The 143,786-nt window shown below is 41.8% G+C and overlaps 6 protein-coding genes and 2 non-coding genes across 20 annotated transcripts; 3 read left to right on the top strand and 5 right to left on the bottom strand.

Moving 5' to 3' along the window:
• Positions 1-1,011: 1,011 nt before the first annotated feature.
• On the bottom strand, positions 1,012-24,079 carry pfkfb4a (6-phosphofructo-2-kinase/fructose-2,6-biphosphatase 4a). 8 transcript variants are annotated; one of them, XM_061784387.1, is made up of 15 exons: positions 23,522-24,076; positions 18,166-18,474; positions 14,135-14,251; positions 13,918-14,014; positions 13,778-13,844; positions 13,614-13,688; positions 13,455-13,511; positions 13,243-13,364; positions 10,775-10,982; positions 10,515-10,661; positions 9,438-9,542; positions 5,392-5,521; positions 4,333-4,395; positions 4,183-4,247; positions 1,012-1,870 (listed from the first exon to the last, which is right to left on the bottom strand). In XM_061784387.1, exons 2-15 carry the CDS (start codon positions 18,362-18,364, stop codon positions 1,811-1,813), a joined length of 1,512 nt encoding a protein of 503 aa, XP_061640371.1. In that variant the 5' UTR covers positions 18,365-18,474; positions 23,522-24,076; the 3' UTR covers positions 1,012-1,810. The 8 variants fall into 8 exon arrangements, with proteins under 8 accessions (XP_061640371.1, XP_061640377.1, XP_061640373.1 ...); XM_061784386.1 differs by lacking the exon at positions 1,012-1,870 and adding an exon at positions 2,686-3,356 and having other exon boundaries at positions 23,522-24,069; XM_061784388.1 differs by lacking the exon at positions 1,012-1,870 and adding an exon at positions 2,686-3,356 and having other exon boundaries at positions 23,689-23,703.
• A 7,067-nt stretch (positions 24,080-31,146) lies between these two features.
• mapkapk3 (MAPK activated protein kinase 3) lies at positions 31,147-58,217 on the bottom strand. 3 transcript variants are annotated; one of them, XM_061784451.1, is made up of 10 exons: positions 57,599-58,217; positions 45,646-45,785; positions 42,901-42,965; positions 41,891-42,028; positions 41,684-41,810; positions 41,384-41,459; positions 41,183-41,307; positions 36,523-36,608; positions 36,338-36,418; positions 31,147-33,033 (listed from the first exon to the last, which is right to left on the bottom strand). In XM_061784451.1, exons 1-10 carry the CDS (start codon positions 57,880-57,882, stop codon positions 32,878-32,880), a joined length of 1,278 nt encoding a protein of 425 aa, XP_061640435.1. In that variant the 5' UTR covers positions 57,883-58,217; the 3' UTR covers positions 31,147-32,877. The 3 variants fall into 3 exon arrangements, with proteins under 3 accessions (XP_061640435.1, XP_061640436.1, XP_061640437.1); XM_061784452.1 differs by having other exon boundaries at positions 41,891-41,970; positions 57,599-58,214; XM_061784453.1 differs by lacking the exon at positions 45,646-45,785 and having other exon boundaries at positions 41,891-41,970; positions 57,599-58,216.
• A 195-nt stretch (positions 58,218-58,412) lies between these two features.
• Positions 58,413-96,680, bottom strand: dnah1 (dynein, axonemal, heavy chain 1). 4 transcript variants are annotated; one of them, XM_061784448.1, is made up of 79 exons: positions 96,265-96,671; positions 93,801-93,994; positions 93,616-93,688; positions 92,993-93,167; positions 92,675-92,810; positions 92,450-92,582; positions 92,226-92,366; positions 91,878-92,133; positions 91,594-91,751; positions 91,292-91,503; positions 90,914-91,212; positions 90,025-90,175; positions 89,699-89,892; positions 89,391-89,616; positions 89,153-89,272; positions 88,982-89,064; positions 86,843-86,984; positions 86,452-86,607; positions 86,161-86,359; positions 85,804-86,057; positions 85,459-85,671; positions 85,207-85,371; positions 84,959-85,080; positions 84,644-84,749; positions 84,393-84,572; positions 84,177-84,317; positions 83,909-84,072; positions 83,717-83,830; positions 83,394-83,582; positions 82,658-82,763; positions 82,110-82,223; positions 81,867-82,016; positions 81,646-81,732; positions 81,376-81,562; positions 81,210-81,301; positions 80,976-81,130; positions 80,723-80,900; positions 79,597-79,791; positions 79,383-79,502; positions 78,476-78,634; positions 78,228-78,332; positions 77,999-78,139; positions 77,706-77,866; positions 77,480-77,637; positions 77,102-77,275; positions 76,392-76,421; positions 76,059-76,237; positions 74,438-74,668; positions 74,138-74,334; positions 73,718-73,853; positions 73,341-73,549; positions 73,046-73,217; positions 72,727-72,918; positions 72,470-72,580; positions 72,198-72,383; positions 71,923-72,114; positions 70,360-70,527; positions 70,058-70,249; positions 69,069-69,200; positions 68,490-68,615; positions 68,293-68,412; positions 67,966-68,115; positions 67,562-67,722; positions 66,875-67,100; positions 66,529-66,724; positions 66,217-66,368; positions 65,910-66,106; positions 65,668-65,812; positions 65,367-65,525; positions 65,138-65,266; positions 64,893-65,063; positions 64,623-64,802; positions 64,035-64,211; positions 63,560-63,730; positions 63,294-63,424; positions 62,356-62,500; positions 60,832-61,038; positions 59,828-60,062; positions 58,413-59,566 (listed from the first exon to the last, which is right to left on the bottom strand). In XM_061784448.1, the coding sequence occupies exons 2-79, from the start codon at positions 93,972-93,974 to the stop codon at positions 59,445-59,447; spliced, it is 12,585 nt and encodes a 4,194-aa protein (XP_061640432.1). In that variant the 5' UTR covers positions 93,975-93,994; positions 96,265-96,671; the 3' UTR covers positions 58,413-59,444. The 4 variants fall into 4 exon arrangements, with proteins under 4 accessions (XP_061640432.1, XP_061640430.1, XP_061640433.1 ...); XM_061784446.1 differs by having other exon boundaries at positions 84,177-84,572; positions 96,265-96,672; XM_061784449.1 differs by lacking the exon at positions 77,102-77,275.
• Positions 61,061-61,132, top strand: trnae-cuc (transfer RNA glutamic acid (anticodon CUC)). Its single transcript has one exon. It is a non-coding gene; the product is annotated as a tRNA-Glu (tRNA).
• Positions 96,681-112,403: 15,723 nt separating the features above from the next.
• Positions 112,404-121,070, top strand: si:dkey-202e22.2 (netrin-4). Its single transcript, XM_061785684.1, has 10 exons — positions 112,404-113,112; positions 114,726-115,177; positions 115,254-115,544; positions 116,231-116,357; positions 116,921-117,109; positions 117,212-117,428; positions 117,518-117,645; positions 119,667-119,735; positions 119,840-120,010; positions 120,081-121,070. Exons 1-10 carry the CDS (start codon positions 113,037-113,039, stop codon positions 120,263-120,265), a joined length of 1,905 nt encoding a protein of 634 aa, XP_061641668.1. The 5' UTR covers positions 112,404-113,036; the 3' UTR covers positions 120,266-121,070.
• On the bottom strand, positions 120,928-124,479 carry chchd4a (coiled-coil-helix-coiled-coil-helix domain containing 4a). Its single transcript, XM_061785685.1, has 3 exons — positions 124,152-124,479; positions 123,765-123,863; positions 120,928-122,691 (listed from the first exon to the last, which is right to left on the bottom strand). Exons 1-3 carry the CDS (start codon positions 124,171-124,173, stop codon positions 122,360-122,362), a joined length of 453 nt encoding a protein of 150 aa, XP_061641669.1. The 5' UTR covers positions 124,174-124,479; the 3' UTR covers positions 120,928-122,359.
• A 3,988-nt stretch (positions 124,480-128,467) lies between these two features.
• LOC133483743 (protein transport protein Sec61 subunit alpha-like 1) lies at positions 128,468-136,611 on the bottom strand. The gene is made up of 12 exons (XM_061785397.1): positions 136,453-136,611; positions 135,583-135,650; positions 134,840-134,905; positions 134,671-134,749; positions 134,020-134,151; positions 133,812-133,921; positions 132,818-132,971; positions 132,573-132,733; positions 130,740-130,937; positions 130,451-130,642; positions 130,288-130,364; positions 128,468-129,411 (listed from the first exon to the last, which is right to left on the bottom strand). The coding sequence occupies exons 1-12, from the start codon at positions 136,457-136,459 to the stop codon at positions 129,225-129,227; spliced, it is 1,431 nt and encodes a 476-aa protein (XP_061641381.1). The 5' UTR covers positions 136,460-136,611; the 3' UTR covers positions 128,468-129,224.
• Positions 136,612-137,895: 1,284 nt separating this feature from the next.
• On the top strand, positions 137,896-137,968 carry trnaf-gaa (transfer RNA phenylalanine (anticodon GAA)). The gene has a single exon. It is a non-coding gene; the product is annotated as a tRNA-Phe (tRNA).
• The last annotated feature ends 5,818 nt before the right edge of the window (positions 137,969-143,786 follow it).

The raw sequence follows: 143,786 nt of genomic DNA, 5'->3' as shown, positions 1-143,786 counted from the left end.
GTATTTGGTTGTTATTTGTCGGGATTTTCTTGGAGGAGGTGTCAATTCTTTTGGGTTGAGCTGTGGGTCCAGGCAACGACTGTTCTACTATAGTACCGATTTGTAACACTGGATGACACAATAACAATGGCTTCATTGTCTTGGGCCTTGCTCACACCACTGACTTCAATACTTTAGGTGCTGACGGGAGAAAGTTTTAAGATGATTGGGATTGGAATTTAGTGTGTATTTCAGGGGCATAATAATTGATTCAGCATCTTCTATGCAAAGCCACAACATTAGGAATTCGGTGTATCAATATAACTTTACAAACTAACTGTGTGGAGAGGTTGAATACTATTTGTGTACCCTTTTAGCTACATGAGGGCAATATATAAACAGCTCTCAGTGATGATGCAGCACAGCCCCATTAATTAATGATACTTCTTTGACAGGGCCAATCAAAGTTGGGCATTATCATCTTTACTCTGACACTACTTTTGATAAATACAGTATCTAATCTGAGGTGAAGCTGTACCTAATGTTCTCAAACAGTAGCCTACATGAGATTAATGATTTATGATGCGAAAACAGCCTTTTGGGGCGGCACGGTGGCCGACTGGTTAGAGCGTCAGCCTCACAGTTCTGAGGTGCGGGGTTCAATCCCCGCCCCCGCCTGTGTGGAGTTTGCATGTTTTCCCCGTGCCTGCGTGGGTTTTCTCCGGGCACTCCGGTTTCCTCCCACATCCCAAAAACATGCATTAATTGGAGACTCTAAATTGCCCGTAGGCATGACTGTGAGTGCGAATGGTTGTTAGTTTCTATGTGCCCTGCGATTGGCTGGCAACCAGTTCAGGGTGTACCCCGCCTCCTGCCCGATGACAGCTGGGATAGGGTCCAGCACGCCCGCGACCCTAGTGAGGAGAAGCGGAACGGAAGATGAATGGATGGATGGAAACAGCCTTTTGGTATCAACGTCCTATACTAACACCGGCGGTATAAAGATATATGTTATAATTCATGGGGAAGCGCTAGGATTAAAGTGGTTTTAATCAATGAATATGTTGCAGAAAGGATTTTTGTCAGCTTATCATCATATCATATTATAAACAGCATTTGTCATTGTGGAAAAATTACTTTTATTGTATTTCAACAGAGGTGCAGTCACAGGCTTAGATCGACTTTCTTTTTTCTTTAACTATTAACCCACAAGGACACGCATGCATTCTGCACAAATAAATTTCCAGCATGATGGAGAATTAGAACTCGCACTCTAATGGCAGTACATCTGCTTTAGGTGAAACATAAAAGACAAGTTAGTGGAAACAACTGAGGTGAAAGGCCGTTGTTCATAAGATTCCAGTCATTTCATTCATCCAGAAGTGAATGAGCACTTCACAAAGATGAAAGGTTTCATAGTATTGTCTTCCAGGTACAGTAGGTTTGGAACCTTCAAATTGCACATTAAACACGGAGGACACGTTCACAAAAACGATGATTGCACATTAAAGCGATTAAAATATGAAGCAAATGATTATTTGATGACACCCATAGCGATAATTACAAATATACAGTACTTTAAAAAATGTTGCACTAAAGTACAATTTGGACACAGATATCATACTGGAGCAAATGTGACCACAATGTGCAAAACTTCAAATCAGTTGCACTCCTTCATATCGTACCTAAGAGCTACATGTGTGTGTATGTATCAGAGGCACTTCACCCTGACAGTCACCTACGTCGACAGGAAGTGCACCCTAAGGAGGGAAAACGCAACAAAAGGGCACCACGAGGGAAACACGAGGCTCACGGGGGCCGCAGCAAAGTGTCAGAGGTGAGCAGGGACGGTCCGCAGGGCGTCCTCTGTCGTCCGATGGACGTTCACGTTCTGGAAAGAGCAACGCATCAGTGTCAGAGCTCTTATCTTACTAAAAAGGACGCATGCATGTCAGCTGAAGGTGAGATCTCTCCAGTTGAACTGCTGGTGTTTATATAAAAAAAAAAAAAAAAAAAAAAGATTTCATTCTTTTCATTGTTTTAGTGGCTTGAGTTTTGTAATAATGGATGTTGGCCAGGCGGCGCAGTGAACGACTGGTTAGAGTGTCTGCCTCACAGTTCTGAGGACTGGGGTTCAATCTCCGGCCCCACCTGTGTGGAGTTTCGTTCTCCCCGTGCCTGCGTGGGTTTTCTCCGGGCACTCCGGTTTCCTCCCACATCCCAAAAACATGCATGGTAGGTTAATTGAAGACTCTAAATTACCCATAGGTGTGAATGTGAGTGCGAATAATTGTTTGTTTGTATGTGCCCTGCGATTGGCTGTCCACCAGTTCAGGGTGTACCCCGCCTCCTGCCCGATGATAGCTGGGATAGGCTCCAGCACTCCCTCGGCGACCCTTGTGAGGAGAAGCGGCTCAGAAAATGGATGGATGGATGTTGGCCATTTGTGACATTTTGTGTATTTAACCTTAGAAAACGATTGATTGATTTCTGACAATATTTAAATCTGGGTGTTCAATTCAGGTTGAAGAGTTGCAGCACTTAATTTAGCATTTGCATATCAATGATAAGTGAATCTCTTTTGCACTGCACTGAAGTGGAACTACTCTACATGTCAGCTCTGTAGAAGTAGTTTATACACCTACTGTGTCATTAACAAATGTTGAATTAAGTACTGTTAAAGAAATGACTTGGACGAGAGTGGGCTTGGGAGCAATGCTGAGCGTAAATGAAGTTTATTTAGAAACAAACAGAAACCTCTTCATTGGGTTGAGTGATTTGAGAGAAAAAAAACTGTCAAATAAAAGTTAATATATCACTACTTCCATGATTTGTAGTTGACTGTATGGATGCTTTGAAACATCTTACACATTTTGATGAGAAACTAAAGTTGTGCAATATTGCAAAAATACAAGTAACGTGTAAAAGTATCAGAGTTGCAACAGTTCAGCCTCATGAGGAAAACAAAGAACAAAAACTTTATAGGACGAGGTATTAGTCTTGTTGCTTCACATTTGGGAACCTCATGTCCAAAACAATCTTTTCATTTATTCTCCAAAAAAGGGAGAATGTACATGACACAAGGTCTGTGTCATATTCTTACAAATAATCAAAAGGAACTGGATTCCAGTCAGCTATCACCATCATTACATCTACAACTAATGAACACACGAGTGCAGGAAGCGCAGACGATGCTGGAGAAGAATAGGATGAGAGGAAGGTGGAGAGCAAAGAGGTTGGCAGGTGCAGTGTGCATCAGAAGGGTTACAGCGAGGTGTGCAATGAGGGCTAAAGGGGACCAGGGGAGTGGCACTGCCTCATTGGTGAGCTGGCACTGTTAGCAGAGCCTCCTCTGACATCCTCGACACGTCTACGTTCTGTTCCATGGAGGAAAAAAGCACACACACACACACACAAACAGGGGGAGGGATCAAAACAACGTGGGCAAAAATCATGATGATATTTGCCTTTTAACTGTTAGATGTGTCATGTTAGCAAGGCATGACTCCATCTTTCAGTAGTCTTATTCAACAATTTTTTCATCAGCAGGGGCTTGTGGGGCTCCCTTTCTTAAATTATGTTCAAACTACATTAAGTCAGAATAGACACGCATGAGCTAAAAATAAATAAATACATTTTAATGTGTGAAATTGTGTTGGTGTACAATCTTATCAAATATGAGGGAAACCAATTGGACAACAATGTAGCATTTTTAGGATATTAAATTGGAAGATTTACAGATTTGGTGTCATTTTTAGGCAGAATAAAGACCATCTTGGAAAATCGTATTTATAGATCTCCGGAAACAATTTGAAATGGAAAATCCCATTTCTTGTGTTTAGACATTTATCTTTATCAAATTAATCAGGTCAGGTTGTAATTTGTTGTGCTTATCAACTAAAAGGAAGTCAGGTTTTAACCAGATACACAAGATATACTGGCTATGTTTGGAGAGCTCTTAAAGACTGACAATGTTGTAATTGTAGTTTGTGTTGTCACAAATGTGTGACGGGTGCAAGGGGGAATTCAGTTTTATATAACCACTGATTAATATGCCAAGCGTTGAAAAATAATGTTGCAGCATGATGTTCAGCGCCTGAAGCCACAGGAGCTATCCGGTTCTGTCCAGTCTTACTGCACTTAATGTGGGTCAGCTGGTCTGTGTGTGCCCCCGCGTGCGTGTATATGAGGGATTCTACGCACCTCTGGTTTCTCTCTGTGTGTGTTGACAGCATCTACGTTGAGGCCAATGGACTCAACCTTACAGCCTGGTGACAGGAGGTTAGTTAGCCTTGTCAGAAGAGTGCGAGTCACAGTTACACAGTGTGTACACTTGAGGCAGAAGTGTCCTACCGTAGGCCACAGGAGTGAGCTTCAACACGGTGTGAAGCGGGCACTTCAGGTAGGGCAGCTCCTCTGTGTGGTTGCAATTACACAGACAATAGTGGGTCATGATACTACCACAGCAAGAACGCCGTTTTTTTTTTCACCTTGACTTACAAGTTTTTTTTGACTTGCTTGGTTTCTTTTTTTGCTTGGTGTTGCAAGCAAAATTTTGACTTGGGAGTTGTGCTTCAAGACTTCGCCATTAGATGGGAGCCGTATAATTTACATCTTCTTTGTAGTGAACATTCAGGTACAGTTGTGTTTTGTGTCCACATTTCCCATTTTTGGTGCAGGTATTTTGTCCTATTTCTTTTTTCTGACCATGAATCCTAAGAAAGTGAGTGCTTAGAAGAAGCTTGAATTCATGGATAAACATCAGAGAGGTTTGCGTGTGGTCAACTTGGTGAAGAAGAAAAATCCTCTGTAAGCAATGTATATTTTAGGGTAATGTTGTAAGAGGAGTAGTGGGGTATCCAGGGGTGTCAAACATTTTAGTAATGGATTCCTTCAGAGGGTCATATGTATAATCAAATCATATTATTACATATATATTCTTATGTATAATTTTGACAGCAAATTTTATTTGAAGTCTGAAGTCATGGAAAATAGTGATAACTGAATCTAACTACTATTGTTCAATTTTTGTTAAAAAAGAATTTGGTGGGGGGGGGGGAACAAATGTAACTGTTAAAAAGTAAAGAAAAATAGCAATTTTGGTAAGGATTTTCTGTTTTTGTTGATTTTCTTGAAAAGAACAAATCCACAAAAAAATGATGTTGCCGGCCGGATCTGGCAGCGGGGCGTTGGAGTTTGACAAGTGTTTCAAACTACTATTAATAAAGACAATTATAAAAACATATTTTGGTGGGGCCTGTCAATTACTTGTGCATTTTTAGCTATTGATGGCGGGCCTTGGTCTCTCAGCCCTGCTTATAGAGGAGGTTCGCTGTAGTCTATCAGGTCAATTATCAGCAGGGACATGCTTTTTTTGAGGTGTCATTGAGTGGTTCCATCTCTTAGGCTCACCTGCTGTCTTGTCCAGAAAGTAGGCCAGGAGGCAGCGCATGACGGCCTGGTGACAGATGACCAGCACATTCTCCTGCCTCTCCAGCTCCATGATGACGGGCTCCAGGCGCTGCACCAGGTCCTCATAGGACTAAGTCAACAAGATACAATTAGACATACACAAAGACTGTATTGTAAATTGTAAAAAGCCATTGACAATATAGATGGAGCACATTATCATCATAATCTTCAATTTGAATTGACACTGTATTGACTTATTAATACGGTCGAGCATCAAGAACTGATTGGAACCGCGACAAGCATTCCGGTTCTCCCGGAATCGTTCAAATAAAAAAATTTCGGTTCCCAGTTTCGATGCATAGTCCCCCGACCTTGAAGAGGATAGTGGTGAAAACCAACAAAGAAGAATGTGCACGAAGACATGCTTGTGCCCAATGGCAGCGGCGAACAAAATTGTGTCTTGACTATGTTCAAATAAATGACCAGTCACCTCAGTGGCACACTTGGATTAAGATTATACTGTGCAAAGGAGGCTTTCGCGATGTGTAGAAGTCTGACGCGCTCCCTCCCGCTCCGAGCCTCAGCCTGCACCGTGCGGAACTTCAGTCAAGTCAGTTGGGTGAGTGAAACAATAAAATACGGCAATGCCAACATTGAGGCAGCTAACAAGTTAAACGGTGGGTTGCATTCTTGCACTGATGGTTTTTAGAGTTTCTTTTAGTCTTCAAACCAACGTAAAAGCTGATGACAGACACAAAAATAAAATATAAATGACCATACTGGAAAGAAAGTAGAAAGAGTCGCATTATAAACTTAATTTATAAACTTAAAGTGAACTCAGATTGCAATGACATGTTCGGTATCTATGACCTCTTTCGACTTGAGCAACATAAGATACAACTTTCGATAATCATTTCCAGATTTATATAGTTTTACAAAACGTAATTTCATCATAGGCCGCCATTGTTTTTTCGTCACAGTGCATTCTGGGTAGAGAATGCTGCTGCTGCTACCGTGGGCTGATCAAGGTACGCGGCCAGCGTCTCCTGTCTTTTGCGTCTTTTTGCTCGGCTTTCGCTTGCCACACGCGGCCGTTTAGGCTCATTGTGAGGAAAGATAGTCAGCACTGCATTGGATTTAAGCCGTCGTTTATGCCCAGACACACCGGTGAGCTCTCTCATGAGCTGGAGGCAAACAAAGGCTTAGAAGAATCGCGGATCTTTCGGCAGCTAAACTCTTCCGACCACATCCTCCCAACGTTTACTCAACTTTATCTTTTTGGGAAAGCTATGAATGCGTGCCTCCTTTTTTCCCCATTCTGTCCTGATTGGAAATTGCATCCAAAAGCGGTGCAATATGGCATTAACGCTTTTCACTGACGATAAAATTTGTTCGCAAGTGGCTAGCGTACATCCGCAGAGCAGCAACGTAACAAGTTTACAACGGCCATTCTACGTCATCCTTCCCAGAATTTTTTGCGCACGTTAAACATGGCGGCGACAGTATATCTAATTATGGTCTAAACAAAATTGTTTTTTAACTTATAGGAACAATTTTTTAAATATATACCACTGTATTTCAGTAGTAGAGGTTAGTAGTTGTAAAATTTAATGTATGTCACTTCAATCGGAGTTCACTTTAACATTGAGCTAAAAGTTCACCAAAGGTCAAACTAGCAACTTTACATCACAATGAATTGGGACAAAATTCACAAAAATGTTGTCTCACAATATCACAAACACGAACTTTATGTCTCATCGGTGGGTTGGTTAGTTCCCACATACTTTTCTTTTTATTTCATTGGTTTGATATTGATACTGGTTATAAAGAACCCTGAGTTAAATGTTCATTTTAGTGTATGCTAGAGGCTGCTAAGAAAATGGATGTTCATAATTTGGACACGCTTTATTTAAACCATGCAAACTTTTTTGACCCAGCCCCCTAAAAGATTCGGAATCAAGATTCGTTTGGAAACGGAATCAAAATGAGGAACCCGGACTGGAATCGATCAAATTCAAAGAATGCCCAACCCTATTTACAACCCCAATGTCAATAAAGATGGGACATGGTGTTAAACATAAATAAAAACAGAATACAATAATTTGCAAATCATGTTCAACCTATATTTAATTGAATACACTACAAAGACAAGATATTTAATGTTCAAACTGATAAAGTTGATTGTTTTTAGCAAATAATCATAGAATTTTATGGCTACAACACATTCCAAAAAAGCTGGGAAAGGTGGCAAAAAAGACTGAGAAAGTTGAGGAATGCTCATCAAACACCTGTTTGGAACATCCCACAGGTGAACAGACTAATTGGGAACAGGTGAGTGCCATGATTGGGTATAAAAGGAGCTTCCCTTAATTGCTCAGTCATTCACAAGCAAAGATGGGGCGAGGTTCACCTCTTTGTGAACAAGTGCGTGAGAAAATAGTGGAACAGTTTAAGGCCAATGTTCCTCAACGTACAATTGCAAGGAATTTGGGGAGTTCATCATCTATGGTCCATAATATCAAAAGGTTCAGAAAATCTGGAGAAATCACTGCATGTAAGCGGCAAGGCCGAAAACCAACATTGAATGCCTGTGACCTTCGATACCTCAGGCGGCACTGCATCAAAAACCGACATCAATGTGTAAAGGATATCATCACATGGGCTCAGGAACACTTGAGAAAACCAATGTGAGTAAATACAGTTCGGTGCTACATCCATAAGTGCCACTTCAAACTCTACTATGCAAAGCAAAAGCCATTTATCAACAACACCCAGAAACGCCGCCAGCTTCTCTGGGCCCGAGCTCATCTAAGATGGACTGATGCAAAGTGGAAAAGTGTTCTGTGGTCCGACGAGTCGACATTTCAAATTGTTCTTGGAAATTGTGGACATTGTGTCCTCTGGGCCAAAGAGGAAAAGAACCATCCGGACTGTTATGGACGCAAAGTTCAAATGCCAGCATCTGTGATGGCATGAGGCTGTGTTAGTGCCAACGGCATGGGTAACTTACACATCTGTGAAGGCACCATTAAAGCTGAAAGGTTTTGGAGAAACATATGCTGCCATCCAAGCAACATCTTTTTCATGGATGCGCCTGCTTATTTCAGCAAGACAATGGCAAACCACATTCTGCGTGTTACAACAGTGTGGCTTCGTAGTAAAAGAGTGCGGGTACTAGACTGCCTGCCTGCAGTCCAGACCTGTCTTCCATTGAAAATGTGTGGCGCATTATGAAACATAAAATATGACAACGGAGACACCGGACTGTTGAACAGCTGAAGCTGTACATCGAGCAAGAATGGGAAAGAATTCCACTTACAAAGCTTCAACAATTAGTGTCCTCAGTTCCCAAACATTGATTGAATGTTGTTAAAAGAAAAGGGGATGTAACAGGGCAGCACGGTGGTCGACTGGTTAGAGCGTCAGCCTCACAGTTCTGAGGACCGGGGTTCAATTCCCGGCCCCGCCTGTGTGGAGTTTGCATGTTCTCCCCGTGCCTGCGTGGGTTTTCTCCGGGCACTCCAGTTTCCTCCCACATCCCAAAAACATGCATGAATTGGAGACTCTAAAATTGCCCGTAGGTGTAAATGGTTATTTGTTTGTATGTGCCCTGCGATTGGCTGGCAACCAGTTCAGGGTGTACCCCGCCTCCTGCCCGTTGATAGCTGGGATGGGCTCCAGCTCGCTCGCGGCCCTAGTGAGGAGAAGCGGATCAGAAAATGGATGGATGGATGGGATGTAACAGTGGTAAACATGACCCTGTCCCAACATTTTTGGAATGTGTTGCAGCCATAAAATTATAAGTTAATGATTATTTGCTAAAAACAATCAAGTTTATCAGGTTGAACATTAAATATCTTGTCTTTGTAGTGTATTCAATTAAATATTGGTCGAACATGATTTGCAAATCATTGTATTCTCTTTTTATCTATGTTTAACGCAACGTCCCAACTTCATTGGAATTGGGGTTGTACATCCCATCATTCACTGAAGGTCCACATCCATTAATGTAGTGTTTGTCAACAATATTACATGAAATGACTGACCTCTCCTTTAGGGTAGCGGTAACGGTACTTGTCCTGATCCCGCAGTGCAAACTCTAGAGGGTAGTTGTCTTGAATCTCCTCATACATCATCTCCTCACACACACCCTAAAGTGGCACGACACACACGCAAAGTAATCAACACTGCACACCAAGAGCGCATATAAGAAAAAAAGATGGGAGAGCATTTAAATCATTCAATGTCAAGAAAGACAAAAGTCAGTCTTTAGAAGCCAAACATTAAGTGCCAAAAACGTTATTTGTCGTTTTTTGTTTTGTTATTTTACTGCTGGACACAGGGGGACCTCATGCAATTCCCCAGAAAGTATTGGGCTTGGGAGGAATTGTATTGAGGTGCTAAGGCCAGCAGATGGCAGCGACGCACCATTTTAGATTCAATAGCAACCCAGTTAAAGTTTCTCTGTTCCACCCATTCACACAAACAGGAAATGGCTGCCATGTTGCTGCGCTGTCCGGATTTGAAGCAATGATTTAACACTCAATCAGATGTATAGATTTCACAATGTATGTTTTGTGCTAGTAGTGGAAGTATGTATGTTACAAATGTGATAAAGTACAGCAGAGATCTAGGACGTCTACATGGACCACCATCGACATATATAGAGTGCCTGTAAACAATATGTGCCCATGACTGACGTGTATCCGTTGAGTTGTGTCATTCATATACCGGTGAATACAGTATTATTTGGAAATAAAAATGGCTTTTGAAAGCCAGGAAAAGTATCCACAAAAGTCACTGTACGCTTCATATTTTTTTGGGTAAAAAATAAATAAAGAATTAAAATAAATAAATAAAACCCTTTCTCCACTTTCTACCTATATTCAACTGCTGATTACTAAGGAACGGAAAATGTAGAATCAAAAATTTTTCTGCTGAAAGAAGACGACTAGTCTTGTCTTTCATTTGGTAGATTCGGTGAATATATAATCGTAGAACACAATATTCTGTGGGTCTTGAAAAAAATCAGTCAAATGCTCCAAAATGGCTGGCACTCTAGTTGTGTTTTTATGAAATGGATGGCATTGAATGAGTTAATTAAGCTGGAGCTCGGCACTCACGGCATCAATCTCGTTGAGGACCTTCCACTGTTCGTAAGGCACACCGAGAGCCTCTGCGGTCTGGATGGTTCTCTTCATTTGACTGGTCCATACCTTCAGGTCGCTGATGCCCTGAGCCTGGATGAACTGGCTCAGCTTTTTGGCAAACTGCAAACAAAAGAACAAGACAAAAAAGGTGGCACATAGGTAGAAGAGAGTTGATGGCTTTTTACTTCACCTATCCATGTATGTGGAGACTTTGGCGACCATGTCTGCTGTACCTCCTTTCCTCTCAGTGTGAGACCAGAGTCTCCTCCGATGCAGCCCTTGACATTGAGCTCACTCTCACCATGGCGGCACAGGTAGATGGAGCGAGGCGTGATGTGGATGTTCATGAGATAGTAGACAATCCGACTCTGGATGTGGTCCAATACCCGGTTGACCAGAAACCGCTGACCCACATCCATGATTTTGATGTAGGAGAGATCCCTAAATGGAGATCAATAAGAAACATCATTATGAGTGGCCCTATGATACTTTAGTTTGAATAATATATTATCAACAGCTACAACTGCCATGTTGATCTCTACTACACTCAGAACCCTACTTATTCGCCGACTGGGATGTTGACGCCTGTAGTAATACACAAACAAAAAACTACAGTTGAAACCACAAGTTTATGTATACTATATAAAAAGACAAAAACACCTTTTCTCAGTCTTACATAAAATCAGACTAAACATTTCCTGTTTTAGGTCAATTAGGATTACCAAAAATAATCCTATTTACTAAAAGACAGAATAAAAGATTTTTTTTGACAATTTTTCATTACTTTATTCAAAGTCAGAAGTTTAAATTTTACATGTTATACATTGTATGTTGTACCATTGCCTCCTAAATGTATGACTTGGGCCAAACATTTTGGATATCCTTCCACAAGCTTCTCACAATAGTTGGCAGGAATTTTGGCCCATTCCTCCTGACAGAACTGGTGCTATTGAGCAAAGTTTGGACGCCGCCTTGCTCGCACGTGCGTTTTTGGGTCTGGCCATAAATTTTCAGTTGGATTGATGTCAGGGCTTCAGGGTGGCCACTCAAAAACACTGACTTCGTTACCCTTAAGCCATTTTGTAACCAGTTTGGCAGTATGCCTCGGATCATCGTCGACTTGGAAGACCCATTTCCCTCAAGCTTTAACTTCCTGGCTGATGTCATGAAATGTCGCTTCAGTATTTACACATCATTTCTTTCTTCATGATGCCATTTGTGAAGTGCACCAGTCCCTCCTTTGGCAAACGTAGAGATCCGACTCACGAGGCTTCCCGGTGGCGGCCGCCACAAGCCAGGATGCTGGCGCCGCGAAGCAGAGATCCACGGCAACTGATCCCGGCCTTCGAATGTTGCATGTTTTGCTAGCTTGCCTGTGAATACTTTTGAGTTGCTCCGGGCAATCGGAAACCGGTAAACTTCGAGCTCTGCATCCATGGCCGTCTTTTAAGAACTCAAATATTGGAAATAACCCTATCAGAAGCTTCTTAAGAAATTACATCATCATCATCATCTGGGTTTTACCCAAATTGTTCAGAGGAACACTACTCTTACTGTATGTAAACTTCTGACTTTGAAGTAATTAAGTAATGAAAAATTTCCTGAAAAAAAATCCTCCTCTCATTATTCTGGTATTTAGCAAATAGAAATAATTTGGGTAATGCTAACTGACCTAACACAGGAAAGGTTTAGTCTCATGTTAGTGAGGAAAGAAATTGTGTGCATGTCTTTTTATATAGTTTATGTAATTTGTGACGTAAAAATGTTTTTGTTGAAAATTTCTTTGAAGTATACCAGTTACATTTAGGGGTTCACGGGCTAAAAACATACATAGTTTACTTAATATGACCATTATTGGACAAGCGGTCGCTTGTAACACTGACTCTATATATAAACATGGAAAGCTGTTTATTGTATGAAAACCTTGGGAATTTTTCACACAAATACTAGGGTTAGAGTAGGTTCACAAACCAATTTATGTCCAACTTGTTAATGCACTGCAAAGCATCGAGTAAAAAAAATTTACTTTGGGCAAATATAGATGTGTGTAACATTTGATACAAAAAAATTAAAATACAACATGGAAAATGAAGGACCTGAAAACTAACAGGTATAAGTGAATGAATTCAGTGGATATCAGAACTTAATAGGACAAGTGAATTTTTCAATATCAGTTTCCTTACTTGGTATGATACCCTTCACAGTTAAGACCATCAACTTGAAGCTTGACCTTTTACATGTTCCAACACTTGCCATTTTTAACTTCCAATTCAATCATTTGACCAACTATGTTTATCTAATTGTTTGTACATGATAAACAATATAAAGTCAACATTTTAGAACATAGGGAACATTAAGGTTGTTTATATTTTTATTTAGATTTAACTATTGCCATTTTTTACTGCTAAAACCCTAGATCAGGGGTGTCAAACTCATTTTTGTCACGGGCCACATCTCAGTTATGGCTCCACTCGGAGGGCCGTTCTGACTGCAAACCCATATGATTGCCTCATATTATTAGATATACACAAATTAATGGATAATTACTTTTGAAATCAGAAGCCAGTAAAAACTGTTTGTTCAACTACAGTATGAATCAATTTTATTTTAAAACGAGGGTTGGTAACGAAAAAGTATGGTAAGTACTGGGTGTGCACTGATTTTTAAACACTTGATCCACTAACATTCCACTCAGTCTCACCTGTCCAAGACCTCATCCAGGGTCTCATAAGAGTTTTCATAACACTTAATCCTCTTCATAAAGTCTTCCACTGCCTCTTCAGTGTTGCAGTTAGTGTAGTCAGGGCTGCCCAGCTTCACTTGCTAAACAGAAACACGAAAAAAACCAATGTAAACACTGACACTCACTCATTTGGTCCTGATGTAATCTGAATTACAAATCTCGATGCACACCACAATGTTCTCCTGGATGACATCTGGGTCTTCACATACAGATTCAACAAAGAACACCTGTAGAAGAAGACATGCAAGTATGCTCAAAACTTAGTACCCAGCGAAAGCATTCACAAACGCATGCCACAGACTTGTTATTAAGACAGCTTTATTCATTACCTTGAAGCCATTTTGCTCTGCAAACTCAATGATGGTTTCTCTCCTTTCTCTGGTGGTGTTTGTAGCATCAAAAACCTGTGCCCCACAAAAAGAGAAACAACAATGAAGGCACTGCACACTGTGAACTACGCAGCATCAAACATCTAACCCAACATGGGACCTACCGCAACTTGACCTCCTTCTTCTGTGAGGTACTGTCGCACATCGTTCAAAGCTGCCGAAGCGCATTGTCTGCAAAGATCACATGTAAGCCCGCTGATAAGCATCACATAATTGTTTAAGTCTGTTGATAAGAGACTCTTACCTTCTGATCTTTAACCCTTCCTCATTGTCTGGACGGAAGAACTCAAAGGACTTATAGATCTTCACACACTCTCTCCTATATTGTCCTACATTGAACTCTGGAGAAGACAGAAGGATTATAAATCACCTTTAGCAGTGGTCCCAGATATCCTTTAAGAAACCATTGCTTTCAGTCAGTAATATTTAGCAAACAATCAGAAAAAGGTAGAAAGGTATACCTCTGGTGGGAACCCCTATCCAGTTCAGATAGCGGGTCAGCTTCTTTGAGATGTAAGTCTTCCCCCTGGCAGGAAGGCCCACCGTCACTATCAGGGTCGGACAGTTGGTCATACATACTGAAAAGGAAGAGCAACAGCGGGGTTTATTATCTTGCTACACTACACTGTTCATAACGATTTTAAACTAAATTACTGTGCGTCATATCAATAGTGTGATCTCTGTGAAGAGTGCGTTGGCGTCAGGAGTTGTAAAAGTTGAATTGGAAGTTAAAAATGTCAGTTGCCTAACCAGGCCAGAGTTTGCACAGATGACTGGGTCAGAGGGCAGAGTGGCTCAATAACATCTCTGATTTGAACTTCATCAGTAATCATTTATTGCTTCACCTCCATCATAAGATGGATGAAAATGTAGAAATTGAGACCGGTTGCTACAGAGATGCCAAGCACTTGAGCAAGGCACAAAAAATGCTGTAATTTTTTATTTTTTTTTGGATTGTGTGCACCCCCAACCCTGATATCTCTGCCTGAATTAAGACTCAAACAAAACAAAAAAATGCAAGAACCAAGTGCAGACAGTTTACATATCCAGATCCCAGTGAATGTAGGGCACAATACAATATATAATCTGTTTTCTATACTATATTGTCAAGTATTACATAGCAACACACTACACTAGGTCCTAAGTTCACAGTTCTGACATGGAACAAGAATTGTTTTAAAATGTGGAAATGTTGGAGAATGTCTCTTTTTAAAGTTGACATATTATAAAGGGGTTCTCAGTTTATGGTGGTACCGACATACGAGGTTACGAATGTCGCGCGATGAACTAGTTTGCGTAGACAGCGCTAAAATATGTCGCCGCTGCGATAAAAGCACGTATATGCTCAGTTTCTGACGTACTTACTGGTTTTCATCTGATTGTGTTACCATCAAGAAGTGTTTTTCATACAAATATTTACAACAATTGTGATTTTACTACTGCGTTAGCAGAGGTTAGTGAGATCGACTATGGCACGTTCATACCCGTGTACAAATTCGGGTTAAGCACGCCGCACACTGGGCGACACAGCTGATTGAGAGAGAACTAGACAATTGTAAACAAATAGTTGCAACTGACACACACTCCCACCAACTTTGCATTCTTATCAGGAAACATTTTAAAGCATCACCTGTTATGTTATAGAACTACAAAATGTCATGATTGTCAAGGAAAAAGTAGTTTGCCCAGGCAACTGTAACTAGATTTCAACATCAACCAAGACTACAAATAGAAGAAAGTGCGACAAGAGCAAAAAGACAGTGGCAAAAGCCCAATACATATTTTCATTATGATGAAGGTACATTTTTCAATTTTATGAACATGTTTCAAGATGATGATCACCCATGCTTTGTACATTTCTCCAGGATGCATCCATAGACATTTGAGAGGCTGCTGGAAATTAAAGACCGATTCACTGACTGCATGAACATGAACCTATGCGCATCCAGTTAGGCGGCAGAGAGACAGACTCTCTGTAATGCTTCACTTTTTTGCCACAGGTACAGCACGTGAAATTGCTCTAAACTGGCCATTTGTGAATATCTTGCTCGTTCTCCTTAATTCTACACTTTACCCTTGATCATTTTGTGATTTCATTGATTATTCCTAACTTCCAAAGAGGCGTTTAATGGCTTACAGAGAGAGCGTAGCACAGCGTGAGTGCCGTTTTTTAATTTTTTTTTTTTTTTTTACCGCACTGCAGTCTGGAAGATGTTATTTTTGTTACAGAAACAGTTTTTTCTTTTTTTTTTTTGTGTCAAGCCGTTTGTCTAAGGCATCTAATCTCAACAGTAGGTTGGAAATAGCAAGCACACTAATTCCTCGCGAGTCATGAAAGCGACCCGCCTCGACTTGCCACTACTTATTGTCACTACCAAGCAATTTAATTTTGGATAAAACATTTTCAAGCTTTTTTTTAATATTTATTTCCAATAACTTTGTACTGTAGTGCGCGTTTTAGGCCACAGAAAATAGTACAAAACAATAATTTAGTAATATACTGTAATATGGGTGCATATGGCCAAAAAAAGGGCTTCAATATAACGGACAATCAGCTGTAACGGATGAGCCCCTATTAAATCGAGGTTCCACTATACATTTTAAGAAGCGGAAGCTCCCTCTACTGGCAAAAACTGAATGATGAAAACATAACTGAAAAAAGGGGCACAAAGGCAGGCCAAAAAGTGGGGGCATTATGCCCCTTGAGCCCCCCCCCCCTAGTGTTCTGGGGTGGGGCAAGGGAGCAAGTGCCCCCTAACACTGTGCCTGACCCACTGACCCCCCTGGTCCCACACAAACAAGGGGTCACAACATCTTCTTCTTCTTTTCCTTTCGGCTTGTCCCGTTAGGGGTCGCCACAGCGCGTCATCCTTTTCCATGAGAGCCTATCTCCTGCATCCTCCTCTCGAACACCAACTGCCATCATGTCTTCCCTCATGACATCCATCAACCTTCTCTTTGGTCTTCCTCTAGCTCTCTTGCCTGGCAGCTCCATCCTCATCATCCTTCTACCAATATACTCACTCTCTCTCCTCTGGACGTGTCCAAACCATTGAAGTCTGCTCTCTCTAACTTTGTCTCCAAAACATCGAACCTTGGCTGTCCCTCTGATGAGCTCATTTCTAATTTTATCCAACCTGGTCACTCCGAGAGCGAACCTCAACATCTTAAGGGGTCACAACATCAAAGGTGTCAAACTGTGGAAGCACATAAATGAAAATTGCCTCATTATATCAATACCTATACAGCGGAACCTTGGTTTTCGTATGCCCTAGTTTTCATGATTCAGTTTTCGACATTTTGTTCGCTGAAATTCTGTCCCAGTTTTTGTAGATACGCTTGTTTTTTTTTTATACAGTTGAAAATGGTCCTAACGCCAAAGGTAACCACCTGCCAGGGTCATGCCCAACGTTCTTACTCTAAAATGCCCGCCATTTCTCAATGTTATTTTAAGTGAAGACAATTTGAAATTTTGGTAAAGATTAACATGAAGTAGACGCACATGATTTGCCTACACGGGCCAAATGAAATGTGGCGGGGCGGATCTGGCCTTGAATTTGACCCCTGTGCACTACACACAGCACAACCTACACTTGTGTTACAACAACACAACAAAAATGAAAACCAACAGAGTAAAACTTTCATTATGGGGAAACACGCAAATGTCTAACATTGCGATTGAAATGTAATTCCCTCGTACAACAAGGCACTAGGCATGCTGAGGTTTGTGTCCACTTCTTCTGATGCTACAGTGCGTACGGTAAATATTAAAATTGTGATATTTCAGCGACGTGTGTACGCCGAAGCATTTGTGCGTGTGGTTAAAACTGTGTCCCTCTTACAAAACAACTGCCCCCCCCCCCCACCCCAGTGAAATTGCCTAGAACCGCCACTGATCCTACTCTGCTAGTGCACTGAATTATGAATGAAAAATTGTGCGCTGAATTGTCTAGTGAGGAAAAGGAGTAGGCCTATGCTAGTATATGGTCCTTATATATATATATATATATATATATATATATATATATAGATATCAAGGGTTGGAATAAATGCTCAAACGGCTTGCCATCCGCACACTGTGCGACTAAATTCAGTTCAGCGGCGTGCCAATGCGTCAATCGTAACTCCGTCGAAAAGCAAGAATCAACCCCATAATAGCTCATGGGTCGCTTGGCACAGCGACGAGCGAGGTGACTGCAGTCCGCATCACACGTCCACGCGCCGGGTACAATTGTGTTTATGAACAGCGGCGAGAGTGACGTTGCCAGCCGTCTCGGCTCCTTTCTGCTTGGCCGCTCCAAGAAATGTGGCGTGAGGCGGAGGCGGACCGCATTAGCAACACTCGCGCTAACGCTTGAAGCTAACGGGAGTCTAAGCGGGCTCGACTGGTTCGCCGCACGGCGTTGAGCAAACAAACTGACGCAAGCGAACGAGTAGCATTCTTAACGCGTGGAGGAGAGTTGAACAAGAGTCACGCCGTCGCCATACGCACCCTTCCTTTGAGAAATGTGCCTCTCGGGAAGGCCATTTTTACACGGCATCCATATCTTCTTCAGGGGGTTTTGGGTGAGTTCTCGAGAATTCGGCGGCGTTGTATCCTCCATTCCGTCTTGCGGCGACGTGGAGGCCGCCGCGGGAGACGCACGGGGTCTTTTCCCGTGATGCTGCTCCGAAGGTGACCGGGGTTTCATCGCGGCAGCTCGACGAGGATGCAGCTTGAGAGCCTCTGAGCCTCCGTCTCAGCCTCCCACTCTATCGCGCTATCTCCACGTCAGTGACGTCACTCGCCGTGCCGCGTCGCCTGGCAAGGAGAGCGACGATTGGTCGCGATGACCACCAATGGCCAGCGCGCGCGCAGCCACATTTGGACGGCAAGCCTTCTTAACATTTCATAGCTACACTGGATGTTTGTGCCGCAGGATGACGATCACTTTCATCATTTATTTGCTCCACTATTTGCCACTGGTTTGCTCTAAAAAAAAAATAAAATAAAAAAAACTTTACTTACTATTTTTACTGTTACTCTAAACTGGTGATACATTTACATCTGGCCTAAAAACTTGAAATTGTTCAAAGCATATTTGAATCATTATTTGACCATCTTGCTTTTATTTTGTGATTTGGAATGCGTGTGTTTTACATTAGGGTTTGTCTTCGTTTTCATCTTTTAATTTAATCTTGTTTTCCCCCCATGCCCATGAAAAAGGGCCCCAAAGCATGATGCTGTCAGCACCATACTTCACTGTGGTGGGGTCAGTGTTGGCGCCAGAATGGGCGCGCGCCCACACCCACACCCGCACCCTCACACACTTATAAAACCTCGAAAAACAGGTTCGCCACGGCGAACGGACGTATGCACGCACACAAACACACCCACCATGAAGCGTTATAAAACAAGGAGTCATTGGGTAAATGAAACGCGTCTTAGCTTTAGAAGAGTTGAGTCGGCGTACTGGGCATTGTTGCATATGGGACGGGCTGGGGACGGTGTCCTGCTGTCCTTCCACTCGCTTGGTCACGTCTTGTCCCTCAAATGCCAGCCGAACCAACATGGCCCTTTGATTTTATAGTCTGAACACGCGTTTGTCAGTGGAGAATGAATTGTCTCATAGGCTAATGCTGCGGAGGCCCGAAATGTTGGGCTAAGTTTGAAAGCAGTCAGCTCACTGACTAGTATTTGGACAGGAAGTGACAGTGCTACATGCAAATGATCAACAGCGCTTTTCTTGCATGTGTTGTGTTAGCAGCACCAAAAAAATACATTTTGGAATTAAGGCCACAAAGTTCAACCTTGGTTTCATAACACATTTGCCCACATTTTTTTCAAAGAGAGCTATCACTAGCTACTTAGTGGGTGGAAGCATCAATGATTGCTGTCTGTTTTTAAGGGTGGCAAATCTGTCTGTCACTGTTTTGACTCAGATGCTGAAGTGTTTTTTTTTTTGTTTTTTTATTGACCGTATATGACTAAATTCCCCTTCAAGATACATTGAAACAATTAATAACTTATCAGAATGGTGCCTCACAACACAATAACTGTTTGTTCTCAGATACTTTTGAAGTCACAGATATTATATTTTGGTGCATATGTGACTGAAATGTTTGGAGAAATATGTTACACAATTACTTTTAAATTAAATAATATAGTAATATTAAAGTAGTCTTGAAAATATCTGAGACAGGTTAATTTGGCTAGTATTTATCTCTTTGCTCTCCACGTTCTCATCATTACTCTCCAAAATAAAATTTCAAGTTAAACAAGTCTTATACGATGCACTTTGACTGAAATGTTTCATATTTCATATCCAAATTGAGTTTCATATGATTCTGGACTGCATCACAAATGGCTTTATAATGTGAAATCCTGTAGACTCACATTTCCAGTAGCTGTCACACCCTTGTTACTCTCTGTACGCAACCGTTCTAATTCCCACAGTTCAATATGGATAGAGGAGTGATTATGATGATGATGATGATGATGAGGATGATGATTATTGTTATCCACTGATGACAGCTATAAGTAAATGAGATGGTTTATATGTGCAAGTTTTAACTTGACTTCCTGTATTAAGCTTGTAGCCTTTCATTTTGATGGGTACGCACTGGAACTCAGCATTTTGGCACGAAAAGTAACTTCACACGACACTAGTGAATTTTGAAAATGAAATGGAACCAAATGGTATAAAACATTGAATCCTTTACCGACCCACCGTTGAGACACAAGGTTAGTGTTTGTGATACTGTGAGACAACGTTTATGTGCATTTTGTCCCAATTCATCGTGATGTAAAGTTGCTAGTTTGACCTTTGATGACATTTTAGTTCAATTTAAAGCTTTTTTTTTCTGTCATCGACTCTTACGTTGGTTTGAAGACTAAAATAAATGCTAAAAACCATCAGTGCAAAAGTGCAACCAACCGTTAAACTTGTTAGCTGCCTCAATGTTGGCATAGACGTATTTTATTGTTTCACTCACCCAATTGACAGAGAGTTGACTTCACTGACGCTCCGCGCGTTGCAGGCTGAGGCTCGGAGCGGGAGGGAGCACGTCAGACTTTTACACATCGTGGAAGCCTCCTTTGCACAATATAATCTTATTCCAAGTGTTGGACTGAGGCGACTGGTCATTAATTTAAGGTTAAAGTTAAGACACACTTTTTTGTTCACCGCGGCCGTTGGGCACAAGCACGTCTTCGCTTGCAACAATGTCTCTGTCACCCCTGTCTCATTCCAATCATTCCATGGTAAGAGACCAGGCCACTAACAAACCCTTTTGCCTTCACCAGGCAGTTACAGTATATGCAAAAGTGTCATTCACTAACCCAGCCTGGTAAAAACAACTATAACCCTATTGTGACCCCCCCCCCCCCCAATGGGACACACCCACCAGAGATGTAAAAAGAGAGACTCCACACTTAAAATTTAGGACCAAGGAAGCGTTTTGGATTAAAGGTGACACATCATCAAAGAACAAGAAGAGTCCAGTTGGCTCGATTCAACCTTTGCGGATTGCCTCTGTGAAGCGCTATGGATTTGCCTTGTGTATGAAGGGTGCTATACAAATCAATTTTCCTTGCCTTGCAATGTAACAAATAGATATCAGGGGAATTATCCTGAAATTTTTGTACAATATACAGTGGTGCGCCATGCATTTAGTACCTGGCATTCAGTAGGGATTTACCCAACTTAATCCACCTCCTAATACCAACACTATCACATTGCAATGATAAAAACCATCAATTTTATACATAAACACAATATAACCGCATGAAACTGTCCCATGTACATCATGTAGATCAGTTTAGAATTAAATATTAATCTAATAACATGATATACATCATAGTCACTTAAGATGCTGATTTTTTTTTTAAATCCATTAAGGTGTGAAGATCGCTACTGATATGTTTTGCTAGTCGAAGTTAGCTGTAACACTCTTGCTCAGACCAACCAGAGAATGGAAAAATGCTGATACTATTGTGAGCCAGCTTGCTGGCCCTGTGAGGCGAATTTGAGATCAGATTGGAAACAGTCCCATTGCTAATACAGTTTAAGTAACATCAGCCAACATTACTTATTCTGAAGGCCCTGAGCAGATTAGATTGACAAGGCAGCACACAGAGGCTGAAATCTGACTGGACGAAAACATTCAGAAACACTCCAACATCCGCATAAAGAACTGGAAGCAGAGTAGCCAAAAAAAATGAAGATAATAGACTGTTAGGAATGAATACAATTGGATGGATCAAATATTAGAACTTAGGTTGCAAATGTAAATCAGTGCTTCTGATAGGGTTTAGGCCAGCAGAGAGGCCCTTGCATCTACAGTATATGTAAGTTGGAACATGCCGAAGTCTATCACGAAACAATGCAAACGGTAACTGCCACACTTTGGCTTATGAGCCCAAACAACATACAGTACACAAGAAAACAGAAAAGAAAAGCTTCTATTCTACATTTTGTTTCGTATTACAGACCACAAATGTTTATAGCATCCCCACAACCAATCACAATCTGCTTAGTTCATGTTTTAATTCATATTTTATTATTCATTTATCAATAACAGTTGCACAGGACAGTCAACTTTTTCTTTTTTTCTTTTTTTTTACGTTAAACAGTAGTTGAGGACATCATTGGTAAACAGTATCCTTTAGATGGCAGCATTGCTCTTTTTCCTCATTCAATGAATGATGATGCCAGCTTGTATATCGTCTGCGAGTCAACGCAGAAATAACACGGGCCCAAATCCCATCACTATTTTGATGGAATATGATGCGTGTGTGCCTTTCGGTGTAGCACAGTGCAAGTCCATAAGCCGCCAAAACGAGTCACATTATTGTTTATTAGCTATCTATTACATTGAAACTGTATAGACTGAACTATTTTGCATGTTAACAGTGAAAAGAATGGATTTTATTTTTATTTTTTTAAATCTTTTTACACTGTTGTTGATAAGTCTCTTTCGATTCTAACAGGTCAGTTTGTCCACGTTTTAATTGCCTGGTTATATAGTATTCACAATAGAGGAACGACAGGGTACGTGACCTACATATGGTGTCATAGCATCGCCTTTCAATTAAATAGCTCCTTAATTCCTATAAACTGCCAGTGGATTCAAATGTGTGCCAGCATGCCAACTCTTGTCCCTTTTTAGCAGAGGATATATACACCGTGTGGGTGCGTCCACACATTTGGCATTTACACAGCCATACATAGAAACGTTGTTATCGATGTGATGCTTTTCTTGCATATCTCTGACAGCACAACACCCCCCAAAAAGACGAAAGCCATTTGGGGATCTCTGGTGATTTCGGTGAGCGTGCGTTCGGCGTAATATAAGAAGGTCCAAATAATTTGCACCACCTCTCGCATCCTTTCTAGGTTCGTAATTACAAACGAACAGATTTGAGGTACGCGAGAAGTCGCGCTCAGTTACTTTTTCCACGTGATTCTTTGAGTTGTGGCCTAACAGATTTCGTACGTACACGCGAGTCTGACTTTATTTTTGCCTGAGCGTAGGCGTAGTTCTAGGCTTAGACCTTATTTACGTTAGCCTGCCGCCGTATGTACGCAACGGCGTCGTAAACCGGGGTCCCCCGTCCCCCCCACCCCCACCCCTTTCCAGCAGCTAACAGCTTTTAGCCCGAGCTGGACAGACTACACGCGCCCCTCGACACACACTTACAACATGCACTGTATCCTATTCAAATGCAGGCAGTCAACGAGAAGAAGAAGCTCCGCATCACTATGGCGATCGTCAAAATAAGCAATCGAGTGACGATACCGTCACATTTGATCGACAACTCCGCGCACTGTTAAATGTATGTGTAGAAATATAAAGCGAAGGCGTACCACTTGACCAAAAGCCAGCGTTGGGAGACTTGTTGTCGTTATGTAGGGTAAAGGTCTCCGTGACAAGCACGTCCACTCTTGTTTACGTCTTCCGCGCGCGCCACTCTCCCGCGTTCAGACGCAGCATTACAAGCCACGAACACGACGGCAAGCGGAAGCCTTCTTACCCCCTCTGCCCTGGTTCTGTGCCGGCTTGGATCGGCCGGAGCAGCCTCTCATCATGGACCCTCTGTCTACGGATGGAGCCCCGAGTAAAGTGCACTGATGCTTATTACTGGGGACACGCGCGCGCACTCTCTCTCTCTCTCTCTCTCTCTCTCTCTCTCTCGCTCTCTCTCTCTCTCACATACACACAGACACACACACACAAATACAAACACACACACACCCACCCGACTGTGTGAAGCGAGAAGCCAAGCTTCCTGCAAAACTGGACGGAATTAGGTAGCAATACCTGCCCCAACCCCCCTTGCACCTTCCCACATTACACACACGCACGCACACACACACACGCACACACACACACACACACACACGCACACACAGGCTCCAAGGAAGTGTCCCCACTAGCACTGACAGTTCCCATGACAGTGAGAGTTAAATATAGCTATGTACACCGCCGGAAACAAGTGTAATGTGCACGCACGCACACACCCAGCAAAGACATTTAATACTGGTGCCTTTAATAATGCTCAGTTGTTAAGTAACACTTAGTCATTTAACACTCTTATAAATCCTTGTCAGTTCAGGTTAATTGAAGACTAAATTGTTGAGCGGTGTGAATGTGAGTGTGAATGGTTCGTTACTCTATCTTCCCTGCGATTGGCTGGTGACCAATTTGTGCACTCCATTTTGCCTTAATCGACAATCGATTCCGCGCAATCGAACGAGTTCAATTAATTAATCAATCGATTTATCGATAATTATGCCCATCCCTTGTCACATCACACATATGTCCAGCCACTTGTCGCTGGGCGGTATTCACGAAAGAGTCATTTGTGCTCCAAAACACCGTAAGAAAATACAATTAAAGACCCGCAAAAGCCTTAATCGTGTTTTGCTTCTAAATACATTCAATAGGTTTGACGATAAGTGTTGAAAATGTGCAAAAACCGAGAACAATACAGTCATACCAGCTCATACCAGTATCCCACCTCCACTTTGCTGTCGTTTGAGTCGAAGTGGAGCTCTGTGCCCCTTCGTCATCCAGCCACGGGCCCATCCATCTGGTCCTTCAACAGTCACTCTCATTTCATCAGTCCATAAAACCTTTGAAATCTGTCTTCAGATATTTCTTGGCCCAGTCTTGTTCAGTGCCGGTGTTTTTTCCACTTTTCTTACCTTGGTCATGGCTCTGAACATTGAATATCTGAATTGAAAGATAATGGGATCCTGGTAGCTTCACGCTTGGTTCTTCTCAAATCTTTCCATCCATTTTCCGAACCAAATATGCCTGGATCAGACAACAAGACAAATTTGGTCTTTCCCGATTGCACTATGTCAGACATGTATTCCGATACCAACGCATCTCATCTCTTATGATCACTGGGCTTTATCTTGTAAACTCAAACACCGTCGGAGAGGCGGAACCAGAGAATGTATAATATTGGAAACACTACGCAAAATTTAGAGTCTTCAATGAGCCTACCTTGCATGTTTTTGGAATGTGGCAGAAAGCACGGGGAAAACATGCACGAGAGTTAAACCCAGATCCTCAGAACTGTGAGGCAGACGTGCTAACCACAACAGCATTTCTAGGGTTTTCTCCCTCTTATGAGGTAACCATATGAGGAACAGCTCTCACTACGATGCAGTACAGTTCTACACCACTGCAAAGAACAACAACAACAACAATAATAACCATTTCATTGTTGAATGAATACCTTTTTGAAAGTGCCAGTCAAAAACTAAGAAGTATTCACTGGGCACGCATTTCAAGACAGTTCTTGGAAGAGTACTTGGTAAAGAATTTTGAGTGTGACATTTACCGTATAGAGGGCTATATAGTGTATGTGTATGTGTACATTTTCCAATCGGAGACTTGCAATGTCATGCCACTTATTATTATTATTATTTATTTTTATTTAGTGAACAGACAAAAACTTCTTCCACTAGGAGCATTAATTGATCATTAAGCAAGAATAATATTAAATCACTAGAATACCCTTTTTTTCTGTTCAGGTAACAAATAAGAATAATTGTAGTGGATTAATAATAACATGCAGGAAAAAAATCTTTTTTTTTTTAGGTAGAACAGTAAATTTAAAAAAATCATGGACAACAGCAACAATGTAAAAATATTATTTAAACACTGTCAATAAAAATAACAAATCATGCTTAACAACAGACAAATGTTTTCCCTGATAAAGCTCTCATGGTTGACTATTAGTGCCATCTTTAACATATGTTAAAGATGACACTAATACTCAACCAGTAAACTATGCATCTTTGCATGTCATGATACATATTGAGGATAGAGGAAAGCACAAATCAGAGCAGTGGAGACATGTACAGTGCTAAGCATATACCAGAGATGGCTCACACAGTTAGGGGGCCAAAGGCACATGACTTGACCTTAAACACATTCCTCTAGAAAGGCCAAAGTGTCCCACTGCCCGTTTTTCCCCTACGATTTACATCCTTCACTCCCATTCGCGTCATACACCCATGCCTCAGGCAGCGCGCCCCGTACGCACACGCGCACAAGCACTCAAACACATACACACATCACAACATACCAGTCAGACCAGTCTCACTGTGCCTTATCACAGTCAAACACAAAGCACTTCTTTAATGTTCTCCGGCCACTCTCGCTCTTACGACATGCACCGCCAGAAAGCTAGTTAAAGAAAGCTCTCACATTACTGCGTCATTGTCATATTACGGATGACTCATAATCATAAATCCATCAAGCTTATTTGACCCATCCCACACAGCACCAGATTCAGCAGTGACACCTCACTAGATCATTCATCTTTTTTTGTTTTGACCTTCCAAAGCAGCTGACTTTGTGACCTAACCGCACCTCTTGCGTTTGAATGCTAAGCAGTTTATTTGAGTTGGTCGGTGATTTCATCCACCCATCATCAATTTTCTAGAGCCTTGTGCTCATTAGGGTCTCAGGTGAGTTGGAGCCTAATCCATTTGACTCTGGGCAAAAGGTACATCAAGGTACAAGTGCACCCTGAACTGTTAGTAGTCAACTGCAGGACATACAGTATATGAGCAAACAAGCATTAGCGTCCATGTCACATCATATGTTTATCCGATCACTTATTGCTGGGCAGAATTGATGGAGTGCACTCATTTGTGCCCCAAAACTCAGCAAAAAAAAATAAAATACTCTCTCTGAACAAAATACTGTGATTGGCCGCCAATCAGTTCAGGGTGTACCCTGCCTCTCACCCAGAGTCAGCTGGTATAGGCTCCAATTCACCCGTGGCCCTAGTGAAGATAAGCGGTACAGAAAACAATGGGTGGATGTACTTGTATAATGGTGCGTTCACAGTGCACTCGAAGCGAACCTTCGCCTCGTGTTACTCACGTGAGTTTGATCGTGTGAGTTGTGTACGCACCGAATGTGAATTTGCTTCATTCGTGCCACGTGTGACCAGAGAAGACAAGGGGCTTCCCATGGTAGATACCAACACCATTTCGTTGAACATTGCTCTTTTTTCGTACAGTGCTGGTGTTGGTAGCAGGAGTTCCGGTTTTCCACAAACAGCAACAATCATGCAAATTTGTGGCTCAAATTGAAATTGTCTTACTTGAGAAAATGACGAAGAAGTGAATTTTCACGTGTTTGCCCGGTTTACGTTGCGTCAAACCCGTCTTTTGCGTTGCCTGGCACGAATTTGTGTGTAGTTGAGCATTTGCATTGATTTGATATGTACCTATTGTACGCTAATCACACCGCGCAAATAGTTCAACTCACTTCCAATGTGAACGCATCATAAAACCAGTCCAGTGCGTACCCTATGTCACACTAGGACACCATGCTGCCATTGGGGACTTCAGTGGAATATTACAAGTGATATGTGGGGAGGATGTACTCTTCCTGTTTCATGTAGCCTATGTTGTCATGACTGGTCGGGCTTGTTTTCGCAATATGTCACATAGTAATAGCGGGGAAAAACACAAGTGATGCACTCCAGTGACAAAATAAGTAATTCACAACCTGCTGTAAAATTCCACACGTAACGCAACGGGCCTGCACTTGTGTGTCTGTCTTACCCTGTTTGTGACAAAGACTCCAGAGCTGCAAACAACAGCTGAGAGGTCATGCTCTATTTGGGCCGCATCTAAACATGGCCGACATCCAGTATTTACACCAGTGAACCCAAGGTAGTTTTCATGATCAGCTTACACCCAACCCTTCCCCTAAATACTGCAGGGGACCATGTGATGAAAATGGAGGAAAGGTACTTAGAGGACAATGTAAACATGATTGTATTGAATTTTCGGCTGCATTCCGAATACATTTTTCACTGCACAATCTAGAGCTAAGAGTCTAAGAGAGCTGCGTCATAAATTGTGCGTTTACAAATAACAGCACATAATCATCACAGTTCAACTCCATGTCAATCATACTTTTGGGATATTAACCTGTCAATAGCGTCTTTAGGCGAGGTGGAAAGGAGTGTCAATTAGCAAGACAACTCCTATGGTTGATTTGGTGGTATTCATAGATCATTATTACAAATACCATCACCATTATGCTCCGTGTAGTGATCGGAATTAGTGGGAGCCCTGCGTGTGTTTCTCTTCAATGAGCCAGTCCCATTTTGGGGTAAGGGGAGACAATGACACCCATGTCCATGTAATTTGGCCTCCTGTTCTCTTAAGACAGTCTGGAGCAGTGTGGAGAATGTTCTGCTGTCCGCAACATAATCCAGCATGATCAGTTAGGTGGTGGGTCAATGATGTTCTAGACTTGGGGTGTCAAACTCCAATTCACAGTGGGCCAAAATTAAAAATTGGGACAAAGTCGCAGGCCAAACTCAATATTAATTGGAAATTGATTGCGATTGTGTATGTTTTCCCTTTTCTCCAGATATGTAATGTTAAACCTCATAGTAGGAAAAAAAATTAACTGAATCTGGAATTATAATAATTCTACACCTGACCTGTTTTAGGTTGTAATAGCACCATTCACCACAAGATAGCAGACATCACTTATAGCACTTCCACCGGGTCTTCTCCATCAGGAATATCATCAAGAATAGGAAGCAGTTTATAGGTTTAACATATTTAAAGGCAAGCAGCCTATGTACCTAGTTTGCTTAGAGACATTGTCAGCCATGATTGTTTTGTGGTGCTGATGACCCATAGAAGACGAACGGAGGCACTTTTACATCAGGGGAGGAGGCTTTGTCGTGTAAACACCAACAAGAACCCACTACCATCTTATATATTTGGTAAGATACCAGGTAACACTTACCTCAGCATTCAACAAAACTGACACAACTCACAGTCAGGGTTTTATGCAAACAAAGTGCAACATAAATGTAAGCCAACAGTTAAGACACACATTCAACGAATTATGGGTAACATAGACACACTTGAACGATAAAACGTAATGTCCTTATTACGGCAAAATTTCAGCATTGAATGGTGCAATGATGTTCATGCGAGAAGCATACTGAAGCTGCCGAGCTCTCAAATAAAAAGTACACAAACAACAGTAATTTTTTTTTTCACAAGATCCGTTGACAGTACGTTTAAAGTGCATAAGGAGTTCCTAAAATCCTCCAAAGTTCTGAAAAAATATGGGGGTTTTGAATGACATGCAGGACAAACAGAATAATATAAAACATTGTTGAATATTGTGAAAAAATGCACAAAATTAGTTCTTGGACTTACTGTTGGTTTGCTGTTCAGCTGTTTTGTGCCATCTTTTAATGGTAATTTTATGTACAAGTCTTTTGGAACGGGAAACAAAAACAAAAAAATCACAGTATCTGTTATATATTGATTGCTTGGTTGAAAGCCTTATTTGTTGAAGAGTGGATCTTTTATACATGCATTTGAGCATGAAATATATTAAGATACTGTAATGTACATTAGTTCAATAAAAATCAAAACAAAAACAAAAAAACGGACATATTCACATATTTTGACCATATCTAAGATGCCATTATTGTCATACATATATGGTTAGGAAGTCCACAGTTCTAACACTGACACCCCCCATCCCTGGTTTATCCTGTTAGAGTCAAGGAGCTGACCCTGGGCGAAAGGCGGACTACACCCTGGGCTGGTGACCAGACAAACATTCACAATTTCACACAATCAGTGAGAGGCAAGTCTGGCGAGTAAACCACAATACCAACACCAGACAATTAAAAAAAAAAAATCCTGGCAACTGCATACCAATCTTGTGGTGATTGGTATGCAGTTGTTATGATTGCCCATGAGCGTGTTACTTTTATGTACGTTTTATTCACACCCATACAGGACATAAACACCCTTCAAATTAGGCTATGTAATGGTTTCATGCGCAAGCTGCACCCTCTTGCTACCATCTTGATACAGTATGTGACCCTCTATTTACCTGAAGCCCGTATACTCATTAACACACACACACGCACTCAGACACAAAAACCTTTTCTCAACAAAGTGTCACAACTCACCCATGTCGCACGACCGAAACGCACCTTACTTTTGCAAAGTGCGCTGGCGTCACACTGACAGGAAACACACAAGCCTCCCAAAGCTCAAAAGATCAGCACACCTCGTTTGGCCATTTGATTATTTTTGTAAAAAAAAAATAATAATAATACTCTCAGGGTTCAGGAGAGGGGCACATGAGTCAGACTTTTCTCCAAACTCTGTGACAAAGGCATCTGAATGCAGACAATACTAAGACAACACAGCAAGAGTGCTCAAGTTCCAGTTTGTCCACAATTGGGTTGATAATATATAATACAGAAGAATTGCCAAGGTGAAACACAATCTGTTATGTGATGCTGTAGCTCCAAGAAAACTGTAGAAAATTAACTTCATTTCAGAATCAAACTGTTGCCTTTATAAAGGCTTCAATAACTAAAAGGCAGTGTTTTGATTTAACATGTTTTACATTTTTTTGAGTAGCATTTTATACTTTCTTAACTGCCATACAAGTATGAAGAAATGTTAACCACTGTACAACTAAAGTCAAATAAATCTAATCAAAGACTGGAGATGTTTGCAGAGCGATACCTGTTGTGTAGTGGTTCTGGAATTAAAAAATGTGTCTTCTTAAGCTTCGTGTTTTTTTTTGTCGGTATGCACTGCTTATGTATTTGTATAATTATCATGGCATCTGCCTGGTAATTAATTTAAATGACCAAATCACTTTGTGCTTAACACTGATATTTGTATTGCTCATAGGGCTGAGCACGGCAGCACAACTGACTAGTGGTTAGAATATCTGCCTCAACATTTTGAGCTTCAAGGTTTGAATCATGGCTCCTGCCTTCTTGGCCAAGTATTCCACCTTCCTCACACATTCCAAAAACATGCCTGTTAGGTTCACTTAAGACTCTAAATCAGTGGTTCTTTAACTTGTTGGAGGTAATGAATCCCTCAGGTTTCATACGCACATTTGCCGAATCCTTCTTAACTGGAAAAATAAAATGTGATTATTTTGTTTTAAATTCAAACCAGGTAGATTTTATTAGTGCACAAAATGAAACACGCATCAGTTACATACAAAATCAGTGTGCTCAAAGAACAAACCAACAAAACATGAATTTCACACAAAAAACAAAAACATAACTCAATGAAAATTCACTGCAAATGTGATATTTGCTCAGAGGCATTTCTAGCCCATTAACTCAAATCTCACCCCTAAAATTTGACAGATTTTTTTTTTTAACCGCATATCATGTTTAAACATGCTAGAAAAGTGTATAACCATACAGTACTTGGTTGAAACATATTTAATATAAAAAAAGAACATTTATAAATCCAGCGCCCTCCAACCGCCCATTTCCTACCAGCAGCCTACTAGGAAGTTGGATGCTTTAGCCGCTGGTTGGTCTATTCGTAGATATGAACAATAGTCGATATGACTCGGCCCGTGTCTGCGTGTCGTCAGGTGACGCTAAACCAGTGGGGGAAAAGTGTCGGCGGATTCCATGTTTGTGGATGGCACAAAAACCAAAATAACGGATGTCTGCACATTGTGCTGCACACAATGCCGTACAAGGGAACTACATAACCGTTCATAGGTAAGAATATTTTGGGGCTTTTAAAAAAAAAAATCTGTGATAATAGCACATGCGTTGACGTTGCCAAAAAAGTAAACTCCATGAAAATCGTTTAAAAAGTCACCAACATGGCCGCCACGTAGACAGCATGCTACAGCATGCTGGTGTTTCTAGACTTGAAATTCATATCTGTGGGTCTTATGCTGAGAACTCTGAAATCACCCCGCCATCCCTATCCTACTGGATGCGTCTTCTCACATAACAGTGACATCGTTCCCGAGGTTAAAAAAAAAAATAAAAATAAATAAAAAAATTTAACTCGAGGCGTGGCGGGGAGACAGCCCTGGACTTGAGCGTCGAAACGTCACAGCGTTCCATCGTCGCGTCCCCGCAGCACATACACAATGAATGGGTTTGTCAATGCCGCCTTGAGCCCTGCTATGAGCAGTGTGAAAAAGCCTTTACGCACGCACGCACGCACATACACACACTCGCGGACACGTCTTGACCTCAGCAACACCCCTGAGACTGACTCACCAAACTGTTGGAGTTCAATCGAGGCCCAACGTCAGCTTGGATAGGCTGCAGCTTACCCTGACAAGGATAAGCAGTGTAGAAAATGGATAGATAGGTACTGAGCACAGTAAGTTCCGTTTCTGCTTCAGCTTACACTTTTCCTCATCACTGGGACCATATTGCGTTTGGTATAGTATTGATGATCACAAAAAAAAGAAAAAGAAAAAGTATAACACAATTACAATTGTGGAGTTATTCCTTTTGATATCAAGGGGACTTTAGTTGAACTTTTCCAAAAAATGTTGGTAGAACCCTAAAATGTACAACTTTCTGGGACATTAAACTTTGGAGATTCCCCTGTATGTGTGCGATAGTCACTGTTTGGTGGATGATCGAAAATCAGACCTCAGATATGTGAAACATACAGCAGTCATAGTTGCACACTGTCACTCAAACAAAGGATCTAAAAATGTTCTAAAAACCTTTCCCAAACACATTGGGAGAATAAGGTACAGTCAGGCCTATTTATGTGCTGTTGTTTTGATAACTTTGTGTTGTCTCTTTGTCCAAATCTTTTCACGTATCAATTAAAAATAGTGCTAAGGAAGTCTTTGCCCTTCATTAAATTGTGCGAGTGAGCCTCCATCCTCACTGACTTTGGCAGACTGTAGAGCCACCCTTGGCCCCTGCAGCAGCTTTCTTGCGTCTCTTGTTGAGAAGGGGATTACTGGATGTGTCCAGGTCCTTGATTTTCACCTGGTCGTAGTCTACACGCATGGTCGCCAAAGCGCTGGTCATCTCCTCCTGTGACACATTAGACAAAGACTCTTCACTCGTTGGTGCATTGACAACAACCGAATGAGAAAAAGTGGATGGATGCTAACTAGTTACCAAATATGAAATGTCATGTGATACCTCAAGAGGCAAGAGTGGGGCTCAAAGAGACAGTTTTGCTGATTTAGCCAATGAATAGCACAGATGAAGTTTTAGAACAGCTAAAGCAGAGTGCACGCATACTGACAATGGGGCCAAATTTGAGCACCTTCCCTCCCGTACGATCATAGACGAATGGCGCCCTGAGCGACTGTCCCTATCGCCCATATCAAAAATTGCCCCTGGTTACGATGACAAGCATCTGGTTTGAGGGAGGACAATCATGATTGTCAGTGCTATTGTGTGCAGTGTGCTGTACTGGTCATCTCAAGCACACCACACACGATAAAAGCAGAAAGCATACACTTGGCGATTTCTTTCCTGATCATGTGTGGGGTCGCTCACATTTTAAAAGTTGGTTAAGATGTTAAAAATAGGTACAGTGTGTCTATAAGATCAGCGATGTTGATCATTAGTTGGCTGTGCCTTGGTTCTTGATTCTCTGACCTTGACATGGATGGATGATTAAAGATAAGATTATATAGATTTTTTTTCAACTTTAGACAGTATTTATATATTGACAAAAACTTACTAGTGATGACTGCTTGTGATTGACTGCCCATATTTCACTCAAACTAACTTTTTGGGTCAACTTTTACATCTGATTATATCTATATTGGAGATTATATACAGGCAACATACTATAGCTTGTTATGTAGTAACGGTTACTGACACAGTATAGGAAGTTAGGATATACTGTATGCAATATACTTCCCCTATCTCTGGTAGACTTCCAGTTAGTGTGCTGCTCATTGTTGCTTTCCTTTTTTCCCCCTCTCATCTCTGCTTTCTCGATAATTCTTCTTAGTCTTAAGATTTTTTCAATCTGGATATGTGTAGCAGTAATAAACAACTATTCATAAAAGCTGCTCCCTTTAACATCCGAGATTCAGTACAGGAGAGAAGTGGCAGACACATTAACAAAGAAGGATAATAGAGGTTATTAAAGACAATTAAGTCACAAGCCTTTAAAGTGAAACACGGAGCTAAAAGATGCTAACACAAAGTTAAGAATTCAATCATTTCATTTGTACACCTTCAAAATTGCACTGGTCTGTCATAACTCATGCATGAATGTAGGATGAAGAAAGAGTGTCGCCTCAACGTTTTTGAGAAGTAGTTGAGAAGCTAAATATTTACTTCCATAGCACCATTGCAGAACGATACTGTATTGTGTGTTTATCATTGGAGACAATTGTGTTTTATGCTCTTATTACATCAGAAATCAGCTGTTGAGAAGGATTGCTGCTATGTATTCATGACTTATTGACACACAATTGCACCCATTGAAAATATCAGATAGATGAATTTCTCAACATTATGTTGTTGGAGAAGTTAAGCTACAGTGTGTGTGCATTTCTTATACGCGTTTGTATTACTGAACCACTACTGTATTTAGTTAGGTTTTTTATTTAGTAACCAAAGACAGGATGGTGCTTGTTTGACTTTTGCATTATTTTACTATATAACCTATTGTGGGACCTCAGGGGATATTTTCTATTCATACTGTGGTGAACTGGCCTAAACACTATCAAGAGCACTAACCTACATGTACATTACATGTTTTTGTAAAGTATTGATGGTTTCTATTTTATAGTTGCGACATGATGGTTGTTATGTTAAGCGGTGGAATATATCGGGTAAGTGCCCACTGAAGGCCCAGGAACCAAATGCATAGCCCACCACTGGATTTTTTCGAAGGAGTATTAGGCCAGTGATTCTCAACCAGTGTGCCGTGAGCATTCTTCAGGTGTGCCATGGGAAATTATCAAATTTTACTGAATTACTCAAAAGATTTCTTATTTCCAAGAATTAATGTATCTTTATTCATCTATTTATGCCAGTGAGGCATAGTGACAGACAGAACAAATAAATGCTCTTCTACTAGACGGCAAGAAGTACATACAGTAATTAATGTATCCGCTTTTTGTGACATTTTTGTTTGTCGGTGTGCTGTGAGATTTGTCAATGTAAAATATGTGCCTTGGCTCCATAAAGGTTGGAAATCACTGTATTAGGCCTACAGTGAAAAAGAAGAACAAAATACTATGCTAATACTACTACTATAATACTACAAGAAGCAAGTCAACATTTGGAAAATAACACTTGATTAAAGTAACAATATTACAAATAATGCACATGCAGAATGTTGTACAGTATTGTATTATAAATTGTGGTTCATAAAGTTCCGCTCTAATTCTTGCATATCTTTCTAATACGGTACCTGTATCTTTAGAATTTCAATAAATCACTACTTTATTGTCATAATTGACTTTGATATGTTTTCACTTTCATTGTGGCCCTGTCGGCTCGGTGATCGACTGGTTAGCACATCTGTCTCACAGTTCTGAGGACTGGGGTTCAAATCCCCGCCTGTGTGGATTTTGCATGTTTTCTCCAGGTACTCCGGTTTCCTCCTACATCCCCAAAACATGCGCCGTTGAAGACTCTATATTGCTCGTAGGTGTGAGTGTGAATGGTTGTCTGTTTATGGACGGCTGTGGCTCAGTAGGTAGAGCGGGTTGTCCGGTGACCGAAGGGTAACTGGTTTGAATCCCGGCTACGACTGAGCCCTAATTTGCTCGTCGTGGGCATGGCAGCAGCTGCCCATTGGTGTGCGTGCGTGAATGTGACGCTTTCTAAAGCGCTTTGGGCACTGTGACGGTGTAGATAAAGCGCTGTATAAATGCAGATGATTTACCATTATGTGTGCCCTGCAATTGGCTGGCGACCAGTTCAGGGTGTACCCTGCCTCTCGCCCGAAGATAGCTGGGACAGGCTCCAGGACGCCCATGACCCTAGTGACCCGGTACATAAAATGGATGGATGGACTGTGGCCCTAATACTTCTTACATATTATTTAGTTATCCGTCCATCGCTGCTGAGATTTTTTTGTACTTAGAATACAGGTCTATAGGTTTATGTGGATCACGTTCAAATTGAGTGTGTTTTTAAACTGTATTTTTTATTAGTCATCAAAAATGATTTTGAGGACGCCTGGTGAATTACTGAGGTTCTCTTGTCCCATGCATTTCATGCATGGTAATGTTTACTCATGAAGTATTTTCAGAATTTGACTATTACTTCCTTAGATAGGAACTTTTGGAACTAGAATTTATTTTCCTTGTAATGCCCGACAATGACCAGAGGAGTTCAGTGTTGTTGTGCCTCAGACCTTCACTTCTTCCCACATCTCTCTGTCCTCAGTCAGCACTCGGGTGGTGTGGAGCGGAGTGGAAGGGACCACCATGGATTGCTGCAGAGCACAAACACATACAGGCAGATGTGTGAACACAACAAAACACGAAGTAGCACCAGCAGAATCAAATGTGTGTGTGTGTGTGTGTGTGAAAAACTCACGCTGATCCAAGGGTGTTTCATAAACTGACTGATGCTCATTCTCTCATTGGGGTCTGTCTTCAGCAGCTGGTGAATCAAACCTTTGCCTGGAAGAGTAAAAACAACTCAAAGCTAGCTTATGTGATCACAATACTGGCCTACATACACAACCGTTTCTTAAAACGGCATAATACGGAAAATTGTGTTTTCATTGTTTGAATATACAGTGGAACTTCTTTTTTTTTTGCTTGTCCAATTCGGCTGTTAGGTCAAGCAGAAAGGAGGAACTGTATCCCTTTTACGCTAGAACAGTTTTACTGTGCCACAGCGGAGTTTTTAAACTACCACTGTGGTTATTTGTATTCTGATGGATATCTATTGAAAATTTCAGACGGACAGAACAAAGTTTTAAAGGGGAGTGACAGAAAAAAATAATGAAAAGATAACTCAGTAATATAGGAAGAGAAAACAACAAAAGACAGGACACTAGGTATAAGAAAGATGAGTAAAGTAAATCACTATATGTCTCGTAAAATGATACAAGAGATTTGAGTGTTGTATGGGGCAGTAGTGGTAAACCCTGTGAGGGAAGGACAGGACAAGATAGGACAGGACTGGACAAGAGGGGAAGCATGCAGGACAGGGGTCGTGGACCCGACTACACAACTGAAGTGTGGTGGGAGTGGCTAAGTAAATTCTAAACATCTTTAGAAACAGAGTGTAATTGAGGGGATACCCAGGAAGTTAACATAGTTATGAGTTATCGCAATGAGTGAGTGGCCTCACACCAAGCGAATAAGTCCCAGAAGTGAGTATCTGCGGACACATGCAAGTGAATTGACACAGTCTCGCATGCACAATAATCATCATAAGTATCCTGTAAATGCTGCCTGCGCCTGCACTGCGGGGGCTGAGGACCCCACCCCACCCGCCCGGCGGGATCGGGCCCAGGAGCCCACTCGAGAGCGGCCCAGTGGACAGAAAACAGACTAATGGAGCGGGGGGTTTGACTGATATAGCCGATTGTCTGTTACACTGAAGCACTTTATTATTATTTTTTTAGGCCATATGCACCCATATTACTGTACAGTACAAAATGATTTTTTTTTCATGGCCTAAAACACCAAGTACAGTACATTATTGAAATATAAAAGAAGCTTGAAAATGTTTGAAAGTTTCACATTTTATCCCAACTTACCACGCCGGTGTGCATGGTCATGGTGACATGGTTGATGTACAGTACTCATTATAGGGAAGTCGCTTTTATGAGCTACAAGGAATTAGTGCGCTTCCTAGTTCAAAATCCGTTGCCAAAGGCGAAAAGCTTGACAAAAAAAAAAAATGTTGTTACTGTACCAAAAATAGCATGTGCCAGACTCTAAAGACTTGTGTTTTGTATTCCTCAGAGTTAACACCGCAACCATGCGGTGCTCTCTTTGCTCTATGTACAATAGATGTAACCATAGTCACATGGCCGCCATGTCAATGCCCCACATTCAACAGGGTTGCCACGTAGGCACAGGAGGATCCAGTAATATTGTGTACCTGTGACCGGGAAATACGTCAGTCCCATTCTCTGCCTGCATTGCGCCACAGCGTCAGTAAACAACAGCGGCCAATTCTGGAACTAACAGACTTTGTCAACGACAGTTTAAGTGACAAATGGAAACAATTTTTGGACACACTGTTTAGTCCCGACGGTCCAATTTATCCACTATCCATTATATCGGGGTCCGTTTTATTGAAGTTCCACTGTAAATGTATAGTCACTTCAACATATTTCATATCCACAATTGCCCCAGAAATTGATTGTTATTGATTGAAGTGTTTCACATTTTTGGGTTTTTGAAGGCAAGAAGAAAACGTGGAGGACCCAAGTGCAGGGAGGCAATGCAGTAGTATAAAAAAAAAATCCAAAAACAAAGGAAAACAATGATCACGGAAAAATCAAAATACTAAATTAGAAGTCCAAAATCTAAACACAAACAAAGAAACACTTGAGTAAACTCAAAACAAGACACAACTGGCAACTATGATGTGACAGACAGACAATCACAATGATCTGACAAGGACTGAAAGAAACCTGGGAACTAAATACACACAAATTGACGAGACAATGAGGAACACCTGGACAACACAAGGGCTGGAGGGAGCTGATTGGTCGACACAAGGTAGGTTGACGAGAACAGGTGGAAACAATGAGCACACAAGACATGAAAAACAGGAAAACAAACACAACCCAAACCAAAACCCAGCCCATGACAGAATTGAATTTGAAATCAGAAGTCATGGAAAATTGTGGCACACAAATATTAAATGTCCAACAATTGTTCACTTTATGTTCAGAAAGGATTTGTTGAAAAATAATCCGGTAATAGCTGTTAAAGGTGAAAAAAAAAAAAAAAACAATGCACGAAAAGAACAAACCCATTTAGCAAGAAAAATAATGTAGACACACTTTAATTGCTTTACTGGGCTACATAAAGTGCTGCAGCGGACCGGATCTGGCTCCCAGGCCTTGAGTTTTACACATTTGCTCTATTAGTTGGTGAAAGAATCACTGGATTAAATGTTCAAACTGGGCATAATGTTGCAGTGGTTTCAACTTTTTATTTTTTTATTTGGGCCTTTAAATCCGGCGGCACTGGTTAGAGCGTCAGCCTCACAATTCTGAGGACCCGGGTTCAATCCCCGGCCCCGCCTGTGTGGAGTTTGCATGTTCTCCCCGTGCCTGCGTGGGTTTTCTCCGGGCACATGCATTAATTGGAGACTCTAAATTGCCCATAGGTGTGAATGTGAGTGCGAATGGTTGTTTATTTCTATGTGCCCTGCGATTGGCTGGCAACCAGGTCAGGGTGTACCCCGCCTCCTGCCTGATGACAGCTGGGATAGGCTCCAGCACGCCCACGACCCTAGTGAGGAGAAGCGGCTCAGAAAATGGATGGATGGATGGATGCCTTTAAATCCAGTACAATACATTTGTGTTTTCCGGTAATAATTTGGAAATGTTTGTTTTCAAAGCTTTATTAAGGCACAATTTTTACTTCACTTTTATTCATTCATTCATTCATTTTCCGTACCGCTTATCCTCACTAGGATCGCGGGTGTACTGGAGCTTATCCCAGCTAACTCTGGGCAAGAGGCGGGGTACGCCCTGAACTGGTCGCCACCCAATCACAGGGCACATCCATTCTGACTCACATTCACACCGACGGGGAATTTAGACTCGCCAAATAACCTACCATGCAAGTATATTTTCACGTGGTATTGGGGTAAAAAGTTTGAGATGCACTTGCCTAGAGGCTTTTAAATACAACACGGTCATAGGCAGATATTTTACAGACATGAGTGCCTGCTCATGAACTCTTTGCTTAGAACTACTGTATAGCTTCCCCTTGCAGACTCCCCCTCCCCCTCGTTGCTGCCGATCCACCTATCAATGCCAGCGGACTCAGGCCTGCGGGGAACGTTACGAGGTGGTGGCGACTGTCTCACAAACATGTTAGAGATTTTTCTACAGGGATCTGGAAACGCCTGTTTTAGGAGGACACTGCATTGCGCTCACACACGCACAAGTGTTCTGCTCTTGTTGGGGCGGGGGGATTTATAATTTAATGTCAGTGGTTAAAGCATCTAAGCGATGTAATTGGGCACAGCCGATAAAAGCAGGGGACATGTCCCCCCCCCCCATAAATGATGCCTATGCAGTCACGATAAGGGGCCTCACCACCCCAAACATATTGGATTATTTTGCTCCAAATGCACAGTATATTCTGCCTTTACTGCATCAAATCGCTATTGACTATGTGGACATGAAATCGAGGTTGACATGTTGGATGAGTCTGAATGACAGAAGTACAGTAGGCCTACATCATAGACAGTCTCAGTTGGAGTTAATCTAAAAGCTGCCTTATGGTGTTTTTCCACAACAAACTGACCAAGCGATGCCTTTAAGGACCTTGCTTTGCCTTGACAAGCGGCACAGTCATGCTGGAAAAGAACAGGGCCTTCCTCAAAATGCTGGATGCTTGGAATTGTTTAGATTCGGAGTGTCCCTTTTTTTTTCTTTTTCCACCGAGGGCCGCATACAGAAAATAGGTGGGATGCAAGGACCCATTTGAAATTCAACAACTAACTTATTAAACATGCTAACACCAGTTGATTAAAAAAAAACTAAAAAAAAAACTGCTATGTAACTGGTTTGTTAAAGGTTATAAGGTATTTCTGAAGATTTTGGGGTGGGCCACAGCCCCTGTATGCCACGAGAATAGATCTGCCCCTGCTCGGAGCAGATCTCCAATTAGTAGCAACTAGCAAGCTAACAATTTTTAAGGAGTTTCTTGAAGATCATTAATGTGACATGTTCACAAATTGGACCTTGACACGAAGGTAAAAGTCGAGTAAAGCAATTTTGTTTCTAAAACAGAAGTATCATTATGAAGAGAAATGGTGGTACTGTTTTATCTGTACATAGTGTCTTTGCGTGTTTACATTTGGAACCCCCCGCCTCTTCTTCTTTTTGTGGGCCATGTCAAACGTCATTTTTAGTATATGCCAGAGGCCTCTAAAAAGTGGACAGCAGGCTACAAATGGCCCCTGGTTCGTGGTTTGGACATCCCTGGTTCAGATAAAGAATTAAAATAAGCACACCAGAAGATTTATCAATGGTTAATTAACTAACCTTCATGTGACACATCAGCCCACTCTGGGTTGGGAAATTCATATTGACCCATCCTGATTCGCCTCTTCATCCCTGGTGAAATGGCTTGACCCGTGTTGGAATAAAACGGAGGGAAGCCGCACAACCTAGAGATGAACAAGGGAGCGGATAATCCTTTCCCTCTGTTCAAGGTTACTTCAGTGACAAATGCGAGATACTCACAGGATGTACATGATGACTCCCAGAGACCACATGTCACATGACTTGTCATATTTCTCCGGCCCCAAAACCTCCGGTGCTTATCGACGGCCACATAAACACAACCAGAGAAATTGGAGGAAAAAAAAAACTAAACGGAATGCAGTGTGATATTCAACTACAGTATAAAGGCTCCTCAATACAATAGAATTGTTGTTTCTCCAAATCGTGCATTTCATACTTCACACAGAGCAGCTCACTGGGTCTGAGCCTTGCCGCAGTCAGTCCATCTTCCCACAGGAAGTAAAAGAGAGCGCAACTAACCCACATAGTATGGTGTGTAGCAGGGAGTCTGGAGAGGGTTGTGTTGTGTGGTCTCCTTCGCGAAGCCGAAGTCCGTTAGTTTGAGGACTCCATTTCTGTGCTTTGAGGTGTACAGTAGATTCTCAGGCTATTGAAGCGGACATAAAATGACCCAAGTTAATAAAACATTTTGAAACCCAAATCTGATTGTGAAAATGTTGATCCCACCTTGATATCTCTGTGAGCGATGTTAATACTATGCAGGAACTCAATGGCCCTGCTGATGTCTCTCATAATTTCAGACGCCTCTGGGATGAAAGAGGTTAAAAGAAACAATCTCAAACCAGAAGCCAATCCAATGAAACACTACAGTGGAGGAAAAGTAAAGAAAAGCAGTTCTGTATTGACTGTATATGTCCAAATGTATTGACTTAATTGCAGAGTAGCAGATATCTATTTGAGGGGAGAACCTTTATTTGTAAAAATACATGTGTAAGACATGTATGTCCATCGATTGGTCCTCTCACAAATGCGTAATATATAATGAATTAGTAATATAAACTACAGTACTTACAAAAAGTTAGGGACGTTTAGCTTTTGAGTGAAATTCACTGTAAACTTTACAGATGAATTCAATTTGACCTTTTCTTAACTTTTGATGTCCGCCTGTTCATTATTTCAGTACTTTTTGCACAACTTGCTGTTCCTCAAACAAGGCGCTGAATGGGAAACTTCACAGGTGTTTGATCCGTGAATCAACCAATAGGTTTCCAAGGACATCGACTTCCATGGCTTTCTGTGACTCTTCCAGTCTCTCTCAATCTCTGCCGCAACCAGCTGATGACACTCGAAGATCAGTGGCCACTTCCTTCTAAGAACCCCCTGTTTGAAACCTCACAATGGCGATTGTTACGTGTCGTCTTTACTCTCATGATGTTAAATGTGAACAGCATGATCAAAAGGACTGTTGAAATACGAATTCTAATTTAACCAGGAAAAGGTTTGGCTTTGGGATCAAACACCTCTTGTGAATTTTGCCATTCAGCTCCTTGTTAGAGAACAGCAAGTTGTGCAAAAGATACTAAAATATTGAACATTTGGAAATGTGCATTTTAGGGTCATCCTGAAATTTGACCTGAAAGCAAAATCTGAATATCCCTAACTTTTGGGAATAGTGTACGTGTTATAATGCAACAGTAATGTGGCCTCTGAGCTTACAAAAACTGATCTGTACTCACCTTTCTCTGTGAAAGCCTGGTCTCCTCTGGCTTGGATGCGGCTGAACAGCTCACCTCCTTCCATACTGCGCACGCACGCACGCACGCACACACCCACACACACACACACACACACACTGAATGTTGACGTGTGCAACGAAGTCGTTGTAGTTAGACACTGAGAATGCTACACAGTCGAACCTCCAAAGTCGATCTGTTCTGTGACACTGCTTCACTTCACTTCACTTCCAAGTTGTTCTATTATAACAATTATTTTCCCATCTCATTTTAAGTGAATGACTTTGTTCCAGGTTATATGTCACCACCAGAAAGCCTTGATTAACCATAAACAATTTTTTAGATAACATTTCAACATTTCTGACTGTCATAAATGTACAACGAGATGTTAACCACTCTATAATAAAACTAAAATAAAGTAAAACACCCAGTGGCGTTTTATAGGTATTGCTGGAATTAAGTGTCATGTGATTATCAAACAGGGTGTCGTGGCATCCTATTCTGCTGTGGTAAAAGATCATCAGGGGTGTCGCGAGAAATTATACAATTTCACTTAATTTGCCTGAAAAACATTATTTATTAATTACAAATATATCTTTGTTTCTCTGTCTTTGCAAGCAACATATAGTGAGAGGCAAAATAATGAAATGCTCCATTGGACCGCAGAAGGCGCAATAAACTAATTTGTATTCACATTACAGAATAAGTCATGGCTTCCTACGAAAATGTCAGGTTTGTGTTCTCAACCCAGACTCATAATACCGTCATAAATAACTAAATAAATGATTACTTTCTAATTAAAATATACAAGAGCATCCTTTACATTGCCATTTAGCACACAAGAGGTGCAAAGTGTGATTTCCTCTTGCTGCAAATGTTGTGTGAAGCTGTTAGCAGACGAGAGAGAGGAGCAAGATTGAAGTCTCCAACGACAAGTATGATGGCGATTGGATGAGCGATGTCTTCCACGCACTGAAATTGTAATCTCGTGATCACAGTGTGCATGATGTCACTCGCGTGCGCTAAAAGCGGAGATTGAAAGTAAACAGGGATAACTTTCACACCAAGTCAGTACATTTGTGAGTACATTGAGACTAGACCATTATTTCAGTCAATAAAGGTTGAGAAAAACTAGCGTAGTGTATAATAAAGATTTTACAATAACATCTGCCGGGTAATATCTCCACATGTAATTGATATTTAATGAAATGTATTGCTCATCATGTACTGAGCAGCCAGAAGTTTTAATTTCCGCTTCTTTGGTTGTTATTAAACATTTTCTTTATTGTCACAGCTGGCACCCTTCTGTTTTGGCATCATAAGAAAAAAAAGATAAACAAAACATACAAATCCTTTCACTGTTGGAGTCTTATGAGAATTGATGCCACATAATGATGGTTTGACTGTAAAGGCTTATTTCTCCAGAAAAGTTAGATTAAACTCCAAATTGTAACATTTGACCTTAGAGGTTCCAGTGGATTAAGAACAGCAGCGAAAAAATAACAATTTTACAATTTAACAGTATTGTGATGAGTACGCCGAAGGGGATGTGGACGCCAAGTGGTGAATGAGCACAGAGAGAAAGAGGGAAGTAAATGCGCTTTTGTGCTCGAATGACAGAACTAAATGTCGTCCTCCGCTGACCTCCGCTGTCACGGGAAGCAGCTTACAGCAGAATGAGATCACCACCTTTCTCACACACACACACGGTTACTACAAACAGTACAACACAAACACTGTTGCTGTGCCAGTACATTTAGTCAATAAATAAATGACCGCCCCTGTATCAAATAATGTGAAGCGATCTGTTTCACTTCACAGTTGTTTGTGTTGAGCTGTTTGTAAGTAAAGATGGTCAACCACAACCGGCGCAGAAAGTATTCCCCACCTTACACAATTATCGCACCCACTTTACGATAGCGGTTATATATTCTCAAAGACAACATGTTACCGTCTCAGCATTCTCAAGTGAAACTGCTGACAGCACGTTTTTAGGAGGAAACCACACAACAAACCACACACAAGTTTGTGTATTTCCTCACCACTTAATAGCTCAATGCAAAAATAATGACACTAGTGCGCAGACCTCCGCCATGGTTTAAACACCTTGTAAAACCAATGACTGAACGACTACAATCTAGAATATTAATAGCTAAAAGGTGAAGTAAAGTTTCCTACACATAGCAAATGTTGTTCAAACTGAGAGGATTTGATATTGGTTTGGTTCAGGTTTTTTTAATTTCCTTTTTTAAATTAAATACTCACTACTACTACTTTAAAAAAATTCTGATATTGTTCTATCAACAATGTGGATTGTCATTAAACGTAATGGAAATATTCTTTGAAGGACACCAACAATCATTTCCCTCAAACCATTAATTAAGTGTATAAACGTTATAAAATTGTTAATAAATTGTAGAAATAAATTATCTTACACACTGAACTTTAAATTATTATATCTTTAAAGTGTGGCTTATACGCCTTTATATTTTGTTCATTTTTAGAGATGAAAGTCCTTTTGTATATTTGGAGTCTTCACCATTTATGAACATATTACCTAGGTAGATTATTCAATATAATTATTCAACTCCCATTGTGAATTTCAATTTTTTTCGTGTGTAATAATTGTACTGATACATTTAACTTTAGCAATTTAGTTGGTTATTTACAAACTCTAACAATGCAAAGTAAAATGTGTGATGTGGTTTGAATAATTTTGAATTCAACTGATAGATAGCAAGCTAGTACCACTCCATGATGATGAGCAGGCACTTCTTCCCATGATACATGTTCTCATAAAGGCTGAGGATTCGAACAATATGCGGCCCGCCCGACACCCTCCAATGAAGCTCCACCTCCCGCCTCGCTTTGGGGCTGTCATATAGGATCTGGAAGACAGAGAGAAATGTCAACTTAATATGTGGTACAATTAAGAGTTCAACCTACGTTTTTGGGACAAACATCCCACTAAATCTAAAGTATTAACTCCACAAGTGTGTCGCCAGAGTGTCTTTTGGTTTTTGTAAGGTGTTTTTTTGTTTTGTTTTGGTTTTTTTCGGAGGATGCCACAACAGAAGGTACCATTGATGGCCAAAGGTGTAAATGTGATAATAAGCATTGAACCAAAAATCCTCTTGTTGTTCAGTACAATATGAGAAAATGGATGGATGGATATAATTATATACAGTACACAGATGAATGAACAGATACTGACATAATGGCTAATGACTATTCTGAAAATGACCACACAAGCACATTCTTACAGCCTTTTTTGAGTTGTTAATTTCACTTTACACTTGTATGACAGTTAGGAATGTTAATGTTATGACGATGACAGTTGGACCTTGAACTAATTCATTTCACTTTCCATGTTCTGAAAAAAATATTGAGAAATTAGAACGACTTAGAAGTCAACTAGGGTCACGGAACGGATTGTGTCTGACTCTGGAGATTCCATTGCACTGTAGACTTCTTGTTACTGTTATTTATTATGAAAAAAAAATCAACTGATGTATTGTACGTTTGTATTCTGTTATATATTGGGACCTACATATAAAGTAATGGAGACCATTTAGAGAGCCCTATTGCGTATCCTACATACGCACACATACAGACAGCATGGTGGATGCTGACATTGCATACATGTCCAGTCAGTGTGTATTATTGGATATGACAGCCAAGGAGTGATCTGATGTCCACAAGAAGACTGCTCTGGTCACAGAATGGAAAGACTGACTCATGGACATGTGAGACGCACACATGCACACACACACACACACACACACACCCTGATTGTTAAGATAAGCAACATGCTTGTTTGTTGATTCAAGAAGTTTAAACGTTACGGAGGAAATTTGCGGGAAACTCGACAGTCACAGTGAGGATGCCAGTAACTGCTCCTCACTGTAGATGTGTGGATGAGGAAGTGATAGCCGGGAGTCTCAGTGCACAACAGTTGCGCAGTTGAAAGTAGAAGTTGGGGGTTTCCGGTGACTTCTCTGCCACCGTGTGTGACTCAGTACAGCCTCGCCCACTGAATCTGACTTCAATGAGAACTTTTGGTGTTGCAAGCTCATTCATGGCTTTACAATCCTCATTTACGGTACTGCACTGTTGTAGCTAATAAAACAGAATGGATTAAAAATGAAAAGAATGACAAAGAGATCGTAAGACATCATGGTGACTGTGAACGCAGACTTGTCCCTGATTCTCCCCTAAACAAATTAACAGGCTTCTATTGAACCCTTCATGTCTCCTTGGAAGCCGCGATCACCGAGGCTCTGTACCTCTCACCAAAACACAGCGTCATAGAACACAATAGCATATTATAATTAGGGCTGCAGTACATGTAAGTTGCAGGTGATTCATACTACGGCTACAAATAACAATTATTTTTGTAATACATTAAACTGACAATTCTTTTTTGCATCTATTGATTATGATTCAGTGGTTTACTAGTTTGGGCTGTAACATGTCAGAAAATCTGGAAAAATTGTTTTCCAAACTAAAAGCAGATATTTTCAAAAGTCTTATTTTTAGTAAAAGCAAAGATAATCAGGTACACCCTGAACTGGTCGCCAGCCAATCGCAGGGCACATTCACACCTAAGGGCAAATTTGAGTCTTCAATCAACCTACCACGCATGTTTTTGGGATGTGGGAGGAAACCGGAGTGCCCAGGGAAAAACCACGCAGGCACGGGGAGAACATGCAAACGCCACGCAGGCGGGGCTGGGATTTGAACCCCGGTCCTCAGAAGAGTGAGGCAGATCTGCTAACCAGTCGTTCACCGTGCCGCCATATTATTATTATTATTATTATTATTATATTAAGGCTGCCACTGTGGTTTACTAGAGTGCATCAGAATAAAAAGAGGGTTGCTATCAGTAGGGGTACGTGAAAGAATGTATTTTCCTTTTAAGTTCAATACATTTGTTTAAAAAAATTAGGTACCATTTTTATTTAACTTTTATGCACAATACATTGAATCATTATTTCAGTAAATATTTTCCTCAAGTGTTAATGTTCAAACTTTGTTTAATGTTGTGGCTGACTTGTCTGTCTTGTTTTTGATGAATACATACTTATACTAAATAATTAATATCCTACTATGCTAGTGTATTTCCGAGTTGGTCATGCTGGTGGTGTTTTAAGTGGCAATTCGTGTAAAATTTGAGCAGTATTAGTAGTTTATAGGAAATATGTTTATGTTATATAATCTTATACAGTATGTATAGTTAAAATCCATACTAAAAATGAAATGCTACAATACATTATACCTCTGTTTTTTATTTTTACTTTTTTATCAGGGAAGGAATGTGAGCAAAACCTTTATTATGGGTGAAGAGGGATAATGAGTCTATAAAAAAAATCAAACAAAAAAGCATTCTGGTCCCATGACACGTTGAAGCCTCAGAGCTCTAGTTGGAGGCGTCTAAACAAGAATTTGAGGTTTAACCAGGGTCAGTGGAGATTTATTAACTACTTTAACAGATGTTAGAGTGAACCGCCATGAGGACGAGGCTAGGAGACAACGATCTTGTGCGGAGTTCCTGGCTCAATTGCAGGTATTTATTTGATGGAAATTTTGACTGTGTCTCATTGCTACCCTTATTGTGAACACACAAACAGGGTAAAGGTAAAGCAGGACAAAGCATCTCAGCTGACATAGCAAAATTATTTTCTATGCAGTTTCACATTACGTTGACAACACTGTCAATATTTCCCCTTTCAATGGAACTTTAAAAAACACAGAAAAACTGTAATATGTTTGTAGTGCTGGGCGATATAACTTGAAGTTCGATTTGAAGACGATAGCAACTAGCGAGTCAGAAAGAGTCCCCCAAAAAAACGGCACGAAACGTACATCATTTGGAATAAAAGTCTCGTCTAGTCTAGTCTGCAAAACGTGTATGAAAGATGTTGCGACGAAGACAGGCACATCCGTGTAAAATCACCTGGAGAGGAAACACGTCATCGAATGCGCTGCATGTATCACGCTAAAGAGGGACGCGGCTGTAACCTCAACAAAACAAACTTAACAGGATCTATGTTCAGCTCCTGTCGTTGTGAGAAGTCGAGCACCAAATGGAGGGAGGTACTGTAATGTCAGCAATCTCATTCAGGAGGACAGGACATGATTCCTATTTATACAGTGGTAAAAGATTCAAAAAAATGGATGAAAACATTGGATCCCAGGTACGAGTTGCCCAGTAGGAAACATTTCACAGAGGAAATTTTGCCTTCATTTTACAATGATGTCATGGAGACAGTAACTGCAAGTGTGTCGGCTGTAAAACATTTTTTTCAACGGCCGACCGGGGGAGTAGTCGCACGGTGCAACGTACTTCACTACCTTAAAGACTGGGAGCTGAAAAGCACCTGTTTGCAGACAAGCTATGGCACCCGAAGATCATACTGGCCAGAAAACTGAGAATCAGAATCGTCTTTATTTGCTAAGAATGTCAAAAACACAAGGAATCTCTCTCCGGTAGTTGGAGCTGCTCTAGTATGACAATAGACAGCCATTTTGACAAAAACTACTTTTGAGACATAAAAACACACTACGGAGAGTCACTTAGCAATAAAAGGTTACCAGTAATGTGGTAATGCTGATACAATGACAGTTTTGCAAATGATGCAGAGACCAACTGCACAAAGACATAACGATGCTTTCAATTCTAGGAAGCTGGACGAGGTCACTACAGTGCTACAGGGACTAAAGATCATTATATTTTGAAATACCTGGAGAACAAAGTCATTTTTTGTTGTTGTGATGGTTATAATTGTTAAATAAACATTCTGCTTTATAATGTTAATCACTTTTGTCTGGTCCAGGTTTATACATTTATAAACTTGAATACAATAAATATTGAATCATATCAAATGTCAACATTATGCCCCTGGTCATTTCTGGAAGTAAAACTCCATCTACCCCCCCCCCCCCCCAATAATAGGAGGCCCATAATCTGGTGCTATACCCCTGGTGGTAATCCATTGTTGTTTTTAGAAGTAATTGCACATGCCTATGATGAACATTTAGAACATGTGCATGGCCTTCATTGAAATGATAATGACGTGAGGTTTTTAAAGCGCTTCCACTCTGAGACCTGTTTTGAAATTATGTGATCCAGTAGCAAAACATGCAAACCAACAACCAAAATGCTTGTAGTATGGGCAATTGACATTTACTTGGTTGACAATGTGGGAAAATGAACGATCGATTCATCAATTGTTGTTCTTAATGTCACTTTTTGTTACTTCTTTTTGTCACTCGCAATGTTTGCTTTATATTGAGTGCCTCTGCCGGTGCATTCCATTTTTCCTTAAGTGCTTCAAGACCAATGATTTATCAACCAGTGTGCCGTGAGCGCTCTTCGGGTGTGCCGTGGGAAATTATAAAATTTTATATAATTGCTCCAAAAAAAATTGTATTTACAAGAAATAGTGTATCTTTGTTCATCTATTTATGCCAGTGAAGCATAGTGACAGACAGAACAAATAAATGCTATTCTATTAGATGGCAGGAAGTACAGACAGTAATTAATGGATCCACTTTTTGTGACATTTTTGTTAGTTGGTGTGCCGTGAGATTTTTCAATTGTAAAATATGTGCCTTGGCTCCATACAGGTTGGAAATCACTGTTCGAGACATAATTAATCAGCAATCAATTTAACACAATTGACAGAATCCTTATCGTGCTGCCAGCCGTGACCTGCTCAACTCAATTAGCTCTTATTTTGAAATGACAGGGACGAAACCACTCAGGAGGAGATAAAAGGAAGAGGAAGTGGCAAACCAAGAAATGAAATGAAACAGACAACCTGCTGTGTGAGTTACTGGTTCAAGAAAACCCCAAGAAACTAAACTGTCACCCAAATGGAGAAAGGAGCACCTCTTTAGACAAACTGCAGGGATACCAATGGTGGGATTTAATTTGAATAATTGTGCTCATGTTAATGTAATATGCTAACATGTTCAACGTTTCAAATATTCAAGTGTTAGTTGAACGTTACCCTCGCTGTTATTAACATGGTCAACATGTTAATGCTAACATGCTAAATGCTAACTTGTCAACGCTAAGCACCATGTGGCCTGTCAGTGATTACCTAAATCCAAATTAGCGACCTTAGCTCATCTTAGCATGTGCTTCAGCCATGAGATTGTTTTGTTTGGTACGATGAAGACATTTCCTATTTTTTATTTTGTGTGTTTAAGAACTTTGTTTCCTGTATCAATGTCAATATTGTCTTTATTAATTAACCTGACTGATGACACCAATCTGAAACATCAATTCAAATAAACTTCTGTATAAGGTTATAGGTGCCATCTATATCACCTACATTCCCTGCTGTTGTCAGCTGTTTTCGAGTCAATGCAAAACTTCAAGTAACTCAACACTTATTGATCAATTAATCAGTTAATGGATTATTGCGCCCACGGCTAGTAAACAGGCAAGTAAGTACAAGTAGTATGCTTCTAATATTATTAAAGGTTGTGGAGCTTAACAGGTCTGACTCCTTGCAGTCAGACAAATCCAGGTAAATGTAAGTGACTGTAATTGAATTCAATTGAATGAATGGCTTCCATCCAGCCCTGCTACAAAGTGGATTAAACCTATACCCATCAATTATGTTTAGCACCCAGAGGAATATGGAATTAAAAAGCTCACGAGAAGGTGAATTCCATTCACCCCCTTCCACATTAAAAACTCCTTATCATGTCCTTTGGCTTTTTATTTGCCCCAATTGTTCACAACATTGGCTAGGGTAATAAAAGGGTACTATAAAACGTCTATGGTGTCCTAGGCAACAGTGGGTTTTAATTACAATCAAACATTAAGTCATTTTACAGCCAGGACAACAATACAAGTGACAAAAGTTTGCTCTGTCGAATCGTTCGATACAGTGGTCACGGTTCAATACGAACTAATGACAATGTCATTTTATATTTACTGTATCAACCTCTGACGATGAGGAGCTGTGCTAAACTACTCAGCGTTACGCCGTATTGTTGAGCGCAGATCCACTATGCTGCTCCTCTCACAATCATTCTGACTAAGAAAGGGTGCGTTTGGAAATTCTATTACTACTTTTATTGCTGAACTTTGCGAACCTCATTGTTGCTCTGACCTCGGACGGCTGGATGTCGGGAGCCACGCAGTAACTTGACTTAATTATGTCACTATATTACTGCGGAGTGTAAGATGAAAAGCGACGTTCTTCGGACACGCCTCCTCGACAGTCACTACTGATGATTTAACTAAAGGTCTGATAGAAGCTGTGGAGTAATATAATAATTGCGAAAGGAGAAAAGAAAAAACACCGCAATTTCTCGTGTATAAGGCACACCCATGTATAATACCCACCCCCAAAGTTGACCTCAAAATTCTGGAAAAGCCTTCTACCTATGTATAATGCATTTTTACAATGCATGGTTATGCTTCTACCCATATGATCAAAGCATGAAGTATTATCTGTATTTTGTTAGTTTTTTCAAAGAAATATTCTGATGTTAAGCACTTTATTTGAACACGTGATACTTTCTTTTGATTTACATGTTCTTATTGTGAAATTCACAGCCCTACTTTTTTGAGTAAATTAGAAAAAACACAGTTGTGCTCATATGTTTGATTAGCCAGGCAGAATTTGTAAGATGGGTACAATTCTTTAAAAGAAAACATGAAGGGCCAGGCGAAAAACATAAAATTTTATTTCAACGGTCAAGCATTTCAGAAAAGCACTATCATTAAACAAAACATAACCATTAAGAAATGAAGGATGGTTGTTGTTCATATTTTAAAAAATCTATATTTCACATATTCTGCCAGGGTATGTAAACTTATGAGCACAACTGTAACTATATGCAGCCATAAGTACCCCTGTCATATTGGAATGAAAGTGTAGGCTACACCGTTTTTATAGCCACTAGGTGGCGGTGGCATATTAGAATGAAAGTGTACACCTTTCTCATAACTTCTCGGTGGTGGTGGCATTTTAGAGTGAAAGTGTACAGCTTTTTCATCAAAAGGTTTTTCCATTATCCCCTATACCTATCTATAATGCGCATTTTTGACTTTTGACAATTTTCTTGGGGGAAAAATGTATTTACCTACTTTCAACCTCAGACTCAATGAAGTGTCAAATGTCAGACTGGCTCTCTTCTCAGTTTTAACCTGACTATACAAGACACAATTGATTTTCCTAACAGTCAACGAATGCCGAACCGAACACCGTGACCACAAAACTGTGATATGAACCGAACCTTGGATTTTATGAACTGTTGCACCCAGGGGCAGTTTATATATGGGCGATATGGGCAGCTGCCCAGGGCTATAATCATTTAAAAACTGTATTTTATTATTATTTAAGTTATCTTTGTCTGATATTTACATTTGTTTGATGCTCTTACACATTCAAGTGGGGAAACTATGCAAACAAAGGAAGAATTTGAGAAAGGACAAAACCCTTTTTAGGGTACTGTATATTGTTACTGTGGAGGGATTCAATTTAAACCATGATATATGAATTTTAGGCCGTATCGCCCAGCTGAAACTAACTTTGTGGTGTCACAATACTTTTGTTCAACTACGCAATAAACAAAGGTGTTTTTTGTTTGTTTTTATATTTTACAGTGGTTAACTTATTTTTATACATGCATAACTAGAACATTTAAAATGTGAGATGTGGGAAGCACTTCCATTAAAATTAACTGTACTTTATTGCTTTCATGGATTAACAGTGGTAATTATAATTTTTTTCTTTTATGGAATTTAAAAATCATCAAAAGCATGACGTGTACAGATATAGGTCTTATGATGGCAGCAGTTTGAAACCGGAACAGATTGCGTTTGTTCTCAGAGGTTCCACTCTGTCACGATATCTGTTTCTGAGTGGGAAAACGATATGAAATTTGATAGTGTGCCCCCCCCCCCAATTTGACATGTCTCACAAAGTGAACACAATTTCCTCTTCGCGATCCATAAAGTGTAATAAAGAATATAAAGATAGGACTGTTTACACTCATCAGACACTTCATTAGCCGAGCACAACTGAACAAGATATGATATGAGCTGTATCAAGAAAAGAAAAGAAAAAACACTGCTACTGTTCATTATTGTGCATCTATATGGAAAGCCATTTGAGCATTTATACATCAATGATATCCAGCTTAAGGTCCATGTATTAGTAGGTGCTTTGTCCTCACTAGTAGGACAACTTTGGCATACTGGTTGGACTGCATGTTACTAGAAGGACAAAACTGTGTACTAGCAGACAACTGTTTGCGACTAATATCCTGAATGACATAAAATTCTATTAATTCAATCTAGTGCTTCACTAGTACTACCATTAGTGTAACATGCACTGTAGTTACAGTAGGGCTGTGCAATTAATCAAAATTGTTTTTGGGCCCACCAAAAAATATTTTTTTTAACCAAAAATAAAAATTGATTGCCAAAACTTTTTATTAAAACTAGGCAACCTACCTGCGATTTAGCTGGAGTGCTCTGTATTGTATGAAGGATTTTGCTTAAATATTCAGAGACAACAGTTAACTCTATTTGGAAGCAGCACGTTTTAATTAATGTTATGTTCACTGATAGTTTTGTTGTTACATATTAATACCAAAGAAAAGCAAATCGAATTCAAAGATTTGTTTCTAAATACATTGTACATTTTTGAAAATAATTGCTGAAAGGGCACAGACTGAGAACTGTGTAGTACTCAATTATGGAGGGCTCTACAATATATTTGTAGACTGCACAATGTGCGCCGGAGGGCAAACGGAGAGAGAGTTACGCCACACGCCACCCCGGATTTGCACGAGTCACGGAACTGGAGCCCATAGTGCTAAACTGTATTTTTACCGTTTTGTGATTTTTTTATTTTTTTGGGGGGGGTGGCTAAAAAGGCGCCCAGTCATCAGTGGCTATCTGGCAAATTTGCGAGTTACTTAGTTACATTAACTTGGCCCATTTCTATCACTTACTGTGTGCAGTTAGGCAGCTAGTAGCTATGCTTACAATTGGAAAAATCCATCTTCCCTGGATGCCACAGTCTAGAGAACAAATGGGTGATGTTATTTCAATTCCCAAGTATTACGTATGTTGTTTTAGTCAGGCTACCATAATTTGTTGAAATGCGAAGCAACTGGCATGAAGTCTGTGCTCAAATGTCTGTCATCTAGTAACAGTCACAGGCTGGATGATGTGCGCTGTGTTTAATTAACGTATAATTGCAAGTTATGTGGACTGACACGACACCAAGCGCGGCAGTGACATATTGGACGAGGCCGCTGCCAGTCCGGAAGCCCGTTAGGCCGCGAGCTACCTGGCGGATAACGCCTCCGATTGCGCCATTCGCACTCACATTCACACCGTCAGTGAGTGGGAACTGAACCCACGCTCCCTGCAAGCAAGTCAGGCGAACGTACCACTACACCATCAGTGACACCAGAGGCTTGAAGTGCAAATATTTTCTCGGCCCAAACATATTGGGATGTGTAGGCAAAGAAAACTTAAAACTTGAGCAGGGCATGTGTGCATCTGAGAGCTGAGAGAACATCTCCACTTTTCACAATTTAGAAGCCTCATTTGATATATAGTACGTACATTATGATTTTCTTTCATTAATTAAAATTTCACAGGCTTATTAACAGTTTTCTGTGGTGTGTCAAGTTTATGACATTTTTATTTTAACTTTAAAGGGACTTTAAGGGTTGTGTTTAAAGGGCCACTTTCTCAGAGTTTTGAGTAATGTCATTATCATTTGTTTTTGCTTTTTATTGTAGGCGAAATACAATCGATTGAAATCTGAATTTTTTGGGGGGGGTTTGAAATTTTTTTCAAGGGTTTTTAAGGATTTTATTTTAAGGCCATATCACCCAGCCCTAGTGACTACTACAGTGTTCCCTTCGCACTTCCAGTTTTGCAGCTTCAGTGCTTCGCGGTTTTTCCAAAATATTCATAAAAAAAAAAAAATCATCAGAAATTAAAAATGAAAATATACAGCTATATCAGCAGCCATATTGCGGAAAGACGCGTTGTTTCATGTTGATGCACGAGAGAGGTTTCTCTGCATGCCAAACAAAGAGATGAGTTAACTCAGAGGCTTTGTACATGCCTGTACTGCACTGTACATGCCTCGGGCACTCATACAAGGCGCGTGATTGGTTCCCGGCGTGACATCGACCAATGAGAGCACGAGTGGATTTATGCCGTGAGCTGATTGGCTGCGCATCATCGCAGCCTCACCCAGCATCTTCCCTTGTTGTCTCGCCAGTCTCGTCCACACTGTTGACTGTCTCGCATACTGTATCTTAGTGTTGTGTTCGTGATAACTTTTTTTGATTAGCTAAGCCCTTACAATGCCGCCTAAGCGCTGTGCCCCTACGAAAGCTTTTATTAGATATGATCAAAGAGGGCAGAAGTTATGCATCTGTGGCACGCCATTATGACATGGACGAATCTACAGTGCAGTACATCAAGAAAAAGGAAGCAAACATCCGCAAAACTGCTTCAATAAGGAAGCGAAACGTGTGGCAACTCCGCGTAATAAGAGACGGAGTTATGTCCTTGTACAGGGGAATTTTGAAGCAAAAGAAAAAACAAAGACAACTACCCATCACCATGTTTTTCTCCAAGGTAAAACCCCGGCTACGCCATCAGCGCCTCCAGCAGAAGAGTCTCCCAGTGAACCTAAAGCCTGTACGAGTCAAGCGAGAGCCTCTCCTCCGCCACCAACGCAAGCCTCTTCGCCTCTCTCAGAAGGCAATGTTGATGAATGTTAATTACTGTATAAGGTTTTATAATGAAAGATTTTAGTAAATACGTGTACTGTTGTAATCTTTGTCTCAAATATGTAAAGTATAAATACCGTTTACATATTTTAAACATTCTGGTACCCACATACACATACACGAAAATTCCTAGGGGCGGGGGGGCAAATCCTACCTTGCGGTTTTTCATCTTTCGCGGGGGGTTCTGGTCCCCATTAACCGCGAAAAACGAGGGATCTAGTGAGGACATAGTATGTACTAGCACATGAAACTTATGGATATCAAACCTATTGGACAAAATAGCTCAAATGGCTTTCCATACATTTAAAATTATTGTATTGCAGTGCAGTAAAGTGTAGAAGAGCTTTGAGAGGTGGTTCTAATAAATTGACCCCTGTCGCAAATTGCAAATAAAAAAATGAAAAAAACAATCGAAAGTAATTGACGACCCCACTAAACGTTTAGAAGATGTCGGCAAAGCACTACTGTCATTCATTCATTGTATGTACCACCACTAATCAAAACACAGTATTCTGGTTACTATTGTGTTCGTGGAATAAGAATGAAACAATAATTCATCAATCTCCATCAATGTCTGGGGGCCACCCTTTGGGGCAATAGATGCTGCAAGATGGCTTCAAAGTAATACTTGCTTTGGCATGAGCACATAAACAGCAAATAGGTGAGTTTTCAGGATAGGTTCCCAAAAACACAAAAATCTGAGGGGGGGGTCACTCTATGTTGTGAATTGTTCACATGCAGCAAAAGTACTGTACAGTAAAGTAAATACTGTATAAGTAAAATATGACATTCGAAATCTATCAGTTTGCAGATGAACAACCACGGTTATTGTTAAATCCTAGTTTGAAAGGCAGCATTTGCTGACGCAGCTCTTGTATTCCAGTGCAGTGCAGTGCTACAGTACCTTGAGAGCGCACTTCTGTCCAGTCTTCTTGTTGAAGCACTCCAGAACTTTGCCATTGATTCCCAAACCCAGAACATGACTGGATATTTTATAGTCGTCGGTGACTGCGTGTCTTTTGATGTCCAGTCTGGTGTTTCCGGGCAAAGGGAATAGCGTGGCCCCCTCGGCGGCAGCGGCAGCTGGGGGAGCCGGCGGCGGCGGCTGGAGTTGGCCGTCACCGGACTGTGAGTCGTGCTCGGCTTCGGCGACCGGCGCACGCGGCGGCTTTTCTTTCCCGTTACCATCCTGCAGCATGTTCGGTCTCGTCCAGCGATTCACCAAACGACGCAACGACTCGACCGCTATCCGGTAATTGCGTCAAGTTGACGCGCCTGCCGGTTGTCCTGGACACTGCTCCAAAAATGTCTTCGTTATCTACTCATTCCCTGTAAAATCTTTATCATTATTATGTTTTCAATCAAAAGTAGTAAAACCCCTCATTACTTATTTATTCGTTTTCTTCCAAAAGGAATCGAAACATTCCAGCAGGTGTGCTGACATGAAGTCAGTGAGTCCAAAGAGAGAAGCTTGTCAAGGATTCAGCTTTGAGCTCACATGGTCCAATGTCACATAGTGTGTGTTGAAGTGGAAGCACCCTCATACACAAGCGCCACCCTCCTCGCACTATCGACTGATCTAATTTCACAACTCGACCCAAGCGGCTGGCTTAAAGGCGCAGGAGCCTGTCAACTGCTGCCAATGTTGATTGACTTCCAAGTCTGGACAAAAAAAAAATACAAAAATTGTTCGTCACAGCATGACAAGATTGTGTAGTACAAATGTCTTTGGCCACCGTTATATACAGTTCTACCTTGACTTACGAGTTTAATTCATTCCAGGACCAAGTTCCTAACTCAAATTGGCACCAGGGACTGACCTATTTGCAGATTAAAAAAAAAAAAAATGTTTTAAATTTTTTTTTTCCAATTTGGTGAAGAAATATTCACGTTTCTTTTTTTTAAAAATGTTTTTGTGGACTATTGTAAAATAAAAATATAAAAACATAATAAAACAGAATGTAAACAAAAACTGGTTTTATGAAGTGTATTTAAGCCAAAGGTCATGCACACAAACTGTACATTTGGAGCTGCAGTCTGACAGATCGGCCTTTTCCCACAAGCTTAGTTCAGTGTTAGCATCTTCTCCATGCTCCTTGCAAGTGTTTTCATTTTGTTTTTGTGCGTTTGACTGTTTTCGCTATTCAATACATGCGGTGAAAGCGCATTTGCGACCATGGCTCTCCTTTTTTTCCCCACTTCACTTCAGCGGCAGCGTATCTGAAGATCACTCGTAAGTCAAAATTTGGCTCGCAACAAAAAAAATAAAAATTTTTTAAAAAATCGACCAAGCAGGGCTTATAATTTGAAAAACTGCAAATTCGGTGCACTCGTAAGTCAAGGTACCACTACATTATACTGTATGTGTAGCAATTCTGTAACGACCATATATACAGTAAGACAAATTCTATCTTTCAGGGCCATATTTGTGTTTGAACAAGGAACTTCCTTGTTCTTTGAGAAAGATGAACAGATGGGCAGTGCCGTTATGAGGCTCATGGGTGGACAGCTCCATCAATACCAAAGTTACTCAAAAGTTGAAAATAAGTTACTGTATACTCACATTTCCTCACCAAAATGTAATGAATGTTTTTTTTCATTATTGTAGTTTTTTTTTAAAGTGTATCTGCTAAGTGTATCTTTTATTATTTTATGTTGAGTGCTGTGAAAAAGGTTAAAACAAAACAAAAAAAAAAGCAACTGGTGACTCAAGACCTTTGCACTGTACATTTCCGGCTCAGATTGTGATTTTAATAGTCCAAAGCACAAATGAGGGCCACTCCTCGTTTGATCCAGTGTCCTGGAGTGAGATCTGTAGGCAGCTCTACTGCAATCACATAGTTGGTAGAATGCCCGGTAGTAGACAGCGTTCCTGTAAGAGCACATCAACACTTCAGTGTCCGCATAGACCAGCGTGCCAGCGCAAGGTGACGCGGTGTGTTGTGGATGGAAAATTCAGAGCTGCACTTTCTAGGCCATGAAAATTGACACTGTCTGACGTCAGTCTATTTTGGGGTGAGTAATAGAACCACACCATAAGGAGATACAACCTGAGCAATACGCACACTTCTTTAACCCAACTTGAATACATCAAGATGAGCTGTAATATCAGCATTCACGCTCATATACTGACCAGCGCGTGTCAGTGTCTTGTAAATGGGGCAGATGTAGATCCCGGAGCTCGGAGGTTTACGTTCGGGTGTGGGGATTAGCCAGATGGCAGCCATTTCTGTGTAGAGCTCCTTCGGTCTGGATTCTGTGAGCTGAGCGGCATTATTATCCCAGCGAGCACCCTCGATGAATAAACCATTGATGTAGCAGCCTGTGTCTGGCTTTTCGTCTATATCGCACACTGCTTTTAATACAACCTGACGAAGACAAACAGGGTCCTGTTCAGACGCTTACAAATACATTTACAGGATGATTGAAAAGTCACCATTTCAGAATACTGATTTGATTTATTTTTTTGTAATTTTCCTTTTATTTTGTATTTTTTCCTTAAATTATGAGAATTTAAGTAAGGGTAAAGTGTGCGATGACTTCTGACAGGATTTTGGGTCCATTCATTCTTGGCGATACCACGATTTCACCAGGAACTCTTGTGGGATAGAAGGCATACTGTAACTTCGTATATTAGCTATTCAAGTTCTTCCAGTCATTAGTAGACTTGCTCCTTTAAGAAAAAAAGTCACAGGGTTTTAAGTCAGGACTCCTGTCTGGCCATTCATACGGACCACTACGACCTATCCGTCTCCCAGGGATATGGGCGTTCAGCCATCCATGAAAAACGTAGTAAAATGTGGAGTGGAACATTAAAATCTAAATCTGCCAAGTACTGATAACTGGCCTGATTTCATCTTGTTGCATGGTGAATTACAATGGTTACATGGTTTTCTTGAAGAATGAATGGAAACATATCCATTTCCGAAATTCTTATTTGTGCATTGAAAAAAGACAATATTAAATTCTCATACATGAAAGAAGCAACACCCAAAAATGATAACTTACAATAAATAAATCATTCAACTACTTTAAAATAGGGAGCTACTTTTCAATTACCCTGTAGAAATGACTGACCCAACATCTTAAATGTAGTTGTATGCAGACACGTAAATAAACATACAGTGACGGTCTGACCTCAAAGTCAAATCCAATGGTGTCGATGGAGATGCCAAAGCGACGGGCATAATTCTGCAGGGTTCCCGTGAGAAAAGCTTGAGGGAAGTAGAAGCCGCTAATCCAGAAGACAGGTGGAATTCCGTTCGAGATCCAGCCTTGAAGAAAACGGATCCTCTGCAGCAGGTCAGACATCCAGGAGGCCAGAGGCTTGAGAGAGGGGTAGGCCTAGGGGAAATCACAAACATTTTCCCTGGTGGTCTAGTGGTCAGGATTCAGTGCTCTCACCGCCGCGGCCTGGGTTCGATTCCCGGTCAGGGAATTGTAGACTTTTATACACCCTGAACTGGTTGCCAGCCAATCGCAGGGCACACATAAACAAACAATCATTCGCACCTACGGGCAATTTAGAGTCTTCAATCAACCTACCACGCATGTTTTTGGGATGCGGGAGGAAACCGGAGTGCCCGGAGAAAACCCATACAGGCACGGGGAGAACATGCAAACTTCACACAGGCGGGGCCGGGATTTGAACCTCGGTCTTCAGAACTGTGAGGCAGACACGCCAACCAGTCGGTCACCGTGCCGCTAAGGGGCACAAGAGTTACTGTAGTATTGTAGTGCAGGGGCCACCAATATGGTGCCCAGGGGCACCAGCCACCCCCCACCCCCCAAGGACCACTTGAGTACCCTGTGGGCCTGTTCAAAAAATACCTCACCAATGATTAAACAGGTAATTTCTTAGGAATGCTGTGGTGATCATTTGAAAATGTGAAGAAAGAGTTATAGAAATAAAATATTGCATATTATTGATGTCTCCTACCTTGTTGAATCATTGTTGATAATTATTGTGAAACATCTTTAACATGATCATTGTCTTCAAATACAGTAGATGAATACCATTAATCATTAATAATATTGTATAGTTAAAGGTAATTAAATAATTCTACAGCTAGCTAGTATCCGTTAGCATTAATCAGTACCCACTACCCACAACTGTTTGTTTATATGTTTATATATTTACAGCCGTGATACACGTCATTTTCAAATGATGACAAAAATAAAAAGAGGTCTCATTTGTCTTAAACATCTTGAACAGAGAAGCAAGGACAAATGAAGAAATAAGAAAAAGCCAGAAATTAGGTCCACACACAGAATCATTTCCTGAGCACTGCCAAGATGCCCTTCAGCAACAAACAAAACTAAGAGAAAGGAGTGTAGAATTTAGTTTAAGGATAATGAAGGATGATTCTTGGAGTTCAAATGTTACAATAAGTCTGACATCCATTCTGGTAATAATCAGAGCAAGGTGCAAAATACATTGTATTCTGTCTTGCACATTTTGGCGTTGCTTTTCTACATAGTGTTGTGAAAGGTTTTTAAGAAATAAAAACAAATTGATCCAATCAAGAGACATTTCATCAACAGTGTTTCAAACAAGTTATGCAACATGACCTCTGGAGCCTCCTATCTTCCAGGGGATCAGAATGGTTGTAAATGAGATGTTGTTGCGTGTGTGTGTGTGAGTGTGTGCGTGCATCTTGCCTTAGCCTTCCACATATCAGGCACACCGTTGTTGAACAGGCTGTTGGCCATTAGCTCCAGTTCTGATGACATCACCACTAAACCTTTCAGAGCCTTCACAATATCACTGAGACTCTGAGCGATGACCTCCAGCAGATTGTTGTATCTGAACGGCAGATAAGACACAAGGACCGCTTACTTTATGTCTTTCACGAGAGTTGGCCAGACTACTGGAATTATTGGTGCATAGATTAATATTTGACAAATATTATTTTTGGTGCACAAAGATTAATTGTGGTAACTCCAGAGAAAAACATAACAAGGAATTTGGAAAAATATACATGTAAACACAAGTACACCATATGAACATCAGTCTTTTAATTAACCAACAATCCGAGCTTGGGCGACATCTTTGATCAGTAGTGTACATTAGGAACATTTCGATGGGACTAGCGCTATGTTTTCTTCCATTTTTAGTGCCTGCAAGGTCGAATGTCAAGACATCCCAATACTCATACCCATATAGTGTATGATGTGTATCTATGTTATCTGTGGTGGGGAATCTTCAGACCATTTACACCATTCCTATTTCTTTCAGTTTATTTTCCTTCAAGGGCCAAACTCAATTCATCCATCCATTTTCTGTACCGCTTATTGTCACTAGGGGAGGATAGTGCTGCCGTGTGTATTATTAATTGTTATTATTATTAATATTTCCGGTCAACAGATTTTGATAGGATGGTAATTTTCCCTCAAAGCCACATAAAGGTTTGATGACAAGCCACACATTGGATGAAACTTTACCCTCCTTTCAGGAAGTATGATCTTAAAAAAGATGGTGGCTGTTAACTACGTGACACGTGTATCAGCCTTGATGGACATTTGCGCTCTCTGGGTGCTAAAAATTCTAGTATTCAGTATTTCAGATGAAGCAGAGGAATACAGTTTACTGCTGTTACCTGATGACCTCCTGCATGAGCACTGTGTTCATGGACTCCTCGTAGAGCACAGGGTACTTTTCCATCATCTCCCCAACATCAAAAGGCTGTGGGACCTTTACCACGATGCCTGCTACTATCTCCTCCACTATCTGTGGTACAGGAGGTCAGTCACTGTTACACACACTCTTAATTTGTCTTCGCCATTCGAAAAAAGGTAGAGAATCCCAATGTGAGATGACACTGGCTGTTATGACACCAGTGATGCAGGTGACAGATATGAATACCTCCTCCAGGGTCTTGCCTCCAGCAGATGCAGTTCGAGGCTGGAGACGCAGTACAGATCCCAGCAGAGCAAACGTCTCATTCTGTGCAAAGCTGATGTTAGCGTTGTCATGGAGACCAAAGATCTCAGGTGTATCATTGATGGGCAGACTGTGGATGTATGCCAAGTAACCCTAAGGTCAGAAAGGACACAAACAGACAGTCATGAATTAGGAATCACTTGATCAGAGTCTGTAAATTCTAAGTAAAGGTTTGAATTGTAAAAGTACAATTCCAAGCCATGCCTCTGACCGACAAAGGTCTTGACTCATCATGTTTGTGCTACAGACACTACACAACCTATTTTGCACTGCGACAAAATGGATGGTCTCACAAATTCACTTTGTGATAGGCAACAAAAAGCAGTGGAAACGTTTACACTGGCTGTGAACATCACACACGTTGACAGTCGCTGCAAATAAAGCTGACATATCGAACCTTGATATCCACATTTGTTTCAATCTGCCGGTAAACTCCAGATTGAGAGTAAACATGATCCTCTTGGAGAACACCGGGACAGTAGAAATCTTCCAGCACACTAAGCAGACAGCGTCTGTCCCACTCATCTGTCACACGGCCCCCATAATTGATCTCCCCTGCAGTGTATTTTAGCACCTGGATGGAAGAAGGGTCAATGAAGGAGACTGAACATCTATAAGAGGATAATCTGATTTTAACGGGAAGGCAAATGTAACTTTTTTTCAGAATCAAGGGAAGAAAATGCAAATATAAAATGCTAGCACAACAACTTATCTTGTTCTCATTAGTGTTTGAATGGATGAAACTGGATTTTCCATGATAAATTTAAATGAATTCTAAATATATAATCTGGTTTGATCCAGATACAACTCCCTTTGACATACATATTCTGCACAAACACTGCAGGTAGGAATTTGCTCACAAATAAATGAACAGACAAACGCATCCTGACAAAAACATCTCTGTGGCACACACACACACACACACACACACACACACACATACACACGAAAAGCAAGGACTGTTAAACAGGTTGAATGTAGTCACCTTGTAAGGTATGTCATTGTACTCGTCCAGAAACATTCTGAGTTGGCTGATGCAGATGTTCAGATCACCATCGGTGAACTCGTAGGGAATATTGAAGCCCAATGGGCCAAACTTCCTTCGCTCAAGAGCAATTCCGTGGAACAAGCACAGAGACAAGAGCAACGACTTCAAGTGTGATACCTGGAGCAAACATAGGAGAGAAATGCATTTTTTAATCAAAATAAATGTAAATAGATTTGCTATTGTGAGAGGACTGTGGCAAAAAAGCACCTTGTTAGAGGAGTTGATAAAATCATTTGTGAGCTTCAGGTAGGTTTTCTGTAGGTTTGCCTTAATGCCCTTGGGCAGCTCAATGGTCATCTTTGTCCCATTTTGAAGAATGGACACTGGGAACCGGTTGCTGGGAAGACTTGTGACCCACAAACGAAAATCTTTGTGTACCTGTGACGGAACAACGAAATTATTCTCAGAGGTAAATTCAATGAGAAAAAAGTGCAGTTTCACCCCTCCGATACCTTTAGGTCGATGTTCTCAATAAGGCTCTCCAGTGACGGCATCCAGCTGGGTGCCAAATGACAATTCTGAAAGAAGACCCATTGACCTCTTTCCATGGCGGTGCGCATCAAGGCTTCAGCCAAGGGGCCCTGAATACCACACAGACCAGAAGAAGATATTGCAGCTTTACATAGGGTGTAAACTGAAGCGATAATGTGGATTTCGTGTGTGTGAGAGAGTGTGTTCAACCTGGCCTTGGCCCAGGGAGATTGCAGTCATTTTCTTGGAGAAGTGCATGGCATCAGCAAACTTGTAAAGATCAGAAGCTGGGTCAGTGCCCGGAGACAGAACAAAGATGAGGGGAGAGGAGGGGGACGACTCCTTAAAGACCACCGATAGGTCTGATGTCTAGAAATGAGATGTGGAAAGATAGTCACATAATAAAGCACACAGTTCTTTCGAAATGTCTTTAGCCATCCTACAGTATGTTAATGTACTGTACAAAAATGACTTTGTTAATTGAAAATGAGGAACAGAGGAAGAAAAATACCTGAGGTTCTATGAAGCGCTGTCCCAGCTTAACGGAGACAAAGTCCTGTATGCCTTGAACCAGACAGTCAGCCCTCAGGCAGCGCAGAACTAACAGCTTTTGAAAGCGGTCTAGCTTTGTGTCCCACTCTCCAGGGAGAGGCTCTCTGAATGCAAACGAAAACAAACTTGTTACATATTGACATCTTCCGTAAGTTCAATATGAGCGATATCATAGCATCACTGTTGTCTGAGCATGTTTGCCTGTGAGGAATGTTGCTGTCAAAAATGTTTTTGAAGCCAGGCAGATGTTTGTCAAATGTCGATGCAAGGTCTCTGTAGGTCTCAAGAACACTGAGGCCCAGGATGTCCTTCCAGGCACGGTCCGACAGCCAGCTTACGGCTGGGTTGGCAAGTTCCTGGTTGGGCATCCCTCCAGATAACAAGTTACGCCACTCAGCCTGACAGAAAACAAAACCGATTGATGTCACTCACTCACATTAATTTGGATTAATACACAATTTGCATTGTACGAGAAAGAAACATGAGAGCCAGTGCCTGATTTACTTACCATGTCAATTTCCCCATCATTCATTAGGATGCGAGCACAAAGGAGAAAGGCAAACATGAGCTTGTGCTTCTCGAACAAGCTGCGACACACATTGCAGTACAGACTAAAGGTGAAATATTCATTAATGTTCTCGATTCGCTGCTCCACCGTGTCTGTAAGTACAAAGAAATAGTCAGCAAATGCTGTGTTATATTTTAACAGCCGATCGACAAATTCCAGTATCCAAAATCTTGGCTACTGAAGGGCCCAGTTCACAAATATAAAAATTGCAATCAAGGCCTTAATGAGATTTACAGAGGCTTGTCTCTCTACCTGCTCTTTCAGCGTTGGCAATGCCAACCATGAAGATGCCAAGAAACCACTCCAGGGAGTATTGGTACATGGGATCAACGTTGGACAAGTCTGATACGCAGAAGAAAAGAATCTGGGTACGCACGGCCACTGGTACATATGTCAGACGGGTGGCGTCAATGTCTTTCTCTGTCTCCTCTGCTACAATCACTTTAGCCTGACCAAAAAAAAAAAAAAAAAAATCTAACAATAATGACTTCAGAATTCAGTAACCCCTGAGTAACTATTTGGGAGTGCTGTGTGGAGAAGGTTTTGGTTGGAATTGTATAACATTATTTGAGAAGCAACAGTCTTTCCAGTGTCTGACCTGAATCTCGCCAGCTTTGATTTTGGAAGCTTCCAACACTTGAATGAGCTCTTGATTGTCCACGGGGTTCCCTTCTGAGGAGCTGAGACGGAACAGAATCTCATCCTCTATATCTTTCAGCTCCTGCTTCATTTTGGCATTGCTGATGATCAACTGGTTCTTCGCGATTTCCAGTTCTGGACGTTCTGCTGCCACCACCTGGGCCAGCAACTGGTCTTCCAAACCACTGAAAACACACACAATGTATATTTATACCCATTTAAATGTTTTAAAGCAGAAAAGGAAATTAAGAGTACTATAAAGAACAAACTTTTTTAATCTAAACCTTTTATCACAAAATCTAAATATTTTGTGTACGTGTGTGTCTGTGTGTGTGCACGTGTGTGCTCACACATGTGAGTAGAAGATTATATATGTTTATTATATCTAATGATTACGGATAATGACTGTTGCCTTTAAATTGTCCGCATTTGCTTCAAATTTTTTCCAATAAACAGGATGCATTTTGGATGCGGTCCTATTTTGTGCAATCAATATTTTGTTTGATTTTGTTGAATATTCTATAAACATATTTTTAACTGTAGAGTAGTTCTTAATCATGTTATTACGACCCTTTTATGACAGGAAAACTAGATCTGTGTTGTGAACAAAAACAGAATGATTGTAACTGTATACAATGAGTGTTACCTTGGTGACAGTGTGAAGTTGATGAGGGTGACTTTAGTGGAAACCTCTGGGGAGTAGTGTGGGTTTGGTAACTTGGTGGTGATGTAAAACTTGAAACTCTCATGGTATGGGATGGTAGAATCGCCAAGCTTCAGTTTTAAGCTGCCTTGCTCCTTAAATGTCTAAGGGCCAAACAGGTGTGTTCAGAAAAGAATACTTCCCTTACCACCCTGCAAGTAGAAAATCATTCATTGAAGCCGTTAATGCTTTTTTCTCAATCGCTTTGCCTTGGTCAAATGACATGGAATGGGTTGTTTACTAGGGGTGCCCCCGGCGAACGCTTCAGCTTTTGCCACCCGGAAGAACCTGTGATGTCATGGTGAATTGTTCAATAGAATTGAGTTGATATACAGTAGAGTATTCACCTGCTGCAGCAGTACAGGTTCAAGAGCAGGATCCAGGTCCTCTTCTATATTCTCAAGTAAGCAGGGTTTGCCAAAGCGAATTGCATTTTCAAGACTGCGGAGAAAATCCCGGTCACTGAGCTTTATAATCTCCAATCCACTGTCCCGCTCCTGGTTGACAGAGTGAGGCTTATTATGGCTAGAATTTATAGATTGGAATATAAATGCAAATACATATCAAGGCTTCAAATCAAAATACGTGCATGCTAGACTTTTGGGTCAGAATCTCTCTGGCAGAAACAATTTATACAGTTAAAAGTACATATTCAGTGTGAAGGTACAACATACCATGGTTTTGATCCATGTGTTGGCTTGACCTTGAGGATCTATGAAGAGATTCCAGCGGAGCGAATACTGGGCAATCACAGAATTCTCCACTGAAAGGTTGTCCTTAGGTAGACCTGATAGCTGTTTACATAAAAAGACTGCAGTGTGATCCTGGAGATGGTTAAATGGTTAAACAAACCAATTAAGTTAGTTCTGACCTGCCAGGAGCGGATCTTGACAGGATCTCCGAGAGTGGTCATGAGGTTGGGTGCATCAGTATGTGGAATGTTTAACTCCTTGAAACATCGTAGCCACTCCTCTCCCATGGCTGCCCTGTAAGATCCCTACACACAAAAAAAAACATAGAGCATGTCGATGCAAATTATGTAACAGTGTTTACCGATTCACCTGTATCCAAGTCTTGGACAATCCACATGCTGGTCACCACCTCTTCCAGCTCCTCCCCTCAGGTAGACGTTATCAATCAATGCAAACTAAAACATGCAGACATTCCAGCAACTTCTTCCCTCTTGCCATTAAATTGCCAGTGTAGTAGTGTGTTTTTATGTTTTTATGTCTCAATAGTATTTTTTCTCAAAATTGGTGTCTATTGTCATACTAGATCGGCTCCAACTACCAGAGAAAAATTCCTTGTGTGTTTTTTGACATAGCAAATTAAGAGGAGTCTGATTCTGATTAATGCGAAACATTTAATTTCATCCCACAAGCCCTCAAAAGCACTGAGGGAATATGTCAAAATATATTCTAGAATGTGGTTTCTCTAGTTCAGGACTTACGGTGAAGGGCCCCAGGTATGATACATATCCTGCAGACATCAGCACATCGCCTGACACATTATTGACCATGTATTCCAGATGTTGCACCGTCTCTTTCCAGCGTGTTTTCTCATCTGCCAGTCCAGCTATAAGCTGAAGCACAACAGAGTATCATCAATGTGGACCAGACGGACCAAATACAGTCATCAAGATGCCAAAGGAGAAATATATCTTTAATAGAAGATTAAATCATGAATTCCAATTGTTGCTGGACTGCCCAGTAGAGAACGTGTTTGCACTGCTGCCTCACTGGGTTGGAATCTTGACCCAGGATTTATTTTTTTTAATAATGAGTACTGTATATTCTTGTGCTTGCAAGGCCAGCGCCTGTGTGTTTGCAGCGATGAATGTGAGTGTGAGCCTCAGGTACATGCCACCTCTTGCCATAAATCAGTTGGGATAGGCTTAACCTAAACCCTGAACTGTGTCATAAAGAAAATGGATGGATGTCAGAAGTGATTGAGAATAGTCAGGAAACTAAATTAACTGAAGTAAAAGTACAAATGGGCCAGTTGATAGTGTTACTCCAGCAGGTTAATATAATGATTGTAGATCAGTGGTCCCCAACCACCGGTCCTCGGGCCATTTGGTGCCAGGCTGCACCCCCAACCACTAGGAAAGAGTGGGTGGACTGGGAAAGAGTGCACCCCACACCTTGTCGATGATTAACGTCCGATTGGGACACACCATCTACCCACCTCTTCCCCCTCCACCAACCCTTAGAAGATGAGCTTCCGAATCAGTTGGCACCGCCCCTACAACTGGCCAACAACCTCACCCGCCCAACCACCCCCGCCCTCTCCCTGTCGACAAACGGTTGCCGGTCTGCTGAACACATGTACTAGCATAAACCGGTCTTTAACCACTGCTGTATATCACAGCTAATTACATCACATGAGAGTGTTGAATAATTTGTGTACAACAATAAAGTTCCTCATCCCTGCTCTCACCTTGTCTGCTCGAACCAGGCGTATCTCACACAGTTGATACTTGTTGTCCAGCTCATTTTTCTTGGCCAGGCAGTCTTGGTACTTGGCCTGCAATGCCGCAATACCACTCTCCACAGCCGCTTGCATTTCTTTAGCAGCTTTCAAACTTCTCTGTGACTCATCATACTCCTCCTGTGCTGCCTGGAGAGCTTGCTGTTCAAATATATACAGTTTGCCTGTTAAGATGACACTCTTACAGTTGAATTATATTATGTAAAGTCTCATCTTGACATAATGACTCAAACACAGATTCCATGTTTTACCCTTTTAGGCTCCACACCCTTGGCCACAAAGTGATAAAGGTGCATGGCTCGAACCCACTGACAAATTGAGGTACAGGCTTTGGAAACCTTGGCAATGGCAGCAGGTTGGAATTCTTCATTATCTATGTAGGGTTGCACCAAAGTAATCACTCTTTCCGGGATGTTTTCCTGCAGAAATATTAAATGGAGGAACTACTGTAGCAGTTTTTACAAAGTACAGTTAAAAGCAAAAGGCAAAAAAAAGTGATGATTTGAGCTGATGATCGACAAGAAAGGTTAAATAAACTCGAACTGGTACAGCTAAAATTAGATAGCTAAAGTAGCCTTTGAATTGTCCTGATTTTAAAATAAAATATAAATAAAAGGGCAGCACGGTGACCGACTGGTTCGCACATCTGCCTCACAGTTCTGAGGACCGGGGTGCAAATTGTGGAGTTTGCATGATCTCCCCGTGCCTGCGTGGGTTTTCTCCAAGTACTCCGGTTTCCTCCCACATCCCAAAAACATGCGTGGTAGGTTGATTGAAGACTCTAAATTGCCCTTAGGTGTGAATGTGTGCGCAAATGGTTGTTTGTTTATATGTGCCCTGCGATAGGCTGGTGGCCAGTTCAGGGTGTACCCCGCCCCTCGTCCGAAGATAGCTGGGATAGGCTGCAGCAAGCCTGCGAGTGAGGATAAAGCGGTACAGAAAATGGATGGAAGATAAATAAGTCTTCGTTGCTCTCTTGACATGTTACCTTGCTACTCATCATCACAAACTGTCATTGTTCTATCCAATTTTAAAATTCATGTGGATATTGCTAAGTCCGAATAAAGATTTAAACCATTAAACATATACAAATACAACACATACAACAACTGTGGAAAGGTCAAAAACAATATGTTATGGTGCTGAACAGTTTCTCCCTGCTCCTGAAAAAAAAAGCAAGGAACAATAAGGGTTCTTGCTCCAATCCCCCAAAATAATTTATATAAGTACGAAGATCTACTGTGTTTACAAAGATGTGGTACATCAGTCATTTTGCAAGGACTACAATATAGAGCATGGATGGGCAAACCTTTGTGCCCAAGGGCCGCATTTGATTTTTAAAACAGACAGATGGGCTAGGTAGTTCATAGATATTTAAAAAAAAAAAAAAAAAAAAAAGTCAAAATCTGTAGGTTATTTTAATAATTCAACAATTCATTCTCAATTATTTAAATCTGCCTTACGTAGCGTCTGCCGTCACCTAAGCTGGAATTCTGCATTACAGCTGTCGCTTTGATATGACGTAGGCCAGGTGCCCCTATCCATTCTCTGAACTGCTTATCCACACAAGGGTCACGGGTGTGCTGGTGCCTATCCCAGCTGACTCTGGGCGAGACGCGGTGTGAACTGGTCACTCGCCGATTGCAGGGCACATACGAACAAACTACCATTCACAAATACAGTCAATGACTTGATAATGTAAAATGACCGCCAGTATGTGGATGTGTGGATCGTACTTCGCCCACCCCTGCTATAAATGCTGAGACAACTATACAAGACAATTAGCTATAGGGAATTTACTCCATATACACTACCTTATCATAGCCAAAAAGGCTATCAAGAAACTTGCCAGGATCCTGCAGCAATACTTTGCCAGGTTCCCAGTAGTCATCAACCTTGGTTCCAGGTTTTTCTCCAGGCACCTTCTTAGGTTTGGCATCCTTCATAATGCACACAGCCTCAATTACCAGCTTCACGCCATGAGGAGGACGCTGCATGGCTCGCACCTATGGAGGCATTCCGGAAGTTAAAATTGTTTTTTGTTGTAGTTCAATATATGAAGAAAGTTGAGCAGATCCAACTCTCTGACCTCAGTGACATCATTCTTGTTGAGTGACTTAAGGCTGTTGGTTGCAGCTTCGAGGGCTGGAAGGGCCTCATCTAGATCCCTCTGCGCATCGCTGGCAATTTCCCCTGCTACACGGGCTTTCTCTGAAGCCTTTGCTTCTTCTTCTTGAACTGACTTCTGTGTCTCCTCTGCAATCACAGAGTCTTTCTGCCATTGTAAAATAGAAAGTTAATTTCGTTTGATTCACCACCCATTACTTGCAATGAATCTTAAGACATCACATATTTACTTACTTTGATAGTTTCCATTGTGACCTCCGTTTCCCTTGCCGCCTCCTCCAAAAGTGGCCTCATCACCTCCTGCTCCTCTTGCATCTTACTCACATCCTCTGCTGTGCTTAGAAGCTACAGAATAAGAACACATATTCAGTCCCAAAAACTGGTAGTAAGGAATATTTACATTCAATCAAACCTAATCCCTCCATTCCAAACATGTGACAGTGCAAAATGAACAAGCACATCAGGTGTCATTTCTCTTCTTGGGGCCTTGCCTTGTCCAGACCAGTCCTCATGCGCTCACGCGCATGGCACAGCTCTTGCTTCTTCCGTCCAATGAGATTTGAGAAGATATTGAGCAGTTCCAGGTAGCTCTTAGGGGTCACGTAGTTTTGGCGAGAAAGCTCAGCAAGGAACTGTTCACACTTGTTGGCTACATTCTGGTGAATCTTCATGCACATAACTGTCTGGAAAAATACGAACTTATTAGTTAGTAGCTCCACACAAGGACCAAATATCCATGACCAATCTAGATATACTGTATTTCTATAATTTCCTCCCAAGATAAAGAAAACACAAATACTGTAGCCTCACCAGTCCATCCATGACCTCAGGGCTAGCTTCTAGCTCGGGCAGCTCATTAAGAAACGATGTGGCCACAGCTTGCAGAGCTTCATCTGGCCATGCACTGAACCAGTCTATGGTGCAACATGTTACCAGTGAAGGAAACTGCCTCAGTCTTGCACGAAACACTTCCCCGATAGGACTTTAACGAACGACAGAAGAATGTAAGCAGGAATGATATTCAATTAAATCAACAAAGGAAGCAGACACACTACTTACTTACTCACTTTGAAAAGAAAAAAAACACATGGAAGGAACTACTTACCTCATGCAGAGTACAGTGTGGATGTTTGTGCGGACTCTTTTAAGGTAAGCAGCCATAAGATTTGATTTGGTTGGCTGCTGGGCCAACTCTTGGACCACTGGCTTCATTGATGCCAGGATGCGCTCCTGCTCATCTGATGCATACAAATTCGGAACATCGCCAGAGTTCAAAATGCTGTTGATGTCTTCCAGGAATGACTCACTTTTAATCTGGTGAAGAAATAATCCAAATTATTTTCATTCTCGACCAATTTCTGAACAGTACTGTAATCAGTATGTACTATGTCACAGGTTAAACTTTCAACACACACACACACACACACACACACACACACACACACACAGGTACAGTGAAAAGGAAAAGAGACAACTGAAAACCTGTGTGTCCACGAAGAGGAAGGTGATCTGCTGGTTATGAATGCCAGCCTTCATCATGATGCTTTTAATGTCTTCCCGCCACTCTAACTGACCATAGTTCTTTGATAGCTCGATCTGGAAACACTTGTACTCTGATCTAAATGTAAAAAAAAAAAAATTAGCATAACACATTTTAAGACCACAATGTAGAAGTTGTTGTAAATTAAAATGTGTTGTCTGCATAAATGTATATATGATTTATGAGAACTGCTGCTAAGATCTTTCAGATCTCAAGCACACAATGAGTTGTGCTTAATGTCTACAGGCTCAAATAATGAGTGAATCCTAGAAAATAATTTTTGGGGGAATTCTTTTTTTTTTTAAAGCAATAAGCATGAGGAAAAAAGCACCTGAGATGTGCATAAAATGTAGGATTCTTACATATATGAGGCAAGCTTAGTGAGGGACTGTCGTCCACTGCCACCCACACCAAGCAGCAGGGCATTGCCCAGTGGCTGGCGCAGGACACGGCTGATTCGGCAAACATGCTGAATCGCATCCATAAAGAGCACGAGCTTCATCTTGGGTGTGCAGTTCTGGTTGTAGTCTTCCATGTACTCCACCATAACATCTTCCAGCTATAAATTATAATAGTGAAGTGGGAAACTTAACAAATGTTTCATTGCATGTTAATAAAACTCCACACATTTGATATGGCAGCAATTAGTTGTCTCTGGTCACCTTTTCCTTGTCATCTATGAAAGTGTAGACTTTGTGCAGCGCGCCGGGAACCATAAAATCCCCATATAAAACAGGCTGGCATGGCACGACCACGTCAAAGTCACAGCCAAACTCCTGAATAAATTCCTTCAGGAGGGAGCTGAACCACTCCCTGTCTTCCGCACACACCAAGCGGTCCTGGAAAACCCGGCAGTTTTCGTGGTACCACAGCTGAAGCAGCATCTCTTTGCTCTAAGAACAAGCAAAATAATGCAATTAACACCTGATGCTTGTCCATTCTACTCAAACATTGTCAGGTTGTGGTGTTAGTCATATAATTACTGTTAAAATTTTTTTGATATGATTTGTTCATTGAATAGCAGGTAAATTTCAATATAGAACATGCGGTGTGATCTACAGCAGTATTTCTCAACTGGTATGTCGGGACCCATAGTGGGTCACTGCCCCGTTACGGTTGGGTCTCAGCCAGTAGTAGTAAAAAAAAAAAAAAAAAAAAGAAAGACATACGTTTTGGAGTTATGAATGGATGAACTGGTTTTCAGTGAGGTGAAAGAATACGAGGTCATACAGCAGCGCAAGAAGACATGTTCATGTTTTTCATGCAAATATTTAGTGTCATTATGACTTTACAAGGCTGCACAGTGGGCGAGGGGTGAGCACATACATCTCATAGTTCTCGAGCTTGGGGGTTCAAATCTGGCTCTGCCCTCCCCATGCTTGCATGGGTTTTCTCCGGTTAATGATTCCCAAGGCTTTTGGGAGAATATTAGAATGACTGACAAGATGAAAGTGGAGCTTTTTGGAAGGTGTGTGTCTCATTACATCTGGTATAAGTGTAGCACAGCATTTCAGAAAAAGAACATACCAACAGTCAGACATGGGCAGTGGTAGTGTGATGGTCTTGGACTGTGATTGATGGAACCATGAATTGTGCTCTTTAATAGAAAATCATGAAGGAGAATATTCAGCCATCAGTTTGTGACCTCAAACTGAAGCGCACTTGGGTTCTGCAGCAGGGTAATGATCCAAAACACACCAGCAAGTCAACTTCTGAATGGCTTAAAAAACAAAATGAAGGTTTTGGAGTGGCCTAGTCAAAGTCTAGACTAGTCTAGTCTAGAATCCGATTGAAATGCAGTGGCATGACCTTAAAAAGGTCATTCATGCTTGAAAACCCTCCATTTTTGCTGAATTTAAACAATTCTGCAAGGGAGAGTGGGCCAAAATATCTCCGCAGAAATGTGAAAGACTCATTGCCACTTATAGAAAACGCTTGATTTCAGTTGTTGCTGCTGAGGATGGCCCTACCAGTTATTAGGTTTAGGGGGGTATTACTTTTTCATAACTTTTTTTTTTGTCCTCAATACTGGTAAATGAAATCACCATTTAGCAACAGCATTTTAAGTTCACCTGGGTTATATTGGTCTGATATTTACATTTGTTTGATGAGCTCAAACATTAAAGTGGGGAAACTGCAAAAATATAAGAATTTGAGAAGGGGCAATACTTTTTCAAGGCACTGTACACACATACATATATACATGCATATATAAATACACACACACACACGCAGATATACAGTAGTCACTACTACTGTGCATTGGGTGTTTGTCAGTAATACCTCTATCATGGATGTCTCAGCCATGAGGATACCTTGGAAGACCTTGGACAGGTCTCTGAGGTTGAATGTGTAGTGAGACTTTGTAGGAGTTGGGAGAAGCTGAGTGCATATAGTAGCGTACACACGGATAGTGGCAATGACGATTGCATTGTTCAGTGGCACAATTTCTGGCACTGATCCTGATGAGAAAAAAATGACAGAAAAAGGTGAAATTCAAGGTCTAATCTTTTTCAGTGGGGGACTTAAAAGCTTTCAATACTTTTGTGGTATTTAAATGTGATGACAGCTACAATACTAGTCAAGTATGAAAAACATTCAGCATCATTGACTTACTGCCTGGATTCTTTTTACTCATGTTTCCATCTAAAGAGAACATACATATAATTAGAAACAACTTGATCTTGTTCACGAGTTCAGAAGTACAAACAAGGTACTGTGGAAAAGTCCCGGGCTGGGCCACTGTGAGCTTTGGTGTTTTAATGACCTTTTTCAAAGAGGTCAAAATGACAGTAAAATAGTAAACAGTAGGACAGCTACAGTGAGCAGGATTATGTAAAAATTGCATTTTTTTTTTTTTTTTTTTTTTAAATGAACTTTGTAGCGGGCTGACACACATTCAAGGAAGAACCCATTAAATGTTCATTTGAGTTTCCATCCATCCATCCATTATCAACACCGCTTATCCTGGTTAGGGTCGCGGGACGCTGGAGCCTATCCCAGCTGACTTCGGGCGAAAGGCGGACTACACCCTGAACTGGTCGCCAGTCAGTCGCAGGGCACATATAGACAAGGACAACCATTCACACTCACATTCACACCGTCACTGAGTGGGAACTGGACCCACGCTGCCTGCACCAAAGTCAGGCGAGTGTACCACTACACCATCAGTGACTCCATTTGAGTTTCCTTTGAGTATTTTTTTTATTTTTTTCTTTGTTTTTGCTAAAAAGACAAATCTAATATCGCCGAGGACTACACTGTACTGTATGTATTCTCAACAATTGCAACTCTATATTCACAACTGTGTGGGACCACTGACTCACTCATCCAGCTGCCTAAAATGGTAGAGAAAATCTTTTTCATGCTGGCATCCTCCAGTTCAGTGAAGGATAGAAAACTGAAGTGTCGTGTGAAGCGCGGTGTGATGGGGTTGCGGCCTCCACCTGGAGGTCCCATGGCACAGGCGAAATTGATATCCACTATTTGCTTGAAAGCCCCTATGGTGGAGGCGCAAAATAAAAGATGGAAAAGGATGAAGACAATTGGCAATTGACATATCACAACTTGATGAAAACTTAACATTTAAGTTTTGAGTAGCGCTAAGAATGGACAAAAAACAAAACAAAACAAAGAGTGGACAAAAACGCATTCAAGAGAAGTCTTTCAACAATAACGATCCAAATGTGGTAGGATCTACTAACCAATCTGCTTCCTGTCATACCAGCCAGTGTGGTCCATCCACTGCCGCAGCAGTTCAATAGGCGGCTGGGCGCCATAGGTCTCCAACAATGGCATGTTGAGGTCATCAATGAAGAAAATGAAGTACTTGCCTTTAGGAGGCGCAAACACACCTTTCCGCCTAACACACAACAATCAGATTTTCAAGTTAAATAAGAAGTGAACAACTTATCTGTTATTAAAGCATACCTTTTGTCCAGCTTGCTGTCTATAAAATCTTGAGTCTGGTTGGCTGAGGTGCGTGCTGAAAACATGAGGAAGTGCGTGACGTATTGCGGATGCATGTTCTTTAGCAGCTTGTCAGACAAGGCAAGAGTCTTTCCTGTCCCGGTGGGGCCGATACAAAGCAACTGGTTCATAAACAGACAAAGTTGGGCAGTTTAGTCTAGTAAAAGCATTGTAAATGTTAATGTTGAAGTAAATGCTGGAGGCTACTTTTGTGATCATCTTTTTGAAGCATTCATAGACATGGATTCACTTACAGGCTTCATATTGGTCAAAAGCATATCCATAAGGAAAGTCATTCTCACGGTGTCAGCAGTGGGCACTATGATGTCAGAGTAACTTGTATCTGGGGTGATTACAACACTCTTTGCATCATTCACCCAGTTGACCCACTGCACCTGTTGGATATAAAGTAGATAATAAATGGTTCAACAGCTAGAAATGACTGAAAGTCTCCAATCTTTCTATTCGGTACAAACCGTTTACCTTTCTGTCCTTTTTATCTTCCTCTTCTTCATTCCAGCGACTTATGCCTGCATCATCAAGCCTGTAGTCATATACCAGGCCTTCTTCTGGGAAACATAAATTAATCTGAAAGCAAAATACATTCACATTATTTCCAAATAATATATTAACATATATATATATATAACATATATTTCCAAAAAATTTATTAACAGCATCAATCTGCTAAACATTGGGTCACTGATCCAAAAGCAGAGCTGTAATGTGACCTTTTCTTCTGACATCTTGTTTCTGAGCCAGGCACTAAAGCGCTGGGCACTGGGTGTATCGCCTGTGGCACCGACACTCCAAACCAGGGAGAAAATGAACCACGGCTCAATCAGCTCCTTGATACGGTCTAGTTTATTTCGGGGTGGTGGCTTGTCTTCCTATGAGACAAGCAAGGATTTGTGATTGGTGTGTAGTTACACAAAGCACAGTGCAGAACAAGAAAATAAAAGAAAGGTATTGTGAGGATGCAGATATTTGTAGAGCTAAAAGGCAAAATGCCATACATTACAAAACCTTTGGCATTAATATATGCCAAAATAGTCTCATCTGTAGTGACATGCCAAAAATATCAAATAAATATCGAACATTGATTTGTATGACTATATTTTTTAACTCCATCCATCCATCCATTTTCTGAGCCGCTTCTCCTCACTAGGGTCGCGGGCGTGCTGGAGCCTATCCCAGCTGTCATCGGGCAGGAGGCGGGGTACACCCTGAACTGGTTGCCAGCCAATCGCAGGGCAATATTTTTTAACTATTATTGAGAATTAATCATGCAAAGCTGAACTTTGGAGGTTGATAAAATATTGAGGTAATATTGGGAAAATACTTTTTAGAGGGCAAATTCCTGCCTAATTTCTACATGAAAAATTATTTTCATTGTTTCTTGACTGACTGATTGTCATGTAATATTCTAGTTTCTAGAGATGGTGAATTTGGGGTTTTCGTTTGCTGTGAGCTATTATCATCAAAATTATACATATAAAAAAAAAATCATTAAATATTTCACTGTGAGTGGGTGCAGTCTATCTCTATAATATGAGTTAATTTTTTTCAATTGAACTACCTAACTAAATTAAGCTTTTTTTTTTTATTTAGTGAGTACCTGTAACTCAAGATACAAACCTCACTAAAGTTGAAAGGACTGAAGAAGCAGTCCATAAGTTTTAGAAGACTACAGGTCAGATTGCTGTCCAGTGATGTGATGACCTCCTTTACTGATATGCGAATAAAATTGATAGAGTCCTGTATAGACATAAAGAAGAAAGGTAGCACATACTGTACATAATGAACATGCCTTGGAGCCTCTTGCTGTTGTGTGTGTTTTTTTCACTCTCACCTGTAGGAACTGCTCAAACAAGGAAGTGAGCTCTTTTTTGAACGGTCTCATTATTTTGGGGACCTGCCGGATCCAACACTCTGTAAAGGGGATGAGGCCCAAAATACTGGGCTCCAGGTAGATCATGCCACAGCGAGACACTGTAGCTGGTGATGCCACTGCCAAGTCCTGCACCTCAAACATCATGGTCATGCACTGAAAAGAGTAAAATGACTGTGTCATTCATCTAAAGTGTACTCTTACATTAGTTTAATTGAAAATTGCGGTTTCCAGTTCAAACATGTTTTGTTCACTTTGACTGAAAGCAAACTTCACTCCCCTCAAACCAAATTAAAAGCATTAGTTTTACTTAAAAAGCATGTTCACTAGTTTTTGGTGTCACATGACCATGTGGCCTCACACCAGGTTGATCGTTGATTGTGGGTAAATGTGTTTTTTGTGCTCATAGTTACTGATAGGACTGATGATTACTTTACAGATTTTTTTTTATATTTTGGAAGGAAACAGAACGGAATCAAGAACAGACAAAAGTAATGACGAATAAAGGAAGGCAAAATAAGGATAATTAGGTAGGTCAGAAAGGAATGGAGAAGGAAAATTAGAACGGGATGAATGACAGAAAGCATAGGAAACCAGAGTGGAACAATTGGCGAGTGGTTAGCACGTCTGCCTCACAGTGCTAGCTTTGGAAAGCAAGACGGAATGTAATGAGGAAGAAAGAGAAGGGAGGAGGACAAAGTAGGTCAGAAGGGTAAAAGAGAATTAGGGAAAGGAAAAAGGACAAAAGTAATTAGAAGTGGAAAAGGAAGGAATGAAAGAAATACTAATCAAAATAGTCTATGGCCTATATAATAAATCATATTTTAACTTTGTGTGAATGTAAATGTTGACTAAGGCAAAAGCAATACACATCATATCAGAATTTAAGGTTTGAACTCGATCATAAATATAATCTGAGGCAAACTAATACATTTATTGGTAACAAATTGGGGTATTTTTTTATGTTGGGCCCAAAGGATCTTTTTTTTTTGCAGTGTGGTCTGCAGGAGGAAATGGGACTTTTGTGTGTACACTGTAAAGCAAAGATCATAGGCAGAATGAAAACTCAAGAACTGTTTTACCATACCTCAGTGAGCTTGATGATTTCTCCAGAGCTAAGGCAGAGTTTTTTGTTGTCATCCAGCACAGTGTTCATGTTTTCAATCCAGACAGCATCTACTGGACCATCAAACATGTACCACTTTATATCATTGTCCATCACTGCAGTACCCATCCGGATTAAAGACGAGAGAATGCCATCTGTCCTATAATGGTTGGCGTGAAGTGTCATTTCTCATGTCTTGTCATTTGTAGGTGAGGTCAAGCACAGTGCAACTTACCACTCATGCGTGAGCAAGTCATACTCCCCGTAAAGCTGTCCCATAGTGATCGACTTGGGGTTAAGCACATATGTCTGAACTGCCTCATACAGATCACCGCTGACAGAGGGCTGGCCTTTTAGAGCTGTTATCGCCGCACCAAGAACCTCATAACACTAAAACGTGACATAATCATTACATACTTGACTCCACACAGAATCAGTGCACAGAAACACAGCGCACATAAAGACTCACCTTGGTTTTACCTGAACCAGACGGTCCCACTAACATCAGACCGTGTCTGACCACAGTGGTCTCATACAATTGAATACACTTACCAATGTATTCTGCAATCACAGATGACAACTGTCAACAGACTCCAGGAGAGAAGACAACATCTAAATAAGCCAGATAAACTCACCATCCACATCTTTGAGGTTCATCTTTGTGCATATATTACGCATAGATTCCTCAAGCGTGCCATAGTCGATTGGCTCCTGTTTTGTCTTTGGGAAAAGGTCAGACACGATGCCGTTGAAGAGCTTCAGGTCATCTCGTAAAAATTTTGGCACGTTGACATCTTTGATGGCCCTCAGGCAGATCAATTCCTGCGAGTTGGCAGGATTGTTAGTAAGTAGTCGCTAACTTGACACGTGTTCTTTATGTAGGAAGTAAAATAAAAACACCAAACCTCATTCATATTGGGATTTTCCCGCTTTAGATTTCCAGCAGCTGAGATTACAGACTTCACAGATCTCATTCCAAAATCATAGTGATCCTGAACATAGAAGAAAGTTGTTCATTGCCCGTACTGTGTACGTATAACTATGTATATGTTTGTATAAGTATTCGTATAATGTTACACCCGGTATGGAGTCAGAGTAAGTCTACATAAGTCTACAGCCTTCTTACCTGAGAGCTAAGTTGTTCCGAGGAGAGTGTGAAAGTGCTGGTGATTTTCTGAGAAAGGACTTTGGCATCACTGAAGCCAAATGAGTACAGTGAGATTTCAGCTATCATGGCAAAGTTAGGGACCATCATGGCCACTGGACGAAACAGGGCCTGTGAGAAGAGATCATTAAATTGGTTCTACAGAATGCTTTTTCCAGAAAATGACATCACACAATTATTAGAAATTCAATCTGCATTTCAAACCTTAAGATTGTCGGGTAACTCTGTGCGGCCAGCATAACCAGGATTCATCGTGATGAATACAGCACAAGAGGGAACAAGCGGAATCTCAGAACCCTCAAAAAAAAACCTCTCTGCCTAAAAACACAAAATATGCAATCATTAGTTGAAATTAAATTAAATTTCAATTTTTATTTCACATCCCCCACACACACCACATATTATCGACGTGATTCTTAACAGACATTTCTGAGGCGCAGCAAGTCTTCCGAGAAGCTATTTAAAGCTTATGGTAGAAGCTTATGCGGCTGGATAGACAGCCTAATAAATTTTTTAACATAAAACACAAACTACAAAAGGCAGCACAGACGTCAGAAAGATGTCACACAAGACACAATTTATCTGAGAAACCTGTGCAAATATGTGTGCGACACTTGAACGTTTCCTTCATAAAAAGCCTACCCTTAGTTTAGAAAATTATCAAGGACATCGTCAACTTTACTAATATTTGAATGAGATACTAACTGCAGTCTACCCATTTACAGTTGGTTACTAATCTTGCAGCAACTCACCCTTTGCTGTTGGGCCTTTTGTATCGTGGTGATCTGTTGTGCCACCACAGACAACACCTCCACATCAATACGATTAAACTCATCAAAACATGCCCAGGCACCGGAGCTGCAAATAAGACATATTTTAATATTTAAAGCGAAACAATCTTTATATATGAGGTGTGTCAGAAAAGGTTGCAGGACTAGTGCCACAAAAGTTATATTTGAAACCCAAGCTACAAACTATGAGTTTTCCCCTTGATTGTGGGTCAGACGATCAACCAGCAGGTCTACAAAAAGATCGGCGGCGTTTGCTTCGTTCAGTTTCGATGTGAGAGTTTTGGCAGGACAACTCGTGGCTGCTTTTCCATGACAACATGCCTGCTTCCAATGCCCTGAGCATCTAACAGTTCCTGGCCAAGAAGAACATCACCGTGCTGAAGCAACCGCTCTACTCATCCTACCTGGCTCCACGTGAGGTCAAGGGGGTCGTCAAGAAGACCCTCTTTTGAAGACGTGGATGACATTAGGATGGCTGACACCACGGAGCTGCGCAGGATCTCAGAAGAATCCTTTCACATGTACATAAAGGCATGGCAGAAAAGGCTGGGAAAGTGTGTGAGACTTGAAGGGGATAACTTCGAAGTGGGAGCAGTTTGTATATTGAAATATATCTTTTGTAAAACCAGTCCCAGACCCTTCCTGACACACCTTGTAGGCTACATGTTTGGTTCAAAGGGCAGGTACCAACACTTACCTCGCCAAGCCTTTGAGGAACTTGCCCATTGCCATAAAATCCAGCTGGTCAGAGCAGTTGAAAACAACTGTCTGGATGGCAAGAGCCTTTCCCAGATCTTTAGTAGTTTCTGTTTTTCCTGTGCCTGCTGGACCTGCAGGAGCGCCTCCAAACTTGAGGTGAAGGGCACCTGTCAGGGTCAGGTAGCATCTGAGAGAAGCAGAAAAATTTATTGAAATGATTAAAATGGCATTTATCCTAACCATCTTAGTAAGAAGAGCTCAGCAATACCTTCTTGGGCTTTGGCACTATATTAATAAGATAGTCATTCGTAAAAAGCATACTTGTCTGTGAGGGGGGTAATGACCAGACGTCCAGAGTTTCCAAGGTACTCATATCCATACAAAAACTCTGCATTCACCGCTCGGATGTACAAGTCCTCTCTAGCCCAGTAATATCTACATAGAATGCCTAAATTAATATCATGCCATTGCACTAAAAAGTAACAAGTGAGAGAAGTAGATTGCAAGTTGAACCTGAGCTGACTAATCCACTCAAAGTCATTGACGCTCAACACTGCCAGCTCCACCAGTTTGGCTGCTACATCTTTAGCATGCACCTCAATGACAATGAGGGCGGAGAGTACAGCTCGTTGCATTTTAGATACACCACTTCTCACCAGGTGCACCAGGTTACCCAGCTGCACAAAAAGATAAAGTAAAATGTAAGCATATCTTCCGGTGTGTATGCATCGCACATTCATCATAGAGTATTCCACAGTTGAAATACTTAACAGTTCTGCACCTGTTTCTGGAGTAGAGGAAAAAGACGGTCAGTCAAGTCCCCCTGCTCCAAAGCCTCTGACACCTCGGCAGTCCAGTAGACCTGACAGCCAGCTATCACCACCTGCCCAGGCCATGATAAAACCCACTCTTCGCGAGGTTTCTGAGACGGCAAGAGTGCACAATAAACAAGCTGAACAAGAAAAAAATTCACAGCTTTGAAGTTAAACTCACAGACCTCTGGGTAAACTTGGAGCGACCGATCAATGTAATCCCTGACTGTAGCTGTCATAGATTTTTCCACCAACCTCAACCAGTCCTCCACATTCCCGCTGGGCATAACAGTCACAGATAGCTTTACCTCCTCTCCTTCTCCAGAGTACATGTGTGTGATCAGTAGATCTGGCTGGAATTTAAGCTGAGAAGCAACAGTAACAGTCTCAAAAGAAATCTTTAGATTAGATTCGAAACAATGGTCAAAAAACCAACCCGTGCAATGTTCTCAAAGCATTTGCGCAAGTGCGGCTGTACAGCAGTGGCATCTTTGGTCTGTGAAAGAATCTCCAGAAGCTCATCATCTGACAGAAAGTAGAACCTACAAACAAGTTTATGGAATGTTACCTTGGACAGTATTCATTTGAAGAGAACATTGTGTACTAAATAATCATCTTTGACATTCACACGGACCAATATTCACATAACTTTAGGAAGCCTTAAGTATTCAATGCAGTAGTGTAACTTTCGTCTTTTTTCAGAAATAAATACATTTCTTAGCTCAGCCAACTTTATTTTGAGAAGGTTTACCTGGGGAAGGCATTTCGCTTTATCTCCAAGTATTCGCTGAGGCCCTTTTGCACCTGTTCTAAAAGCACGTTGCACTTTTTCAATTTGTCTAACAGGTGAGGACCAGGGCAGAATTCAATTATCTGAAGATGAAGATGAACAGACAATTATGGTAGTATTTTTAGTAGGTTTTACAATGGGATCTATAACTATACCTGAAATGTGATATATTGCAAATCTTTTGTCATCTTGTTTCTATTCAGACTGACCTTTGGGTTATCAAAAGCACCTTTCATGATTCTCTTCCATATTTCTTCCATTTGTTGGTATCTCATTCCCTCAACAGGCAGTTGTTCATTGATATCGTCTGAGCTGAAGATGGGCTCCAAGTAGAGCCAAGAGCCCTGACATAACAGCCACTCCTCCAGCACATCCTGCAAGCATCACAAGAGGGCAGTAACACAGCATGAGTAGTAAGATATTATTGACCCAGCACCTTAGCCTAACATGTATGTTTTTACTTGAGTTGTTCTGAGTTTGCTCTCCCACTTGTTGATTTCGGCTTCAAATGCCTTCTTATAGGGGGAGAAGGACATGCTTTGTGTCATGACAATGTGGTCATCTAGCAGCTGTAATGCTTCATCTGGACTCTTCAGGATGTAAGTGCCAGTTTCCTTGTAGGGCATCAGATCAAAGATAATTGTCGCCCATTCTACTTTCATTTTTTGCAGGGCCTGAGTGAGGAGACAGATTGACAATGTTTACTCTCTGAAAATGTGAATTATCCAGCTATGTTTCAATGTATTTGCAAGGGTATTCCACCCCCTCTCAAATGATACGACTGTAAACTTAGATAACAAAATTACCTGTTCAATGGTGTACTCTTTCCCAGCTGTCTCAGCCACCTGAGTTATGGCATCCATGTGGTTCTGTAGGCCAAGTTCCAAACAGCGGGACAAGGTTAAGTTGGCTTTGGGCACAACTTTTATCTGAATGGTATCTGAAAGTGACTGCCAGTGGTGCATTCTCATCCCTGGGTTCCTCAAACCCTGAATCATAGGAACATAAGGACAGAATTCCTCAATCCTGGCACGGATTAAAGATGCCACCATTTGGCAATCTAGTATAGGGGTAGATTAGAGTAAACAGGTTAAAAAAAAAAATTTCATTAGGTCATTGACAAAACACTTCATAAAGCTGGAATAGTTATTGAGGTGACTCACCGGGGTTGTCTTTGAACTGTTTGATACATTTATTCATGGTATCCAGGGCTCCTGTAACATTGCGCTCAAGCAGCTCAGGGTCAATGGAGGTCAGCGGATCATTGAGCCAGCTCTCATGCCGATGCGTCCAATCGTAGGTGGTGGTCCAGAGATCAAAGAATGGCTGAAATTGCTTTGCCATTTTGTGCAGACGATCATACTGATACACACATTTAATCAAGACAAAACTGATTATTATAATGTATGCTGACTCCCCAGTTAATTTGGAATGTCGCATGTTATTTTACTCACATTCGTGACGGGAGTACCAAACAAGCGTTCTCTGGTGTTGTAGGTTTGAGCCAGACCCTGGCACTCTTTTAGTTCCTTGCTTGCACGCCTCACCTCATTGGCCATCTCAGTCGCATGATCAACATTTGCAAAACCTGTGAACTTTCCAACCGTCATCTGTAAAGACAAAGGCGGTTACTTTAACCTAATTATAACAAATTTACAGAAATTAACTTGAAAATAGAGTTTCTAAGTGGGGTATCGTCAGAGACCAATATCAGGCTAAAGTGCAATTTCTCAACAACATCAACAACTTAATTTAAAATAAATTAATAACAAGGAAGCTAAAACAAAATTTAGACATAATGGCAGATATTTCAGATAATGAAACAAATCAGATGGCTGAGCAGACCTGGACAGCTTCAATGCGCTGCTCAAAAATGTCCTGGTCGACTATCTGGACCTTCTGGAAGCGTTCCTCTTCTTCAACAAGATGGGCGGTCACTTCTTCGATCTGTCTGTTTATCGTTTGGGGCCACTCAATAGCTCGCCACCTGGGAAAATAAATAACCTTACTAATGTGTGTGGTTTTTTTTCCAAGAATAAACTCTGCATGATTTCCATTGTTTTGAAAATATGCATTGGTACAGCTGGAGTTTTTTTGGGGGGGTAAAAGCGTTAGTGATACGTTCCTTCAGATCAGTGATTCCCGACCAGGGAGCCTTGGCACTCTAATTTGCTGTAAGAGCTCATTGGTCGGGCCACGGGAAACTATTCAATTTCACTTAATTTGTGAGAAAATGATTTATTCATTACAAATATATCTTTGTTCATCTAGCCATACAAGCAGAACAATTAAATGTGTTTCCATTAAATGGCAGAAGATACAATAAACCCACGTATCCACCAGTTGTGATTCATATAACTGAATGAGTTATGGCTTTCTGCACCTAAAAGTATATCAGCATTGTGTTCAATTAAACAGGCCCAGATTTCACACTAAGTAAATATAGACTAAATTGAGATGAGATTATTATTTCAGTATTTTTTCGGGGTGGTGTGCCGTAAGATTTTTTTTATGTAAAATGGGTGCCTTGGCTCAATAAAAGTCAGGAAACACTGCTTTTGATGAACTTAGTCTATCTTTTCCAGATACACAAGGGTCTTGAAGTGCCCTCAAAGATAAAAATCAAGGGCTGAGATCTGAGGATCTAGGAAGCCCCTACATACAGTATGACCACCAATTCAAGCACTTGGAAACTGCTATTCCAACCACGGACACACGTGAATAACATAATGAGATGGAGCTTAATCTGGCTGGAAGTAAACTGGGAAGTTACCATCTTGGTTTAAGAGAGACGGTAAAATCTCTTCTTGCAACATGTTGAGATACTTATTGGTATTAGGATTTTACAACCATATATATGGAAACTTATGGCCCACCTTGTAGATCCAGGTACTGTATTAAAACATTCAAAAACACATCTCTACAACAACAACAATGTTCAGTTTTCAGAAAGAGAGTCAGAGCGAAATCAATCCATCCATCAATTTTCTATACCACTTGTCCTTATTAGGGTCATGGGTGAGCTGGAGCTTATCGCTGCTGGCTTTGGGCAAGAGGCAGCGTACACCCTGGACCAGTTAACAGTCAATCCCAGGGTACATACAGTAAGGGGTGTCAAACTCATTTTTGTCACGGTCCACATTGTAGTTATGGTTTCCTTCTGAGGATCGTTTTGACTGCGAAACAAATTGATGGATAACTAGTTTTGAAATCAAAAGCCAGTAAAAACAGTTCGGTCAACAAGAAATAAATGTATTTTAAAACGGGGATTGGTAACAAAAATGCTTGCAATATCTTAACATTAAAAGTGAAGACAATTAGCAATTTTGGCATTTTAGCAAGAAACATGAAGTCGACGCATAGGATTTGTTTTGGGAGCCACATAAAATGATGTGGCGGGCCAAATTTGGCCCCCGGGCCATGAGCTTAACACCAGTGGTATAGACAAAAAACGTTTTGCACTTACATTAACACCTACTGACAATTTTAAGTCTTCAATTAACATAACATTCAGGTTTTGGAATGTGGGAGGACGCCAAAGTACCTGCAGAAAACCCATGCAAATTCCATACAGAAGGGCTTGAGCCAAAATTCTAATTCAGAACCTCTTGACTGTGATGCAGATGTGCAAAACACTAGGCCATACATTTAAAAGTAGAGTTATTATTATAGTTGTACTTTTCAGTGGTGAAGAACTGAACAGAGTCATGCTGACAAGCACTAGCAATATTTTGGGTACCATCCATCCATCCATTTTCTGAGCCGCTTCTCCTCACTAGGGTCGCGGGCGTGCTGGAGCCTATCCCAGCTGTCATCGGGCAGGAGGCGGGGTACACCTTGAACTGGTTGCCAGCCAATCGCAGTATTTTGGGTACCTTATTTTTTTAAACAGCCCGTATTGGATATTGTGCATGTGTGTTTTGTGCTGTGGCCAGTATGCTATGGTTAAAAAACAAAAAAACAAAACAAACAAAAAACACTTACTTTTTCATAAAATCCTCATTTGATAAAGAGTAGTAAAATTCTTCAAATAACTCGTACTCAGATAAAGTCTTTGCAACACGTTCCTGAGGAAAAAGAAAAAAAGTTTCTGATTAAGTAAGTACTTTATGGGATAAATGACATAAATAGCCAGGCTATTCTGTTTGTATTCACCTTGCAACTTTTGAGCTGGTCAGGAATTTGTTTCATCCAGTCCCTCTTCTCTGTCAGATCCTCAATGGAGTTGGGACGGTCGCTCAGCGTGTGTCCAATTGTGTTGAACTCCTCACATTCCTGGACACACGCAATGCGGCAATAGCTAACTAAAGACGTAACTTAAATTCTAATGAAATCAATTAAAATTCTGTGTAAGATGCTAAAAACTTCAATTTGTTATACACTTCAGACTTACATCTTCAACATGCCTTCTTAGCTTCTCGGCATGGTGCTCCAGTGTTGCAATGGCTAAATCCTTTTTTTTGCTGATGAGATTCTGACGTACTCCCTCGACATGTATAATAAATGCCCCAATAATTATGGAGGATGGCAGGGAGCTTTGGAGCGCTTCCTTGTCTTTGAGATGCTGTTCCACTTCTATCTTTACTGCCTTGGATGTCTTCTCATCATCGCTACTGGATCTGCAGAGAGGGTGAATGTCTGGGTTTGATTTATAGCTTTGTGGGAGTGTTGTTAAAGTCTTCTATAGGAAAACGCAATTACATGAAGTGTTCTTCTATGTTTAAGCTGTAGAGCTCAATGTATTTTGTATATTCTGCAGCGTAAGCCTTGAGGGGTATGACAGCTTTCTTGAGAGCCGTGCAGATCTTCTCTCTCAATTGTGCTACTTTTGCCTCACAAAGATGTACTGACTCCAGCACAGGATCGTCACCGAATAACAGCCTCTTCATTAAAAACTGGGCCGGACAGGAGAAAGTCATGTCAATACTGTCCACTTATAAAACAAATTCTATCATGAGCAATTTTTACATACAGTACATACATTAGATTTTCTGTTTCATTTACAGTGAAACGATTTCAGGCTTTACCTTATCAAGCATTGGTATATTGTGTGTGACCAGAATGCCTTCATTGAACAGATTTAAAATAGAGGCCTCAAAATTCTCCAGAGGTGTATTATAATATACGCCTGTCTCATTCAAAATTAATTCCACCAGGAACAGAGGCTTGTTCTTTGGCCTGCATAGAAACAAAGGGGTAAATAAAATGACTGACAGATCAAATGGCAACTCAAACCTTGATCATACAACCCGGTCAAATACATCAAGATATTATCAGAATAAATGAATGCTGAAAAGACCATTCCACATCATCCATCCATTTTCTATATTGCTAATCCTGTTCAGGGTCATGGATGAACTAGACCCTATCCCAGCTGACTTCATGCAAAAATCAGCCTACCATTTGCAGTCACATTTATACTCTGAGTGGGAACTAAACCAACTGCCTGCACTGAAACCTGGAGAGTGACTCACTACACCAGAGATGTCAAACTCATTTTTGTCGCGGGCCACATTGTAGTTACGGTTTCCCTCAGAGGGCCATTATGACTGTGAAACCATATACTGTAAATTTGTAATCGCCTCTCATATTATTACATTAAACAACAAATTGATGAATAGCTAGTTTTGAAATCAGAAGTCAAGGACAATAGTTTGTTCAACTATTGTTCAAGTTACTGTAAAAGGAGATTTGGTAAGAAAATAATGCTTGAAATATCTCAACATTAATATTCATTACATGCGCTATGACAATTGGAAATTTTGGTACAGATTTTAGCAAGAATCATGGAAGTTGATGCGCAAGATTGTAAGTGTCAGTGGTACCAAATTGCACAGCATTATAGCGATTTACAAATATCGTGGTTTCTCATATAAGTTTAAATTATCAGGTACGAAACAGTGTGCACTCTCTTACTTGTAGGGGCTATTGATGTAGTCACCCCCCCACACCAGGTCATCAGGGCATGTTAGCACACTGCAGCATGCATCCAAAATCAGCTTGCTCAGGCCGAGGAGTGAGTCCTCCACAAGATTGCGCAGAGTGTCCTGCAGGTTGTAGTGCACCACAGCCAACAGTTTGTTCAACTTGGAAACCTTGTGCATATCCCAGTGAGTCTCGTTCATGTTGTACGCGCCTTTGCCAATAGTTTCAAGGTTGTGTCGGAGGCTGTAAGTCACAGTAAGCATCCATGCCTCCCGAAGAAACAAGCTTATCTGAAACACAATCAAAACATGATCAAGAATAGCTTGTGTCCTACACTGTTAACAACCCTATTGTTGACAGTTATAATACCTGTGTTTGCATTTGGGCTTGGTTAGCTTCAAACTCATCCAGTCGCAGAGGTTTGGTTAAGGATACATTGAACAGTTTCATAGTTGCTAGTTTGTTGCATTCAAATCTTATTTCTGATAACGTGCAGATCACTTTTGGTTCCGTCAGCATGGACTTGTGGAAGAATGCAGCTTGGTTCTTCTTGTAGTCAAAGGCAGGAACTGTTACACACCCTGGACAAGGAAAAATGGCTGTTAAGTGTTAAGATTCAGAACATGAGTAACAGCCTGAATCTGAATTAAACAAACAAAATCCGCTTGTACCTTTGAGGGGCACACACTCTTGTTCCTTCTGTGGCAGCATAATGTGTGAAAACTCCTGTGGGTGGCTCACCACACTTTTATCCAAGATGAAGCGATTCATAGTACGGTCATATTCCAGCTTTACCTCCTTGGCCAGTCTCTCTACACATGTTTTAACACTGGATAAAGAGCATTCCCCTTGTCAACAGGTCATTGATGACCCCATCATCTCTTTAATGGATGTAATAAAAAAACAAACAAAAAGAGTAAAGAAAGTCTGAGGGACAACAGTAAGGATCACTTACATATCCAGTTTAAGGCCAGAGCCGGAGAGAGCACGTCTTTTGATACGATGGAGACAGTGTAGATCGATAGATGGCGTTTCATCCCAGATAGGCATGCAGTCCACAGTCAAGTTATAGAGGATGAGGGCCTCTGAGTTCGCTCTTAGGTGCATGGCAAACTGGATTCGCTGCACAAAGACACGTGGGTCCTCAGCACTGAACAACAGCCTGATTCTGGGAATCCAGTGCCTGTTGCCTGTTTGCAGGCATTTTGCACCTGACCAACAATGAGGGAAACATGCAAACAGGTCTTTATGGCAAAATCCAAAGTGGAGCATGTACTGTACGTGCAAAAGCAAATGAAATTACCAGGGCAATTCCTTTCTCCTTCTTTTAGCATGCTGTTTGTGAAAACCTTTTCTACCAAGTATTGACATTTTTCACTATCGTAGTCAAGAACTCCCACTAAATGCCAGCTATACTCCAACGATGGGGGAGGTTGGCCGTTTTCTGATGACGCAGATGAAATTAGCGGTCAAAATAGTCCTGATTTTCCATCTAGACACGTTTTTAAATTTTAGCACCCATTTTACCAAACGATACTGTGTCATCCAAAGGCAGTAACGCTTTTGCCGGAATTGGTTTTCTGGAAGTTGAGCCTTCAGTTTTACCCAGGCCAAGCCAGTCTTCTGCAGTACGGGAGTCAAACTCCACATTGTCAAATATCTAGGAGGAAAATGTTGGAAAAGAAGAATTGGAAAAATGCACCAATAACTTAAAAGTCAAGAACCCAAAATGTTGTGGGAAACCAGGCTCACCTCAAGCGGAAGATAGGGTGACACAATTGGATGCTCGTCATTATTGTCCAAACAGCGTGGCATTAGAAGATTAGAGTCTATTTCTTTTTCTGCCAGGAGCTTTTCAAAATCAATCTTCAAATATTCTCTCCGACACCTTTGGACAATACACAATATTTTCACAACAGGTTGCAACCACATCCTCAATGAAAATCCTAAAGCCTTTCTGGGCACGAGAGGCTCCCTTTCCACGCACTTTCATGTGAGTAGCTACAATACTATCACATTGACAGAGGTAGAGTACTGGACAATTATTGGTCATACAAGGGAAGTCCATACCTCTCTTTGGTTAAATCACGAGGGCTTCTGCCAAGAACAGTTTTGTAGGGCATCTGGACCTTAGGTGTATCTCCACCACGGTTGAAGTAAGAAGTGAGTAATTGCTTTGAGAAGGGGCCATAATATTCTTTGTCGTCAAACTTGTATTTGGCAAATGGAGACTTTGAGCTTGTGTCTAAAGAAAAAAATGAGACACAAGCGACGCATATTATTGGATGCTTTCAATATGCACCCATTGCATTATTTTGAGGAACACTTTAATTTAATGGGCAAAACATTTTTCGGTCATGTTATTTTTAACTTTAGCTTTGCTGGTCTTTACGGTACATAGGAAATGCACATGCATTGACTGAAATTCTGCCATGTGACACCACACAGTTTAAAAACATTTGACCTAAATTCAAGAAATTTTTAATTAGCACTTCAGTTCCATGTGAAAAATCAACAATATTGTAAGAAGAGTATTGAATTGTACCAGATAGTGATAACCTATAGAAAATTTGTAGCAGTCAGCTATGACAAAAATATTTAGGGTTGAATTATAATGGGTGCTGTACAATATGATGTTGTAGATCTTGGCCTTAACTTTTAACTGAACATGCCTGGCCTAAAGGGTTTCTCACCTTCTGAATCATCGCAATCACTGAGGTCAGGGGTGCATACCCGCTGATGGGTGTCTGCTTCCTCTGCACAAGTCTAATCAGTAAACAGTTTAGGAATCAATACAAAGACCACAATAATAAAAAAAATTAAAAAATTAAAAATAATCTAACAACAATTTTAATCACATGTTGTGTGTACGTTTTACCTTAAACCTCAAAGTAGTGAAGACATCCGAGTAGAGGCCCTTCTGTTTATTAATGCGACCTTTTCTGACAGGAGGTAGCATGTCTCTGTGACTGCTGGATTGCTTTTCTTTTGGAGGTGTTTGGGACGAATGGGGCCCAAATGTTCCAAAACCAGGCAAACGTTTACCCTCCATCTCAAGCTTAACTAAAATACCTTGGTGTGTGAACAAAAAGCACATGGTCAACAAGAATGGAAGTGTTTGGACAGAAGAGCTCTACTTATGCTACACTAACTAGACACTTGCACATTTGGTGAGATCCAATAAAGGACTGTATCAAAAATTCTGCCCTTAGAAAGAATAATGTTTTGAGAGTAATCAATTCCACTATCCCCTACTCACAAAATGTTTGGGCTTTCGAGTGAAATTTCAGGATGACCATAAAATGCACGATAACCTTTACAGGTGAACTTAATTTTACCTTCTCTAAACTTTTGAAAACGCATCCAACTGTTCAGTGTTTTAGTACATTTTGCACAACATGCTGTTCTCTCGCCATAAATTGACCAATACATGTCCTGCATCATTTAGAATTGGTACAGTATTTTAAACAGTCCTCTTTGTCATGCTGTTCACATTTTGAAATAATGAGACCAAGATGACACCTAACAATTTATCTACAATATCTCGCCATTGTGAGGCTTCAACTCCAGCGAGTGGATTCAACATTTGAAAGGTAAGTTTGACTATTCGCCAATAACACAGTAGATATCAACAACGTCTTTCTATCTAGTCGTAATTACATTTTTAATAGTTGGAATTTTCATGGAAGATATCCTTCCATCCAGCAATCCATTTTCCTCCACTTATCCAAGTTGGGTCGTGGGGGCAGCAAGGAAGCCCATCCCCTTCATCCAGCTCCTGGGGTGGATCCTGAAGTGTTCCCAGGCCAGCAGAGAGAGTCTCTCCAGGGTGTCCTGGGTCGTCCCCAGGGCATCCACCTGGGATGTGCCCGGAACACCTCACCAGGGAGGCGTCCAGGAGGCATCTGAACCAGATGCTCAAGCCACCTCATCTGGCTCCTCTCAATGCGGAGGAGCACCAGCTCGACTCTGAGCCCTGCCCAGATCACCGAGCTTCTCACCCTATCTCTAAGGTAGAGCATTTAAGATATCTGTAACCTAATGGCGACTAGTCGAAATGACAGATAGCGATATCTACAGATATCTACAAATTCATTTCGCCTAGTTAAAACCTGATTCAAGGTATCTGAAAAGGGAGGTCAGGTTTGTGGTGCTGAAGCACCCTTATAATGAAGCCCACCACCTCTAAAATTTTAGAGATAAATATAGAAAAAAAATTTAACTATGTGTTTTTAAAACAACTTAGAAAAGTGCAAAATCATACAGTACTTGGTTGAACTTCTACCACTCAATACCAACACACAATTCAGGTGGTGAGACAATACCATTGTTCTCTGTTTGAATTGCAACGAGAGAAGTTAGTTGTTTTGTCATGTACAGTACATGTGATAATATTAGAGCCAAGGTGCTCCGGAATAGCTTACTGGCTAGTGGTCCACTAACATTATTACTCTTTTTAGAACACAGAGAGAGAGAGGGAAATAGAGAGAGAGAGAAAGAGAGAGAGAGAGAGAGAAGAGCAAAGAGAGGAGTTCACACTTCACATATTAGTTTTCTAAGTATTCACAAAACTCAATTTCTAAGCTTTACATATTAGTATTCAAGGAGTGTTATGTTTTTCTTTCAGAACGGTGGGAATGAAAATGCGTTAAAATGTACAAATCAGTCCCAGGCCGGGAGCTCAGCACACCTAAATCTCTGATCCTACAATTGCCCCTGGGAAGAATTAAGGATCTTTGAAAAGTTCTTTTTGACCTGGGAAAACTAAATTTGATGTTCCTAAAGGCAAAATGGCCACTGAGCTTTGCATGTCATTAGCAGGTTGCAATGGCGATACAGAGACACTGGGAGAGTCACAGAAAGGCATAGAAGTGGACATAGTAGAAAAGATTCACGGATCAAACACCTGTTGTGAATTTTAGCATTCACCTCCTCGTCAAAGAACAGCAAGTTGAACAAAAAGTATTGAAGCATTAAGCAGTTGGACATGTATATTAAAAAAAAATTGTAGAGATCAAATTAAATTCAACTGTAAAGGTTATAGTCTATTTTAGGTTTATCCTGAAATATCCAGAAAGCCTAATACCCCTACCTTTTAGAGAGTAGTGTATGTTTATGATCGTGTTTGTTTGGAGGTGTGTCGTACTGTTGATAGATGCTCTTAATGGTCTGACCTTATTCAGCTACATATGTAGCCTCTTGCTAACATCACCAAACTATTACGACCATTATTGCTGGTTATATCTTCGGGGCTATAATAAAATAGCCTTATAGGAACTAGCCAGTGCTCTTACATAAACAAAATGTAACGTTGTAGACAGCATAATTAAGTGGCGACATACCTTATTTTGTGTTATTTTAGAGTGACGTCGGGACTTTCGCGAGCTTGCTTGGCCACACGAACGGGAGTTCCGACGGTTGCTTTTTAAATCTTCCGCTTCGAGAAACCGGCGTCATCGCTAAGGAGTGACGACGCCGCTTTGTCACGGTGAACGTCGCTCCACACGTCATTCAAGCCGCAATAGACAACGTTCATGTTCGAGCAACCCGCTGCTAATGTATACTCAACTCGACCAATAGGCTGTATATGCAGAACGACACACTATACCTGACTCTAAATTGCCCGTAGGCATGACTGTGAGTGCGAATGGTTGTTTGTTTCTCTGTGCCCTGCGATTGGCTGGCAAGCAGTTCAGGGTGTACCCCGCCTCCTGCCCGATGACAGCTGGGATAGGCTCCAGCACGCCCGCGACCCTAGTGAGGAGAAGCGGCTCAGAAAATGGATGGATGGATGGATGGACACACTATACCACGTGGGCCATTGGAGAATTTGGGGGACATTTTCTGGGCCCCACATGCACCTGTTGTGCCACTTATAGTTGTCCTGAGACAAAGTGTAACTGTAGTCAAATTCGTTCCTAAATATTTAAAATACTGAATGGCTATCGGGCATCCCCTAAAACGTTTTTTTTTTCTCTCTCTTGTAAATTTGGTAGAAAGGAGGGCACGGATATAGACAAACAATTATTCACGCTCACATTTAATTCTAAAGACAATTTAGAGTCTTAATTGAAAGTAACAAGCATGTTGTACAATTGTCAAGCAAGTGCCTTGAAAGGTGCTATGTTTGCGTAATTATTATTATTGTTGTTTTATAAAAGACATATTTTAAATGCAAGTCATCACTCTGAAGTTTAGTTTCTCAACATACACACAACCGTCTTACCAAAACCTTTTTAGAGGAAGGGGGGGGGGAAGTGGGCTACATGACTGCAGAAAGAACATCAAGCTAATTGCTCTGACCATGGGTAAATCTAAGCTAAGTCTTGTCTTCTATTTTTCATATTTTTTCAATCTTTTCAGCCATAATGAGTGTATCACTCAAACCAACGCAACCCCATATACTCCATCCATCTACACCGCTTATCCTCACTAGGGTCGTGGGTGTGCTGGCACCTAGACAAACAACTGTTCACACTTATGGACAATTTAGACTCTTCAATTTACCTACCATGCATGTTTTTGGAATGTGGGAGGAAACTGAAATACCTGGCTGGGGGGGACCACACAGGTACGCGCAGAAACTCCACAAAGGAAAGCCTGGATTTGTACCCACAACCTCAGAACTGTAAGGTAGACGTGTTAACCAGTCAGCCACCATGCCGCCACCCCCATATAACCATTATCACAAAAATACATGAATATAAAAGGGTTGTGCCAAACTAAGAAGCAAAATGATTTGATGGTTTATTACTTGTTTACCTTGGAGAAAAAAGCAAAATAATATAAAATAAATGGTCTGTTTATCAAGAATTCTGGCGCCTAACTTGTCCTCTAATTCTGAAACAACCCATTTACATCTGTTCAATGTAATAAATAGAACCACTTAAAGCAGTTTTCTGTATAATGCCATTAAGTTCGACACCATTGGTGTTTTTTGGGGAGCTGGAACACGTGAATGATATTTTCATTCATTTTCTGGGGAAAGATGATTTCAGATGCGATTGATTTGAGTTACGATTGTGACAATAAAAACTGAACTTTGTTATTTTTGTGTAGAATGACATGATATAGTGCTATATTTGAAACATCAATCCAAGTGTACTTAATGTAGTGGTCATTACATTTACTTTTTACATTTTTTTGTATTTTTTTTATTTTTTTATAGTGGTAGTGGGTAACCTGAAGCCTAGCGCAGCTGACTTTGGGTGAGATGCGGGGTACACCCTGGAATGGTTTCCAGTCCACATATTGTCTTGCACACAGCTCTTGCAATGAATGTTGTAAAATTGTGCATGCAGTTGTACCTGATGGGGACTGCCAGGGATATAGGGCCCCATGTGGGGAAAAAAACAACAACAAAAAAACACACACTTTGGGATCGTCCTCGTCAATGCTGCAAATCAAAGATACTATTTTCTACGGCCCCTGCCAGGCAACAACCCCTCCCCCTCCTCCCTTGAGGATGCCCTTGTGTCTGCCCAAAGTAGCCAGTGAGTACTGTACACTGATCAAGGTATTCATATTTTAGCCCCAGGATGCAATGAAAATTACACATACAAAACAATAAACCTATTGTTAAATCAATATCCTTACTACTGATCAGACTTGATTATCCTTAAGAATCCTCTGAAAGGGCAGAACTTTGGACCTCTTGTGTGGAGTTGTGCAAGTGTGTCTAATCTTGTAACCACTAGCCAAGTATGGCCCACGGGCCACATACGACCCGCTCCTTTCTTTAATCCAGCCCACTGAGAATTTATATGATCAAGATTCCTGTAGTATTTGTCTGGTTAATTGAAATGTAATTATTCTGTTTTTCATTTATTTAGCTCATTCAATATTTTGTACAGTCATTTATTGTTACTAATAAAATATTAATAGGTTTACTTTACAAATATTTTTTAAAAGACATTCATTTTATAAAATAATTCATTAATTATAATTACATTGACTTTGAATAAAATTATAACGAGTGATTATTATTTTAATATTAGTATAAAGTTCTACATACACCTTTTTTCCCCTGGCCCTCTCATCTCGTTTAAAAATTAAATGCGGCTCATATGCACAGAGGTTTAGTCACTAGCCCCACCTGCCGACTAAATAAAAAATACAAATACACAACAGTGGAAATGTAAATACAAACATACAGAATTTTTGTAGATATGTGTGCGTCTGCAAAAACAAAGTACCGCAGTAAATTTTTATAATACTGTATTTTACAGATAGTACATGACTTAAAATTGACAGACTGCAATCAAACGTAAAATAAAGTCAGAATATTCGTTATAAGAATATTTTGGCACATGCAAACTGGAAAGCATACCTGCAGCGATCAGTGAGCGGTTCTATCACGGACACGGGAGAAAAGCGAGCAGGACGTCGCTACATGGGCATCAATTGAAGTCCCGATCCACATTTTTTCGAGACAGCACGACCGAGTGTTTATATATGGCCCCAATCTTGCCACCGCCTGCTGTGAAACATCTCATTTGACTATCGGCTCAGTCAAGTTTCGAAATCTCAGTTCGCCAGTGCCAGGCAAACTTGCACGCGACAACGGTTGCCGTGGAGATGGAGTCACGTGACGCAGTGCCACTTGTAACCCCACCGAATGAGGAGGACACAAAAACACATCTCGTTTTAGCTGCACACTCACATGACTACACGCATCTATAGCAACGATTGTGATCGCATATTTACATTTTATATTTATATTTTTTATAAAAAAGTAGTTATTCTTGACTTGAATAGAACATCCCTATAAGTGCGTTTACAAAGATGATGCTCAGTTTTAGCACTGTAATATATTATATTGCCAAAGGTATTCGCTCACTGGCGTCTCAATTGACACATCAAGATTGCACAGAACGCTTCCGTTTCCGGTCCCAGCCGGCTCGAACGCTTCCGTTTCCGGTCCGAGCCGGCTCGAACGCTTCTGTTTCCGGTCCCAGCGGCCTGGCTAACGGCGGCAGAGCTCAAAGAATGAAATCATTTCATAAATGAACGAAACAACACTACATCAGGAGTCCTACTTAAAATACGGGTTTATCGCAACAGTTAACTCTCACGCACCATGTCCGCTCTGATACAGATACAGTCGTCCGGTTGCTGCTCGACACAGGCAGAACTACTTTTACGGAGCACACGGAACTGCAGTCTGGTCTGGCTGCCTACAATAACTCCGACCCTCACTCCTGCATCGCACCCAAGCCTTTTTCAACACTTTGTATTGGTCAATAATTTGTCAAATGAACACACACACGTGGGGAGTGAACAATAGTATATTGGAAAATTGCTTTCAAGGGAGACCAAACACCTGCCGCAATTTACATTTCAACATTTAAGTTGATTCAGAAATAGACATGGTGGCTATTCATATGTAGTTAACATGATAATTGACAGACTGGCTACGTGATTGAAGTGTCTTGACTTCAGTGTACACGTTCTTGTGCTCAAATTTGTGTTGTGTTCCTTTCACACCATGGCAGTTTGAATGTGTCTGCAAAGGGGTAAAAACCCCACTGACCCGCGCGCTGCCCACACTCGTGGGTCAAAGGGGCATCTCCCATGGTCTCCCATGGTTGATCACAGGCATCATGCACTGCAGCCCCATGCTCCTGCCCCTGGCCTCTTCAGTTGAAACGCATCAGAGCAGCCTGAGATTGGGTAGCCAAGCACGAGTGAACAGTCTCGTGTTTGAAGCCTCACGTGTCCCTTGTGAAGGACATGCTGCTGTGCATATAGGCAAAAGCGGTGTTGGGTGTAGACGATCTGAAGAGAAGACGTGTGGGAAAGTCAGTGATGAAATTTCGGGAGGTGCTACGCTTTGATATGGTTGTGATTCAAATGACAAAAGGCCTGAAGTGACCTTGGTCTCTATGAGAAGGTCACAGGAAAAATGAGGAGGTCTTTACAGTGGCGCGAAAGAGCAAAGTCCAAATACAAATAGTTACTTGGTTCAGATGTTATGGATAGTGAAATTCTGTGCTGTAATTGGTCGTTACGCAAGATGCGCTTGTTAAAAGAAGGAGGTGCTCGAAACAATGATCTGATCTAACAAGGAAGTCCAAATCGAGAGGAATCTTTCCATAGGAAATAAGCCACATCTTATAATGACATTATCACAACCAAGTGGAGTGACTGTTGAAAGCATCGTGACAAAGCAGTTTATTAATTGTTAACACATGACTAATGGTGTTGACGTTGATCAGTCAGTTAGGCCATCAAAACAACAGATGCTCCAAAGAAAATCCACACAAGAACCAAAGAAAGTCTCTGACGAGGAGGTGGGCTTTTAAACGTTCAATTGGCGGTGCTGCAGCTATCTTTGGAGCCTGACGCCACACCAATGATGGTATCTGATTGTACAAATGTGGCTTGCAGCCCTTTGTAAGTGGAACTGATTCAAACCCAAACAGCTTTATTAGAGCTTTGATCAACCCGGTAGTCGTTTTAACAAGAGGAGAATGAAATTTCAGATCTGGATCTACATTAACCCTTTTATCCAAATGTCTTATTCATTCCAAATGTAAAATATATCCACTTCTCATTTTAAATCAATCCTACAGCCATCTCCTACTTTTCAGTCCTGTTATGTTGTGAAGGTGATTATTTGGGAATACGAATCCTATTTTCCATTGTTGATATACAGTAAGGATTTGTTGCCAAGTTTCGCTCCTTATGAGGACCAGATGTTGGCAAACAGGATCAAAAAACCCATTGCCCACTGACTGTCAGGCTGTTCGGAAAGCTTTAGCACATAGTTATAGTTCACTGCCCAACAGGAACCCAAAGCTGTGGGTACACCATCAAACTGTGATCAAACGTATGCACTGGCACTGAAATATTCTATTACCACTGAAGCCTTGTAAAACTCTTTGCGTTAATATTTTAAACACACAAAGAGCATATGTGGGTGCTTTAACTGTCACGACTGTACAGCAACCTATTAAATTAAAGAGATCATTTGTATTTAAATGAAGTGCACATCATGCACAGCAACCACTTACACGTCATTGCGTCTTAAATCACACAGTAGTTGGAGTGCTTTAAAGGGGGCGCCTGTTCTGATCATGGTCAGTGTCAATGGTGTCACTTTAAAGATGAAAGGGACCCACAAAATAAATAATGCTGAAATAATGTTTATGTACTGCAATACATTCTGCTGCCTCCATGCAATTTATATTTTTGATGGTTTTAGCAGTGACCCTGTTCTTTGGCTCTACATTGAAGTTGCCATCATTGCTTTACTGCGTCACAGATGAGCCCGTTGCAGTCCATTAAACACACAGTTAATGAGTTCAGCAGGACCTTAAATCAGTACCATGTCTAGTTGAGGGGCACATTAAAGCCCAACAAGTGGTCCAGGACTTCAAACACCTGCATTTGATTTTTCCTCTCATTTGCTCGTTTTCTATGGGGAACGTTTAAGGAAGAACCAAAATCACGGTGGGTTGTAAAAATCTTCAGCATAGTGGGAAGACACTCAGTTATGACAACTTATAACCAACATAAAATTGTGCAACCATTAAAGTCTAACTCATTTTAAACAGCAGTGGGTGTCCTACCTTTTTGGAACCTAACTGTCCTTAAGGCCCCAACGCATGTGATGTTAGTTACATTTCTTGAACTTTTTTTTTTACTGAACAGTGGAAGTGGAAGCTGGTGGACATAAGACATTAATTTCATGGTTGTCCATTGATTGTGATAATGGACAGAGTATATGTCAAAAATGCTAAAAAAAGCCCCACACTATTAAAGTAATCAAATATTGGGCATTACATCAAACACAGGGAGCCAGAATTCTGACTGAGTTGTAGGGGCTCAAATACTGTAGTTATTTCACTCAATAAAATGCATTTCATTGTCTAACATTTATATTGGGGTGCTTTATGCATTTTATTACTGATATTCTCTCTATGACCGTGAGTAACCAATCATAAAAAGCAGAGACTTAATTTTTTTGCAATTGAGTGAACTCATTAATTTAGCAGGGTATCAAATAGTTATTTTTTCCCACTGTAAATGTGGAGATCAGCAGATGAACATTGATTTATGAATGCTCAATGCTGACTTTGGGCAAAAGGCAGAATACACCCTGGATGAGTTCAATTGTATTATTTCTGTCAACGACGAAAACTGCTGATAAAACACTGCTGTCACATATTTGACGGAACTTTTGACTGATGCCATATGATGTGCCCCCAAAGACTGTGCAAAAAGGCAACATAGTATTGTGAAACATCCAAAGAAGGGTTCCTTCAGCGACTGCAATAAATGGAAAGGCGTTGCCTTGGTCTTAAGTCCCTGGAAAAAGTCTACTGTGTTGTGCTTCTGAGCAGGCTTACTCCATGTAAAGCAGAGAAAAGAACAGGCTGGATTCAGCCCCGGAAGATCATGAAAAAGCTCAAATATTTAGTATTTGAAATGTTTTGGAGCAGAATCTGGAATTTGGAATTCAATGTGCCACTGAAAATAAACTTCACTGACTTCATAAAAGCCTTTGATAGCCTTCACAGGGAGACACTGAGGAGAATTTGGACATTTTATGGCATTTAGTGTATCAATTAGTGTATTCAAGAATATGTACAGTATGAGAGCTCAAGCTGTTGTGTGAAAGTTTCAAATGGCAACACATTTTGTGCATTAATCATATATTTGTGCATGAATATACTTTTGGAAAGGCACATCTGCCCATAAGGTGTCATGGTCTGTGTTTTGGGTTTGGGTTGTGTTTAGTTTTGTTCCATGTTTTCCTGTGTTCCATGTTTGTCGTGTGCTCATTAGGTTGTTGTGTCCACCTGTTCTCGTCTATTTTGTGTCGACCAATCAGGTCTCTCCAGCCACTCGTGTCTTGTCCAGGTGTTCCTCGTTGTCTCGTCAATTTGTTTGTATTTAGTTCCCTGGGTTCTTTCAGTCCTTGTCGGTTCATTGTCGTTTGTCACATGTCTTGCCATGTCATAGTCGCCAGTTGTTTTTGTCATAGTCGCCAGTTGTTTTAGTCATAGTCGCCTGTTGTTTTAGCATTGTGATTAAATATTATTATTTTGAGATTCCCGCACTCCTGCCTTGCCTCCCTGCTTCCCTGCAATTGGGTCCACCATGTTCTTGCCTTGCGTTCCTCGCCGTCGCCCTAACCATGTTCATGACAGAATGAACCGACCAGAACAGGACCCAGCGGGAACAACATGGCGTCACCCTGGACGCCACCAAACTGCCTCCCACCGTCCTCAGCCTGCCATCCATACCTACCCTCCTCCAGTAAGCCCTATCATTCAGTCTTTTCTGTCCTTTTCCTCGGGTCCCCCCACTTGTCCTAGTTATTCACCATGCCCTACTATTGTACATCCACATGTTTCTTTAGATTCAGATTTTTCTGATTGTGAAGATGGCCCTGATTTAGTTAACCTCCTATCTGATTCTGACTCTGACACAGATTTAGATTTTTCTGGTTCCTTCCCTAGTTTATCCCGTCCTCGTCCGTTTTTGTCACGTCTCCCCGTTTCCAACCCCAGTGAGTCCAAATCCTTTCCCTCTGACCTTTTCTTGGGCACCCGTTTGGCCATCTACCCGGGACCGCCGCGTGGTGGCCAACGGAGGCGCCCAAGTAAAGGTCAAATTTTGCCCCCTCGTTTTTTCCCCCCTGTTCACAAATCACTTGATTTTTCACCTGTTCCCACACGTTGTTCCACGGCTCCAATTAAGTCGCGTCTAGTCAAACCTGCCCCCAAGCCATGTTCAGTACCAGCCATTTTTCCTAGTTCACCTTCCCGAGACCTTGTGCACTCTTCCACTCCCGTACCCTCTACTCCCACACCTCAATGGCGGCAGGCTGAGGAAGCGACTGCAGCTCCCGTTCCGGCTAATCGGCAGCTGCGCCAGGCTCCCGTTCCGGCTCCTCGGCAGCTGCGCCAGGCTCCCGCACCGGCGGCGCTCGTCCAGCGGCCGCCACCCGTCCTTGCTCCGGCGGCGCTCGTCCAGCGGCCGCCACCCGTCCTTGCTCCGGCGGCGCTCGTCCAGCGGCCGCCACCCGTCCTTGCTCCGGCGGCGCTCGTCCAGCGGCCGCCACCCGTCCTTGCTCCGGCGGCGCTCGTCCAGCGGCCGCCACCCGTCCTTGCTCCGGCGGCGCTCGTCCAGCGGCCGCCACCCGTCCTTGCTCCGGCGGCGCTCGTCCAGCGGCCGCCACCCGTCCTTGCTCCGGCGGCGCTCGTCCAGCGGCCGCCACCAGTCCTTGCTCCGGCGGCGCTCGTCCAGCGGCCCCCACCCGACCCTGCTCCGGTGGGGCTCGTCCAGCGGCCCCCACCCGACCCTGCTCCGGCGGCGCTCGTCCAGCGGCCGCCACCCGACCCTATTGCCTGGCCCCTGCATTACCATTGGGTTCGGCACCGTGGCCGTCCGCCTGAATGGCCCTGTAAAGACCCTGGTGCTTGGCGTCCTGGACGACCTCCTGAACCGCTCAGCCAAGCACCTCACCTCGGGTGGCCTGGATGGCCACCAGACTGACCTGAGGGGTGGACTCTGTACCCTCCTCCAGGCCCCCTTCCGCCCACCCTGGGTTGATGACTTTTTGGTTGTTGTTTGGGGAACGTCTGGGATCCGTTCCTTTAGAGGGGGGGTACTGTCATGGTCTGTGTTTTGGGTTTGGGTTGTGTTTAGTTTTGTTCAATGTTTTCCTGTGTTCCATGTTTGTCGTGTGCTCATTAGGTTGTTGTGTCCACCTGTTCTCGTCTATTTTGTCGACCAATCAGCTCTCTCCAGCCACTCGTCTTGTCCAGGTGTTCCTCGTTGTCTCGTCAATTTGTTTGTATTTAGTTCCCTGGGTTCTTTCAGTCCTTGTCGGTTCATTGTCGTTTGTCACGTCTTGCCATGTCATAGTCGCCAGTTGTTTTTGTCATAGTCGCCAGTTGTTTTAGTCATAGTCGCCTGTTGTTTTAGCATTGTGATTAAATATTATTATTTTGAGATTCCCGCACTCCTGCCTTGCCTCCCTGCTTCCCTGCAATTGGGTCCACCATGTTCTTGCCTTGCGTTCCTCGCCGTCGCCCTAACCATGTTCATGACATAAGGCCCCACAACAGAACAAGCATGTCATCCATCATTACCAAAAGCTACAAAAAGTCAGTCTACTAAATTGTTTACTGAGCTACCTCTTTGAAGGAGTAATAGCAAGAGTTCAACATGATGTGGGGGGCGAGGGGACGGGGGATAGAGCTCAGTACCTTCTGAATGCAATGTATCAATAAGACTACACATCTCTAGGTAAAAGGAAACTGACATTAATGCAAGAAAAACAAAAATGTTTGCACTCAGTTTAAGAGCTCTTTCTTTTCATGCAGATTATGTTTGGGGATGATGAATATAAACTGCTGTGTAAGCCATGTTAGTATGATTTAGTTTGATGGGTGAGCAACTCCACAAAAGAGAGAACTGTCTCAACTGCTTTGTCTATGTGGGCAATGAAAAGAAATTGCCAGGGTATGTTTTTGTGTGACTTTGTCAGCGTGTTTCTCGAAAATCTAATAAAAGAGTCAAACATGGACAGATTGAGAATTCCAACAGTGGCAATATTTTTGTGAAGCCTCAAGTGAGTAACTTCTTTAACATTTAACTTGAACATTTTTCCTCATTAAGACAAATCACAATGACGTCCAAATAGTCTCTCAAACGTATGTAAAGGTTTATGACTATAACAGAAGTTTCAGATGAACTCATTATAATGTGCCTCTGCACGCAACCGAAGCCTTTTTATTTGTCGTCTGGCTTTTATCAGTTCCTGGACCTGATTTTAACTCCTCCACACACACATTAATACAAACATCTTTATCAGATAGGAGATAATTTTCCCTGATAAAATTAGAGCTGTTTTACCTCAGATGACAATTCACCCTGCACCAATTTTCCTTAAAATTATCTGCTGTTCTTTTTTTCCTCACAAAACAGCGACAAACAAATGGTACTGGAAATAAAACCAGAAGGTACTTTTATACCCTTAGCAATGATAGGAAAGAGTCTTTACACTTTCATCAATAGTACTGTGCCTTTTTCGCAAGTCATATTAACGCACAGCAAAAACAGTCAATAGTTATAGTTTTATTAATAGTTAATAGATAGACACAGCAAGACTACGCAAAAAATATGAAAACAGAAAACTTTGCAGAGTGGGGGTGAAAAAGACCAAGGAAGCAGCTGATTAAAATTGAGGGAGGATCTGGATACAGGATACTGATGTGGGTACAGGAATTAATTTTCACTCTAAGGCATCTACCTCCGGAATCACATTGGAACTGTTCATCTTAAACACTTAACTAATAAATTGTTCACACATTGATCATCACAGCATATCGGAAACAACTAATCTATTGGCCTTAGATCTTTTTGCACTTTTTCTCTATGGAAACTAGTAAATAGCTGTGTTCAACATTCTGCACATCAACTGAAACGCAATCATGCAGAAACACTCAAATCCCCTACGGGTGTGACGCCCCTGCTACCATGTCAAAGCCAAAGAGTAAGCACAGTTTTTGACTGTTGTTGGGTGCACAGATTCGCATCAACTAACACTGTTAGCTTCTGATAAGTGCCACATACGTACTTGATTGCTTGGTGAAGTTGTCAGTGCGGTGTGTGTGTGTGTGTGTGTGGGTGGGTGGGTGCGTGGGGGAGGGGGTATTTGTCTTTTAAGATGTATCCATTTGCGCCACACACAGTGCAGCGAATGAAGTGCTGCCACCACGAGTGAAGACTTATTGTCATTACGGATGCTCATGTCATTACGGGCAATTTTATATAATAGTGCTATCCAGTGGAACAAATGAAGGTCTGCTCCTGGTGCCCTGTGAGGCCAACATCCAACTAATCCTCTTCATCCACGGAAGAACACATGAGTTGACATGTGGGATGCGAGCATCGAGAGAAGACGTGGACGGAGTTGAGATGTGTGGAGTGACATCATGTTCGGGATACACGCATGTATGAGCACTCTGAACAAACACTGAGGATTATAGGAAAAGGGGTGGGAGTCACTGTTCATCTGACCCAAGCGCAAAACCTCCCGACCCCCATTAAGCCTTGCAAATGAGAAGAAGACTAGCAATTAGAGAGACAGTCATGGGGCAGGTAGGAGATCCCCCCTGACCTCCCCTGTCTGGTATTTGACTCCTCACAGTTGGGAACTGTGATGAAGATATGTCCTTAACATTGAAAGAAAGTATTTGGTTTTTATGTTATTATTATTATTATTATTATTATTATTATTATTATTATTATTTTAAATATGGTGAGAATGTAACATGTAATGTTACACCTCATTGGGCATAAGTACCCCTGTTTAATGACTAAATTGTTTTTGGGGCTTGGTTGGTATTGTGACATCACACAAAATTACACTTAATGAGACAATGAAGAATTTACTGGTTTTTTTTGTTTTTGTTTTGTTTTTTCATTTTTGGAGTTAAAAGAGCAAGCACATGCAGATGACTTACATGTGGCAGTGCTGCTTTTAAAGTATTTTATAGCCTATTTTTCATCATGCTGCTAACCTTGACCGCAAACGACTATTTGCACATAATGTCCTGAAAGCATGTTATATTTTCAAACAAAAGCATATTTTTATCTTGAGAAATTATTGCAAATCAGTGGACCACGCTTTGTGAAAATTCTTGCAGAAATGACAAGATAAGATAAGATAAGGGTAATGCGACACCACAGTGAAATGGTGGTTAGCTGCACGTGTATCTCACAATCCTCAGGTTCGGGTTCAGATCTCAGCTCTGTCCTTCCTGTGTGGCGTTTGCATGTTCTCCCCATCTGTGTTATATGAGAGGGTTTCTATATTTTTAGTGGACACAGGTGTCCCAGGTCCTAACCTCTTTAAAAATAAAACAGCCTTAAAACATCCCACAACGTACAAGGTTTCCCCCCTCCCCGGTAATGTTTTCTGGACTGTTGCACAGCTTAGAAATAATGTTTTCTTCATAAAATGTCGCTCTGTGATGTGTGCCACCACAGTGCTTTTGAGAATTAGGGTCTTGGTCAGTAATTGAACAGGCAGATTTTTACCAGTAAATAGTTTTCTTCAAACATCCACGAATCAGCACGTGTGATATAATGCAGCCAGCTTGAATACCGTCAAAGATATACTTCATGAGCAATCTGTCCCGGATAAACCTGTCACTCTGTGACACTGACATGAATTTTTTTGTCAAAAATGCACTCAATAAAAAAAGACAAATTTATTTTATTTTTTTAGTAAAAAAACGTTTCAACATAGATTAAATTATCTGTGCAATTTAAATGTCTATTCAAATTCCATCAGTCATAATGCAAAAAGACAAACGTTGAAATTTTGTGAATAATTTAAGTGATTGTCAACACGGTGACAGGCCCAGTTTAGTGGTACTTGAATATATTGTTTATGCTATCAAATTAAAGTGTTAAAGGATGCCTTTTGTTTTATCATGAGATTGAGTGATAATATAAGGTTTTCAGAAAAATCCACCCCATAACAATCACTCTATGACATGCCATCTTTATTTTAACTATGGGTGGGAGTCAATTAAAAATAATAATCTAATTCGATAGAGGCTTTGTAATTAATTAATCTCGATTAATCACATTTTATTCATATAGCAAAAAGCAACATGGTTTAATTTAAATGGATTTTAGTGAACAACTGAGTCAAATAATTGACAGACAGGAATATTATTAACACTGGAAAAATGCATTTAATTGCATTTCAATACAAAACACTAGAAAAACTAATAGAAAATATCCCCGGCCAAAATAAAAAGAACCAAAGTTAAAGTGCCATTCCAGAACTGATTTTTTCAGAACAGTACAGGTAATGCCTTTAAATGGTTTCTGCGTTGCAGTTGTAAAGTTGGATCACGTCACTGCCTATATGTAACACATTTTCTAACCCTTTATCGTCGACTACTAAAAATGGTGTGCAGTCCAGAGAAATCTACTTTGCAAGTGAATTTGACTCTCAAAAGTCCGAGCAATGCTTTTTCATCCAATTCCTCCATTTTGGTAGCCGAGCTCTGACCAAACCGCAGTTCAGAGTAACCGCCCTTCTTGGGGTCCTTGGAGTGGGTGGTGGAGAGCGCCTTTCCTGGAGACTCCCTCGTTCATAGGGTCTTTAACACTCACGTGGGCAATGACAGTAAGACGTGGAAGGGCATGATTGGGATGAACAGCCTCCCTGATCGGAACCCAAGTGGTGTGTTTTTTATTGGACTTCTGTGCTCGTCACAGCCTGTCCATAACAAACACCATACTGCACCATCTGACTTGCAGCCACATGTCTTGGACACTCAGGTGAAGAGAGGGGCGAAGCTGTCAACTGATCCCCACCTGGCGGTGTGTTGGCTCCGATGGTGAAGGAAGATGCCAGTCCGACCTGGCAGACCCAAACGTTTTGTGAAGGTCTGCTGGGAACATCTGGCAGAGTTCCCTGTCAGAAGGAGTTTCAACTCCCACCCCCGGCAAAACTTTGACCACGTCCCGAGGGAGGTAGGGGACATTGAGTCTGAGTGTACTATGTTCCCCACCTCCATTGTTGAGTCGGCTGACCGGAGCTGTGGCTGTAAGGTGGTTGGTGTCTGTCGTGGCAGCAATCCTCGAACCCGCTGGTGGACACCAGCAGTATGTATGCCGTCAAGCTAAATAAGGAGTCCTATCAGGCCATTGTGGCCTGTGGGACTCCAGGGGCAGCTGATGGGTACCGGCTAGCCAAGCGGAATGCAGCTTTGGGTGTCGCTGATGCAAAAACTTTGGCGTGGGAGGAGTTCAGTGAGGCCATGGAAAATGACTGCCCTCACGCCTTCGAGAAAATTCTGGTCCACCATCCGGCGTCTCAAGAGGTTGGAAGTACACCATCAATACTGTGTATAGTAGGGACAGGGTGCTGATGACCTCAACTAGGGACGTGTGAATACTTCAAAAACCTCCTCAATTCCACCGACACACCTTTCAATAAGGAAGCAAAGTCAGGGTACTCTGAGGCGGGTTCTCCCATCTCTGGGGTTGAAGTCACTGAGGTGGTTAAAAGGCTCCTCGGTGGAAAGGCCCCAGGGGTGGATGAGATCCACCCGGCGTTCCTAAAGGCTCTGGATGTTGGATGTGAAGCAACTGGGATGAAACTTAGTACCTCCAAATATGAAGCCAAGGTCCTCAGTCGTTAAAGGGTGGAGTGCCCTCCCCAGGTCAAGGAAGAGATCCTGCCCCAAGTGAAGGAGTTCAAGTATCTTGGGGTCTTGTTCACGATTGAGGGAAGAATGGAGAGGGAGATCGACAGGCGAATTGGTGCAGCATTTGCAGTCATGCGGACTCTGTATTGGTATGTCGTGGTGAAGAAGCAGTTGACTCGAAAGACTAAGCTCGCAATTTATTCGTCGATCTCTGTTCCTAGCCTCACCTATGGTAATGAGCTGTGGGTCATGACCGAAATAACAAGATCCCGGAGCCAAAAGGAGCTGAAAGGCGTTTCCTCTAGCAGGGTGTCCGGGCTCTCCCTTAGAGAGAAGTTCGGTCATCCGGGAGGGGCTCAGAGTCGAGCCGCTGCTCCTCCGCATTGAGAGGAGCTAGATGAGGTGGCTCGGGCATCTGGTTAGGATGCCGCTTGATGCCTCTCTGGTGAGGTGTTCTGAACATGTCCCACCAGGAGGAGACCCCAGGGACGACCCAGGACAAGTTGGAGAGACTATGTCTCTCGGCTGGCTTGGGTACGCCTCGGGATCCCCCCGGAGAGATGAACGAAGTGGCTAGGGAGAGGGAATTCAGGGCTTTCTTGCTGACCCAACTCCGGAGAATGGATGGATGGATGGTCAAGTGCTCCGAGCTTTAAACTATACTAGTTTTTCCTTCTTTTTTTTTTTAGTTTTTATTGGTTTTTTTATTACACTGAATGTGTTTAAAATGGAATATCAACAGAAAAATGTTTGATGCAGCTCACTGGTAAGTGGTACATGCCGCTTTTGTTTAATTTATGCAATATAAAATACCTGCTAGATTTGAATAGCATTTGCAATTACTGTACAGATTTTCTGCCAAAATTAAAAGAACACGCGTATTTGGCAAGACACAGGAAGCAGACACACTTTAAGTCCTTCGGACCACATAAAGTGATGCAGCGGGCCGGCTATGACCCCCGGGACTCGACTCTGATCCCTATAATCTTAAGCGATGCAGCTCTGCGTTCCGTCTTTCTTGGCTCTTCAGTTGAGGCTAGCCATAAAACTGAAGAGGCATGTTGTTTATTTTGGAAGGTGAAATTAGGCTGTCTTAGATTTCGTGGCATCTGTAGGGTGGTTAACAGAGTTAATTTAAAAGGACTATTACTGGCCGACAGCATTTGTTTTTTTTTTAATCATCTTGACAAGCTGAAGAATGACAGCCCATCAGTCTTAAGTTAGTGACAGAATGATCTTATTCGTCAGACATACTGTACAAAGGAGCCCATTTAATTTGTCAGATCATTGTGGTTTGTCAGTGCGCCGTTAAACTGGACTGGGGGCTAATTTGATCTTCGTCTCAGGTTTTCTTCCCATTAGACTTCAAAGAGGCGCGTAACAGATCGAAAACAAGACAAGTAGACGCAGGGCGCTCGTTACTTTGGAAAATAACTGGCTCTTAGTGGCAGGTAGGAGGAATGCAGAGCAGAATAAAAACACGTCGACATCTTCTCTTCTTCCCACGGTGTGCGCATGTGTGGGGAGACTTTCTAGTTGGGTGGGTTGTGTGGCTAAATAGCACGCCCACGCCACTCCAGTGCAGCTTTGAACCTGACCGGAGGTGATGACGCTTGTCTTCCTCTGACATACACACATGTATTCTTTTTTTTTTTCCTGACTTCATCTGGACAACACGGAAGTATTTTGTGCTTAATTCTCGTGTAGCACGTTAGGATTATTACTGCAAGCCACACTTTGTATTAATGTCTCAGGATTTCCCCCCGCCCAACGGATTACAAACAAACGTTGGACTACTTCCACATTGAGATGCTACTGTCCTTTAATCGTGATGTTGGTGACTCTTTCTCCTCACGGGGGGTCTTCGTCGCAGCGTGAAGGTTGCAAGCAAAACGAAAAGACGTGCGAGAACGTTTAGAATGTCAGGAAAAGGTGAACACCAGCTGCTGCAGACGCTCATTTGGCTGCTTGCGGTCTTGGCGCGGAGTGGAGCAGGTGAGCCGCTTGGTTTTGTACACGTTTTGATCGGAGCGTGTTGGTTTCGAGGCAGTGCTGAGCGCTCAGAGGCAGCGAGGCCTTCTCTGCTGGCCTTAACACCTATCAGAAACACTGACTTAAATTTACAACCTACGTTCCATGATATTAATTTATTCCCATGTCTATTCATTTCTTTTCCTATAGCCTTTCCCGAAGATTTCAGATTTTTATTTTTTTTTGTCCAATCAGACTTCTGCCTCTATGTGCTGTAATTTGCCCACGCAGGGCCATCAGAACAAGTATTGCAAGCAATGTCATTTTGAACGATATTAGCAATGGGACTGGTTTTATAACAAATCAGATTTCAAATTCATCCTCACAAGGCCAGCAAGCTGGCCCTCATTGACATCAGCGTATCCAAAATATGAGAAGCAGTTCTCATTATGATGCAGTGCAGTTTCACAACACTGCAGACAATAACCACAATAACAGACATACATTAATACTTCTCTGACAGTGGCAATCAAAAACATTTTTTTTGGTTAAATACAGCACTATACTGTCCAAGTAGTCATAATGCAATGCCTGTTATTTCATTGTATGTTGCTGCAGCACATTAACCATTCAGTGAATAAAATGACTTTAATAATACCCAATGAATATATTAAGATAACTGAAAAATACATTAGATTACATGATTCCTTTAGGTAATCTTTACACATTGTTGTTACGGTTACTTAAAAGTATCATTTTTAAACAAACATCCATCCATTTTCTGAGCCGCTTCTCCTCACTAGGGTCGCGGGCGTGCTGGAGCCTATCCCAGCTGTCATCGGGCAGGAGGCGGGGTACGCCCTGAACTGGTTGCCAGCCAATCGCAGGGCACATACAAACAAACAACCATCCGCAGTCACATTCGCACCTACGGGCAATTTAGAGTCTCCAATTAATGCATGTTTTTGGGATGTGGGAGGAAGAAAACCCACACAGCACGGGGAGAACATGCAAACTCCACACAGGCGGGGCCGGGAATTGGACCCGGATCCTCAGAACTGTGAGGCTGACGCTCTAACCAGTCGCCACCGTGCCGCCCATTTTTAAACAATTTTATTTATTTATTTTAAATTACACAATTAGTATTACAAAATCTGGAAAACATGTCCGCAGAATAGGATTTATTTGAACTTTGTTGACATGAATGAAACACTTTGGTTTAACAAGTAATAATTAACTGAGAGAAAAAGGAAAATTCAGGTCAATTGGCCACATTTGGATTATGTGGGACTGTAATACACAATAAAATCAAGTAAATTCAAAGAAGTCTTTTCAGTGTGAGGAGGCTTCTCTGACAATAGTTTTGAAAGGAAAGGTTCTTCAGTTACAAGTGACATTTTTGTCTATTGTTATACATCCGGTAAAGGTAATAGTTATTGCTGCCTTGCCTCTTATTATAAAAGGTAATCTGAGAGTCTGTTTGGAGAAACGTAGGGATTGTATGTAACATGAACTAAGAAGAATCAAATGAATTGTTGAACAGTGAACTATAGCTATTGTTTCCTTGGTGTGACTTTCTGTCCTGAAGGTTAATCATAAAGCATCGCAAAACCACATTGACTGTACTTCTGCTTCAGTTTCCAGATGTGCGAACCACGCCTGCAGTCCACCCATTACGAACTTGGCTACAGGCAGAGGTCTCATCACCCTCTCAAGGAGCTGTGGGAACACCTCACATGACCACATCCCATGTCCCCACCCACCTAGTCACATGACTGATGATCCTTTCTTGCATCCAAATACCTGGTGGGAATCCAGTGCAGAGCCCACCATGCAGGGGAAGCACGACGAGATCCGTCTGGACCTGGAAACACAGTTCTGTATGTCACATGTGGTTTTGTTGTTCCGGTCGCCGCGGCCCGCTGCCATGGCCGTTGAGCGATCGACAGACTTTGGGAATTCCTGGGTGGTTCTTAAGGTCTTTGCACACAACTGTAGCATGGAGTTTGGTTTGCCTGATGATTTTAATCAGCCTGGCTCTTTGTGTACATCCCGTTACAGCAGCGCAGCACCCTGCAGTGGTGGGGAGGTAAGAGATGTCATGTTTGTGTATTTCAACAACACACTGGCGTTCATGTTACGAATCATGCACTGTCTCTTCCTAGGTGATATTACGGTTACTTGACCCGAACAATGCAAATTTATTGGACCCCTACAGTCCAGAGGCTCTTGTCCGCCTGACCCTCACCAACCTGCGTATCAGACTGCTGAAACCTCAGACTTGTCCTCCCCTTCACCAGACCTCAGAGGAACAAACACAGCCTACACCCACCTCACTGACAGGACCTTATGCTCTTTATAACTTGCTGGCACAAGGGACGTGCCTGTGCCACGGACATGCTGAGATTTGTGTGGCACGCCACACCAGCCAAGACGCACAGCAGGACGGTAACATGGTGAGTGTTTTTTTTTTTTTTTTTAAAACAAGACAGATGTCAATTGCAGTCCGATGCTATCATTGAAGAAAATCCCCACTATTGAAGAGGGCTTTTAACCCTTTATTCAATATTTTAACCCCAAAATGTTAATGTGACATATGTGAAAGATTTTGAATCATTACCATGACATGTATCATAATCATATGCCAGTGTATTATTTTATTTTAGTTCAGCAGACCCTTTTCAATATTATCATGACCCTTTTCATTGATTGGTTGGTAACACAGTTCTACTGTATACTTATAGTGATCTGTTTGGGGTTACAATATATCGTCCCTTGACTATTGAGTATATACAATATTAAGCGCAGATGAACAATTTAATCAAATCTAATACAAGAGATGAATCGACAATTACACCATTACAAAGACGCCTGACGTATAAACATTTAACAAATATGTCGTAGTGCAGGAAATACTGTACAAAGTCAAAATATTAGGCCCAGCTTTCTGTAAATGCTGTGCAGTTCCACACCACCATTATCTAAACAAACTTAATACCTCTCTAACAGCGTCAATCCAATCTGTGCATTATCTTCTTTGTACAAGCAAAACTATTGATACGACTCTTGTATTGAACCGCATGTACGTATGTTTCTAGACCGTATGTGTTTATTACTGAAAAGCTCCAGATGTGCCTTCCAGGTGTCAGGTCGCTGCGTGTGTACTCACCACACGGCAGGCTACCACTGTGAGAAGTGCGCGCCACTCTACAACGACCGTCCCTGGAGGCCTGCCAACGGGAGCAGTGGCGACGCAAATCCATGCCAAAGTATGTGACAACTAATAGGAAGGGGACTAGAAAGTCACCTGAGAGCTAGAACTAGGAATTCCCTCATTAATTGATTGACTGATTGGTTTGGTAATACATAGAATATAGAATATACCGTACCAATCCCAACAACGACTATGGATGCGTAGCAGGGGTGGGCAAAGTTTGCATCAAGCATTTACTTTATCAAGAGTCTTGTTGTATTAATTTAGCTTGTTTCCTAAAATTGGTTACTTGAAATGTGTTTACTCATTGTTTTAATTCATTTATCTAATTTAATAATTTGTTAAAAAGAATTCTTAACAATTTTGAAATCATTCTAATTGAATGAATTACACAACATTTTAAAATGAGAATTCATTATTTTAATATTAAAATAATCTATCTTACACATTTTACATACACATTTAAAAAAAAAAAAAAATTCAACTTCATGTACAAATGATCTGGCCCATCTGTTCGTTTTAAATATCAGATTTGTTTTGGGACTAGTCTCCATCAGTACTCAGGGTCATGTTCTCCATCTGACTTTGACTTTCTCTCTTCTCTTCAACTGGCATCAGAGTGTGAGTGTCACGACCATGCAGACAGCTGCCACTTCTCCCAGCGAGCGTGGCTCTCCACCGGTGGCCAGAGCGGCGGGGTCTGCGATAGCTGCAGACACAACACCTTTGGGCCCAGGTGCCAGCGCTGTCGTCGAGGCTACCGCCGTCACCCGACGCTGCCCATCAACTCCCCCCACACTTGCCAGCGTAAGCAAGTCAAACTGAACAATGTTGTGTAGTGCAGCGGCACCATTCTGATGGGAAAATACCAAAAACGCATACGTACAAATGTGTGTCTTTGTCTTTCAGGATGCTGGTGTGACCCCGAAGGCTCCTCGTCTCCACATCCTGGAGATGAGGAAACCTGGTGCCACCATCGGAGTGGCCAGTGCAAGTGTAAAACTGGTGTTGGGGGCACAAGCTGCACTCATTGTATGCCTGGCTATTGGGGCTTTGGCGCTGAGGGCTGCAAAGCCTGCGCCTGCCCCAACAGCTGTAATCCCACCACTGGGCAGTGTCTGGACAGGTGAGCAGTATACCTTGATCAAAGTCATTTAAACATCACTGGGGAGATGAAATTCATATCGATGTCGACTCCCTGTTTGGCTCTTGCAGTCATTCAAATAATCAGTTGTTCAACATACCCATCGGTGGAAAAGTCCCTACTTTGGATTCTCAATTTTTCATGGATGAAGGGACCCAGTGGCCAAAAGAGCAGGCCGTCTCTGTGCTGCACTCCTCAGGTATAAAGATCATCCTTTGCAATACCCCCCCCACCCCCACACCTCCACCCCCATTTCAATAGCGATACTAGCCAGTTTCTGTGTGATTCGCGTTGCATAGACGGAGGCTGAATTCGACCAAACAACAAAATGGTGACCAAAGCAAGCAGGAGCGGTGGCGTGAAGCCAGCGCCTTTTACTTTTATACCTGAAGACAGGAAATGGTCTTTAGTAAGCTGTGCCAGGCACAATTTTTAATTGTCAACACAATTTCCAGGAGGAAAGAAATATTACATGTACTTTACCTATTCAATGTTTATACAGAACTGTCATGTGTTTTTACTTTTATACTTTACATTCATAAACAAGTTATTACTGTGCAAAAAAGAACATTCTGAGGTTTTATTTTATCCAATCGCCTGTGTGAAGTTTGCATGTTCTCCCCGTGCCTGGGTGGGTTTTCTCCAGGCACTCTGGTTTCCTCCCACATCCCCAAAACATGCGTGATAGGTTGATTGGAGACTCTAAATTGCCCGTAGGTGTGAATGTGAGTGCGAATGGTTGGTTGTTTCGTGTGCTCTGCGATTGGCTGGCGACCGGTTCAGGGTGTACCCTGCCTCCTGCCCGAAGATAGCTGGGATAGGCTCCAGCACCCCCGCGACCCTTGTGGGGATAAGCGGTAAAGGACATGGATGGATGGATGGATGGCCCGACAGTGACAACAATCTCAAAACAAGATTGGTAGCATGTTACAATGGAATTGTAAGTTAACTGTTTAAGAAGTTAACAGCAAGAGTAAAGAAGCTTTTGGAATGTCTGCTAGTTTTAGTTTGCATTCTTTGATAGCGCCTACCCGAGGGAAGGAGCTGGAAGAGGTGGTGACCAGGACATAGAGGGTTCAAGAGAACTTTTCATGCTCTTGTCTTAGTTCTGGCAGCATGCAAGCCCTCAAGAGTGGGTAGATGGGTCAGCAGTTTTGATTGTCCGTTGCAGTCGGAGTTTGTCATTTTTTCGTGGCAGCACCAAACCAGACTGTGAAAGACTGCCTCAACAGCTCCTGGAGCAGGCCGTGCTTCCTCAGAAGTACATCCTCTGCTGGGTCTTTTTGAGAATCGATGTTGATGTTGGTCTCCCACTTCAGGCCCTGACAGACTGTAATTCCCAGGAACTTGAAGTTCTTGACAGTTGACACAGTACAGTTGGACAGCGTGTGGGGAAGCTGTGGTGAAGGATGCTTCCTGAAGTCCACGAGCATCTCAACAGTCTTGAGCGTGTTCAGCTCCAGGTAGTGCCGGCCGCACCACAGCTCCAGCCGCTCCACTTCCTGTCGATACGCAGACTCGTCACCGTCTTTGATGAGGCCGATGACTGTGGTGTCGTCTGCAAACTTCAGGATTTAACAGCCGGGTGCGTTGAGGTGCAGTCATTTGTGTAGAGGGAGAAGAGCAGCGGAGAGAGGACACATCCTTGGGCTGGTGGTGTCCCCCAGCCTCACCTGCTGTGTCCTGTCCGTGAGGAAGCTGTAAATCCACTGGCAGATGGCAGGCAAGACACTGAGCTGGAGAAGCTTAGAGGAGAGGAGTTCGGGGATGATGGTGTTGAACACTAAGCTGAAGTCCACGAACAGGATCCTCGCGTAGGTCCCCGTGCCGTAGAGGTGTTCCAGGATGAAGTGCAGTAGACAGCGTCATCCACAGACCTGTTTGCTCTGTAGGCAAACTGCAGGGGGTCCAGCAGGGGTCCTGTGACGCTCTTGAGGTGGTCCAGCACGATGCGTTCAAAGGACTTCATGACCACAGATGTCAGGGCGACAGGCCTGTAGTCAATCAGACCTGAGATTGCAGTTTTCGTCGAAAGGGTGGTGCTACACAGTTGACTAGTCAAATTGTCCCTTCTGTGCGACAACAGGAGCGGAAAAAAAGAATTTGTTTTTTCTCCAAATGAAGCTTGATCAGGGTTTACCATTCCAAATTCTACCATATTCAAAACCGTGTGTGTGTGTGTGTGTGTGTGTGTGTGTGTGTGTGGTTGTGCGTGTACAGGAAAGTGCAGCTGTAAGGCGAAAAGGCTAAGAAGTGTGTCTGACCTCTGCAAGATTAAACATGACTATGGTAAGAAACTACGCGTGTTCCTTAATGCACGCATGTCTCTGTTCTGACTAATGTAAATTAGACTGCATGCAGTACTTACTGTGGATTTGTGACAACCCTGACAGTGATTAAGGCGAGTGTGATGTCAGCTCATGACAAGGGCAGCTATGCAGAAGTGCAGGTCAAAGTGCGCAAGGTCCTACGATCAGGTCTGGTGGCACTGAGCTCAGGGACCATCAGTATCTATCCAGTGTCCTGGACTAGCCGTGGGTGCACCTGCCCCATCCTAAACCCAGGCAAATATGTGCATTTATAGCGCACTGTTTTCATTAATGACACAAGTTAGAATATAATGTTTTTCCACAGGTATGCAGTACCTGCTGGCAGGCCCGGAAGAATCCGCCACAGGCCGTTTGCTGGTCACAATGCAGAGTGTGGTGGTCCCCTGGACCCCCAGATTGGGCCTTCTCATTACAGACAGCCTAAGAAGTGGATGCCTAAGATGGACAGTCTCCAAAACAGTCAAGAATTCAGTTCAGGAAGTCAGTTAAGAAGAGACTGAAAATTACTGGTGACAAGTTGAACCACCAGCACAAACCCAGAAAATAGTAAAGTTGATGGTCAAAAGATAAATTAATACTGCTGTGGCAGCACAAGGCACTCATTTCTATCAGTACTTTCATTGAATGTCAAAGACCAACTGGAGGGCCGTGCGAGCAAGCAAAGTAATGCCTAGATTAGACGACAGAATTTAAGCCTCGTTATTGGCCCGATTAGCTATCGCAGGCGATTTCTCAGATCGGGCCCGACATATTTTGTCGGGAACGACAAAACTTCTTGATTTTCCTCTTTTTGTTCTTTCCCCCTCCCCAACACAATACATTGGTGCCAGCCATTGTATATCATCGACATGGTAACGGGTGTACCGGTCGCGTTGACCGGTAACGCGTTTTCTGGTTCACCCTCTCTGACAGCGTTTGATTTGACAAGATAAAGCCCAGTGTTTGTAAAAGACAGGATAGGGTGGTATCGGAATACGTCCTGTACTGTTGCCACTGTCTGACCGAGATACGGCAAGAATTTATGGCAGTAGTCTGACATCGTGCAATCGGCAAAGAACACATTTTTCATGTGGTCTGATCCAGCCATAAGGGAAGTGGTCAAAATTGCCCTTAAATATAAATTCAGAAATAATCATTCAAAATCAAAATAATAATTCTTCCACCAACACCATTTTATTCTGAACAATCGTGTTGATTAAAGTCATAATTGTTGTTCAAAGCGCAGCAGATATAGGTGAACCTGAATGTGTAAATGTCTGGATTTTATTAAATTCTCCTTTTTGTTTTAACCTCATTTGATGGAGGATATATTGAAGGCAAGTCAATTTACGTATCATCTTGTGGCTCGCCTGACTGAGGATCTGATCAATTTTCTTTGTTTAAAGGTAGCTGGTACATTTGTCTCCAACTTTACTCGCACCCATGATCATTGTCTTTAAAAGTTCCACAGTAATATTGTTCTGGTCACCATTACTGGAATCCAGGATCAGTGCTAAAGAGAACACAGACAGACAAGTTGATCTGGGACTAGGTCCTTCTTTGTGTACAGAAGAAAACTAAACTAAATGAAAACTTTCAAAAGATATTGCAGTTGTTCTCAAACCTTTATACCAAGTACTATGTAAAAAAAAAAAAAAAAAAAAGAGCGCTCCAAGTACCACCATCATGAAACAACATTAAAATACAGTACCATAATAGGTCATGAAACTATTACTGCAAGTTGCTGTAACATTTTGCACAGTCTGAACATTAACACTGTGCCTTAATATAGGAGACTGTACTAAAACGTTGAACAGAACTTAACTTTACTTGGGCAGGGATTCTTTTGCGTAACACTAATGGTACAAGTACCACACTTTGAGCATCACTGAGATATTGTATGTCATACAGAAAAACTCAAGGGTGGCAATAACGGTAACCAGAATTGAAGGTATACTTAGTACTCACACACATGCAGACAAAGCACTGTTTTTATCACATAACGGAGCCAATTGACCTAGTTTAACATTTTCATTCAATCTTTCAGCTGGTGACTCGGCAGCCACAAAGAAATGTAGATAGTTCTGAATGATCAGGTCCAACATTAACAAACACAAATCACAAAAGGGGTTCGAAATGTCACCTGAATACACCTGTATGTTTGACAAATACAATCATATTTGTATTGTCCATAAATGACATTTAAGGCAGTACAGCAGTTGTTCTTTCAACAGTGTTATTAGAATGGTTTGTGTTTTAATGCACAGGTTGGCAGCAAAAGAACAAGTATTTGAACATAATTCGCACAAGTGACATCATACAGAAAGTTTGGGAATGGAGATGCTCATGACATTTTTTTCTTATGAGAATATGAGTGTTTATTTTTCCATTGACCAGGGTCCATGGAACCTCCTAGGAATAGTTTCACATAATCACCAACACAATACCATATATCTTTCTGCTTCAAGTCTTCTATTGGTGCCGCCCATGAAAGTCACCACAGTGCAGGCCTTCTTTATTGGTTTTCAAGACTAGAGGGAATAAATCTTTGCAATGCAGTGCTTGCATACACAGATTTAAGAGCCTGTGGATTGACCGTTGCTCTTAGCTGCCAGTTTGGCTGTCTGTTGGTGAGCTTGCTGGAACAGAGTCTGTTTGGGGCGATAAGGCAGAGCCCTCGGGTGAGTCAGAAGCAGACTTTGCCTGTGGCTGATTGGAGCTTTCTTTGTCTTCCTCCTGAGGATAGAGCTCAGGGTACCTCTGCATGCACTCCTGCATGTTACGGAAGTGATCGATGCACTCAGAGCCCTTCACCTCCTCCTTACTGTAGTGGAAGCATGAGAAAGCTTCCTTGAACTGAGAGCCACAAGGTCCACTGGCCATGCCCCCAAGACACGGGCAGTTCCAATTGATGTCACCATTGGGCAGGATGAGGCCTACAGACACACACAAAAAAAAACAGCAGTATCTTAGGCAGGATTTACACTGTGGTTAAAGTGACAGAGTTCTTTTGTTGTTGTTTTTTGCTGTAACTGGCACAATTTGGATATGCATCACGACATTGAAATAGAAAAAAAAAAAACGGAATCAGTTATCTTATGATTGGAATCAAGCTAGGGACCGCACAATTTATCGTTTAATCATTGTCATTGCAATGTACGTGTGTGCAATAGTCACACCGCAAGGTCCTGCACAATGTTAGGGTATTGATATGCAGACAATCCACTGTAATAAGTGACCAGCAGAAGGACCTGGTTGGATATGCTAATAAGATTAGCACCTATATTACAGTAAATTTTAACCCATAAAACAACACATACGAAGCAGCCCGGTTTTATATAGTTATTTTTTGCATAACTATGAATGAGGACAAGGGAAACAATGACACGCCTGCATTTACTGTATCTCTCGAGAATGTGACGAATGAATGCATGTTGCAACAGATTACACATGGAGGGAAGGGTGAAAGCAACGGCATTATTGAAGGGACAAATTTCAGGTGTACACAACTGTGTTTTGCTTAAACTAATACACTCAAATATAGAAATACTAATGCTTGTGTTTAAACATAGGTGTAAAAAGGATTAGAAACGTGAAGTGTTAGGAATGTGCTAATGACTACAGTACAACTGGGCATGAATGAATAACACAAATAACATCGTCTACATTTGTGCTCTACTGAGCATAGTTTTTCTCAAGAGGGAAAAACACAAAAATGTGTGCTGGTTTTCATGTTACGTGTATGTTATTCTGTATTTTTTAATATTGCAATACACCGGTATATCGCAGGGTTTAAGAAAATTGCAATGTCCCGATATCGCGCAACCCAAAATCAAGCCTAATCTTGGTGTCTGCACATGCAGGTTCTTTCATGTGTTTGGTGATTTTCAACAGTCAGATTGTATGTTTAACTTGAACAGTACAAGTGAATTGATGGACTACAGTGTTTATACAAATAAACACACAGGATTTGGCCGAGTGGGTCAGGAAGTCTGTACATATTACAAACCTTGCTCTTCGTACGGATCATGCGGATCATCCGCAATCAACTCGGCATTGCTGGGAGCCTCATGGTCCTCCTTGGTCACAAAGATAATGCGATCTTTACCTGGAAACACAACGTCAAATAATCAAGTTGATACTACTCGTACTAAGGATGCAGATAATTGTTTTAAGAACTGTACATAACACCACAATACACGTCAAATGACAGCAGGCGTGTAGACAACAAACCAACGCTATACTAAAACGAGCCGAGTACTATCGTGAGAGGCTTAACCCAGTCAATCAGTCAGTGATGATTTGAGGTGGCGGTATAAAGTTAGCTTAGCATGGCAGCACCACGGTGACATTGCAAACACACGCGCTCATATGAATGAACTGTCTACGTGCTTACCTTCTTGCCTGCAGTAAGACATATCTGCCACTCTTTGCGTCCGTCCAACTTCGCCCGCCGAGATGAAAGACAGCCAGCCTGAGAGAAATTAATAAAAGAGAGAATTTCATCTGACAATCGACCCTGATCGCCTCTGCTTCTGCCACAGTGCTCTACTGAGTTACTGTGACCTGTCACCTGACCTCCTCTGACGGCGGCGCAGCTGGATGACGTCAGCGGCGTTGTCTGGTGTCGCGTCACAGCTGCAACATTGAAAGCGATCAAGACTTCAAATTTATATTCCCATTACAGAGTTTTTATTTTTATTTGATTTAAATCTATTTTTGTGACCCCTGGCATTTTCTTTTATTTGTACTTTTTGTTTTGTTTACACAATATATATTCTTATACTGCATATAGAGTCACTGATGGTGTAGTGGTACACTCGCCTGACTTTGGTGCAGGCAGCGTGGGTTCAGTTCCCACTCAGTGACGGTGTGAATGTGAGTGCGAATGGTTGTCCGTGTCTATATGTGCCCTGCGACTGACTGGCGACCAGTTCAGGGTGTAGTCCGGCTTTCGCCCGAAGTTAGCTGGGATAGGCTCCAGCGTCCCGCGACCCTAACCAGGATAAGCGGTGTTGAAATGGATGGATGGATACTGCATATATTTGTTTTATCATTGTGTATGCTGTATTTCAAATAAAGATTTTAAAAACAGCTTCAACATTTTTTATATGCAAATAATTATTTACGCTATCACGAACGTATTGTTGATTATAGTTACTTTATTTTACTGTATTTGTTGGAACTTGATCATCCATCCCTTTTCTGAGCCGCTTATCCTCACAAGGGTTGTGGACGTGCTGGAGCCTGTCCCAGCTATCTCCGGGCGAGAGGCGGGGTACACCATGAACTGGTCGCCAGCCAATCTTAATAAACATTGGTATGAATATAATCTAGTAAAAAGCTTCTTATATATAAATAATTTAAATGCTTTACTAATTGCATGATTACTTTCCTGAGGACACACTGAATAAATCTGAGTAAAATTTCACAAAAGCTGTTCAAAAACCCCTGTGACTCTGGTTACATCACTTAAAATGTGCCCAGGACTCCAGGTTGCACCAGTGTATCTCAGTACTACTACTACTACTACTAATTTTGGCTTATGGCATGCTTCAAATGATTAATAAGCGCCCCAGTACACTATGATCAAAATCCATGGAGAGATTGCAAGCCTTGTGTTTTTTTTATTTAGATGGCTTTTACTTCAACCGGAGACCTCAACAGAGACCTCCGGTGTTATAAGGAAGTATGCAGTCGGTTTCCAAAATGAATCATTTGAGTAACAGGAAATTGCTTTTTATTAGTGATGGGACGAACGACACTGGTGCGTCAGCACTGTGCCGAGCACACAAGAGTGAAACCCGTATTGGTGCGTGTATCACGTTAAGAAAAAAATCATGTGACCGATACAGGAAGTGTGTCGTTTGGATGTGGCGCGCCAAATTGTGTTTACAAGGAAACAAACTGTGTCAGCATGTTGCGGATTTGTTGGATGGAGTTTTGCTGTTGCATTTTGGATTTTTGCTTTTTGCTTGCCCTCACCTTGTTCCACTGACTTCATGAATCGTTCCAAGAAGTTTTCCCCAGTCCATCCATCCATCCATCAAGTTTCTTCCACTTAACCGAGGTCGGGTCGCGGGGGCAGTAGCTTCAGCAGGAAAGCCCAGACTTCCCTCTCCCCAGCCACTTCCTCCAGCTCATCTGAGGGGATCCCGAGGCGTTCCCAGGCCAGCCGAGAGACATGCCCGGAAGACCTCACCGGGGAGGCGTGCTGGAGGCATCCTAAACCGATGCCCCAGCCACCTCATCTGGCTCCTCTCAATGCGGAGGAGCACCGGCTCTACTCTGAGCCCATCCCGGAAGACAGAGCTTCTTACCCTATCTCTAAGGGAGAGCCCGGACACCTTGCGAAGGAAACTCATTCCGGCCGCTTATATCCGGGATCTTGTTCTTTCGGTCACAACCCACAGCTCGTGACCATAGGTGAGGCTAAGAACGTAGATCGACCGGAAAATAGAGCTTCGCCTTTCGGCTTAGCTCGTTCTTCACCACAACGGACCGGTACAAAGTCTGCATCACTGCACCGATCCACCTGTCGATCTCCCGTTCCATTCTTCCCTCACTCGTGAACAAGAGCCCAAGATATTTGAACTCCTCCACTTGGGAAAGGAGCTCCTCCCCGACCCAGAGAGGGCACGCCACCCTGTTCCGACTGAGGACCATAGCCTCAGATTTGGAGGTACTGATTCTCATCCCAGCCGCTTCACACTCTGCTGCGAACTGCTCCAGTGAGAGCTGGAGATCATGGCCTGATGAAGCCAACAGAACCACATCATCAGCAAAAAGCAGAGATGCAATACTGAGGTCACCAAACCGGACCCCCTCTATGCCTCGGCTGCGCCTAGAAATTCTGTCCATAAGTTATGAACAGAATCGGTGACAAAGGGCAGCCTTGGCGGAGTCCAACCCTCACCGGAAACGAGTCCGACTTACTGCCAGCAATACGGACCAAACTCTGACACCAGTAGTACAGGGATCGAACAGCCTGTATCAGGGGGTTCGGTACCCCATACTCCCGCCGAAGCACCCCCCACAGGACTCCCCAAGGGACACGATCGAATGCCTTCTCCAAGTCCACAAAACACATGTAGACTGGTTGCGTGAAATCCCATGCACCCTCGAGGACCATGCCGAGGATGAAGAGCTGGCCGACTGTTACACGGCCAGGACGAAAACCGCACCGCTCCTCCTGAATCTGAGATTCGACTTCCCGACGGATCCTCCTCTCCAGCACCCCCGAGTAGACCTTAACAGGGAGGCTGAGGAGTGTGATCCCGCTGCAGTTGGAACACACCCTCCAGTCCCCCGTCTTAAAAAGGGGGCCCACCACCCAAGTCTGGTAATCCAGAGGCACTGTCCCCGATGTCCACACGATGTTGCAGAGGCGTGTCAACCAGGACAGCCCTACAAATCCAGAGCCTTTAGGAACTCCGGGCGAATCTCATCCACCCCCGGGGCCTTGCTACCAAGGAGCTTTTTAACCACCTCAATAACCTCAACCCCAGAGATAGGAGAGCCGTCCTCAGAGACACCAGACTCTGCTTCCTCATGGGAAGGCGCGTCGGTGGAATTTGAGGAGGTCTTCGAAGTATTCTCCCCACCGACTCGAGGTCAGCAGCGCCCCATCCCCACTATACACAGTGTTGATGGTGCACTGCTTCCCCTCCTGAGACGCCGGATGGTGGACCAGAATTTCCGCGTAGCCGTCCGGAATTCGTTCCGAATGGCCTCACCGAACTCCTCCCACGCCCGAGTTTTTGCCTCAGCCACCAAAGCTGAATTCCGCTTGGTCAGCTGGTACCCATCAGGTGCCTCAGGAGTCCCACAGGCCAAAAAGGCCTGATAGGACTCCTTCTTCAGCTTGACGGCATACCTCACCGCTGGTGTCCACCAACGGGTTCGGGGTTTGCCGCCACGACAGGCACTGACTACCTTACGGCCACAGCTCCGGTCAGCCACCTCGGCAATAGAGGGGCGGAACATGGTCCACTTGGACTCAATGTCCCACGCCTCCCCCGAGACGAGGGTGAAGTTCTGCCGGAGGTGTGAGTTGAAACTCCTTCTGACAGGGGATTCTGCCAGACGTTCCCAGCAGACCCTCACAATACGTTTGGGGCTGCCAGGTCGGACTGGCATCATTCCCACCATCGGAGCCAACTCACCACCAGGTGGTGATCAGTTGACAGCTCCGCCACTCTTCACCGGTGTCCAAGACATGCGGCCGCAAGTCCGAAGACACAACCACAGTCGATAATCGAACGGCGACCTAGGGTGTCCTGGTGCCAAGTGCATGTGTGGACACCCTCCAAGGACTCCAAAAAGGGTGGGTACTCTGAACTGCTTCTTGGTGCATAGGCCCAAACAACAGTCAAGACCCGTCCCCCCACCCGAAGGCGGAAGGAGGCTACCCTCTCATCCACTGGGGTGAACCCCAACACAAATTTTTATTTTGTTTCCCTGCAATGATTTTAGTACTACTGCAGGGGTCACTATTGAGTGACCGACATAATTTGTATCGTGTGTCAATACACTCCTTGAGGTATCATCATCCCATCACTACGTTTTATGCTTTTGGGACAAAGTGATATTTGAAAAATAACATTTGCTAGGAATACAACTTTACTTAAAAAATTATGACCTGCTCTTAAAAAAAATAATTAAAAAAAATAAAAAAATAAAAATAAAAAAACTAAATAAAGACCATTTCCGTTTGTTGGAAAAAACATTTTTTTAATAAACACAATTATGTCTTTTACATAAGAGTAAAAACCAAAATGAAACCCCCTTTGCGTCGATATCAAACCCACCCTCTTACTGACCTCCCGGGCAGTTTTGTGCAGCAATTCAGTCTGGGAATTAAAGACCAAGACAGTGCAGAGTATCATTTTCCTTTACCAGCCAGCTATAGGACAAACATACAGTATCCTACATAAGACCAGAGTGAATATGAACCGTCCATCATGGAGAATATAAACAAAGGTAAATTTGGGCAACTTGCCGAGATAAAAGTATGTTTTGTTCATACTCTTCACATTCTAACAAACCCCAAGAAAACTACAGCATGACTGGTGACATGGTTTTCTTTTGCATATCCTAATGTTTGAAATTCATGTTTTGTCATAGTGTTGTCAGTGAAAAATACGCAAGGTGAGTAAAAGACAGCACCACACACTTGCATGTGTTGAGGGACTCTTCAGCTGACGAAACAGTCATTGGGAAGTCAGGCAGCCCACCTTGGATGGTTAAGAGCAGAAGAAATGGCTGGAGACAATAACAAGCTCAAAGCAGGGAGAAAACAAAATAGCTCTCTTGACAACACCAGAGAGACAAAAGGTGTAAAACAATCTATCCCAGACGCAAAATGAACTGATTGTGCAAATTGCTGAGAAAATAAGGAGATGGAACGCAAAAGACTGACATGGTATGGAGGCTCTGTGTATGCTGTATCTTGTCGACTTGGCATTTTCTAGAAGAGCAGCGCTCCCATGCTTCCCACTTCGCTTTGCTCTTTCACAAAGATCTCAAAGTACTGATAGATGATGGTCACAGCCAAGAGGATTCCTGTGCCAGAACCAATGGCTCCCAGGAAGTCAGCCATGACAGATAGACCTCCTATACAAAGGCCACCAAAGGCAGCAGCAGTGGGGATGTACCTGCAAACAGGAAACAAATCAAATGTAATCATGCTGCAATGTTATATAGGAATAACATAGTTAATCGTGGGGGATACGGTCTGATCCACCCGCAGTTGGTTATAATCTGCGATATAGAGACCATTCACGAACATTAAGGAAAAAAAGGTTGTCCCCCTCCCACACGCTTTAAACGCACTTAAACTTACATAACACACTTTTTGAACACATTGTATTTGAACACAAAAAAATTGCAAGGATAACATGTATAGCAGATACTGTACGTATTGTAGTGTCTGTGTGTAAGATACATGCATGTGCCTTTCGGTGGCGCTGGGATGGGGAGAGATTCTGCGTGTGATTTTCTGGGTGAGTTGTAGCCAACAACAGCTCGTATATGCTCATTGTCTTTTACTGTTCTCCCAGCATTCAATAAACATCTGAAAAGTGCATAGGCAACTGTGGCCCTCCTTTCTTACATGCTAGGTAGGGCATTACAGTAAGTGGACAGTGTTCCCCACCTATTTGCTACTTGCGAATTCACATTCACAGATTTGTGGGGGAACCTATTCTACTTTATTTGCTGAAAAATTTGCCTTTCTGCTGCTTTTGTGCTCTCTGAAACACCTTACGATTGCACAGAAAGGCTCCAAAAGCCAAGGAACTATGTTGAAGTGACATCTTGACTGGGAGACATTTATAAACATTTTCAGAGGGGCATCAATTAGTCCTTTTTTCTACTATTCACAGCAGGGCCTTGTCCCTAGTGTGAGTGAATTACTGTTTAACAAAAAAAAAAAAAAAAAAAACCTTACAAATCAGCGAGAGAACAGGGGTGCAAACGACAAACCGCAATAATGTGGAGGACTGAAACAATATTCCCAGGCTCATCTGTACCTGTTCAGCTCATGCACCATTGAAGTCTCTCTGTGTCCCCTCATCACCATTTGCTGCTCTTTAAGCTGCTTTGCCACCTGACATATACCAAAAAAGAAGAAAGAAAGAAATTAAACCAAGTCCTCAATAAAACATCAAGTCCACACATGCACACCAAACATACATCTTTGGCAGAGGATCCCGAGACTTCAATCCAGGTCTTGGAGAAGAAGGCACAAGAGCCAAGCATGAAGACAATGTAGATAACAGCGTGGACCGGATCATCCAGAACAGAACCAAAGGACTCTGGAGGAGACAGGTAGTAGCAGAGGCCTCCTACTGGGTAGGCCCGAGCTGGTCCACCAGTCGATGTGTCCTACATAAATAAAAAGACAAGAAATCAAATTTTATGTGGACCTATCCAATTGGACTGCACATCTTCAAAGATGTTTGAAGATAATTTTTCCACTTACAGACCACGTTCCAAGGAGGTTAACCAAAAAGTTTCCACTGAACCGCGTTGACAGCATTTGGGAGATAACGTAGAGATTGGAGACCAAGGCCGACTGCAGGATGATGGGGATGTTGGAGGTGTAGAACAGTTTGATGGGGTAGGTGTTGTATTGACCGCGATAGCGTGCTGACTTGATGGGGAGGTCCACCCTGAAGCCCTGTTTAGGTCAGTAAATGATTAATAACATTATACCTTGGTGTGCTGATAAGAGTCCGACCTGACTTTCAACGGTCATATCAAATCACTAAAATGGCCTTCTACCATCTAAAGAACATATCCAGAGTGAAGGCTTGCATGTGCCAAGCAGACCAGGGGGAGTTAATCCATGCTTTTTATCTCAAGTAGACTTGACTATTGTAATGCTCTTCTGAATGGACTCCCCCAAAAGGGCATTATACAGCTGCAGCTCGGGTTCTGACCAGAACAAAGAGGTCAGAAGATATTACTCCAATTCTAAAGTCTTTACGCTGACTCCCAGTCAGCTTTAGAATAGACTTTAAACTGCTTACAACATACAAGGCCTTCACAAAATTTTTTTAAATGTGGCTAGTTAACACCTATAGCTCCCAACACTAAAAGACAAGTATGTTATGTTGTTTTTTTGTTATGATCAAAAAAATTATGATTTTATTCTCTCTTAATAGTATAGTTTGATTATGTATCCTGTATTATATTGTCTTGTAGATGTATTTTACTGCTTTTTTACATCACGGCCAGGGGACTACAGATGAAAACTAGCCTTCTGGCTAATTCTGGCTTTTTTAACCATGTGTACTTCATGTGTTTTATGAAATTGCATTGTCCCCTTTCAAAAATAAACTGATAAACTTTAAAGTTCTGCTACTGGTCTACAAATCACGAAATGGCTTAGGTCCTGAATACATTAAAGACATGCTAATGGCATATAAGCCCAGTAGGGTTCTGAGATCTTCCGACTCAGATGAGATTTTATAGTTTATTTTGCTTTCTTTTTTCCTCCATGATAATGGTACTTAAAATTACATGTAAAGTTAATGAATGTATTTTTTTAGGATGCAACAACTGGATCCTAGAAGGGATCCTTCCCATTTTTATTCATCCTATCCTGAATATTTTTTCTTAAATTAATCAGTGGGCAGCGCGGTAGTCTAATGGTACCGGGTTCAAATCCGGCCTCGCCTGTGTGGAGCTTGCATGTTCTCCCCGTGCCTGAGTTTTCTCCGGGTTCCTCCCCCAATCCAAAAACATGCGAAATAGGTTAATTGAAAAGACTAAATTGCCCGTAGGTGTGAGTGCAAATGGTTGTTTGTTTCTATGTGCCCTGCGATTGGCTGGTGACCAGTTCAGTGTGTACCCTGCCTATCACCCAGAGTCACCTGGGATAGGCTCCAGCACAATCGCGCCCCTAGTGAGGATCAGCGGTACGTAAAATGGATAGATGGATAGTCAAATCAGAATCCGTTGGAATGAACTGTGTTATCAGACGTATGTATGAAGCTTTAATCTAAATGCTGCACTGTAATATGAAAGAAATAGCCAAAGTAGAAGTACAAGTGCAAAAAATATGTTAAAAATGTAAATTAATGTTGTATATACAGTATTTGGATCTTCCAATAAGATAAAGACACTTAATATTAACCGACAAAACACTACACAATTGTTGGTGCCCAGCTAACTTCCAACTGTGTTACACAGTTTACATTCATGGCTCCAAATTGTGTTTTATACTGTACAGTACGTAACAATTGAGATTCTGATAGACTTGTAATAGTAGCAAGCGAAACTGTAGAACAATCCCACTCTCCATGCTCACCTGGAAGTATATGACCACTGCGAACACAAAGACTGTGGCAATGAGGTTCATGAGGTTGGGCAGGTTTTGCCTGTAGAAGGCTTCTCGCAGGGCGCGCACCTTGTCCGTGCGAGTGGCCAACAGATGAAAGAGTGCAATAATGGCGCCCTCAAACTCAGTCCCTAAAGAAACGAGGGGATGAATCATGGTGCAATGCCTGCATTTGACATCCGGTCAGTGTGTGTGTGTGGTAACAGTAGACAAACCTCTTCCAGTGTTGACGGTGGTAGGGCTGAAGGCCTTCCAGACGATGGTCTCACAAATGTTGGTGGCTATGAAGAGAGAGATTCCAGAGCCCAGACCGTAGCCTTTCTGCAGCAGCTCATCAAGCAGCAGAACAATCAGACCGGCAACGAAGAGCTGAAAAAACAAAGACGGTTTCAGTAAATGCGAATGTCGATCCAAAGTCAATACGGTCTAACTACTGAAGTGGCTTTTTTGTAAAACTTATTCCAAGCAGCAGCCTCAACAAAGGGTGTGAAGAGAAAGTGAGACGTAGTAAACAGATACACTTTCAAAGTAGTAAGACTGAAGCATCAACACAAGCATTGTTACTTGTCAAACTTGTACTGTTGTATCCTTTTACAGTGGTTAACTTTTGTTGTGTGTGGCAGTTAGGAATGTTACAAGATGTGTGCATTAACGTTTACCTTCAACAAGGAGCTGCAGTAACCTATTTTTTTTCGCAGCAAAGTTAGAATATTATTTAAAAACCGCAATTACAATCGCTAAAGGTTTTATGATGGTGATAGTTTGGTTCCCTGCTAAACATTTGCATATTAATAGCTACAATATCTGTTCCCTACCTTGTTAAATCATTGATATTATTGTGAAAACTCATCACGATCAGTGTATTTACAAAGCTGAATATCATTGCTTAATAATAACATACAATTAAAAGTAATTTAAGCAAATTTGTAATTTCATAAATGTGTATTTAACTGGTAGCCGCTTCGCATTAAGTAGTACTTAAGAAGTAGCTCTCAGTTTCAAAAAGTTTGGTGACCCTGTTCTAAATGTTTCACATTGAAATATAAATAACAGATCTGTGAAGCCAAAAACCATAACTATAACCACTATAAAACCTTTACTCTTTATTTTCGTAAAAGGAACAAAAGAAAAGGTGTTGCCTACTAAGTATTCTTAAAATGTTTCTGGTGTGAGCAGAGAGTTCAGGCAGAGATTATTTTTAACTTTCACCTGGATGATGATGAGTAAGCATATTCCAGCACCCATCTCTGAAGGGTCACCATACATGCCGGTCATGACATACACGATCGCCTGCCCGATGGTGATGATCATTCCAAACACTGCAACAATGCATATGATTATTTATAACTGTATAGTGACTATAAATATATCTGCATCAAGGCCTTAGTGGTAACAATAGCTCATGAAAGAGACCTACATTTCTGGGCGCCGTTGAAGAGAGCGCGGTCTTTGGGAGTGTCTCCCACCTCAATGATCTTGGCACCGGCAAGCAGCTGCATGATGAGGCCTGACGTGACAATGGGCGAGATACCCAGCTCCATCAGAGTACCTGAAGACACAAATAAGGTCAGCATGAGGATCGCGGGCCATGCATTCAGCCCTCACAACAACAGCCTTTGATCTACCACACGTGATAAGGAGATTACGTAACAAATGATTATAAGCGAACAAGTTGGTCTTAAATGGATGACAAAGTTCATCCATTTTCTATAGCGCTTGTTCTCATTAGGGTGGTGGTGAGCCCATCGCAGCCGACACTGGGTGAGAGACGAGGTACACCCTGGACTGGTCGCCAACCAATCGCAGGGCACATACTTACAAACAACCAACAACCATTCACATCTTGGATCTATTTAGAGTCTTCGTTGACTTAAAATGCATGTTTTTAGAATGTGGGAGGAAGCTACAGTACTCAGAGAAAGCAAGAAAGTGCTGGGAAAACCTTCTCTGAGGAAGGCTGGAGCTGAGATTCATACCCAAAACCTCAGAAGTGTGAGGCAGCTGCACTAACCACCAGGCGACCATGCTGCCCGATGATGAAGTCAAACCACATATTTAGTGCAAGCACCTCTGTTGGAAGCCAGAATGACTCTCATCCAGTAGAAGGGATCTGCTGAATCTGATGACATGATGCCAAAGAGAGGAATCTAATTGAAAGGTCAAAAAACATATACAAGTGTCACAAACAACATGAACAGAAAATTCACATCACTTCAGGGATTACAGAAAGCACTCACCTGGCAACACACCAGGAAGATGAAGAGCGTAATGGCAGTCCATAGTACTTTTTCTCTGAACTGAATCTGTGCGGTAAATAAAATAAATAAATAATAGTGTTAGTCATACATAGGCACAGTATTACATGTAACATATCTATTAGAGGTGCAACAATTAATCGACAAAATTATTATCAAATTAATTAACAATTTTGTTAATCAATGAATGTTTACAGCGATTGTTCTAACTTAAAATTCCTCAGATTTCAGCCACTCAACTGTATTCTCAGATTTTTGTAGTCCTCCATGAAATCAGACTTATTAGCTTTGTGTTTGATCAAAACAAAACATTTGCAAACATCTGCTTTTACTTTGGGAAACAATGATCAACATTTTCCCCTTTTCTGACATATTAAAGACCAAACCAGTGACTGATGACATAACCAATGCATGGAAAAAATTATTGTCAGTTTAATCTATTGCAAATATAATGGTTATTTTAAGCCGTAGTATGAATAACATGACATGTATTTGAACCTAAAGCAGCTTCTGAAGTTTATATCAAACCAGTATCACTTTAAGGCGGCACAGTGGAGGACTGGTTCGAGCGTCTGCCTCACAGTTATTTAGTTTTGGTTAACCATTAAAAGTTTGCAGTAAACTTTAATGCATTATAAACTATCTGATTATTTGATTAATTGATGGACTAATCGATTCTAAACATATTTCGACAGTGACAGCCCTAATATCTATGATGGGCTTACCTTTCTTTCTGGTTTCTGAATTTCTGGTAGAACCGCACAGAACGGCTTGATGACCTCCAAAAACTTAACTGCAAAAAATATAAAAAATAATGTTACGACGACTACAGGGAAGCCCGTGTTCAATATGAATCTACACAATATGACCTTCCTTGCATGCTACGTCATCACTAAACCAGCGGCTGCCACACAAACTAAATGTGACACCCTGGTCAGGCAGCAAATGCTTCGGTAATTGCGATTTTTTTTTTTTTATCGCTGTCTGAGTAAGAAACGATGATACATCCGAAAAAAAAAATAAACAAACAACGATCAACAGCATAACACCTCGACACATACATCGCTCACTGGTCCTGAACAGCTTACGTGGTATACTGTCCAGCTCCCACACACCGAAATCGACTTTGACAGCCATTGAATTGTCATTAAACCCCTTTCTGGTGGACGGTAGAGAAAAGAAAAAAAAAAAGCTTTCAAAAAATCAGGCGAGAAAACCAATGTCATATTGAATACGATTTTAATTGTTGCAAGACTTTAGCATGTGGCTAAGTAGCATTCAATCACAAACATGATGCGCAAATGACTCAAAACACCAAAGCCTAACGTCGGATAGTACCTGAACTATTAAGAATTGTTCCGGATAGCCACCCGACTTTTAACTTACTAAACACTTACGTCAATATGTGATTTAAAAACTTCGCAATTAGCTCGTGTAAGCTAGCTCAATTTGCCACCTACAGAGCCAAGGTTAGCCAATTAGCATGCCGACGAGCCTCTTTACGTTTGAGCACTGCTAACTAGAAAAACCGCGACGAATCGTACACACAAAGAGACCATCAACATTGAGGAGAAATTGCAAGGATCCACACGCACTTCCCATGGTGTCCTTGGGCCGACTCCCGTTGACTTAGTGCTACCAGTTGTCGCGTTCCGTGGAGTCAGTGTGTCTCCATCCAGCAGCTCCGGGAGAAAAGAGCGAGCACTAAGAGACACGTCACCACACCAGCCACTAAACACACGTCACTTCTCCGGCCGGGACGCACACACCTCCGCGATAAAGCAGCCTGTACAACAGTATACAGACAAAAAAATACATTAATTCGTACACACAATTGAAAAATACAAACGCGCGATATATTCCATTTTATGGCTTTGAAATTGGGTTTGTGACGTGGTGTCGCCACGTCTCTAGAGGGCACTGTAGTTCATACTAGGCTGTAAACACTTCCTCGTTTCACGGCCGACTGGCACGCCGGCTGGCGGCTTCGGCCTTCGACGATGTGGACTTCTTCCATCCGAGAAGAGCGACGGGGGAAAAAAAATGCTGCGTTTGTAATGCAATTATGTGTCGTTTTACACTTGGAATAGGTTGCAATAACACTATTGTCCAAAGCGATAGCTGTGGAAAGAGTACTCACACTCTTTTCTTAAGTAGTAGGACAGATACTGTAATTGTGCTAAAAACAAAACAAAAAAGTAGAAATAGAAGCGCTGATTCATCCCCTTTACTTAAGTACAAATACAATGTTCAAACTTTGAAATGTACTTAAGTACAAAAGTAAATATATTTTTTTACTGTCAATTTTATAAACGCTTCAATAACTTATGACAGTATACAGTTGTGCCTTGAGATAAAAGTTGAATTCGTTCCTTGACCACGTTCGTAACGCAAAAAAACTTGTACAGTATCTCCAATTATCTTTCCCCATTGCAATGTGTGGAAATGCCATTAATCTGATCTGCTCCCCCCCCCAAAAAAAAACGAAGATAAAAGTTTGCAATGTGTTTTTTTTCTTCCTGCCATTACTTCCCACCACTGCTGAATGAGTCATTTCCATTAATCCATCCACTCTCTTATCCTCATAAGGGTCGCGGGTGTACAAGTCACTTTATCGGACCATTAATTTCCTGGTTCCGTTAGAATTGGTATTTAAACAGTCCAATTCATCATGCTGTTCACATTTTCACATCTTGAGAACAAGAAGACACCTAACAATTGATCAACAGTACCTCCGCATTGCAATACTTCAATGAGGATGTTCTCAGAAGAAAATGGCCACTGCGCTCACAGTGCCATCAGCAGGTTGCAACAGAGAGACTGGAAGAGGCACAAAAAGGCATAGACGTAGACATCAATGGAAATTAGACGTAGACATCAATGGAAATTTACCGGTTGATTGATAATCAAACATGAATTTTGCTGTTCAGGTCCCAGTTAGACAATATCAACTTGCCCAAAAAGTACTGAAACGATGAAGTTGGACGTGCATTTTAAGTTCAAGTTCAGTAATTTGCACCATTTTGAGACCTTTCCATGCCGAAATAGCTCAGTTGGGAGAGCGTTAGACTGAAGATCTAAAGGTCCCTGGTTCGATCCCGGGTTTCGGCATAGGCCAGTTGCTTTTGTGTGCACCAGACTATGTCATTCTTTCGCGAAATGACTTTTGTTGACGAAACAGTTCACAAATGACTTAAGATACCTATGCAGTCTGAACAATCATTTTACCTCTCCATTGCTCCACTTTGTCATTAATCGAAGCATTTATTTCCCACCCTTGAAACGCAAGGAAATATTTACCTGACTATAGAAACCTTACGTCAAGAACATGTCAGCGAATTCCCTTGTCGTGATCTCCTGGTTGCTACTCAATCTTGCATGCCCTGACAACAACAAACTGGTATGCACTTGATTTTTCCTTATTCTAAGTAAATTCTCCACATCAGCTCTTCAAACCACGCGCCCATAAACCGAATCACTTTTACATGCCCAATTTGATGCCCGAATTTACCGAGGTCTGAAACGGAAGAATACTACCCATGAGAGGAGGGACAATCATGTTATAATTCCACTAGATGGCGCCCTGCCCCCTTCCAACACGCCCCTGGTGACGATTGTTTCTTTGCTACGCCAACAAAATGTCACAGGTTGATGTGACCCGCCGAATGTTTACACAAACGTTTAACCATAATAATAATAATAATCATAATCATCATCATCATCATCATCATCATCGTTATTAATATCATTAATAATAATAATAATTATTATTATGATTAAAAATTATCAATGTATAGTATTAATCCTCATCATATTCATAATAATTATTGGTATTACTATTATTATTATTAATAATAATAACACTTGTTATTATTATTAAAAAAATACAAATATAATACATATAATAATAATAATTTGGCAACAATTCATCCATCCATCCATTTTCTGAGCCGCTTCTCCTCACTAGGGTCGCGGGCGTGCTGGAGCCTATCCCAGCTGTCATCGGGCAGGAGGCGGGCTACACCCTGAACTGGTTGCCAGCCAATCGCAGGGCACATACAAACAAACAACCATTCGCACTCACATTCACACCTACGGGCAATTTAGAGTCTCCAATTAATGGCAACAATTCAATGCTGACAATTTACATAGCTTTACATCTCTGTTCATGTGAGTCAAAACAGATGGATTTTAGTAATAAAGTGAATAATGCAATTCCCATTATAACCATCCATCGATCCATCCATTTTCTATAGCGCGTATCCTCATTAGGGTCACGGGTGTGCTGAAGCCTATCCCAGCTGACTTTGAGCGAGGTGAGGGGTACACCCTGGACTGGACGCCAGCCAATCACAGTGCACATATAGACAAACAACCATTCACACTCACATTCATACCAATAGACAATTCAGAGTATTCAATGAAACTTCCTATCGGAGATGTTTGGAGTTGTACTCAGGCTATTTCCTTGCATCTTGCCGTAACTCTACGTTTGTCATTAGAAAGTCTTTCCAACCAAAACAATATCCGCAGAGCCAGAGGAGGGATAGCAGAGAGCGTGCTCGTGTGCCCTCAGATAAAGAGACATTTGTTAACGTTGCATAATGACTACAGGCCAAGGCTGTGCACTGGCATGGAGGTGAGGACAAGCACATACCACGCAAGGCCCTCCAGTCACAAAGCATCACTGCTTTTTCAGTTGTTTGTTATTCTCACTCAACATAGAGCATGCTTTATTGTCAGCCTCAAGGCTTTGATTTCCCAAAACATCATAATCAAAAATGTATTAATAGTTCAACACATTTTTTCCCACCCAAAAAACACCAAGGTTACCAATGAAGGTTCTGTTATGGCTTCTTCTTCTTTTCCTTTCAGCTTGTCACTTTAGACCCCTAAAGTAACATTCTTCACCTTTAATTAATTTGACACTAAAACTGTCAGTGTAGGTAAATATATGCGAAACAATTATACATTGTTTTTATATATTATGCACATTTATTTAAAGAAAACCAACTGGGTGATAAAGCAAAAAGTCCCAAGATTTTTCTCGATATTTGGGTGGCCAGCAGCCCTGAACTGCACCCGGATTGATCTGGGCCTGTATTACTGCAGCTGAATTACATGTCTACATTCAGAAACAAAACAAGAGGAGCAGAAAGTGTGGCTAAAAATAACAAAAAATAAAAAATAAATAAAATAATCACACTTCAAGCTATTTGCTACTGTAACTGAATTATCTTTTTTCACTGGGGTTGTGTATAGAAAATGTGATTGGTGGAAAACAAGGATGTGAGAGATGAGAATGAATTTCTTCTTCTCCTCCCTTGCGAACCGTTTTAGATAGGAAGTAGTAAGATTCAGGCTAATGACACAGGGTGCATCTTCTTCTTTTCTTTTCTTTTCTTTTCTTTTCGGCTTGTCCCGTTAGGGGTCGCCACAGCGCGTCATCCTTTTCCATGCAAGCCTATCTCCTGCATCCTCCTCTCTAATGCCAACTGCCCTCATGTCTTCCCTCACGACATCCATCAACCTTCTCTTTGGTCTTCCTCTAGCTCTCTTGCCTGGCAGCTCCAACCTCATCATACTTCTACCAATATATTCACTATTTATCCTCTGGACGTGTCCAAACCATCCAAGTCTGCTCTCTCTAACTTTGTCTCCAAAACATCGAACCTTGGCTGTCCCTGTGATGATCATTTCTAATTTTATCCAACCTGGTCACTCCGATAGCAAACCTCAACATCTTCAATTCCGCCACCTCCAGCTCTGCTTCCTGTTGTCTCTTCTGTGCCACTGTCTCTAATCCGTACATCATGGCTGGCCTCACCACTGTTTTATAAACTTTCATCCTAGCAGAGACTCTTCTGTCACATAACACACCTGACACCTTCCTCCACCGTTCCAACCTGCTTGGACCCGTTTCTTCTAGGCATGAAACCATACTGTTGCTTGCAAATACTCACATCTGTCATGAGTCTAGACTCCACTACTCTTTCCCATAACTTCATTGACTTTATTCCTCAATAGTCCATAACTTCATCAACTTTATTCCTCAATAGTTCCTACAGCTCTGCACACCACCCTTGTTCTTAAAAATGGGCACCAGCACACCTCAGGCATCTTCTCACGCGCTAGAATTCTATTGAATAAGCCGGTCAAAAACTCCACAGCCACCTCTCCTAGATGTTTCCATACCTCCACAGGAATGTCATCAGGACCAACTGCCTTTCCATTTTTCATCCTCTTTAATGCCTTTCTAAATTCCCCCTTACTAATCATTGCCTCTTCCTGGTCCACCACACTTGCCTCTTCTACTCTCCCTTCTCTCTCATTTTCCTCATTCATCAACTCCTCGAAGTATTCTTTCCATCTAGCTAGCACACTGCTGGCACCAGTCAACATATTTCCATCTCTGTCCTTAATCACCCTAACCTGCTGCACATCCTTCCCATCTTTATCCCTCTGTCTGGCCAACCTGTATAGATCCTTTTCTCCTTCTTTAGTGTCAAACCTGGCATACATGTCATCATATGCCTCTTGTTTGGCCTTTGCCACCTCTACCTTTGCCCTATGTCGCATCTCAATGTATTTCTTTCGCCTCCCCTCAGTGTCCCACTTCTTCTTAGCTAACCTTTTTTCCTTGTATGATTTCCTGTACTGCGAGGTTCCACCACCAAGTCTCCTTCTCTCCTTTCCTGCCAGAAGATACACCAAGTACTCTCCTGCCTGCCTCTCTGATCACCCTGGCTACAGTGGTCCAGTCTTCTGGAAGCTCTTCCTGTCCACCGAGAGCCTGTCGAACCTCTTCCCAAAAAGCTGCACAACACTCGTCCTGTCTCAACTTCCACCAGATGGGTCTCTGCCCTGCCTTTGTCTCTCCTCATCTTCCTCCCCACCACCAGAGTCATCTTACACACCACCATCCTATGCTGTCTAGCCACACTCTCCCCTACCACTACCTTACAGTTGGTAACCTCCTTCTGATTACATCGTCTGTACAAGATGTAATCCACCTGCATGCTTCTACCTCCGCTCTTGTAGGTCACCCTATGTTCCTGCCTCTTCTGGAAAAAAGTGTTCACTACAGCCATTTGCATCCTTGTTGCAAAGTCTACCACCATCTGTCCCTCCAAGTTCCTTTCCTGGATGCCGTACTTACACATCACTTGTTCATCACCCCTATTTCCTTCACCAACATGTCCATTACAATCTGCACCAATCACGACTCTCTTTCTGTCTGGGATGCTCAGAACTACTTCGTCTAGCTCCTTCCAGAATTTCTCTTTCACCTCTAGGTCACATCCTACCTGTGGGGCACAGCCACTAATCACATTATACATAACACCCTCAATTTCAAGTTTCAGGCTCATCCCTCGATCTGATACTCTTTTCTCCTCCAAGACATTCTGAGCCAACTCTTCTTTTAAAATAACCCCTACTCCATTTCTCTTCCCATCTACACCATGGTAAAATAATTTAAACCCTGCCCCTAAACTTTAAACCTTACTGCCATTTCCGCCTGCTCTCCTGGACACACAATATATCAACCTTTCCCCTAATCATCATGTCAACTAACTCCCGAGATTTTCCTGTCATAGTCCCAACATTCAAAGTCCCCACATTCAGTTCTAGGCTCTGTGCTTTCTTCTCTTTCTGCCAAAGAATCCGCTTTCCACTTTGACTTCGACCCACAGTAGCTGAATTTCCACCGGCGCCGTGCAGGTTGACGGTGCCCGTGGCGGACGTTGTTAACCCGGGCCACGACCGATCCGGTATGGAATTCTTTAGATGAAAGCTCATATTTGTTTGGCAAAATTTTAAGCCGGATGCCCTTCCTGACGCAACCCTCTGCATTTATCCGGGCTTGGGAACGCCCTAGTTTGCACTGGCTTGTGCCCCCATAGGGCTGTATTGAAGGTTCTGTTATGGCTAAAGTGCATTAAAAATACAAGAAAATGCTTATCCATTTTATTGTTTTTTTTATGCACTAGAAAATAATCTGCTTTTTGCAGATGATGTTGGCTTCATTAAGTCGTGACATCCAACTCTCACTGGAGCAGTTCAGAGCCAAGTGTGAGGCGGCTGGGATGAGAATCAGCACCTCCAAATCTGAGACCATGGTCCTCAGTCGGAAAAGGGTGGCGTGCCCTCTCCAGGTCGGGGATGAGATCCTGCCCCAAGTGGAGGAGTTCAAGTATCTTGGGGTCTTGTTCACGAGTGAGGGAAGAATGGAACGGGAGATCGACAGGCGGCTTGGTGCAGCGTCTGCAGTGATGCAGACTTTGTATCGGTCCGTTGTGGTAAAGAAGGAGCTAAGCCGAAAGGCGAAGCTCTCAATTTACCGGTCGATCTACATTCCTACCCTCACCTATGGTCACGACCCACAGCTCGTGACCGAAAGAACAAGATCCCGGATACAAGCGGCCGAAATTAGTTTCCTCCGGAGGGTGTCCGGGCTCTCCCTTAGAGATGGGGTGAGAAGCTCGGTCATCCGAGAGGATCTCAGAGTAGAGTCGCTGCTCCTCCACATCGAGAGGAGCCAGAAGAGGTTGCTGGGGTTATCTGATTCTGATGCCTCCCGGACGCCTCCCTGGTGACGACCCAGGACACACTGGAGAGACTACTGAACACAAATATCATCTTGAATGAAAAGGAGCATCTTTTGATAGTGGATGAGAGATGATTGAAATACACAGCATAAAAGCATCTCACATTTGTTCATGGTGAGATTTTAGACCAGGTCCTCAATAGGTGGGCCAGACCCCTTTCTGCAGACCTTTTCGTCACACATCCGTCCAGGTGGCAAAACCGCTGATTGCACCACAAGCAAACAAATTTACATGTGATTTGGCAAAGGCAAAGCAATTGAAAAAAAAACAACAGGTTAAATAACTTGAATGAGGATTTTAGTCTTTTTCTCTACAGCCGT

The sequence above is a fragment of the Phyllopteryx taeniolatus genome, chromosome 9 (genome assembly GCF_024500385.1).
Source record: "Phyllopteryx taeniolatus isolate TA_2022b chromosome 9, UOR_Ptae_1.2, whole genome shotgun sequence".
Classification (NCBI taxonomy): Eukaryota; Metazoa; Chordata; class Actinopteri; order Syngnathiformes; family Syngnathidae; genus Phyllopteryx; species Phyllopteryx taeniolatus.
The sequence above is the reverse complement of the archived record's forward strand: the minus strand, read 5'-3'. Positions and strand labels throughout refer to the sequence as shown.

Excerpts from the sequence above, each read along its gene's own strand:
- LOC133483743 (XM_061785397.1), bottom strand. Across the intron at positions 133,922-134,019 it reads CTTCAACGGCGCCCAGAAAT|TGTTTGGAATGATCATCACC; the intron begins GTAGGTCTCTTT and ends GCATTGTTGCAG. Across the intron at positions 132,734-132,817 it reads CACCGTCAACACTGGAAGAG|GGACTGAGTTTGAGGGCGCC; the intron begins GTTTGTCTACTG and ends TCGTTTCTTTAG.
- mapkapk3 (XM_061784451.1), bottom strand. The coding sequence starts at position 57,882 with ATGGTAACGGGAAAGAAAAGCCGCCGCGTGCGCCGGTCGCCGAAGCCG. Across the intron at positions 41,308-41,383 it reads GGAGTCATCATGTACATCCT|GTTGTGCGGCTTCCCTCCGT; the intron begins GTGAGTATCTCG and ends GTTCATCTCTAG. Across the intron at positions 36,609-41,182 it reads GGCTGATGTGTCACATGAAG|GCAAAGGTTTGATTCACCAG; the intron begins GTTAGTTAATTA and ends TTACTCTTCCAG.
- chchd4a (XM_061785685.1), bottom strand. The coding sequence starts at position 124,173 with ATGTCTTACTGCAGGCAAGAAG. Across the intron at positions 123,864-124,151 it reads GTCTTACTGCAGGCAAGAAG|GTAAAGATCGCATTATCTTT; the intron begins GTAAGCACGTAG and ends TTGTGTTTCCAG. Across the intron at positions 122,692-123,764 it reads TGATCCGTACGAAGAGCAAG|GCCTCATCCTGCCCAATGGT; the intron begins GTTTGTAATATG and ends GTGTGTCTGTAG.
- dnah1 (XM_061784446.1), bottom strand. The coding sequence starts at position 93,974 with ATGGAGGGTAAACGTTTGCCTGGTTTTGGAACATTTGGGCCCCATTCG. Across the intron at positions 66,107-66,216 it reads ATGATGGGGAAATTGACATG|GCTGAGTGGCGTAACTTGTT; the intron begins GTAAGTAAATCA and ends GTTTTCTGTCAG. Across the intron at positions 64,212-64,622 it reads ACAATGACATACCTTACAAG|GTGCTAAAATACACTGCAGG; the intron begins GTGACTACATTC and ends TCTTCCATCCAG.
- si:dkey-202e22.2 (XM_061785684.1), top strand. The coding sequence starts at position 113,037 with ATGTCAGGAAAAGGTGAACACCAGCTGCTGCAGACGCTCATTTGGCTG. Across the intron at positions 117,646-119,666 it reads CTCTGTGCTGCACTCCTCAG|GAAAGTGCAGCTGTAAGGCG; the intron begins GTATAAAGATCA and ends GTGCGTGTACAG. Across the intron at positions 119,736-119,839 it reads CAAGATTAAACATGACTATG|TGATTAAGGCGAGTGTGATG; the intron begins GTAAGAAACTAC and ends CAACCCTGACAG.
- pfkfb4a (XM_061784387.1), bottom strand. The coding sequence starts at position 18,364 with ATGAAACCCCGGTCACCTTCGGAGCAGCATCACGGGAAAAGACCCCGT. Across the intron at positions 14,015-14,134 it reads GATAGGGGTTCCCACCAGAG|AGTTCAATGTAGGACAATAT; the intron begins GTATACCTTTCT and ends TGTCTTCTCCAG. Across the intron at positions 10,662-10,774 it reads TCACACTGAGAGGAAAGGAG|TTTGCCAAAAAGCTGAGCCA; the intron begins GTACAGCAGACA and ends TTTTGTTTGCAG.